At 36.6% G+C, this 105,767-nt stretch overlaps 8 protein-coding genes and 1 long non-coding RNA gene across 18 annotated transcripts in view; 7 read left to right on the top strand and 2 right to left on the bottom strand.

Annotated features, from left to right (window-relative positions):
• Positions 1-4,403, top strand: part of LOC311086369 — an 8,007-nt gene extending 3,604 nt beyond the window's left edge. Inside the window, exons 2-3 of the long non-coding RNA XR_014607050.1 lie at positions 2,044-2,091; positions 2,278-4,403. This is a non-coding gene — a long non-coding RNA (uncharacterized lncRNA). The remainder of the gene's footprint in view (positions 1-2,043; positions 2,092-2,277) is intronic.
• A 5,570-nt stretch (positions 4,404-9,973) lies between these two features.
• LOC311086368 (polymeric immunoglobulin receptor-like) lies at positions 9,974-21,492 on the top strand. 2 transcript variants are annotated; one of them, XM_084119216.1, is made up of 7 exons: positions 9,974-10,084; positions 10,242-10,559; positions 17,095-17,403; positions 17,486-17,531; positions 17,830-17,888; positions 18,515-18,580; positions 19,215-21,492. In XM_084119216.1, the coding sequence occupies exons 1-6, from the start codon at positions 10,039-10,041 to the stop codon at positions 18,532-18,534; spliced, it is 798 nt and encodes a 265-aa protein (XP_083975342.1). In that variant the 5' UTR covers positions 9,974-10,038; the 3' UTR covers positions 18,535-18,580; positions 19,215-21,492. The 2 variants fall into 2 exon arrangements, with proteins under 2 accessions (XP_083975342.1, XP_083975341.1); XM_084119215.1 differs by lacking the exons at positions 18,515-18,580; positions 19,215-21,492 and having other exon boundaries at positions 17,830-18,199.
• Positions 21,493-22,050: 558 nt separating this feature from the next.
• Positions 22,051-25,968, top strand: LOC311086367 (polymeric immunoglobulin receptor-like). The gene is made up of 8 exons (XM_084119214.1): positions 22,051-22,161; positions 22,931-23,245; positions 23,381-23,704; positions 24,294-24,333; positions 24,442-24,575; positions 24,809-24,843; positions 24,966-25,040; positions 25,219-25,968. The coding sequence occupies exons 1-8, from the start codon at positions 22,116-22,118 to the stop codon at positions 25,270-25,272; spliced, it is 1,023 nt and encodes a 340-aa protein (XP_083975340.1). The 5' UTR covers positions 22,051-22,115; the 3' UTR covers positions 25,273-25,968.
• Positions 25,969-28,208: 2,240 nt separating this feature from the next.
• On the bottom strand, positions 28,209-55,371 carry lrrc24 (leucine rich repeat containing 24). Of its 2 annotated transcripts, none has more exons than XM_084119109.1 (5): positions 55,014-55,371; positions 38,208-38,427; positions 34,501-34,779; positions 33,000-33,168; positions 28,209-31,958 (listed from the first exon to the last, which is right to left on the bottom strand). In XM_084119109.1, exons 2-5 carry the CDS (start codon positions 38,367-38,369, stop codon positions 30,802-30,804), a joined length of 1,767 nt encoding a protein of 588 aa, XP_083975235.1. In that variant the 5' UTR covers positions 38,370-38,427; positions 55,014-55,371; the 3' UTR covers positions 28,209-30,801. The 2 variants fall into 2 exon arrangements, with proteins under 2 accessions (XP_083975235.1, XP_083975236.1); XM_084119110.1 differs by having other exon boundaries at positions 28,215-31,958; positions 38,208-38,382.
• A 9,637-nt stretch (positions 55,372-65,008) lies between these two features.
• On the top strand, positions 65,009-69,159 carry them6 (thioesterase superfamily member 6). The gene is made up of 3 exons (XM_084120414.1): positions 65,009-65,078; positions 66,368-66,872; positions 68,912-69,159. Coding segments are annotated over exons 1-3 (618 nt in total). The 5' UTR covers positions 65,009-65,076; the 3' UTR covers positions 69,023-69,159.
• Positions 69,160-70,316: 1,157 nt separating this feature from the next.
• On the top strand, positions 70,317-73,876 carry LOC311087150 (protein THEM6). The gene is made up of 3 exons (XM_084120415.1): positions 70,317-70,363; positions 70,808-71,312; positions 72,930-73,876. Exons 2-3 carry the CDS (start codon positions 70,812-70,814, stop codon positions 73,035-73,037), a joined length of 609 nt encoding a protein of 202 aa, XP_083976541.1. The 5' UTR covers positions 70,317-70,363; positions 70,808-70,811; the 3' UTR covers positions 73,038-73,876.
• A 757-nt stretch (positions 73,877-74,633) lies between these two features.
• ftr67 (finTRIM family, member 67) lies at positions 74,634-83,243 on the top strand. The gene is made up of 7 exons (XM_084118740.1): positions 74,634-75,316; positions 75,397-75,492; positions 77,830-78,063; positions 80,020-80,173; positions 80,297-80,356; positions 81,228-81,314; positions 81,457-83,243. Exons 1-7 carry the CDS (start codon positions 74,720-74,722, stop codon positions 81,510-81,512), a joined length of 1,284 nt encoding a protein of 427 aa, XP_083974866.1. The 5' UTR covers positions 74,634-74,719; the 3' UTR covers positions 81,513-83,243.
• A 2,306-nt stretch (positions 83,244-85,549) lies between these two features.
• ftr87 (finTRIM family, member 87) lies at positions 85,550-91,525 on the top strand (the record flags this gene model as incomplete). The annotated part of the gene is made up of 7 exons (XM_084118729.1): positions 85,550-86,125; positions 86,214-86,300; positions 87,903-88,136; positions 88,334-88,493; positions 88,612-88,671; positions 88,788-88,841; positions 90,655-91,525. 7 exons carry the CDS (start codon positions 85,550-85,552, stop codon positions 91,203-91,205), a joined length of 1,722 nt encoding a protein of 573 aa, XP_083974855.1. The 3' UTR covers positions 91,206-91,525.
• Positions 91,526-91,528: 3 nt separating this feature from the next.
• Positions 91,529-103,857, bottom strand: eef1da (eukaryotic translation elongation factor 1 delta a (guanine nucleotide exchange protein)). Of its 8 annotated transcripts, none has more exons than XM_084118731.1 (10): positions 103,526-103,592; positions 100,348-100,853; positions 99,143-99,263; positions 98,730-98,801; positions 95,926-95,991; positions 95,393-95,480; positions 95,013-95,113; positions 94,704-94,901; positions 94,409-94,603; positions 91,529-91,656 (listed from the first exon to the last, which is right to left on the bottom strand). In XM_084118731.1, exons 2-10 carry the CDS (start codon positions 100,848-100,850, stop codon positions 91,618-91,620), a joined length of 1,383 nt encoding a protein of 460 aa, XP_083974857.1. In that variant the 5' UTR covers positions 100,851-100,853; positions 103,526-103,592; the 3' UTR covers positions 91,529-91,617. The 8 variants fall into 8 exon arrangements, with proteins under 8 accessions (XP_083974857.1, XP_083974856.1, XP_083974861.1 ...); XM_084118730.1 differs by having other exon boundaries at positions 100,348-100,857; XM_084118735.1 differs by lacking the exon at positions 100,348-100,853 and having other exon boundaries at positions 103,526-103,639.
• Positions 103,858-105,767: the final 1,910 nt, after the last annotated feature.

Below are 105,767 nucleotides of genomic sequence, written 5' to 3' on the forward strand. Positions count from 1 at the left end.
AACAGTCAATGATAAACATTCACATTAAACCATGTTCTTGTGTGAGCTCTTAGTTGTTTCTGAGAGGAAGTGAGGTTGTATGGGGGAGGTCGAATGTTAATTAGCCAGCAGGGCCCTTTTGTCTCATAGACCAGGCCTTAACCAGTATTTTCAGTCTTACAGATTTCCCTCCTTGATCCGGTGGGTCACATTCTGATGAACACTTACGGGGTCACAGTAAGACGTTTGTTATACTCCTTGAAGATGTAGCACAAAAATTGTCTTTGCAATGTTGGCATCTGTAGAAGCTCAGCTGTGTTCACCTGCAGAATACCTGTTCTCACCAGGTGTATAGCTTGAGTCCAGCAGGTGGATGAATGCGTTCAGGTTCTCTTCCTGTAATCCTGTGATGTGAGCAAAGTTCATAGAGTCAATCTGGAACTTTTGTGACTTGTTCAGTTGACGTGTCATTCCTTCATGGAGAAACTTCCGCTTCCCTGGCACCTTCTCCACGATGATGATCTGACCCTTCTTGACCTACCCTGTCACCTCCAGTGGTACGGTGGCCTGGGCAGACCTCAGTGGATGAAGGGGTTCTCCTTCGATCCACACTGCTTTGTGTGAGACACCTGAAAAGCATCTTAAATGTCCGCTTCACGATTGAGCACATATAAACTTACAGTCGTAAGGAAATGCATAGGAACGCATAATGCAATAAAGCAAAATCATGTCATGTTCAGTGTAAAATACCATGTTCATGTCAGCAAATGTGAGTGGTACATTTGGTCTCATTAATTACCTGATTTTAATTACCACACCAATAGTACTCCTATAGAGGGTCAAGGAAGGACAAAGGAAGATCTTACAAGCTCTTATCCTGTTTCTAGAAACTTTTAAATAAATGGCATTCTAACAAAACAACCAGTGCTGGGTTAAAACAACATTTCATGATGAGAGTCAGCTAAATTTTGGTGTAACCAAACATAGAGATTCAATTGAATTGATGTCCAAAAACATTGTTGCAAGTAAAACGGACAATATACAAATATGCAGAAATCAAAATAAGTTTCAGAAATGTTTGTCTGAATTACTCAAACGAAATCAAAATAAGTTTCAGGAATTAAAATCAAAATAAGTTTCAGAAATTAAAATCAAAATAAGTTTCAGAAATGTTTGTCTGAATTACTCAAAGGAAAAAATGCAGAAATCAAAATAAGTTTCAGAAATGTAACAAGAGGTCGGTGTAAACCGAATAATCAAACAAATGGTAGGATCAATGGTTTTGTGTTTGTGTGAGAGTGTTTTTTAGAATGTCAGAGTGTGTTTTTGTCTGCGAGAGAGAGTGTGTGTGTGTGTGTGTGTGTTTGTGTTTATCTTTGTCTGTGACAGTGAGTGTTTGTGTGTGTGTTTGTGAGAGAGTGTGTGTGTATTGATCTGGCTAAGTCACAGTCGATGACAGAGTTGAATTGTAAATTTTGTAATTGATTGAAGCGGTCACACTTCAGATTTATCCATTTTAATTATGTTTCTGTTATTAGTAGGTATGTTGAGAAATCAGGGGCCCTCTGATTTTCCAACTCCCACCAACAATCATAGAGTTTGAAATTTAATGGCAGGTCTGCCTTAGAATTTGTCTTGATTTGTGACTGTAGGCATTCAGTTGTCCATGTGTGTTACATTAGTTGGCAGTTTGTTGTGAATAGCGTATGCTATTCTCTGTGTCTCTGTTAGACCTCGATCGTGAGATCAGCTCCACCCTGTGTGTGTGAAGCTATCTGTATCTGTTAGGCTGAACACTTGGATAGACTCTATCTACTCCAGGTGATGATGTTATGAGGGTATAGTGATGGAGGTGTGTGTTCAGTGTTCATATCTAGGAGATGGGTGGAATCTAATCTATAACAATTGTGTTGCAAATTTCGATACAGTTCTAAACTGGGAGGCCATATTTATGCAGTAATGTAATAGTGTGACATGTGAAAAGGCCTTTTGTAATGTCTTTTCACCCATCTCCCGAGTCTCAGGTTATGTTCTAACAATTCCGCTGTCCTGGATTTGCTCTAGGTGGGCTCCTGCCCCTCCTGGCATCCGTCTTCCGAGGAATTTGCAGAAGTAAGCCTGAGACAGAAAACAGAGGAGAGCGAACCACAGATAATTCCAATATTTCAAAAACATTCAATTCAAACGTGTGGAATTATTTTACTTGTTCCATTATCATGTCAGTTGCATTTTTAATTCCAGATGTCACATGAAACCTGTCACATTCACCGTCTGTCTTCTCTGCACTACATTCCCCAGGATCCTCTTTGGCGCACCTGCACTCACTCTCCCCTGAGTAATTATCATCATCACCTGCACCTCGTCATCATCTCCCCCCTTTATATTCAGCACTCATCCTTCAGTCATCGTCTGGTCTCGTCTCTACTAAGACTCACAGACTCATCTTGTTACTCACCTTGATACTTACCTGTAGTGATGGCCAAATGAAGCGTTTCAAAGCATTATTGCTTTCTGATACAATTGTGTCGAAAATGGTTCATTACTCGAAGCTTCATTCAGATAGAAATTACAGCACCATCTCCTGGTGAAGTAAATGTAATGCAACAAAGCTGACAACCATAAAATGCAAAGGCTTATATGTTAACGCCCCGTTTATGACGTGTTTACCGAGGCGATCAAAGCTGAACCAGTGTTAGTGCTGTGAAACTCATTTATGTAGGTGAATTTTACAGATACTGATGAATTGCATGTGTTCACCTTGATAATAAAACATTAAGCATGATGTGTATGTGTAATTATTTCTTTAGACAAGGACAGAAGATCAGACCCGCTTAAAAAAAGTTGGAAACCATCACAGAAATTCTAATGGTTTCTATTAAAATACCAGTAGGAACCATTGGCTTTTACCATTTAAACCACTAAAGAATAATTTTTTGTAGTGTATTTGGGATATATTCCATTAGGATTTAATGCCCCCACCAATAGAACCCAAATCAGTAGAGACCCACAGAGACCACTATAAATCCCATTACAACCAATAAAATTCCCATGAAAACCATTAAATCCATTAGAATTTCTATAATGGTTTCTATAGTTTTTTTTTTTTTTTTTTTTTTAGCAGGGCAGTATCATGTGTGAAAGCTTTATCTTGTTTAGCTGTGGGAAGCAGTACTCTATAACTTGTTAACTGGTGGGACTGATATTTTTATATGTTGAAAAGGATGTGCTTGTGTTGTACTTGTATAATGTAGCAGAGGGTTTTTGAAGTTTCTGTCTTTGATGCATGTTTTTATGTAACAATGTTCATATGTTCTCTAATTAATAATAATAAAAAAATGTGTCAGAGGCTGTGCTTTGGGTACATGCAGAAGGCTTAGACAAAGTGTTCATTAAATGGTATGGTTTTTATTCAGAAATATTTTTTATTTTTATTTTCTTTCTCGCTGGCACAACACTGAAATAAACTCAATCCACTCTCCTCAACAATAACGCCAATCCAAACACCGACTACAACCCACGGTGTTGCCATGGTTTGGCTTCACTTTTATAAGAAATACATCCGCCAGGTTTCAAACCTGTCAACACTGGATTGGGCAAATCAAAGCAGTCAGGTGGTTCACTACAAGAATGAAGCAGTGTGTTTGCTTCAGAAGTCATTTTCACGTGACTAGTGACGTAATGATACAAGCTCCGAAGCAGTGGTTCATTGCAAGGACCGTTCGAGTTTGAAGCAAGCTTCGGAGCGTCGGTGTCAGGCGTAACATCACTACTTACCTGCCTCATCCTCATCCTCATCCTCATCCTCATCCTCATCCCGTCTTCACCTGCCTTCTTCAGTCCTCCGTCTATCTCCAGTCATCAGCCATCATCTACCTGCATCAGAGAGACTGTATTATCCTTCAGTTAAGTTCCAGTATCCTTCTGCAAGTTATCAACTCACCTGCTTAACACCTGGTTCCGTACTTCTGTTTATAATAAAGATTATTCACATCTCGTCTGAACCTGTTCATTCCGTGACAAAACCGAGTTTCATTGACCAAGTCTGAATTGTTGCTGTTGTTTCAGAATGTTGTGACACCTGAAGCTGCTCTTGCAGTTCAGCCTTCACAGTCTGCTGTGTCTTTTGAGCATTAGAGATTAATCAGAGTTTTTATCACTCGTAGTGTCATGAGTTCCAGTGAGTCAATGTTCATGGCTTTACCTCAAGTTGCTCTCATTACAGCCAGATCTGTGGGTTGCCTGCTTAGCATTTGCTATGGTGTCGTTTGCACATTTAGTTAGTGCAGATCTTTTGTGACCTGCAAAAGGCTGTGGTACTTCTGTCTGAGGTTAGCTTTTCACACTCTCCTTGTAAATTTACTTATCTTATCAGATTCAATTCAGTTGGTGCACCCCAGTCAAGGATGATTTGGTGTGCTATTACCTGTGCCACACTCCTAGCCATGTTTTTTAAAGGCAAAAATAAAAGCATACCCCTCCCCTTCTTGCACTGGGTAGTACACCAATGAAATATCACGCTTCTTCAATTAATGCCCTGCTTGGCGATTATAATATAATGTATATAATTCGGGTTATAATACAATTATATTATATTTAAGAATATAAATTCAATTATTGTTTCTGGTCTCTGAAGAGTGTCTGGAACGGCTTATTTGTTAGTGTTCGTTTTTCAAAAGACAATTTATTTTAGATTTGGCCCTGTAGTCACAGCAGTACTGGCCAGTGCATTGTATGTGCAACACAGGTCAGGCTGAAAGCCAATGAGGGACTCTGTCATTGTTAACACTCAGTGAACCGCCAGCACATGCTAAACGCATGGTCAAATCTCTGCTTGTTATCATGTCAGTACATTTGAATATGAAAAGGTTTCTGGCTCAGTGCTGATGAGATGCACATTCGCTGTTTCTCTTTTTTCTTTGTGAACAAATATTTGATTATTCTTTTAACTCTGATTATATTTACCCGCTTAGATCAGGAAACTATATCGCTTCGAGTTCCTCACCAGGTCTCCGGCACAAGTGGTCAGTCCCGAAGATCAGAAGCTGAGGCAATTGGCTAAACATCTAGGATTTTGCCGTAATTCCCACGCGCAACAATCAAAGATATATTCAATAGCCCCCTTGGATGCCCTTCAGGAACTTAATTTAATCGTTTTACCTTAGTAGGTTTTGGCCACCATTAAAGACGCAAGTAGATCAACTTTACTTCTCTTTAATAGCTTTGGATTAGCCAAGCCCGCGATTATTCATGTACACTTATCTAAAGTAACATTAAATTAGAACAGAAGTCATCGGAAGCGTCCAAGCTAGGTTGACCAACCAGCATCTTGCTGATTCTAGTCGGACTAACCCATCCTCTCATCCAAGTAGCCTGCACACTTTCTGATATCAGTTATTAGCTGTCGCTAATCTCTGACGCAACCTTATGGTAATATACGGATCCATTAATCTACTTGAGAAAAACAAATCTCAGAGTAATTCAGAATAAATTCAAACGTAAGAATTTATGATTTTTGTTCAAAGTTCAGAGTTACTGCGTTCTCTGACGCCTTCAATATGAAAAGGTTTTTGTTTCAGGATTAATGAGATGCGTTCGCTGTGTCTGATTTTCAAATTCATTGTGAATCACATTATAGTCACAAAATTCAGCATAGACACACGTGTTTAATTCAGTTTACACAGGGTACATGGCCTAGAATACAACATCTACAACCTTTACCTAAGTGTTCCAAATACACCCACAGCAAAGCAATAGAATACAACATCTATATCACCTTTGCTTAAGTGTTTCAAATACACTTACAGTAAAGTAATCCCGTATTTAAAGAATAAACTTTAAATTAGCCTATGTGCATGTTGTAGCACAAACAACCAAATTGTGTTCTATGTGCACAATGTGTTAAGCACAATTTCAAATTTGAAAATTCACAGAATTATTGATGGTTTCCTGTTAGTTTGCTCAGAATAGTATCCTCAAATATTTGAACAGCTTTACGGTCAAATCAGGATGCACGCGATCATAGCTAGTTACAACGGTGCCTTATTATACTTGTATTACTCCAGCGTGTTACAATGTTTTAGAGTTTATTCTGCCATCGTTTTTACAGACTCGCCACATTTAACCGCTCCTGTCAACCAAGTATCACTTGTGTTTCACTTCCTCGTCTCCTTCTGAGAACGAATCTTCCGTGTGTTGGATATATTTTAGAGATTACTCTGCCATCGTTTTTACAGTCTCGCCATTTTTGCTAATTTTCCCGAATTTTTGACTAGATCGCTGCCTTTTTATGCATGTATTACTCCAGCGTTTTACAATGTTTTAGAGTTTATTCTGCCATCGTTTTTACAGACTCTCCACATTTAACCGCTCCTGTCAATCAAGTATCGCTTGTGTTTCACTTCCTCGTCTCCTTCTGAGAATGAATCTTCCGTGTGTTGGATATATTTTAGAGATTACTCTGCCATCGTTTTTACAGTCTCGCCATATCCCCAACCACCTAACAGTGATAACCAAGCAAAATTTTGCTAATTTTCCAGAATTTTTGACTAGATAGCATATCAAATACTTTAGAGGTTTACTTTTCAGAGGAATTTAAATAAGCCAAATTAATTTTAATTACTTAATTTAATTCCATCTGTGTTAAAGTTTAAGCTTTTAAATGCAATATAGAGTTTGTCAAGATTAGTTTAGGTTTAGTATAGGATATTAATGTTTTCAATGTGGCTTTTGGGCCTACCAGTCAGCCAGTGACACAAAACAAGGGTTAAGCGTTTTGGACGCAGCATGGCTTTAGCATTAGCCTTGGGTGCAGCATGGCTTAGCATTGACAATAGCATTTAGCATTATCGTTAGCCTTGAGCGTTTTGAAAGTAACATGGACAATAGCATTTAGCATTAGCCTTGGGCGCAGCATGGCTTAGTATTGACAATAACATTTAGCATTAGCCTTGATATTTGAGTTTTAGCCTGTAAATCATATCATCCTGTTTTCCCAAAATTTTCTTTTCATAAAACAATGCATCGATCTGCCTTTTTATTTATAAAATCACGTGTTTTCCGATCGTTTACAAACTTAGATATTTCTTTCTGTTGTTTGCTCATTCTCATCACTCAGCCAATACAACAATGGAGAAAACATGCGGCTGGTTTGAAAAAATTTCGGCTCTAATTTACTGCTCTTCATCGAGTAGGCTACCAGAAAATAATTAATAATTTACCAGTTAATTCAATTTAGGTTTCATTTCTTGCTGTGTAGGCAAACAAGGAGATCTTTAAAATCTAATACACAAGGTGTTTCATTCTTCATCTGGCTGCCGCATCACGTTTCTAAACAAAGGGCTTTAATTCCGACCTGTAAACAATGCAAACATTTCTTCAACACTTCTATAAAGGGCAGAAAAAGTTTACTTACCATAGCGGCGGAAGAAAGAGAAGATGTTCAAACCTCGTGTTGATTTTAAAATCACAATACTTTGCTGGAAAGGACGGCTCGCCTGTGTTGCGAAATCACGTCGCCGAGGTCACCACTTGTAAGCTCGCGCTAGATCGGCCCAAAGTCCGGCGTCCGACCAGCGTGGAAGGTCTTAATGTGTTCCTATCCTTTTCTCGAGAGCAAAGTATTTTTTGATTAAATGCAATACATTAATATGTATTTAGTCATTATTTCATCTGACTCCATAAATGAAAGGTTTTAATAATATCTGTGCCTCACTTAAAGTGAGCAAATGTTTGACTATTCCTTTTAACCATTAAATGAACAATGTCAAAATCAGTTAGAATAATCACATGTAACAATTTAATATTTCAGATATCAGAGATCAATTCCACAATCAATTCAAATATCTAGAACATGGTTATACATTGGTTACACCAAATAATCTTACCCAGATTGTAGCCTACCTGAGAGAGAGAGAGAGAGAGAGAGAGAGAGAGAGAGAAACCACCTATTCAATCCACGTCCAGCCAAAAAGAGCCCAGAGAGAGGGCGAACACCTTCCTTTATCCTCTTTGACCAGGTGACATGGGGGATGGGGGAGACCACCCTCAAATGGCTTCTATCCAACAAAAGGGGGGTTGCCTTATCTGGCCTTATCTCTGAAACAGTTTTCTCTAAGCTTCTATAAACCTTATTTCCTTTTATTTTATCTATCTGGATATGAGATATCTGTACCACTCACTTTGAGACATTTCAAATGACACCAAAAACATAACAGTCAATGATAAACATTCACATTAAACCATGTTCTTGTGTGAGCTCTTAGTTGTTTCTGAGAGGAAGTGAGGTTGTATGGGGGACGGTCGAATGTTAATTAGCCAGCAGGGCCCTTTTGTCTCATAGACCAGGCCTTAACCAGTATTTTCAGTCTTACACTAACACAGATTTAGACAGATTTGTGATTGCAAATTAAACTATTAGTCAAGTTCATAACTAGCCTTCTTTGAAATGTTATAATCTTTTTTAACAGTATTTATTGTATTTATATATTTATATTTATATATTTATTGTTCTATTGTCCTGTCTTGTTTTGTAATGTGTAGGGGAGACCTGAAATGACTGTAACACATGTTAATTGTAACGCTTCCGGAACAACACACACAAACACACAAATACTGTTCAATTGTTGAAGCTGGTGCACATTTGCTCATTTTATTCAGTTTTGTCACACACACACACACACACACACACACACACACACACACACACACACACACACACTAATTATGTTAAAAAGCCTGTGTTGAATAAAAAGCTTTCAATATATATATATTTTTTAATTTCCTAATGTTACATCTCACCCCTGGGTGAGTAACATGTATTGTAACATTTCACTCCTCGTTTGAAACTAAGCCACACATTTTTCTGTTTGTGCTGCAAAGATAACAGCCATGTCATTTAATAGCTGACACTTGTAACTAGTTCCTGAATCACATTTTGAACTGGCTTAAAAAAACTCCAAGATACAGACAGAAATGTCAAAAATGTTACAACCATCCCTGATCTGTCGTCTATATAGTTTTTTGCTATATATTCTGGATATACACTACTTTTTTCTTTTGAATGGCCGTCAACAGAGACATCAGTTTTTTTGTCTGCCCATATACTGTATGTATCTCACTGTATCTGATGTCCATGTGGTGAACAGTGCCGGTGGAGCAGAGGTCAGTCTCTGTGTGAATGTGTCGCTTCTTTACTGACTCGTGTGTTTTTGTGGTTGGTTTCTGTCCAAAGGCCACAGTGCAGATTCACACTCACACATTATTATTTTACTTGCACGCTCACTACAGGAACCAATGTAGCCACAACACATTTTTAAATATTCTTGAATACATTTTAAATACATAATTGTGAATTATTTTAAGGAAATATGAGACACTGGGGATGGTTGCAATACTTTTTATCTCAAACTTTATTATAATTTCCCATTATTCTTTGCTATGAATTGTGTTTTGAAATATTTAGTGTTGTAATATTTGAAATATATATATATTGTAAAACCCATGATTAAAAAACTAAATAACAATTAAACACAACAGTTTGGGCAGACAAAAGAACTGGTAAAAATGTGTACCTTGAAATGCAATGTAAGTCGCTTTGGATAAAAGCGTCTGCCAAATGCATAAATGTAAATGTAAATGTTTGTGTTAATCACTTTCACAGTTTTGTCAAAATGGTGACTTGAATAATGTAACATTTTGTTCAGTAATTGTGGGTGAAGAAAGTGTTTTATTTAGTACTTTTGAGTAAATGTTTTATATCAAACTGAACAAGAGAATCTGCTTATTCAGATTATACCACTACTACAGTATCTTTTAACATGCTTTAACCTGTTCACAAAAACAATCAAATTAGCCATAAGTAAAATGTTGATTGTTGTTGTGTTGTGGCTAGTTTGAGTTTGCTGCTGCTACTTTGCTCACTTGCTGACGCTTATTTTATGTGGTTTCAGGCGATGATATTTCTGCTCTGAAACGGAAACAGGAGGAAACAGAGACACTTCAAGAGACCAGCTCCTCTCATGAACACACACTCTACTATAGCACACACACTCCACTATAGTCATGATTTACCTTCTGATTCTTTCTGGGATTTTACTTTACATCTCGGGTAAGAGAATATATATATAATTTTGTTTAAAGTATTACTAAACCATTGTACAGTCTGTTGTTAAATTTTTTAAATGGTTTAAGTTATAATTCTTCTATATACATCATGTGCAGTTTGTGTTTTATGTTTTCTCCCCTACGTTTATTCTTGTCTACAGGTGGTGCTAGAGGTAATACACTAGAACTTAATGTAACAGTGAAATCTGGATCATCTGGCATTATTCCATGTGTGTATGATAAACAACACAAAGAAAACCGCAAATATTTGTGTTGGGGGGGAAATTGGATGACTTGCCATATATATGCAGGAAAGACAGGAAAATTTTCCATCACTGATTATCCAGACCAGAGTATTTTTACAGTGCGATGGGACAAACTGAAGATCTCCGACTCTGGATGTTACTGGTGCGCTGTGGAGATTGGTGGCTATGGCACTCTAGACGCTGGTTATTATTTGTATCTGACGGTACAATCAGGTAAAAAACTTCTTTCCAAATTACGATTTATGAATTATAGTTTTTTTTCTGACAATGCAATTTATTAAAATAGAATATAATATAAATATGAAATAATGAAGCTATAAAATAACGTTAGCCTATAAATAATGTAAAAGGTAAGTGTTGTTGTTGGGTTATATATTTATTATAAATATAATATAATACAATATAAAAATGAAATAATGAAGCTATAAATAACATTGTAAATAATATAAAAGGTAGTTGTTGGGTTATAATATGTATTTCTGTACACACAAGTAAACCGAATTACACCTTTAAAGTATTGGTTTTCAACTTACTCAAATATCTAATGATACATTATGTAAAAAAATACTTTTACTAAATTACTAAGATGCGATTAGTTAGTTTACAGATTTATAAGATTATTTATACTCTTTATCATATAGAAATGGACCATGGCGAACATATTTAGACAGTTTGTGAACCCCTTTTAAGAGAATTTAATATAACTTTCATAAAGTCCAGTACAAACGTAACTGCCACTCATCAACAACAGCTGTCACAGTTGGCGACAAGAACAATCCTCCGTAGGCTAGACCGTCCCATTTAACAACGTTCAGTCTGACCTTCGTGGCCTTCGAATGATCCAGTCTTTGAATTGTGACACAGCAGTTGTTAGCCAACTATGGTCACAAGAAGCAGCAAAAAGAACCGTTTAGGAATCGGACAACATTGGTTCTGCTGTATGTTTCAAGCTTGTTCGACTTGAAGCTGCGCTGCACAGACCGATCGGTGTATGACATCAAAGTACCGCGAGAGCGATTCAAAAGCATACGCTAGCTGCGTTTACATGGACACTTATAATCGGACTGACGACTCAATCGGACTAAAAAACCTTCATGTAAACACATCAGATCCGATTAGAAACTTGTGACATATAAACGCGCACATCAACCCGATTACTTTATTTATCATTCATGTAAACACCTTGTTCGGATCCATCAATCGTATTGATTTCATTCCGATTGTGTCCATGTAAACGTAGCTAGTGTCGTCTGCTAATCGCTCTCGCTGTGCATTCATGTCATACGCCGATCGGTCTGTGCAGCGCCGCTTCAATGTGAACAAGCCTTTTAACTTAATGAAAAGAACCGACTGGTAAGGTCATAAAGCCTCTGTTATACTTTACGCGACCGCGATGGCGCGAGGGTCCGCAAGGGTCCGCGTGACGTAAAAATCGTCATCGGGGGTGCGCGCGGAGGCTCGTTGCGGACTGGCGCGTGCCTCCCATTTTTTGTGACCGCGCGGACCAAGGGCGCGCGTTCATTAGGTTAAAACCGCGAAAGAGATGGAAATAACATGGACGCCGAATTTGAAAAAACGGAAAACGCGTGCATGCTAGAAATAGAACCAATGCCTATTTTTCACGCAAGCCTGTTGGAAGCGTTTCCAGGCAAAATAGAATAGGAAAAGATGTTTATATGTAATTTTGACACGAATACATATTAATAAATGTCATTTTGATGTTTGAAAGTGTCTAGGTTTTGACATAAATGCAAATATAAACTATAAATATTTAAAATATTATCGATTATACTGGCCAGACCGATCTACTGCGCATGCGTTGAACGCGTTTACCGAGCGGACCTCAGCAGAAAGTATAAATACAAGTAGTCCGCGTCCGAGCTGTGCGCAGCTGTCGTGTACGCGTCCAAACTGGAGTATAACAGAGGCTTGAGGCTCGTTTGAGATGCATCTCGCCTGAAATATAGGCAAGAGTATGCGGCTACAGTGAGGGGAGGAGTGAAAAAAGTGCAGGCAAGATAGACGACATGGCAAATAAACAATTCTGAATAAGATACAAATTGACTAATTTTATTTTCTCTTAAGTTAAGGCCAGCAGTCATACAGTCACACAGAGTGGCTGCAGTGTGACAGTGAAGGGAGGGCATCCTTCCTCTTTTATAGTCTTAATGTTATCATTCAATGTTGTTATCTCTCTCTAGGCCAATGATGGTATTTTCAACCATATATGTGTAGCAGATTGGGAATTTCCCTTTGTTTCTCCCCCTGGTGGAGAACTGAATTATCTGCCCAGTAAATTTAGTGGTGTCAGGTAACCATCTGGTGACTAATTACCATGATTGCACTCTAAATAAAAATGCAGCATTCAAATGGCTGGGGATGTTACTTTTTGCATCCTGGTTGCCTGTTCCTAGTGGAGTCGTGTGGTTCGGGGCATTTAGTCTGCTCATTGCGTGATCAGTCACTACACAATTTGAGTGCAGCGAGAACCTGTACAGTCGTGTTAGAATCATTGAAAACGCAGTCGGAAGGAACGTGCATAACAGGCTTGCTTCCAGCTCTGAGCGGTGTAAGCTTATTTTTAATGGCAAGACGCACTGCCCCGGATTACGCTGCTGTTTTGTTTCTATGTTGAATGTTTTATTTTCATTAATGTCTTTGTTTTGTGGTATTTTCTTTTATTAGTAATTGTTATAATCTGTATGATTTGATTTTCTTTCTTTGTTTATATAATTTGTAATTCATGTAAGCGCTCGGGTCTCCTGTGGCCAATAGTAAAAAGGGTACTTTGCCCACCTCTCTTTTTGGGGGTATTGTGTTTAACACTTGAGTGTGAGTTTCTCATTCCCTTTCTAGTGTGCAACACCAGTGTGAGTGGTTAGTTGTAGTGAGCGATTACTGTTTGAGGTGGGGCAGGATTCTTTTTCCCTGTTAGTGTCTTTTGATGACCCAAGTGCTGCCCGTAGTCTTTAAATCTTTTCTTTTCTTTATTTTAAGTACCTTTTTTTTGGTATGTGTCGGTAATGTAAGAGGTAAATGTATTGAAGGTACTTATTAGTGACTGTCATGTGCAAGAACCTTTTTCTGGAATGTGTCAGTAATGTAAGAGGTAAATGTATTGAAGGTACTTATTAGTGACTGTCATGTGCAATAAAACAAAAATTGCTTTAATTTGCAGAGCTGTCTCAGTCCTCTCTGGAAAGAACGAACCTGGGGTTTAGATTTTCTGAGTACTAGTATATCCTGGGGTGAAAGTCCCTAGGTGGCGTAGTTGGCTACTGTTAAGACTTTGAGTATCTTCATGTGAGCTTTTGCTTATCTTAGTTCTCATCTTGCTCTCCGCCTCACCATCGTGCCACAATCTGGCGTAGTCGGCAGGGTCCTTTCCCAGTTGAGGCTGAGACGTTCTACCTAATGTAATTTTGTTTATTTTATTTTTTTTGAGACAAAACAGCAGTAGGCTCCATTAGGTTGGGCAGGGGTGTTGTGAAGTTGTTGTGTTTTGTTTGTCTCTCTTGTGTCCCTCTATTGTCTTCCTCATTGTGTAGCCGTCATGGCAGAGGACTTGCAGCAAGTGTCCCTCTATTGTCTTTCTCGTTGTGTAGCCGTCATGGCAGAGGACTTGCAGCAAGTTTCCTCTATTGTCTTCCTCATTGTGTAGCCGTCATGGCAGAGGACTTATGGCAAGTGTCCCTCTATTGTCTGTCTTGTGTAGCCGTCATGGCAGAGGACTTGTAGCAAGTATCCCTCTATTGTCTTCCTCATTGTGTAGCCATCATGGCAGAGGACTTATGGCAAGTGTCCCTCTATTGTCTGTCTTGTGTAGCCGTCATGGCAGAGGACTTGCAGCAAGTGTCCCTCTATTGTCTGTCTTGTGTAGCCGTCATGGCAGAGGACTTGTAGCAAGTGTCCCTCTATTGTCTTCCTCATTGTGTAGCCGTTATGGCAGAGGACTTGAAGCAAGTGTCCCTCTATTGTCTTCCTCATTGTGTAGCCGTCATGGCAGAGGACTTGAAGCAAGTGTCCCTCTATTGTCTTTCTCGTTGTGTAGCCGTCATGGCAGAGGACTTGTAACAAGTGTCCCTCTATTGTTTGTCTTTTGTAGCCGTCATGGCAGAGGACTTGTAGCAAGTATCCCTCTATCGTCTTTCTCGTTGTTTAGCCGTCATGGCAGAGGACTTGTAGCAAGTGTCCCTCTATTGTCTTCCTTGTTGTGTAGCCATCATGGCAGAGGACTTGCAACAATTGTAGGAGTTGGTAACCCGGTTGGAGGCAGATAATGTACGCCTGCGTCAAGCATCAGCCGTAGGCCCTACAAGTAGTAATGCTCCGGCCCTCAGTGTTCTTTCTACTGGCTTCCCGACCACTGACAGGGTGGTGTACGGCATGGTTAGAAAATGGGCCATTTGCCAGAGGGTGTAATGGGGAGAGAGGAGTTATGAATTCCCAGATGGTTGTGCCTAAATACCACTTTATTTATTTGTTTAGACACTGGAGCTGAGATTTGTGGGCTAGTGGTCCATCGTCGGGACGACGACGCAAATGGGTGGGGTGGATTGTAGCAGATTGGGAATTTCCCTTTGTTTCTCCCCCTGGTGGAGAACTGAATTATCTGCCCAGTAAATTTAGTGGTGTCAGGTAACCATCTGGTGACTAATTACCATGATTGCACTCTAAATAAAAATGCAGCATTCAAATGGCTGGGGATGTTACTTTTTGCATCCTGGTTGCCTGTTCCTAGTGGAGTCGTGTGGTTCGGGGCATTTAGTCTGCTCATTGCGTGATCAGTCACTACACAATTTGAGTGCAGCGAGAACCTGTACAGTCGTGTTAGAATCATTGAAAACGCAGTCGGAAGGAACGTGCATAACAGGCTTGCTTCCAGCTCTGAGCGGTGTAAGCTTATTTTTAATGGCAAGACGCACTGCCCCGGATTACGCTGCTGTTTTGTTTCTATGTTGAATGTTTTATTTTCATTAATGTCTTTGTTTTGTGGTATTTTCTTTTATTAGTAATTGTTATAATCTGTATGATTTGATTTTCTTTCTTTGTTTATATAATTTGTAATTCATGTAAGCGCTCGGGTCTCCTGTGGCCAATAGTAAAAAGGGTACTTTGCCCACCTCTCTTTTTGGGGGTATTGTGTTTAACACTTGAGTGTGAGTTTCTCATTCCCTTTCTAGTGTGCAACACCAGTGTGAGTGGTTGGTTGTAGTGAGCGATTACTGTTTGAGGTGGGGCAGGATTCTTTTTCCCTGTTAGTGTCTTTTGATGACCCAAGTGCTGCCCGTAGTCTTTAAATCTTTTCTTTTCTTTATTTTAAGTACCTTTTTTTTGGTATGTGTCGGTAATGTAAGAGGTAAATGTATTGAAGGTACTTATTAGTGACTGTCATGTGCAAGAACCTTTTTCTGGAATGTGTCAGTAATGTAAGAGGTAAATGTATTGAAGGTACTTATTAGTGACTGTCATGTGCAATAAAACAAAAATTGCTTTAATTTGCAGAGCTGTCTCAGTCCTCTCTGGAAAGAACGAACCTGGGGTTTAGATTTTCTGAGTACTAGTATATCCTGGGGTGAAAGTCCCTAGGTGGCGTAGTTGGCTACTGTTAAGACTTTGAGTATCTTCATGTGAGCTTTTGCTTATCTTAGTTCTCATCTTGCTCTCCGCCTCACCATCGTGCCACATATGGAACATAGATTTGTTCATCATATTCTACCCTTGAGTGGAGGCCCTACGGTGGCAGAGAGCACAATGCAACTGAATAAAACACATGCAGATAGAAAAAAACGGCCGCACATTAAGAAAACATCATCAGTTTTACAGCACACCTGTGCTCCAAATACTCACAACACAACCAAATACAGAAACGCACTGCAAATAGCACAGAACACAACGGAAATGTTTCCAGGGGACCCCAATAAGTGACAAACCCGGCTGGGACATGCTTATTGCTCAAAGTCTACTTTTCTTTTCTTTCTTTTTCTTTTCTTTTTTTGCAAAACATACAGAGATGACATGTTTATGACATACAACTTTGTATACAATACAATATACAAAATGTGTTAACAATATGTTCAATGTCATCAGAATACAAATGAGAAAAGAGTTAACAATGAGCTGAAATAAAAAAGATAGAGAAATAGAACATCAGGGTAAGATATTAATCTATAGTACATCGTTTACATTGTAAAATTTTGTCATGTTATGTTTAAACAAGTTTCATAAGAAATGTTAGGTAATGCAGGGTCTAAAGCATAAACAAAACATAAAATGTATATTTGCAAAAGTTATGTTAACAGCAATAATAAGAAATGTCTGTTGTAAGAACAGCCTATTCAGCTGATGGACACCGTTCTGCCCTTCGAAGGGAGTAAGGCATAAGGATGCTCACGAGCAATAAGCACGTCCCAGCCGGGTTCGTCACCTATTGGGGTCCCCTGGAAACATTTCCGTTGTGTTCTGTGCTATTTGTAGCGCGTTTCTATATGTGGTTGTGTTGTGAACTTTTGCAGCGCGTTTAATATGGAGATCAACTGCAGAATCCGACACATCCGCCTTGCCATACATTATGTGACTGTAACTGTTTAATAAAACCAGTTTTGAATAAAGTGTGTTACCAACCATATAGTAAACACTTACAAATATCAAATAAATCAATCAAGGGAATTTAGATAGGCCTATTTACATTTTATAGCCAATAAGACAGTTGATGGACAAATCTTATTGTCTTTTTGACTTTGTTCAGCTCCTGTTGTGTCTGTGAAGAGCAGCAGTGTATCTGGACATGAAGGTGATAATGTCAGTGTCCAGTGTTTCTACACTTCTGGATATAAGAATGAGCTCAAACAGTGGTGCAGATATAAAGATGAGGGCTGTTACACTGAGAAGAGGACTGACACATCCCAGATTTCATCAGTCCAGATCAGTGATGATGGGAGAAACTCCTTCACTGTGTTGATGACTGGACTGAGACTCAGTGATTCTGGATGGTACTTCTGCTCTGTAGGAGATCGCCAGGTTCTTGTTCAACTCACTGTCAATGAACCCAAACCTTGTAAGATCACAAATCAGTTCAGCTATTAAAATGGAGACACTCTTAATGGCCTAAAAATAACTTAATGTTTTTCTCCTTTCAGTGACACATATTCCAACAACTACACCATCTGACCCCGAGACAGACAAGTAGGTGTACTTTTTGACCATTTAAAGGAATCAAATGCATCTAAATGCTTTTGTAGCCCAAAAACCTGTTGATCCTGTTCCCAAAACTGGTCTAAATGATTTGTTCACAATTTGGACTGATTAGGTATTTTTTAAGGAAAGAAGTACAGGAGAAGAGCATATAAGCCTACATTGTTTTTGTGTTCCACTGAAGAAAGAAAGTATACAGTATACATACAGGTTTGGAATGATAAGACTTGATTGTACTTTCATTTTTGAGTGAACATATTTTTCTCTCTCTTTTTACATTGTTTTGCAGGTACACAACTCAGACATCTGCAAACAGAAATCCCACAAGTGTGAATGAAATAATAACCAGTAAGGAGCAACTGAACTGGGTTAATCAGATCAAATATTTTTTATGTGTTTAATTACCAATTATGAAATGACATGTGTAATAATTTATCCATCAGAAAAAAAATACTCTGGAGACAATCGTTGTTTAGATGCACTGCATACAATGGAAGCCCATTTCAGCCACATACGGGAAAAATAATGCTTTAGTAAATCATAATTATGACATAAAAGTCTAAATTATGAGATAAAAAGTCATAATTATGACACAAAAAGCTGAAATTCTATAAAATGTCAGAATTATGACAAAAGTCTAAATTATAAGATAGAAGTCATAATTATGACATAAAATGCTAAGACTATGACAATTATAACATAAAAAGTCGTAATTACGACAAAAAAATAATTTATGACATTTAAAAGTATGAAAAACGTATAAAATCATGCTTTAGTAATTCATAATTATAACAGAAAATTATGACATAAGTCTAAATTATAAGAAAAAAAGTCATAATTATGACATAAAGTCAACTTTTTATGTCATAATTATGATTTACCAAAGCATTCATTTTCATTATGTGGTTGAAACGGGCTCTCATAACAAACAGCTTCTTTCATTAATGATAACACTCTGTTGTGTTTCTTCACAGTCTTCTGCCTCAGTGGATGACTGTTTGGTAACAGTGATTTACAGTTCTGTGATCTTTCATAAGGCAGTAAGTGTCGTCTTTGAATGCTCTGAATGATTGCACACCGCTGAACTACCGTTTTCATCGTAAGGCAATGTCTGATTTGAACAAGATGAATACTGAGGTCACTCAATGTGCTGCAAGTGCAACTGAAGAAAACACAAGCAAATAGAAAAAAACACCAGCAAATTAAGAAAACATCATCAGTTTGATAACACGTGCTGCAAATACAGACACGTATTTAGCGTTGTGAGTGCGTTTTGAGTTTTGCAGCACATTTTCTTAATTTGCTGGTGTTTTTTTTCTATTTCCATGTGTTTTCTTTAGTTGAGCTCTCTCAGCCACCGTAGTTTAAGCTTTCGATTGATACCTAATTTAAGATGAATAATAAAATATGTGATAGGAAAAAAAGGCAATAAAAAAGAGCACCAAGCATCCCACTGGTGGGACACTGACAGTTAACAGGTTGTATGCTGCTAAAACTGTAAATGTGTCAGCATTGTGTGTGTGTGTGTGTGTGTGTGTGTGTGTGTGTGTGTGTGTGTGTGTGTGTGTGTGTGTGTGTGTGTGTGTGTGTGTTAAATATAGTTGGCTTTTATAAATGAATAATTCCAGTCTTGCATAGAAGTGCATTTCATTTCTCTGCATCTTTACATCACAGGGACATTCCAGAATGGATTCTTGACCAAATGGAGGACAAAAGTGACACAACAACACGTTAGAAAGAGCTGAAACCTTCATTTTTCTTTTCATGCAAGTCCAAATTAGGCCTACATAACTTGTAGGCTTGCAATGTTGTTAGTAGTTATTAAATTACAGTTCATAAAAAAAAAAACAAAGTTATTTTACTTTTTAGTTTACTAATGTTTTGTTTTGAATAAATTTTAATTGCACAATTAATAAGTACATTAAATTCTCTGCGTAAAATTGCTCATATAGCCTAATGCACATCTGTCCTGTAAGTGTGACGCCATCTGATGGTGAATTTTATCTACAGTTTTACCATGTACCTCTTCATCTCAAATTTATATCAACAATTTTTAAAACCAAGTAATGTATCATTCGTGATGCCTTGACCTGTTCAACAATCATCTCATATGTGTGATGTTCTCATTGTAACTTTTTTACATCTCAGTGATGTTTTCGTTTTTTCTTTAAGTTCTGATGTGAAACTTCCTGAAATTTTTAAAGGAATAGTTCACCTAAAAATGTAAATTCTGTCATTAATTTCTCACCCTCATGTCGTTCCAAACCCGTTCGACTTTCGTTCATCTTCGGAACACAAATGAAGCTCTTTTTAATGAAATCTGAGATCTTTCTGTCCCTCCATTGACAGCTATGCAACTACCACTTTCAAGCCCCAGAAAGGTAGTAAAGACATCATTAAAGTGATTCATGTGACTCCAGTGGTTTAACCTCAGTTTTATTGAAAGTGGAAGTTGCGTTGGCTGTCAATGGAGGGACAGAAAGCTCAGATTAACCTCAGAACTAACCCTTTAATATCTGCCTTTAGATGCTATAGAGACCATGCAGCGCCGGTTCTCTGTAATATTCTGCAATTATGGGTACATTAACTAAGTTAAATGCTTTAATCAGTTCAGTCTCGTGTGTATCATATGATGTATTTATATTGTTACTAACCAGCATATATAGTTTAGCAGTTTAATTATGATTTTTATTGGGTATATACTTGTAATTCAGGCATTATTTGAGTGTTTTGTTCTACTGTGCTGTATTCTATAGAGTCTCTGTCTCCCTCATCTGGTTCTGTTTGGGATCTACACCCCTGTAATGGGCTAATGATGTGGGTTGAGATGATCAGTGGAGGCAGGTGTTTCAGGTTAATGAGAAGCCTTAAAAACCCTCAGATTGTGGCGTTCCTGGAGGAGAAGGAGAAGGAGAAGGTATTTGCTGGGTTTAGTCAACTGGTGCTTTGTGTGGCTGTTGAAGGAATCAGTGTGTTTTTATTGAAAGAGTGGGATGATATTTCCCAAAAAAAGCAAGGTTGGAAAAACAATGAGGGATACAAATGCTTTTTGCTTTTTTTGGCTTTATTTTCTTTAGTTTCAAACAGTCAGTGAAGGGTTACTTGTCTTTTTTATCTTCTTAAGCCTGGAAACAAAGTTTCAGTTTGTCTTTCAACATGAGAAATGTGTACCCTTTAAAAATCTGTTTAATGCACTAACAAATGCTTGCCCTCTATATGAACCTGACCAGTTAAATAAACCGTGTTTGAACAGTCTTTTATGGGTTGTTTTAGTCTGTTATACAAATGAGTCTAATTTGCATTGGTCATTATTTATTCTGCTTGTTGAATTACTTTGGATTTGTACTTTGTACATGTTTTTATGGTTTTGAATTTATCAGTGGATATGTATAATTATTTTTTGAAAGTCCTTCGAATTAAGATAAAGCTGTAGAAATTAAAAATCCTGCAATTATTACCCAAGATAAAAGGTACAGACTCATTCTACAATGACCAATATAGTGGGGCATGTTGTCACAATGGATCCTGCTATTTCAAAGCGAAATTTAAATGGTAAACGATTATGAAACGGCAAAGATTTTATTTTGGCCAGCCAATGTTATAAATGTATCCATTTATTTGACATAACTGATAACTGTCACTGTGTCACAACCACCAGCTGAGGGCACTCCATCATTCTGCTTTATCTCACCATGAACTACATTTCCCATAACCCATTGCCTGGATAATCATGTTCTGATTACTTCCACTTGTGTGTTAATATCTTGTTCACTTTTGTCTATTTAACCTCTGTGTATTCACTCTTACTTTGTGAAATGTCTTGTTGCACTGCAGTTCTGAGCGTTATCCTAGTTTCCTGTGTCTTGGGTTTTTGATTCTCTGCCTGTGTGTTTGACCTTTTTCCTGTAATATGTATTACGATTCTGGATTGTCCCAATAAATCTGCATTTGGATCTTCTCACACGAGTCTCTGAGCAATTCATAACACCCTGAAATTGATAATGTATGAAAAGGTTCTCAATTCTGCTTTTTACATTACATACCTGACTCTTGTCTGAATGTGTGTCAGTGATGTTTTGTTGGGCTTGATACCCAAACAAGAATGGAATTGTAATTTTAGTTTGGAGAATGAAATAAGATGCTTGTGTAAATTCTGTTCTGCCTGGTTCGTAAGATGCATGAAGCACACTATAAAATATCTCTTTTTATGAATTAAGGGTCAATAATCTATAAGGTCTTCAGCTTCAGTGTTTTGTACATTAAAATTTTATGTACAAATTTTGTACATTTGTGCATATTTCTTTGGGAAGTGTTGTACTGTAAGGCTGCCTCGACTCTTTGCTTTGATCCAAATCTTTTCAAGTGCATGTTTAACTAAAATACTCTTGTCAAACCATTTCTATAGCGTGTGTGTGTGTGTGTGTGTGTGTGTGCGCGCAGGATTGATGATGTCTCTGCAGACTTCAGTTTTCATTACATCAGTGAGTGCAGAAACAGGAACGGCTCATTATTAGAGGTCAGAGGAAGTCAAGATTTTCATTTCAGGTTCTGTCTTTTACTCATTCGGACGGTCACATGGCTCTTCCTCTGATTCTCCTTGGTGTTTTACTTTACACTGCAGGTAAGAAAGAAATTACATTCTACCCTCAAAACATGCTTTTGTGTTTGTTTGTAGAAACTAGCCTGTTCTTCTGTTGTTTCTTTGTATACTTTGATTGATTTCACTTCTTAAAGACAGCAGGGTGAGCAAGTACTGCATGTAGATTTGATTATAAGTGTGTATATATAATATATTCTACTTTACAGCCACTGTTCAGTTTATATCCAGCTGTATTGCATAAAAAACCTTTAAACAGCTTAAAAAATTAAAATTAAAAAAAAATTCCATTAACCATACAGTTGCAACAATCATTGTTGACATTTTGGAAATGTGGATTGTTGACTTTTGGAAATTTTTAAAATGACAGTTCTATAATAAATCACTAGAATGCTCTTAACACAAATGTACCATTTCATTTGATGTCTATATCCCACTATTTCTAAAATCACCTTCCTCAGACCATGAATTATCACTTTCATATTGTCATATTATGTTACATTATATTGTATTAAACTTAAAAAGTCCCCCTTTCCATATTTCACCTGCTGTAAGTTCAACAACATCAAACACGCTCATAAGTTAATGGAGGCAGGAGGTCAAACCAAATAAAAACCACTGGACACGCTGAACAAATAATTATTTGATGCATATATTTTTTATTTAATTTGAAAATTGTTTTAGCTATTTCGTACCAGTATTATCATTAAAGCTAAGAGTTCTAAAGTAGAAGACTTGTTTATAACATATTTGTGTGTGTGTGTGTGTCTGTGTGTGTGTTTGTTTTCTACAGAAACTTTGAGCATGAAGACATTAGATAATGTAACTGTGAGAGAAGGAGGATCTGTTACAATCCCGTGTCTGTATGACAGTCAGTATAAACTAAACTCAAAGTTATGGTGTAGAGGGTTTACTTGGGCATCCTGCCAAATCACAGCCCGTGTAAACGATACAGGGAAATGGACAATAACTGATTATCCAGCCCACAATATTTTTACTGTGAAACTCAACAATGCAACATTTTCAGACTCTGGATATTACTGGTGCGCTGTGGAGATTCATGCAAAACCAGATGACAGAAAATATTTGTATTTAACTGTTCAACAAGGTAAAGCGTTTTTTTGTTTGTTTGTTTTTTACTTTTCCTCTGTGTGATATGTGGTCTTATGCTGCAGTAGATACCTGATTAGATTTAACAAAATACTAAATCCAACTTTTTTGTTTGTTTGCTGTGTGTGTTCAGCTCCTGATGTGTCTGTGATGAACAGCAGTGTATCTGGACATGAAGGTGATAATGTCAGTGTCCAGTGTTTCTACAGTTCTGGATATCAGAATAAACTCAAACAGTGGTGCAGAATTAAAGATCAGAGCTGTTACACTGAGAAGAGGACTGACACATCCCAGAATTCATCAGTCCAGATCAGTGATGATGGGAGAAGCTCCTTCACTGTGTTGATGACTGGACTGAGACTCAGTGATTCTGGATGGTACTTCTGCTCTGCTGGAGATCTGCAGGTTCCTGTTCAACTCACGGTTCAGAAGGACAATAATACATATAAAAATACATGTAAGTCATTTATTTCAGTAATCTTGTGGAAAAGCATTTAATTGATACAAGACATTATATCTGGACTATGTTATGTATATTTATACTATGGGGATGTTGAATGCTTGAATCTGATAAATGATTTCAAAGGTCCTTACACACTACAACAGCAGAAGAACCAACACTGACAAGCAAATAAATATAGTAAATAATAGGATAAAAAAAAAAATGATTTCCATGTTTTTGCCACAAAATTACACTTTATTATGTACGGAAAGCACATATTCTTTCTCCCGCTCTCCAGGAGTCTCTCTCTGAACGATGTTTTGAGGTGTTGTAACCGTATATAAGCAGAATAATTGACTCCAGCCAATTGAATTATTGAAATCCCGGGTGTGCATTCTTTTTTAATAATTCAAAGGCCCGTCTGCAATTATTCCTTACATAATTCACATATTATAGATGTAATTTCATATTTATAAATATTATTTTATGTTGATATAATAAAGCATATTTGCAATAAACTAGAATCAAACATTATTTTTTAACATTAGTTTTTACAGTATCCTATAACCTATGTGTTTTTTTGCTTTTTGTCCTCCAAACTCAGCTGAGAATGATACAAGCTCTGATGAAGCTGCTCCGTCTTTGTAAGTAAATCCCTGAAACTTGAAATAATCAAATATACTGATTTAAAAAGGGACTTTTCTTAATAATGTCATTGACATTTTAGACCCATAAAATGATTCTATTTATAGTAACAGCAAAATAACAAGAAATGAGACCGAGGACGCCTCGTCTGACCAAAGGAACAGGATTCTTCTGCTGATATGGACAGCTGTGCCGCTGCTGACGCTGGTTTTGGTGATCTGGAGGATTAAACAAAAACACAGTCAGTTCTAACACAGCTTTATATTCAATTCAAAGCAATATTCCACTGCTAATGCCTCAAATCCAATTTCACGGGATTTATTGCATTACCGCATTACATTACCTTGGTGAAAACTCACATTTTAGTCTCCACGAATAACACTTATCTTTTTTCATTTGTATAGCATTTTGCCTACAAGTTTTTTTAATTATTATTTGCATGTGGTTTTATGATGTGATTCTTCCTGTTTTAAGATTTCCCCACACAAGGACAAGACGTCTGTTGTGAGGTATGTGTTTAGGCCTTGAAATATCTACACATCAGACATACACATCTAAAACTGCAGCATGACTTTAGATTCATACCATCTGAATTATGTTTTAAAGTTTTGTTTGCGCTCTTCTTATACAGACAGAAGGTCTTGTGATGTATGACACAGTGGTCTTCAAGAAAGGAAAGGACAATGAACAAAACCAGGTCTTCATTGTAAGTAACACTAATACATACTGTAAGCAATGTTCTAATATAATCTATTTATGGCCAAGTAGGTGATCTCATGATTTTTTTTTTTTCTGTGGAAATGCATAATGTACCATGAGCTTTTAATCACTGGCTCGATGAAATTCATCCCACTCTGTCTTGTGTTTTATTAAATGATTTTCAGAGCCGTCCTCCTGACCAAGAAGAAGTGATTTACAGCGCTTTGAAACTTCACTAATAACAGATGATCTCTGACACACCAGCAATTCACATTATGCATTAAAATCTGAAGTAATGACATATTCGTCTGTTTTAAATCATCTAAAGTTTCCTTTAAAGCCACAAAGGATGTGAGAAAGAAAAAGAGGAATTTCCAGCGCATGTTTTAATGTGTTGTTTGCAGATTGAGAGGTCATGGTTGTGTTAGATTATCATTTTACTATTAAGAGTTTTGCCACAACTGCAAAATGCAAGTGTGAAAGTGTCACCTATATTTATTAGCATGTAGGTTTCTTCTGCTTTTCTACTTTTATTATTAATCAATGTGAGAAGTAAAACTGAAACACTTCATGACCACATCAGAGAGCAACACAATCAGTTTCAGTCAACTTAACATTTGTAACACCACTTCAGAAAAACCTGAAAAAAATACACTCACTTGAAATCTAATAACTCAATATTTGGCTTTGCAAATAAAGGATTTTTTAAGCTGCTAAATATTTTAGCATTATTATTGCTGATGGATTAAAAACATGTTAAAACATTTTCTCCTAATCAAGATTAATATTTGCTGTAAACCATTTGTAGGTTGATTTCCTCAAAAACTGTATGTGGAATGCATGGGATATTTCAATCTGTACATCAAGAAATATTTTGCTTAAGAAATCATGTGTATCATACATAAAAAAATAAATATGCTGTTATGGCTCTCATTCAATGTAATGTTATGGGATTTTTATCACACGTGTGTATACTATATATATTGGTGTATACACATATACAGTTGATATAAAGTCTACACACACCCAAATATTACACCATGTACCATGCCTACACCATGTAACTATTTTGATAAAAAAAGAGTCAATACATCATCAATCCTTCTTCCAAAGCGTGATTTTGTCTTACCCTGATTCACTATGGTTAAGCCTATTATAAGTGTTTATATTTTAGACATTGGTTGTCACTCACCCGAGCGTCGTCATATCCGTAAATAGAGAAAAGCTGCTCCGGCTGCTTTGGTCTGGTCAGAGCCTATCTACGGAGAGCCTGCCCACTCCCTATGAAGTCCTATTGTACCGAATTTTGGTTGTAGTTCCACCAGAGTTCCACTGGGGGCGATCGCCCATGAGTGCAAAATGAATGGGAGTCTATGGGGCAGTGGTTCTCAAGTCCAGTCCTCGTGACCCACTGCTCTGCACATTTTGTATGTCTCTCTTATCTGACACACTCAGTTCAGTTCATGGAGTCTCTCCTAATGAGCTGATGATCTGGTTCAGGTGTGTTAAATAAGGGAGACATACAAAATGTGCAGAGCAGTGGATCACGAGGACTGGAATTGAGAACCACTGGGCTAGACGGCTAACTTTGTCTCTTTCACCCGATTGCCGTTGAGAAATCTCAGATTTGATTGTAGGTTTTGCAAGTTCAACATGGGTTATAGGTCGAAAGTTGAATGAACGAGTACTTATGTCCTTTCGATTTCTTACAGGTTGAGTTGTTGTTGCCCATAACACGCTAGTATTCTGCTAATGAATGCTGATTGGTCAGTGAAGGACTGATTACGACGAGAGATACCGCTTGATGGCATCGTGGCATCCGAAGCGGGACCAAAAAAAAAAAAAAAACTCTTCTAGCACGTGTATTTACCTGTGTCAGCTGTGTTGTCGATGCCTCGAGAGAAAAGAAAGTGCAGAGCGCGAAAGCACCAAAGTGACTGAAGGATTGCCGTAAAGCAGTATCTCTGGTCGTATGATGTGTATGACGTCACTGACACTTTAAAAGACTTTTTAAAGCAAATAAGTGACTCTAAAAAATCTAACACCCAGCAATGTGTAATTTCTTTGCATCTCCTTTCGAATACAGCATTCAAATTACTAGACAAAAAATTATATCCTGAGAAAAGTGGATTTTGATGGATATAGCACCATAGACCTCCATTCATTCTGCACTCGTCCTGTGAGCGCCCTCATGTGGAACCAGAGTGGAACTGCGACCAGTTCAGAAGCCGGAAGTTTACTGAGAGTGGAAGTTCTCCCCTTATTAGACATTCTCTGGTCTGGTGTAGGAGTGGCATAGCTTGTCACAAATATCGAGAAAGATTGACATGGAGCAGCTAAATCTCCGATCTCAGGACAATCACCTCTTTTAAACAAACGCCAAACAATGGAGCGTCAAAAAAAGAACGCCACTGAGCTCATAATAAAAAAAGAATCAACATTTGCTTGGCTTTTTGGAGATTGCGAGACCTGAGGGATTTGAAATGTTGTTGTAAAAGCGTCGCGGAGATGCCCGTTTTTATTAACAGGTAGGCTAGTAATGTGTTTATTGAACAGATAAATTGTCATATGTAGCTCTCTAGTTCATTGTAAGCATAATTGTGAAGTGTTATCTCATCATGAGTTGTTGTAGTGGAAGGAGTAACTTACTCAGCTTCAGACCCTTTTCGTCCAAACTGGGATAACCATATTCATCCGCAGAGTCAGAGCCGAAGCACAGCCAAAACAATGTTCTTTCGCGAAATGCATGCAGGTTTTTTTTTTAACCGCTAGAGGGCCTAAAGTTACATAGTGTACTTTTAATATTAAAGTAAAATATAATAATAATTTAGAAAATTAGTTGTACACCTGTAGCACAAATCTACATAATGAGTTATGTACTAAAGTTATTTTAGTGTTAAGTATTAGGTTGTGAAACCCTAACCTTAACCCATAAAGAATGTAATGTTTCTGGTTCAGAACAAATGTCATCAGGTTCCGGTATTTGTATTCATTTTTTTTTATTATTATAAAATCAAACTGCTTCCAACTGTAACAGTAATACTGATGCCTTATTAACGCCACTAAATATAAAAAGCTAGGAAGTTTATAGTGAATGTAATTAAAGCAGCTTACCTTTGAGTCCTGGTTATTGTCAAACTTTCACTATTTTCCTTTGACACACAGTAGCAAATCTCAAATAAATGCATAATTTATTAGGATAAAATAGGTCGATATTTGATAGACATTTGACAGAAATACACAAACAAATGTATTGTTGAGCAGAAGCTTAACACCTTGAGATGTTCCCACAAGCTGTAATGAATAATTTTATACAGTATACCCTGATGTGATCATCACTACATTGTCCGTATAATGCTGGAGAAGAAAATAGCAGAGGAAAAAATACCCACACTCTCAAAAAACAATACTGTTATATATGAAGGAAACTGGCATATCTAATAACTTACAAAAGCTAGCTGTGAATGTAGAGTCCTGTTTGTTTATTCACAGTGTTATTCCAACAGAGGTCAAGAGTATGAGAGCAAACGAGCCTCAGACAGAAAATAGATACGACTACTTCATATCTGTCCCGTCTGTAGTAAACACACACCCACCCGCATTTGATTCTTGTTTAAAGCAGGTTTCTTGCTCCTCTGCTGCCTGCCGTTCACAAATAAGTACACACAGGAATGCATGTGAAAAGAAAGAATACTTGGAATATGTAGACAGCATTTGCAAGAAGAAGGACATTAAGCTTTTCACACTGTCTGGCACTGGGACGTCACGGCACAGATGTCCTCTGCTGTTGTCCTCACAGTCCCTGTCCGAGAGGTCAAACCCTGTGATTGACCTACGCCTGGATCACTTCATTTCACAGTAACACGACAAAAAATATCCAGTTTTTTGGTAGTTTTATGTAACCTCTTCTTTTAAAGGTAGGTAGCGGCTCTCATTCTACAAGAATTTGCTTTTAGCAAAAACCAGCACTGTTCTCTTGAAGGAATAGTTCATCCAAAAGTGAAAATGTATTCATTTATTCACCATCATGTCGTTCTGAAGAGGCTGCGATATAAATGATCATTATCTGTCATAGTGAGTTGGGGATACTGGGTTGCTAAAACATTTTTAAGGTTTTTTAAATGACATTTAAATTGTGCTGTTTTTTTTCTGGCCTCGCCAATTGAAAAACAAGCCAACTTTAATGAAGTACACTAACGTTAAAAATTTTGAGGGATGTTTTATCAATGTTTTTTAAGTTTCTTATACTCACCAAGGCTGCATTTATATTATGATCATAACAGTAAAAACAGTAATATTGTGAAATATTATTACACTTTAAAATAACTGTTTTCTATATGAATGTATTTTAAAATGTAATTTATTCCTGTGATCAAAGCTGAATTTTCAGCATCATTACTCCAGTCTTCAGAGTCACATGATCCTTCAGAAATCATTCTAATATGCTGATTTGATGCTCAAGAAACATTTCTGATTATTATCAATGTTGAAATCAGTTGTGAAGTTTTTTCAGGATTCTTTCATGAATAAAAAGTTCAAAATAACAGCATTTATTTGAAATAGAAATTTTAGTCTAAAATTTGTATCTAAAATTCTTTACATGACAAAAAAATCTATATCACTTTACAAACCAAAATGCTGTTATTTTTTATCTGTGAAACACAAACAGGAAGATGTTTAATATGCGAAACACAGAGTGTTTTTGGAAATAACACCTTAAGTTTCCATTTGTGATTCTACCAAAAACAACCCATCATAAACTATGCGAATGAGAACTGTTTTCAGTTTTGGATGAATTATTCCTTAAAAGCTGCTGTGTGCAATCCCAGTTTAATGTGCAGAGACGATTATGTAGCCATTCAATTAAACGAATAGTTCACCCAAAAATGAAATTTATATTCACCCTCAAGCCATCCGAGGTGTATATGAGTTTCCTCTTTCAGCTGAACACAATCTGAGTTATATTAAAAAATATCCTGGCTCTTCCAAGCTTTATAATGGGAGTGGATAGTGCCCGAGTTTTTAAAGCTTTTTAAAGTGCATCCATCCATCATAAAAGTAATCCATGGATATTATTTAATATACCTCAGATTGTTTTCGGCTAAAAGAAGAAAGTCATACACCTATGGTTTGAGGGTGAGTAAATTATGGGATAAATGTTCATTTTTGTGTGGACTATTCCTTTAAGTTGCCATTCGCAGGTTGATTTCCCCAACTAGAGTAAACGCTGATGTTTTTAACATTTCTCTGCTTGTTCGAGCAGCTCAATTTACAGTCTTAAAAATTAAGGTTCTCAAATAGGGTTTTCATAGCAGTGCAATAGAAGAACCATTTTTAGTCTCCAAAGCACCTTTTAGTTAACAGTTCTTAAAATAATTTTTTTTTCTTAGTGTAGAGAACATTTAAAAAATCTAAAGAACTTTTTACACTATAATGAACCTTTTGTGGAATCTATGGTTCTATGGATGCTAAAGATTCTTCATGGAACCATAGATGCCAATAAAGAACCTTTATTTTTTAATAAGTGTAGCAACACTGACTTAACCAATGTTGTGTGTTTAGAACCGGTACAACCTGATAACAGGGTAAGTCAGACAATAATTTAGCAAATACATCTGATGGCACTGAAATTGCACAACGCAGCTTTAAAGTCTCTTATTCCCTTAATGCTTTAAAAAAAAAAAAAAACGTTTGTGCTCTCAGAACAAAAGGAAATTCAGCAGGATTTTTCCACTGGCAAAAACCCGAAGTCTTTCCAGCGATACAGTTCAGCAGTGGATCTCATAAGCGATCTGCGTGTCAAACAGCAAGCTCTGGTTCATGAACAACCCTTCGGGATCAAGCGGAGGTCCTTCTCCTCCTTCTGCGGGAGCTCTGCGGGGTCCGATCCCTGTGGCCCGTCCTGGAGTCAGACACTCACTGGCCTTTAGCACCGACCCCTGTTGGATGCATGTCGGTGGTGAGGGCAGCACCGGTTTGGCACGGTTTAACACGTACATCTCGTGGCCGCGTTCGTCCCGGTACTCTTCGAGCTGAGCGAACGTGGTGGGACCGTCGGAGTAGTCGTTGACGTAGAGGATGCTTTCCTCTTTGCTGGCGCCGTACCCGCCTTCCTCTTTCTGCCGCTGGCGATGACGACTGTAAATCATGCAGAGCAGCAACAGCGCCGTCAAGGCAAGCAGCGAGATTCCCACCGCGATGGCCGTCTGCGTGGCGGTTCCCAGTGCGTTGAAGTCCATGCTTTCCAGTTCATACAGCGGCTCCTGGCTCACGTCCACAGAGGAAGGATGATAGTACGAAGAGGAATGCAACCGAGGCCAGATTTCCGAGCGGGACGAAGACATGTTCACAGAGAGGTGAAAAGTCACACGAGCCACACCGCCGGGATTCCAGGCCTCACATTCGTAGCGTCCGGCATGCGCCACCGTGACATTGCTGAGAAACAACATCCCGCTTCCCGTATCAGGATCGAAGTTCTCCCGGTCGCCTCCCTCCTCGGCTGCTCCTCGGACTGGCCCGCGACTCGACGGCCCTCCTTTTCCGCCAGGCCTGGCCGTCACCAACCTCCCGCCGGTCCTTGCGTCTCCGTCCATCCCGACCTCCTGCACCAGACCTCTGGGAGACAGCTGGGCTTTTCCGTGAGACGCTTTCCTCCAGGTGACTTGGGGCTGCGGGTATCCGGACGCCTGGCAGGACACGCGTAGACTCTCCCCCAAACGCACCGTCAAGTGGCTGGGCTCCAGTTGCACTACAGGCGGGATGCAAACAAGGCTGTTTGGGGGAACCTCCACCAGACTGAGGTGGGACAGCCGCGGAGGTTCGGCACACAGCATCCGGCGCTCGGCTGAGCTCAACAACCTCTGACCCTCTTCGTTTATCCAGCCGCGCAGCCAGTGCAGAGCGCAGTCGCAGCGCCACGGGTTATCTGTCAGAGCAAACGCAATATAAGCCTCTCGAAATACAGCATTATTAAATATTTATCCAAACGGCATGTTGTACAAAAATACTTGAGCAAACATAAAGCTTGGCTGACATCTAAATGCCATGTCAATGTGGTACGTTTGCAGGTCGTGCAACTCATACAACAGCACAGCACTGGATCATAGTGAACGCTTGGATCATGAATATTAAAGGAACACTTCACCCATTTGCATTAAGCTTATTTTTGAATGGTCGTGCATTATTCCCTCATTTTCCCCTGAGACGGGAGAAATACGGATTTCAGTGTTGCAGTTCCTACTTATAATGATGTAAAAATCGTCATTTTGCGTCATTCTAAGCAGGAAGTCCCATATCTTTGTAGAGGGGTTGAGACTACAAACACTCGTTCCTCATTTTTCCAGGGGGTGGGACCCACTCACGCCACAGACCTATTACAGATCAGTGGGTGGGACTTCACTTGCAGAAACTAAAAGCAATATCCGCCATCTTGTTTGGAAGCTAAGCTAACAGGCGCTGTGGAGCCAGACGTGAAGTTACGACAATGGCGGAACGTATTCAATATGATATGGAAGACGAGGATTTCGAAAGTCTGATGCTCGAATCAGATGTTCGTGGCTATCTTTACGAGCCGCAATATAGCGAAGAGCAGCTGAAATCTCTGAATCAGACGAGGACACGGACGTTTGTGTTGTGAACCATCCTAGTTTCTGGATTAATGGGAGTGGCTTGCGGAGCTGTGCAATGTGGTGCATTGTGGGAGTTGTTGTCTTCCATACAAATGCGCCCTAAAGTTACTTTCTGTCTTTCCTCGGTCAAGAAGGCACCAAATTCGAAACTGATGTTACATTTCGACTACATATATGACCCACTTTCAATAAAGATTAATGTTCCTACGGGTGAAATGCTCCTTTAATTAGTTTACTTAAATGAGAAGAGCTACCAATGGAAACATGACTTAAAAAAAAATCCAAACAGTAGAAGACTTAAAAAGGGTTATTCTGATTATTGTGGCAGAAGCTCTTACCCGTGACTCTCAGCACCTGCAGGCTGACGAGGGGTTTCAGTGACGCGGGACTCAGGGTCCTCAGGTTGTTCCTGCTCAGATCCAGAAGAGCCAGAGAGGACAGACCCACCAGAGCTTGATCTCCCAGCACCTCCACCGCATTCTCCTGCAGATGCAGCTCCTGCAAACGCTGGAAAACATGCATCAACATTGATGAATCAATCATTATGGTTATTGCAACGAGCATGATCGGTACGATCATAAAACACACTTTGTAAAGCAACCTAGAGTGGATGCAGTGTCATCTATTTTCAGTTCAGTCCCTCCATCCAATAGACCTTATTCAGAGCAGTGCCATGACAGGTATGAAAGTAAGGTTTCGAGGGAAAGACTTGCTGTGTTTTTAATGGCATCCGCTGTAAAAAGCTGTATTAAGCTTCTAGATCACTTATAATTTTCCACAGCTCATGGTGTCTGGGGTTTTTTGTCTACTGAAATTTCTCGGAAAGATATTCTTGCAGTGTTTCATCAGCAGAACAATCCAAAAACACACTAAATAACAGTACAACCCCCAGAAGAGATGTACCTATATCTATCCCTCACAGACTCACTTTCATTCCTGTTATAAATCAAAGATGGCACTGCTGTGAATGTCTTATACCATATTGCTGAAAAAGTCCCATTCATTTAGGTTTTGTACTGCTTTTCTGTGGTTTCTGCTTCTACAGAAACCTTCTTATGATGAGCATTTCAAAACCTGCAAACTTTGTAAAGGTAACATCATGTAAAGGTTGTGCAAATTTGTGGAGCTTTCTAAAAATGGTTTTATTTGAACAGCCATATGATGGTATTAGTATTTCATAAATGTTAGGATAAAACGTTGAACCAGGTTTGTTATTATAACTGATTCTAAAACTAAAACCATTAAAAAAAACACTTTCGCTACTTGAAATCAAATCAGTGTTATAGTGAAATGAAATAAAATAAAATATAATACCGGTATATAATTTTTCAGCTTGTTGCTAAGGCAAAAATTTAAACTAATAAAATTTAATAATAAAAAAATTATAGACATATGTCCAACACACAATAAAATTACTAAGACTTTAACTGAAATGAAAATGGAAAATATAAACAAAATCGAATTCAAAACATTAATAACTATAATAGAATCTCAGTGATATAAAAAAAATAACACTGGTTTCCCCAAAATGTTGTCAAAAAAGTGCAAAAGGCATCTTGTTTTCATAGGCACAATAGTATAGAAGAATACTTCTACTCAGTCAATTATATTTCCAATGCATTTTTTTTTCTCCTTATTTTATTTTGGAAATCTAAGTAAGTTTCTGAGTATTATTTGTTGCAAATCATGATCTCTTGCATTCTCTTTTTGTTGATGTTTTTACAAGTCCTGGCTAAACTTTTATCTTTAAATGAACGTTTTAGTCACATTTATACTGTAAATGAATGTTCCCAAATCCCATAACATACTGTAAATGTAAATTTTCAGATGTGTTTTCACCTGCAGTCCGCGGAAAGTGTAGTCCTCGAGTCTGGTGATCTGGTTTCCTGCGAGGTAGAGGATGCGCAGGTGGTCCAGGCCCCGGAACACGTCCGCTGTGATCAGGTGGATGCGGTTTCCATTGAGCGCGAGCTCCAGAAGCAGACCCAGGTTCCTGAAGGCCCCGGACTCCAGCGTGGAGATGCTGTTGTTCTGCAGGTAGAGGTAGTGCAGCTGGCCGAGGTCAGAGAGATCCCGCTGACGGATCTGTCCAATGGCATTGTCCTGTAGAAAGATGGTCTGAAGCGGACACAAATTCCATGGGAGTAACATTAGTACATATCACAGTTTTAAAAGAAAAGAGAGAGTGAGTAATATGTGATAGGTGCTTTATTTTATAAACCATCATTAAAAACTGAAGCAGTGAGAACTAGACATAATCAGTTTGACCAGTATTTCTTACCAATATACACACTTGTCAGCTTTAAATAGCTGGTTTATGAATAACCAACACATTTCTGTTCTCTGAAAAACATAATAATAATAAATTGTATTAATAATGAAATGATTGAGATGATTATTGTTATTATTATTGTTAATATAATTATTGCAAGTATTATTGTTGTCATTATTAATAATTATATAATTATGATTAATAATGGATATTATAATATTATATTAATACTTTTTGAATATGGAAAATGTTATATTAATATAATGGAATAATAATAAATTATATTAATAATGAAATTGATATTATTAGTATTATTAATATAATTATTGTAAGTATTATTATTGTTGTAATTATTGATAATTATATTAATAATGACAACAATATAATTATATTATCAATGTATATTATAATATTAATACTATTATTTGAATATGGATATTATAATAATATTATATTATTATTATATTAATAATGTAATAATAATACATTATATTAACAATACAATTTTGATTATTATTATTATGCATATAATTATTGTAAGTATTATTATTGTTGTCATTATTAATAATCATATTAATAATGACAACAGCAATATAATATTAATAATGTATATAAATATAATATGATATTAATAATATGAATACAATATGGAAATTAGAATATTATGTTAACAATGGAATCATTATTATTATCATTATCATTATTATATTAATAATGAGATTATTATTATAAAAACTGTTATAAATTTTGTATTGTTGTCATTTTTAAGTACAACAATATTAGTAATACATTAAATTAATAAAGGAATTATTATTATTATTATTATTATTATGTTTTATTGTCAGTCTAATGATTATTTAGTTGAAAACAGAAATAAAACAATATTTAAAATTGGTCCTGCATATTATTATTATTATTATTATTACTGTTATTGTTAATATAGTTGTCATCAATAATAACAATATTAATAATAGGTTAGGCTATATTAATTATTGAATTATTAGTATTATGCATGTTTTGCATAAGGCAAAAACTGATCAAACTCTAATGAGAATCTGTTTCGCTTGCAGTATAAGCTTCATTGATTTTATACGCTCGCCTACATCCATCTCATCCATGTCGACCTGAGTTTCTGTCCTGATCACTGACAGCAGCGAGAGACTGCTGACAAAACACACTCGCGCATAAATATTTCTCTCTTGCTGTTCATCTTTGCTCTGTTCCAGGAGGATTCAGAGTCAAAGAAGGTTTCCTAGCTTAAAATGGATCAATACAAAGTTCTGTGAGCGTTGCACAGCTCTGGGTCGACTATCAGTGAAACGCACAAACAAATCAATTACCAGCTTCAGGAACGGCATTAATGGGCTTTCAAAGAGTAGGACTGTGTGCCCTGTCTCCACTACTATAACTCTATTAATGATGCAACATATTACGCTAATTCATGTTCTAATTGATTTCTATCAAGCTATTGTCTGTAATCAAACACAGGCCGAGCTGAAGCAAATTTCTTGTGCAGCATAGGTTACACGGGTCAATTGAGCAATTTATGCAAGCCGGCTCATGAATATTCACGAGCTGCAGTAATGTTAGTGATGTGACTGGAGCAGATCCATAGACATGCAAATAAGGTTGGCCATGGGAGTCGCTGATGTAACGAATGATTCCCAGCACTATCTGGAGTTATGATCTATGGTTTTAATCTCAACTTTGCTGTATTGTGGGTCAAGGTGTCGACACGTACAGAAGAAGGCAGTATCTTATCGTTTAGGCTGACCAGAATAAATATGTGTGACCGGATGCCGAGTAGACCTGAGGTCAAATGCAGCCTGGTGTGATTAATGTATATGTTTTTGTTTTCGTTCACAAAAGTCTATAAAGAACAGAATGGAAACCTTATTTATTTGTGTGTACAATGGCAAAACCACTCACAATAAGATCAAAAACATTTACTACAGTAAACTTTAATTTTATGTCGACTTTATGACTGCTGATCAATCGTTACCCAGGTCATTCTCAGCTCAGTTTTCTCCCATAAAAGCTATATGGAAAGTATTTATAATATTACTGATTATACACTGAGCAAAAATTTGGTGTAGAAACAATTTTCTCTCAGAAATTGCTAGTCAATTTCACAAATAATTACAAAGAAATGGCAAGTAACACATTGAATTAAACATGACATTTTGAAGTAGAGAGACTGAAACTTTTTTTCTTGTAAAACACTCCAATAGTCTTTGTTGTATTTAAAACTTAAACTTTTTTTTTTACAGTGTACTGCTCAAAAATTATAACATTAAATTATTTTAATTTTAAAATAAAATATGTTTCAAAGAAAACTTTTACACAAATATTAACACCAATGGCACATTTAAATTAACTTTATATGACTAAAATTATTAATTTTTCAGCACACATGTGAGCAGCTTCTTGTTACTCTAAACCTTAATGTTGGAAGTATTTTTCCATATTTTCTCCATATTGTTTTTAACATCAAAACACGCACACACACATTCTTATGATATGAATATTTATTTATTTTTAAATTATATAAAAAAAATTATATTTATATTAAATTAGATTTAATTATTTTATTTTTTAACTGTAAATGTCATAAAAATGGTATACCAGAAGAAGGAGATAAGGGATTTTTCAAGCATTTGACTAATTCAAATACCTTTCTTTTTAAATGTGCAATGCAAAATTCCTTTTATAAATGGTTAGATTATAAAATGATGCTTTACATTCTTAAAAAAAAAGTTTCCAAAGCGGTTTTTCACAGCGATACCATTGAAGAGCCATTTTGGGGTTCTCAAAGAACCTTTTTAATGAACAGGTCTTAAAATAACCATTTCTTTTCTTAGTGTGAAAAACATTTTAATAACCTAAAGTACCCTTTGAATCTTTTGCAGAATGGAAAGTTTCCATGGATGTTAAAGGCTCTTCATGGAACCATCGATTCCATTTAAGAACCTTTATTTTTAAAGAGATAGTTCACTTCAAAATTAAAATGACTATTTACTCTGTTTTTGGGCGATTTCTAGGTGTTGTACTTCATGTTGTGCTTTTGTTAATCTTTATTTCTCACAACTTTTTTCTGGGTGAGAAAGAAGGGCATACGGCATTACAACAACACCAGGGTGAGTAAATAATGACTTAATTTTCATTTTAGGGTGAACTATCCCTTTAAGAGTTTATCTGGAGTTTCTTGACCATCTGAAATCGCTTTTCAAGTCATTCTCAAAATACGACTCGCATGCTTAGTGTGATCACTGACCTGTGTCCCGTGAGTAATGCCTTGCGGGATCTCTTTGAGTCCGGTGGATCCGCATTCCACGGTCAAACTGTAACAGCGACACCCAGAAGGACAACCGAGAGAAGATGCGCACAGCTGGGCCAACATCAGCACCAACACCACAGAGAGCTGAGGAGGATTCATCTCAGAGAAAAAACTGCAAAAACAGGAAAGACGGAATGATAGAAAAGAGGCGGCAGAACTAGGGCAAAAGAGAGGAAAGAGAAGAAAAGAAGAAAGAGAGAGATGGATTTCAGTTAAACCAGCGGAATAATTGCCCAAAAGAGAGAGACAGACAGACACAGGAAAAAAAAACACGGTTTGTTGTTAAAGAGTGCATGCATGTGTGAACTAATCGGATCCGTAACGCATGAGAATCCCGCCTAAGTGGATCGGAAAATTGAATCCTGCGGTGCAGAAAGGGAAGAAAGTGTAGAGTCAACATAAGGAGGGGAAAAAAGACGGATAGCGCTCACTCCTGCCTGCTGGTCCCAACAGAACAGTCTCTTAGGAGGAATCTGTGCTGGGCTTTGGTTAATTAAACATGAGGCTTGAGGTGCACATGCTCTTCCTCCAGGATCTCTCTTCTGTTTTGAGAGAATATGAAATACAACACCAAACACTGCCCAGAGAAGCACACTACACACTTCTCCCAGGAGACCAGATCAAACCCTCAGCCTGCTCCACTCGCCTCATCCATCTGAAATCTCCAGCTTTTCATTAAGACATGGATTAGAAGAGTTATGAACAAAGACATGTGCGTTTCGGCCCCCTGGTCCCAGATTTACAGCTTACTCGATCTACTTCACGGCTGGACATTGTGAGTGTTCATAAGACTGAGATTATATAACACCTAGCGTTGGGTTTATAATAAAATAATAAAACTGCATTACAAATAAAAACATGGATATTTAATATATCTTCACTATTGTTCAAAAGTTTGGGTATGATTCTTTCAAAAGCATTTTATGTTCACCAAGGCTGCTTTTATTTGATCAAAAATACAGTGAAAACAGTAATACTGTGAAATATTATTACAATTTAGAATATCGGTTTTCTATTAATAAATAAATGAATAAAAAAGTAATTTATTCCTGTGATCAAAGCTGAATTTTCAGCATCATTACTCCAGTCTTCAGTGTCACATGATCCTTCAGAAATCATTCTAATATGATGATTTGCTGCTCAAGAAACATTCTTATTATGATTATTGTATGTTGAAAATGCTGCTTAATAACTTAGTGGAAACCGTGATGGAAACATTTTTTCAGGATTCTTTGATGAATAGAAAGTAAAAAAAAAAAAAAGTATTTAAAGTAGAATCCTTTTAATAAATAACCCTTTTTAAATAACAATTAAATATATACATATTTATTTTGAAATATAAATATATATATTACAAAATATTTTTTATATAATGTACATGAATGAGTGAATGAGAGACATCTGGACATCAAATATGCTCTGACTGACTGTGATGTTGCGGTTGTGTCAAACATGTTCACTTTTGACAGTCAAATTACTTGTTGCTGGAAACTCGAGGCACCAGCTAAAGACGCAGTGAAGCGTGCTTTCATAGATCAACAAGGTAAAAACCTGACAAGAAAACACTAAATCTCTCTGTACCTGCCAGCAAAAGCATCCTTTGTGCTTTTGTGTTTGTCGCCTTTATTTCTGTAGCGCTTTATACAATACAGATGGTTTCAAAGTGATACAGGAAAATGCTGCGTTTCGGCTGTTGTTCAGCTGAAGTCAGTTCAGTGTTGATTCAGTTCCGTTGTAAAGATAATCAATTATTAAATTAGTTTATAAAGCAGTTCTGCAAAAAATAATGTCATTGTAGCCTACAGAGGTGTGTTTCCCGTACAACGACGTAACTCGCTGCTTAACTACCATAGTACGATGCATCGTTGAAGAAATCAACTAGCTAGTCACGACTGTTTCCCGAAACCATATTGTCGCAAAGTGGTCGTTCAACTAGGGGTGGGCGGATCGATCCTGAAGTATCGATACTATCGATACTGACGTGGTATCGAAAAGGATCGATCCTCACATAAAAATATCGATCTAAATGTGTATTTTTTTTACCAGTAATTTTTATTAAATAGCACGCAATTCAGTGCGTAAAATAAGCTTCTAAGTGGAAAAATAAGCGAATGTTAGCGGATAATTGTGTAGGATAGAACTTTTTCTCCTAGTTATCTGGATACAAGACGAAACCAATCAATCCCAGAGAGCGTTGGATGCTGGTGCTTCGCTGAGCTCACAGGCCCAGTGCGTTTGGGAAACGAAGCCTTGCTTAGATGACAGAGAAACAATCGGGAGTTATTTCGCAATAAACAAACCAAAAGTGTCCATAACGGTTCAAAACGTTGACGTCAGTAAGATTTTTTTTTTTTAATGAAATTAATATTTTTATTCAACAAGGATCGATGCATTAAATTGATCAAAAGTGACAGTCAAGGGTTTTACACTGTTACAAAAATCTACTTCATAAATGATGTCCTTTCAACTTGGTTCATCAAATAATTCTGCATAAAATGTATCATGGTTTCCACAAAAATATGAAACTGTTTTCAACATTGATAATAATAACAAAAATGTTTCCTGAGCAGCAAATCAGCATATTAAAATGAATTATCATCATGACTGGCGTAATGATGCCGAAAATTCAGTTTTGATCACATGAATAAATTACAGTTTACTATGACATAGAAAACCTATGTTAAATTGTAATATTACAGTTTTTACTGTATTTTTGATCAAATAAATGCAGAAGAGAATTAAAAATCTTACAGACCCCAAACTTTTGAACAGTAGGCTAGTACTAGTAGGCTAGTAGTACTATAATTAGGGTAGTTTTGTAAAAGTCACTGTCTAAATACAGGCGAGTTGAGAGCATAAATCACAAAATATTTAGTAGTCATGAAAACGTATTCAGATTTAGCATATTAATGATGCATTCACCTCATAAATCATGACACACTGCTCTAGCACAGGACAAGTTCAAGTGCATGCTTTTAAAATGAAAAAGTATTGGTATTGGTATCGGTATCGGTATCGGCGATACTGGCCCTGTATTTACTTGGTATCGGATCGATACCGAAATTTGCAGTATCGCCCACCCCTACGTTCAACCACGTTGGTTTATGACGTCATGCACGTGTTGGAGTAATAACTTCTTTTAATGAAACTGTTTGAGATCGAATTAACGCTAGATAACGCTTTGCTATAAATTACAGACATCTGAGGACTATTTCTCCTTTTTCTCAGTTATTTTGCTTTATTTCCAGATTCAATCATAGGCTCGTTATAGTAGAGCACGTTCGCACATGCGCACTCTTCAAAAACGGTGCTTTAAATCTCTTGACAAACTAAAAGACGTAAATGACATTTGTATGTATTCTAAATAAAAGACACAGGTTGTACTGAATGTCAGCTTGCTTATTTTGCTCAAGATTAGGAGTTATTAAGTCCACATGTCATGCAAACTAGAAACTAGTTTGCAAACGATGCTTTTGGGAAACGCACACCAGTTCAGTTCTCATTCAACGGCGTCAGTACAGTCAGATCAATAATATTGCTTAATATTAAGTGTCCCTAACTAAGCAAGTCAGAAGCGACAGTGGCAAGGAACCCAAACTCCTTCAGGTGACAGAATGGAGAAAAAAACCTTTGGAGAAAGCAGGCTCAGTCGGGGGGCCAGTTCTCCTCTGGCCAACGAACAAACACGGTGTGATTATGATTCAGGCTGCTTCACAAGTCAGAATTCAGATTGTGGATCAGTAGCATTCAAATATTTCATCCAGTTCCTTTTGCTAAGATCGGATTCATCACGCCGGTATTGAGCAGAAGCTGGTCATTGGTCTGTGCGCAGGCCTGGTTCTTGTGGTCTTTGCTGAGGATCTGAGGCCTTCACAGGGGGTTGTCTAGTAGAAACGGTTTCTGCTAACATTCAGGGTAATGTTCCAAAACTACACCACCAGCTTTCTGTAGCTAATCTGAAAGAAAGTTTGCTGAGAGCCAGAGCATCATCAAAGCCCTGACAAGTCTCACAAAATGGATCAATACAGAGTTCTGTATGCGTTTAACAGTTCTGGGTCTGCTGTCTCTGAGCTCGAGCCCGAAACATGGTAGTGACTGAAAAAGATCAGCGCTGAAAGATTTAGAGGTCCTGACCACGTGGATCATAAGCGACATGAGGCGATTTGGAAACGCAGATTTGAGATACCAGCTCTGAAATGAATGCATCAAGAGCTCCAAAATAGTCTTCAAAACCTTAAATATAAAACTAACATCTCATTTAAAAAAAAAAAAAAAAAAAAGAAGATTTAATATGGCGGAAAGAAAAAAGATTGTCTCTGTGAGAGCAGTTTTACTTCACTGTGATACATTTGAGCTGTTCTTCACTTAAATGTGTCATTGAATGATGAACCATGAGCAAATGTGAATATTTTATGCCTGTTGCTTAATTTAGAGAGTATTTGAGAGGACAGCGAGCTCGATTAATGCAACATGACCCACATAAGCCTTTTTATCAGCTCAAAGCATGAAGGAGAAAGACATGATAAACATCAGTGGAGAAATGGCAGCCTATTCAAGTCCACTGTCCTGCACTCAAATGCTATTCTCCTGTCGCTGGAGAAGGAGAATGGAAATCACAAAGAGGGAATAAAGGGGGGAAAATGGGGGTTTTGCCTTCAGCGCCTTTCTTTTGCTACGTGTGTCGCCTCACAAACATCGGCAAGTCAAAAGAAGGAGCTGTGAAGTGTTGAAAAGGCGATGTTCTGTGAGATATGGCGCTCCCTTACATGTGCGTCTGGGTTCTGAAGTGATTCTGCCGGATGATCATTTAAACGCCGCAGGAACATCTACAGAATTTAATATTTAGCGGCTTCGCATCATGATGTTTGTTATTCACTGCATTCTCCCTCCAAGAACAGCAGAGTGTGTTGAGAGTGGAAAACAGAGGCATGATGGGTGGATGCTGAAGTCTCAACAGATGTCATATCTCAGATGGATGGAGATTAGACAGACACACGTCTAAGTGAAAAAGGAAATTCAATCAGAAGAAAGTGTAAGGACTAGCGAGGGACTTCATTAAGCCGTCTAATGTTGATTGGATCATGAAAAGTGGGAATAGGAGTTTGGAGAAATAACAGATTTGCAACATTGAAGTTTGACTGTCGGTAGATGCTAAAACCAGGGATATCATCGTTAACTAAAACTAAAACCATTAAAAAACACTTTCATTACTTGAAATAAAATAAACAAAAATTAAATTAAAATATAATATAATAATAATAAAAAAAACCTTAAACTTAATTTCATCTAGTTGCCAAGGCACCATTTTGTTAAGTTTAACTACTAAAATAAAAAATAAATGAATAAAACAATAGGCAAATATATACTAAATAAATATATACTGTGTATAATAATAAAAATGACAAAACACAACAAAATTAAAATAGAAAAAAAAATCTAATTCTAAATCTAATAACAAAGACTATAATAGTATTAATTTGGCCTTTTTTTATGCAAGCATGTGTTTCTTGACAAAAATCATATAAATATCTCCATTGATGGCCAATTAATTTGGCCAATTGCAAGCAAAGAAACATGCTTGCAATATTAATTGGCCATCAATGGAGATATGTATCTTGTCCACTAAATCTTGCTTTTAGTAGAGGATTTATAAATAAATAAATAAAAATAATATGTAAATAAATAAATAAATAGTCCTGACCAAAAAAAAAAAGACTTCTGTCATTACATACTGTATGTTCATGTCATTCCAAACTTTATTTCTTTAGAACACAAATGGAGAAATAAGGTCTGAGGCTTTCTATCTTCATAAAAGACACACAAGCACCACAAAAGTATCATAAAAGTATCATAAAAGTAGTCCAAATGATTGATCTGCTATATTCCAAGCGTTCTGAAGACATATGATTCACGATTCTTTGAGAAACAGACTGGAACTTAAGTCACTATTCACTGATAATCATTTCCTCCAGTGATCTGTTACCCGCGTTCTCAAACTTGCTTCATAAATTATTTTCCTGTTTTTCGACTCAGAGCATTATGTTGAACTCACACAGAAAAAATAAGAACAAACACTCAATCCGTTCTAGTGAAAAAGCACATCTGCAATTCAAACTGTTTTTCAAACTAATTCAGTTCATCCATTTCTTAAACAACTACAAAAAAGAAAACAAAACGCATAATTTTTCACTGGTGGAAAGCTTCAGTGGGTTTTCTAGATGATGTTCAGTATGAATGTCAGTTTGCCTTCGAGATATTATTTTCTGCTGTCATGAGCCTGGTTATAATTCTGTACTCTTTGGATGAGCTATAAGGGCTGTTCACTGCTTCAGCTGACAAGCTAATAGACTCTTGTTTATAGTTTGTACCAGTTCTGAATGCAGTAAAGGCTGAATCGCTTTGTTTGCTCTTGTCTGAGAGCAGCTTGGAGGGTTTAATATCTACAGTGCCGTATGTAACTGGGTGTTTCGTGAAATGCCACTTTATTCAGGATTCTGCCCCTGAGCGAGACAGTGTAGACAGCAGACTGTCCTTGTACTGGGAAAACTGTACTTTAAATGTGCTATGTGTTGCTCTGGATAGGAAAATGTGAACTCAGTGAAGGACAATTTAAGGTAAACTGTATATTTAACATCCATTTACATGCCTATTTGCTCCCTTCATGGTGGACCGGTCTAGTTTCATACTTTCGGCTGCTGGAATGAGACTAAATGTGACCCTGGATCACAAAACCAGTCACATGTCGCACGGGTATATTTGTGGCAATAGCCAACAATACATTGTATGGGTCAAAATGATCAATTTTTCTTTTATGCCAAAAATCATTAGGATTTTAAGTAAAGATCATGTTCCATGAAGATATTTTGTACATTTCTTACCGTAAATATATAAAACATTTATTTTTGTGAGTGAATGCAGCACAATCGCGAACATAAATGGACAACTTTAAAGTTTAAAACTATTGGATCTGCCCAGAGCCACTCTGGATCTGCCATAACCAATCGCTAACGTTTGGTCGTGACGTATGTCTACAACTCAAACTAGCGCACCTCAACGTTATCGTTCTCAGCCACTCCCTCTGTTCGCTGATTGGACCGCCAAAAAATTGGCCGGAGAAAACCCAAGAATATACAGCATTCACTCTACTAAAAGGGGATTTTAACATCGATGCCATAGAATAATCATTCCCCCAGACATTTTTACTTCTACCTGCAAAGACAATTAAATAACAGTCCAATTCCATGTGAAATATAGGCTTGTCAGGTTTGGGACAGAGTCTGTAGAAATGGTTTCTTGAAAAATAACAACTTATGTGAGATGAATATCTGCTATAAGAAGTGATGTCAAGCATGAAATTCACGTGTAATTGAACACTAACTGAGAATTAATGAGTCACCAAATGAAGAGGAGAGGACTCTATAGCAGAACTTATTTTAATAAACACAAAACAATGAAGCGAATCTACACTGGAGAACACATTGTGCAATGCAAGACAATGAATAAACTGAGTGCTATGTATACACAGGCAAACAAAGGGAGCTAAATGAAACACAGGTGAACTTAATTAGTGACTAACAGACGATCATGGTTAACTTGTAGCTCCACATGAGTTATAAAAGAGCAGCCAAAAGTGTGATTGCAAAGGAACATTCTCTCAACCCCAGTTCAGGACTGCACACGGATTAAGCTTTGTGGTATTTTTGTGACTGCAGTATTCAGGCTCCACACGGATTGAGGACAGCTTTTCAGCTATACGGTAATGTACCTCTGCTATTTTAGGCTTGTTCTTTTTTTTCCATTCTTGCAAAACTGACTTTATTTAGTACAACTAAAAGTTAGTTTAAGCGAAAGTATAGATTGTCTTTTATTTTACCTGTCCTTGTGAAAAAGTACACTTTAGCATGCTTTAAAAAGAAGAGTACATATTATTGAAAATAAACCTGTAAAAAAAGTAATTAAATTCAGGAATGTAATGTTTTCAGACTTAATTGCATGTTTATGCATATTTTAAATGTATGTTAAACAGTCCTTTTTCATAACCTGAACATTCCCATGTTTTTTTTCTTGGTCTTTTCAGAGGCTTTTTGGCCATAGCTTCCAATAGTAAATGCACCCTTAAAAATAAATGTAGGGTGAATGCAGGTAAAGTGGGCCGTTTAGTTTGATTTACTGTGCTCAATGGGTTAACACTTTAAGAGCATGACAATGGCCTTTAAAGATACACTATTTCTTTAAATGATAAAATGATTTTGGTTGATGCAATATGACACTGGAGGGTGTGGCTACATCTCAAGGGAGGACACCCTTATTGTTAAAGGTAGAAAACCCTCTAACCTAAGATTTTATTTTCTAAACTATAAGGTTTCTCACAAATATTGTGACCGTTCCTGGTTTACTAAAGTTAACAGGGAATCAAATGCAAAGAATCAAATGTGTTGGTTTTCTTGTAAGGAGTCTATATATTGCTGAATGTCTTAAAGTGGGCCAGTAGGATTTATGTAAAGTGGGTGACCTTTAAGTAATTATTTATCAAATTCATTAAATTGATGTATATTGGTTATTTTATAGTTGACATGTATAATCTACTTATTTAGAGAACAGAAATGTGTGCCGTTGGAAATTCGAGTCAGATGAAAGATCAAAAAAGAGATTGGTTCATTTCAATCTGTAAAGCGATTCATTTTTAATGTAGAGTTCATTTTCATTCAGATTTCAGAATATTCAGATTTCATCCCATTTAATGCCAACATGTTCTATTGGTTGTTTTGAATTTTACACATGCATTGAGTGAACTGATGAATATTACTCATAGCCTATATCTATATGCTTTTGGGTTTGTTAAATATGCTTTGGAATATATTTGTTTGATAATATGGGTTAATAAACCATGTATTTTTAAGATACAAGATCATGTTTGATAAATCAACACTGAAAAAAATGTATGGTAAGTGGTTGCACACAATTGATTTTAGCTACATTTAAACAAATGCATTATGTTGAACTTAATCAATTTTAGTTCAACTTAATGCATTTGTTTAAATGTAGCTAAAATCAATTGTGTGCAACCACTTACCATACATTTTTTTTTTATTAAATTCAACGAATCTTTTTTTTTTTTTTTCAGTGAAGGATGGTTCAACTTACGTGACCAGCTTGGCCCTCTTTACCTGAAAAAAATGTGTCTGGAGTGCATGATCTCAAAATGTTTATTGGTAGGCTATACCTTGAAAATAACACACATAAACTTGAAAATATTAAAGCTGGACCTTAAAGTAGTGATGTTACATTTGACACTGAAGCTTCAAAGCATGTATCGAGTTCACAGCGACATTTTTCATGAATATTGTTTTCAGAGAAACACGTGGTAACGAAAAACGAAAGGTTTGTTCGACATCGGCTGCGTCTGGATGTAACCGATCGTCGAGAGTAGCCGCGTGTGGGAGGGGTGGAGCTACAAACGGAGACGTGAAGTCGGACACTTTCTGCTTCCCGTAGTGACTGCTCACGTGGTGTTTGCATACGTGGTCTCTGTTTCAGAGAAATTTCATTCAATACTTTATGTACTGCTTCATACAGCGTCTGTTTGAACAAGAATAAAGTTCAACATAAGCTACTATCAATGAAGTGGAGTCTACGTTTTTTAATCAGTTATCAGTTATTTGATAAACATGACACAATATCGCAACTACATGAAAAGGGTGTTTACTGTTATAAAAAAACTGATTTGTGAGCTTTAGAGGAACTAAAGGCGTTCGAATAAACACGAAACGCACGTGATCGCTGTCATGCGGTGAATCCGGCCAATCGTGGAACAGCTGTGTCGCTGTGTCCAGTTTAAACAGCTCTGAGACTTCACAAGAATCCCAGTGTCGGAAACAAGTGGATGGTTTATTTTAATGGCGTCCCAGATCGCGTCCGAGGATTATATGTTCGTTCGGAGCATTTTGTTTTGTAAATGAGGTACAGTGTAAACCTCAAATAAAATTTTATTAACAGATGAGATCTGACAGCAACTGCATTACAACCCGTATGTAAATGATTTCATAATGCTTTGTCTGTAAAAGACGGTTTTATATAGATAATGTTTTTAAAACACTTGCTCGCGTGAAATAGCGAGCGGGCATTGATACTGTTTCCTATGCAATGACGGTAGCCAATCATAAGTGTCTGTTTCCTGACAAGCCTTAAAGAAGCCACCCCTTAAAAAACGGATCATTTCAGACAGAGGCTCAGAATGAGGGTTGAAAATAGTTGGTTTTCCATATATATATTTGAATTTCCCTCTGAAATTCTCATTTTGGAACTATTTTGCGATAACGATTTCCATTGTGTAATACAGTACACATAGCCTAAGAATTTTTTTGACATTTTCTCATGTTATATCCACGAACACACATCATGCTCTTATGGTCGCTCACATTTAGATCTAGCCTGTTGAGTGAGTCATTATTTCAGTGAATAAACTCTCTGCGCTTGCACCTGACCCCCTCATATAACATCACATTCAAACCTAATGTGTTCCCAGGAGTGCTCTCTTAATGGCCAGAGACGCAAAGAGGCAAATGGCTCAAACTTAAAAGCTTCAAGTGTCTCCTAACCCATATCATCGACACAAATCTCACCTATTGCGTCATCTGACACGAGCATTCATCAGCGACTCCCTGCGGTCGAGTCAAATGCACGTCTCTAATTTGAAATGAAGGTTCTAAATAAGAACACTTGAAGTGATCAAATTCACTGTGTCAGGAAGAGATAAAAGAGAGAGAAATTGTGAGTGAGAGTGCAAATACACAGTGATGCCCTCCGGCCATGCCTCCCAAGTTGTCATGGAAACAATAGCACAGGGCTTGGATTCTGAAGGCAAGGCCTGCAGGCACTATTACGACTGAGAACTGTGTTCAGCAACGAGCAGACACTGAAGAATAAGACCGAGACAAAGAATCAGAGGGCGAGGGAGATTAACTATGTGAACAGGGAGAAAGAAAGAAATACATTCACTAATTGCTTGAAATGAAGCACTTATTATACGCTTTGAGTCAAGTATGCGGCAAGCATCACTAATAACAGTGCTCATACTTAGGGTTAGGTAGGGTCCTATGATTTCATGGATGGAGAATTTCAACATTCATTTGATAAAAAATATCATATCATGTCATAACCTAAAGGTCTTCACGACAATCTGACTAAAAAAAAATTTCGGTTTCACTTATATAATAGAGAACTAGAATACAGAAAATATTAAGAAACAGAATTTACTTAAAGTAATAATAATAATGATAATAAATATTTTACATTTATGCATTTAGTAGATGCTTTAATCCATAACGACTAACGAAAGCAATCCATATCCATAACAAAAGCAATCTGTAAAAGAGTCAGCAATATTCGTAATACACAATGTCCGGTTTATTAAGAAAACTAGATAAAAAATAATATTAATATTAATTATTAATATAGTAATTATTAGAATCATTATTAACATTAATATTTTCATTCATGTTTAAACAGTAAACCTCTGTTGAGCAGCACTTTTTTTATCAAATCTTCATTTGATTACATTTTGAAAGATTAATTAAATGTATGCATTTGTTTTATTACCACCGTTTTTGATAATACATTTGTATTTAATTATAAAACTAAAAAAAAAAAAAAAAAAAAAAAAAGACAACACAGAATTTAGGGGAAAAAAAGAAACAAATAATCTGCCCCCATTATTGTTAAAATTGTAATACATTTTTTAATTGTTAAAAAAAATTTTTTTGATTAGATGTTATGTCTGATGATTCAAATTTCATTAAACCATTCAATTGGAATCCAGAAAAAAATCTAATGAAAAACAATAAACAATTCAATAAAATGAATTTCATAGGGCCCTTGTTAGTGCTCAAAACACTGAGTTTTTCCCAGTGCCGAGTTGTGCACGTTCGGGAATCGTGTCATTATAACAGAGTGTAGACATTATGCGAATAAGAGATTCATTGTGCAGTCGGCTTCATCGATTACAACGGAACTTTGTGTGATCGCGATTAACTAAGATGAGTGATTATAAAGGAAGCGCTCTTTGCACGCTTAATAGGTTCAGATTTCAGAATTTGAATAAAACTCTAGTTTTTCATGCTTGACCAGCGGCCACGTCCAAACTGCAAAGTTTCAGGAGTGACAGCTAAATTAATGTAGAGTATTTGAGTGATTATTATTGTACCTACGTGATCTTTTTCTCCTTTCCCACAAAAATGATGTTGTGTCTTATTCGACTGGGTGGACCAGCTGTCAATCTAAGTGTGCCAGTGCCTTCCCGACCCTTATGTAGCCTCACCAATGCAACATACGTATGACCAGACTTCTTTTGAGACTTTTTTTGCACTTTTTATCTTCTGCTAGGTTAAAACTGTGAGATGCATCTGCGTGTGTTTGTGTGCTCAACTAAGAGATGAGATTATATAAATTGTTCTGCTCTGTGATGTGTGTTTTCCATTCAGCTCATGGTAATCACAGAACACGAGGGTAGTAATCAGAGATGCAAACACAATTCCACCCCGTTGTCTTTTATCATTTCTCATCAAAAATCAAATTTACACACTCCACAATACAAGCAAGCATCCAAAACCAGCACCTACTGTCGGCGAATCAATACGAGGCCTGTGAATGTCTGTTGTGTGTGCTGGCGTGTCACCAGTTTACCAAGAGAATCTGAATTTCGGATGGTCCAAATGAATAGACACATCTGCTTGTTATTTAATCGCAGTACCGTGTCCAGATGCGGTTTGCTGTGATTGATTTTTCTGGTCGCTAAGCACAGATCAATATGTGTGTGTGTTTGCCAGAGGAGCAACACTGTCCACTGATTTTAAAACTTTTAAAGGTGTAGTTCAGATTTCTTTAAAAAGCTCGTTTGTGTTCTGAAGATGAACAAAAGTCTTGCGGGTCTGGAACGACATGAGTGTGAGTGTTTAATAACAGAATTTTCATTTTTGGGTGAATTAACCTTTTAAGATGCAAATCAATGTATTGTGGGAAACCTGAGAACGAATCTCACAAAAACATGACCAGTTCGCATTTTCACCCCAAAGTCATAAGAAATTAAATTTTCTATAAAGGAAATAAAGCCTATCTATTTGGCATTGTTGAATTATTTTCATGAATATTAAATTGAGCACATTTCCCTTGAAAATCTCATTACCATAATGCACCCAGACGTTGTTTTTTTTTATTTTTTTTATTCTCATTATTCTCTATAATGATTCTCATTAGATTCTCATTACTGTAATACAGTATTTTGTGTAGTAAATAATATCATAATGCCATAAAACCATGATGTATTTACATAATAATAAAAATGTTATTATTATTGTTTATTTAATTGTTATTATTATTATCATTATTTGATCACTATATATTTTATTTTACTTTATTGCAAAACAATTATGAGACTCATTTTCATTGCAGTAACGATAACTAGGAGAGAGAGTTAACTTAATTGTCATAATGCAGTAATGGTCCTAAAATAAGCTTGATTTTATTTAAGCAAAGTATATTTAATAACTTTGAGCAAAATATATTTGCATGGCTGATCAAACACCCACTATATTTGACTGCCAATCACACACAAACCTCCACTGTTCTTTACACATGTTGGGGAACATTACAAGATCCACACGTGTGCAGAGAGCCTTGCTGGCTGGTTTGCATCGATCGCATCTCTGTTATTCTCTGCACACTCATCGTGCGTGTGACACTGTGCTCTTGTGCTTCTACGCTGGGTTAGGGTGGGCAAATCCAGCCAATACAGTCACATAAAGCCTGAAAACAAACCAGCATCATCACTAAATCACCTGTAGCCCAACTTCCAGCTCTGTGTGCTCAGTGCCATTCACATACCTTTCTGAGCGCCTTCATTAAGAATTGAAGGAAATTGAGTCTCAAATCCACATGCAATATGTATTTTAACCAATAACGGCAGATTCTATACATTCTAAGAAAAGCTTGTAAAAATAGGACCCAATGTACCCTGTTGATATGCAGAAAATATTCCATATTGGTGTTTATCTGTATGTTGAATTACACATTGCATTGTGTCGTGTTTTAGGGTTAATGGAAATGTCAATACAACTTAACAGATAATGTGCAGGCAGAAAATTACTAGTACTTTTTCTGTTTTTATGGATTTTTCTCTTACAGTGTGTGATTCACTACATCTTTTTTAAACAACTGCTCAGGAGATTCAGTATAAAATTATGGTTAACCAATATGGCTGATGCTGATGCTGATACTGATCTAAATCCATTTAATATAATAATAATAATAATAATAATGTAATATGATTTATTATTTATTTATTTATTTATTATAATGTATAGTTCAGTCATGAGACTCTAGAGGTCCTTTACATGCAGTATGCAAAGCAATAACATCATTACCACATGGCACAAGCTGATTGGCCTCTGCTGATCCTGCAGCCAATGAGATTGCCTGCTCAAAATGTAATAGTCTGGTCCATTGTTTGCTGTAAGCTAATCCTGCTCCTGATCATTTCTCTGAAACCCTCCACCTCCCCCAGCTCCACCTGCCTAGATCTGCTTCTGGTTTTATGGATGTCTATTTATGCAGCATGTCTTACATGCTCACAGCAGTGTGTCTGTGGCCGGTCACCGTGATTTTGCCAAGTAAGACATGATCCTGGATCAACATATTTTGTTGATCCTGGAATAACATTCCTGTCCTAAAATTTTGTCCTTACCCTTAAACCTAACCCTACCCATAACTTTTCCCTAAAATCAGAGGGAAATGATAGGTCAATAACACTGATGTTGAAGGCACCTCACCCTGGTTCTTCTAAGCCTAAACTTGTCATAAACTGTAAACTTGTCTCTCAAATCTGATTCGTTGATTGGAAAGTTGTTCCAGGATCAACAAAGATGTTGATCCAGGAACATGTGGTACTTGGTGAAATCACGTTCACCGTCTGGGGCCCGTCCTGTTTACTGCTGGTATTAAGATGCGTTTTGTTCGATTGGATCAAAAGTGGATGACGCTAAATACAGGTGTAAAACGTTTTGAGCTTGTCTACTTTTGACCACTTCCAGAGGTAGTCGAAAATGGATTTGACTGGATTGCTTTCGTATAGTGTAGGTTGAATGTGTTTGAACAGCCACAAAAGACTCTTCGTCTACTGACCTAATGCTTAACATTATGGGAAGTGCGCTAGACAGATGGGATTTAAACTTTGTCAGCTAAAGACCCAAGTTTGGTTTGAAGGCGAAAAACACGCCAAGCACAATTTCTAACACACACTCACAGCGTTCGGCTGGTCTTGCGGCTCAGAGCAGAAACGAAGACTGCTGCTCTCTGTATGTTTTTACGTCATCTCCAGGCGCGTTCATATGTAAATTGCATGAGCTTATTTTGTCCATTAGATTGAAAGATCTGAAAAAGTCCAAACATTTACCTGCCTAAAGACCTTTCCCTCGAAGAAATCAGGACAGAAGTGGTTGAAAGTGGACAAAAGAGACGGATTAAAAGACCAGGTGTAAATGGGAATGTGTCTCCCTCGTCTACTTGTGATCTGATCGACTAAAACACATCCAGGTGTAAACAGGGCCTAATCTTCTAGTAAGTCAATACTTGCTCATCAGCAGCAGCGTAGCAGATCTAGTCTAGCCAAGAACAAATACATTATATATTTTAACACAGCTCTCTAGATCAGTGTCAGCATCAGCCATATTAGTACCACAACCACAATTTAATGAGAAATCTGCTTCTTTTTTTTTCACTTATTTACAGAATATTACCTCAAAATTCACTAAATACATCTGAAATCAGAAAATGTGCTCTATCCTTTGACAAAGCTGTCAGTGGTATGACCATTTTCAACCATTTTTTTGAGATGACAGATTCTCAAAAATCGCCTGAATAACTGGCTCGCCAGATGAATCAGTCTATCACTAAACGAGACAGTTTGTAATATTTTCATATTTCCTGTTCTATTCCAAGAATGTCCTGTATGTTTGCCATATTCAGGCTCTGACATTCAGCGTCTGTTGCACAACTGACATATTGCATTGCATGCAATCAAACTGTTGTTGAACTGTTGTTGTCTCTGTGTTAGTGAGTAGTGTGTTAGTAAATGTGCATTAACTGTGCTAAATCAACCAGCCTTCATAAATAATAGTACTGGGTAGTAACATCAAAATATACAATAAAAAACACTTTAATGCTCTTTTTGTTGTTGATAAAGGTTTAATTAATATGTTGCTCTTTGCTACTTTGTATCTGTCAAATAGTACAAAATTATTCTCAAGTGAGACATCAAATAAAAAAGATTTATATCTGAAGAAATAGGATTAGATTTACCTGAAATGTTATATAATGTGTAATCAGTGCCAAATTACATTTCAAACATAACCCTGAGCACATCTACTCTCTGTCACAGTGACAGCTCAGAACAAAGTATCTCCTTCTCCATGTTGTCCAATTCAGTTCTGAATAGACTTAATGATCCTGATTTTACAGTATTGCACATCATATTGCAATGCTGAATAGGAGAGACAGATTTAAATTCAAAACAATAAGCACACGAGTGCATTACTACTTCCTTCAGTTTGTTGCAGGCAGAAAGACACTGTTGTGAAAGCATGAGGAGAAACAGCAGTGCACGTGTTGTGCATTCAATTAGACAAAGTGTTTTAAAAGTCACGGGACGCATGAGTATCTATCTATCGGACTAGTGCAGACAGAGGATCTTACCTCCTGTAACGTTGCGTGGTCTCGGTGCAGTGCTGAGTGTGTGCGGTGTTGAAGAGCTACGCTGCTGGTCTTTATACGGACTGAATTCAGATGCACATGAATGAAATATCAATCCACGTCTGGACGGCGAACAAAGCGGCATTTGAGCTGCGATCCGAAAAGGCCACCGCTCCGTCCTGCCATCCTCACAGAAGCGAAGCTGGAATATTCTTCTGTGACATCCCTTACAAACAAAATACCAAATCAATATCGGCCGAGTCGTGAATCTCTTACCAATAACAGATTAACAAACCAAAATGACGTTCAGCATCCCTGTAAAATAGGTTAAGAACCTTTCGCCAATTCCCTGCTTCCCTATGAGCTCAAGCTGGGTCGCCTACATCTCTCTCTCTCTCTCTCTCTCTCTCTCTCTCTCTCTCTCTCTCTCTCTCTCTCTATTGTTCACTCTGATTCGTAACGTAAGACTCGCATCAGTGCTTGAATCGTTCATTCAGAGCGTGTTTACTTTTGACTCAGATTTGTACACCGTAAAAATCTAAATGTAGGCTGTAACATGAGAAGAATAAAATACTGCTCTTGATTATTAAATGACTGCTAAAATATATAAATACATGAAATACCCATTTTAAGTTGATTTGCGTAGGCTATTATAGATTAAAGCCTATGCTAAGAAAAACAGTAGCCTACTACGTTCCAACATTAGGCTACAGAAAATAATCGGCCTACATTACGATATTATTATTACTATCACTATACTATAATTATTATTAATCTGCAATTCACTTCCTCTTTTTAAGTTCTCTCTCAAAGTTCTTTGTCTCGATCTGCTGGACTTTCTATGTTTTTCTGTAAGACTTGAACCGTTGACTGACACATTTTTCCGGTCACATGATTTCAGCACCAAGGACAGCGACACGTGACCAAAATACCCAGGCTTCTACAACAAAGGAAAACATAAATGCACTATATATGAGTAGGCCTATGTCTAAGCAACATCACAAAAGCATGAGTGCAGTTGTTCAGAATATCTATTCATAACAGATCAATTTCAAGCATAAAATTGCTTTTACACAAGAGTGCAATAAACAAGAAGTTAATATTTTTTTTGTTTGTTTTATTTTCTATTTTTGTTCCGCCAATGAAAATAGCTCCAAACAAAGCCAAAGCAGCAATGACTCACTCATAAAGACTGTCACTTTACGCCTCCTATTGGTGTATTGATTTAACCTGCAGAGAAGGTCAATGGGGGATAAAAAAAAAATATGCCTAACATATTTATGTATCATTATGGTACAAAAATACGGTAGGTAGTTCAAAAGTACATGCATACAAACATTTTAATACTATGCAATTTTTTGTTAGTTCAATCAAAACGAACAACTGGGATTTTTGGCATTTTCAAGTTAATCTGTACTTTATAACAAATCCATCAATAAAAAACCCCACTGAGTTGTTGTTGTTGTAGTTTATTGCCATATCAGCATCACCGCCAATTACATGGCAAATACAAATTAAACATTATTATAAATACAATATAAAAAAATAAAAATTGTAAAAGTTTTTCTGGATCCATAAATAAGTCTTTAAAAGTGTATCCTGATAAAAAACACTGTTTCATAACATAAAAAATTGGACAGTGCAAAAAGTTGCTACTACCGTATTGATATTTTGGTGCTTCTTCACCCTTTAATAAATGCCAATGAGTCAGCCTATGACCTATCCGACACCTTGTATATACAACTTGGTCTTGTCTTGATTTAAAAGGGTAGACACATCTATAACCACAGAATTTATTTTAATTAATGTGTTATTTTACCCTCCTCTGAGAGGCTTAAAACTACATTAAACCTCTTCATGAGCAGACAGGTGCAGTACAGTACACTAACTCACGGTCCATTACTGTCTTTTAATGTTCAATTACATGAAATAACACTTATTTGTGAGGGGGAGTTGGTGATCGCTCTGCTGTAACTGTCATTTTCATGCCTGTGCGTATATTTATGTCTGTGTTTATTTCATAAAGATAAAGTCATTGTATAAAAGAATATGTTGGTATGGTGTGTCGAATAACAGATTTGTTCTTTGCTCCTGGGGCGACTCTCATATCCAATAGCAAAGACGAATTGAGTGTCACCCTACTTTAATAATGCATCTCTCCCAGGCTGATAATAACACCATTTATTTCAGAACCAATCCATGCTTTTAATGAATGTTTCGACAGAAACAAGCTCTTCATAAATGATGGCCACCCAGGTGTCAACGGCATAACCCAGATCTCAATAATGTTTGTCCTCAGCTGCCGCACTTTGTCATAAAACAAGGGCTTGGTGATGTCATTTCCGCCCTTGTGTTAAATCCATAAAACTAGGTGCACGGCACACAATGGAAGGTTGAGTTTTCAGCAAACAGGAAAGGCACCCTGTCACCATGGTGATGTGATCCTTGGATGACATTAATATTGGTTTACAAGAAGAAAGAGAAACTCTGCATTTCCCCTCTGTTTACTCTCCTGCGTGGAGAATGCAGTTGCTTATCTGTGCACATAATCCCTGTCGTGTTCTTTTGACGGCTGCGTTATTGTATTTATATATGGGTCGTATTAACCTCTGGGATGGAGCAGGGTAGAGGGGGATCAAGGCAAGCTGACCCACATTCAAATACATTTGGATCCGTGTGCATCTGTGCTGATGCATGCATTCAAACACGTTTTGAGCAGTGTGATTGTATTGTGGTGTTTGTTTGCATTTACTGTGCGTGTAAATACCCTCAGGGCTGTGCTGGTCCATGTCGACCCAGATTTGAGTAATTACACATCAGAGACCAGCGTCTAGGGTAGATGAGAGATTTAGTATGACACATACAAAAACAAACACACGTTAGTTCATATAGCTTCATTTTTCTAGACAGATAAAACCAAAACCAAGTGAGCAGCTTACCTCAATTTTTATTTTTAAGATATCAAACACGCGTTCCCAGGTAACTTGTTTTGACCAAATCCTGCATTCCAAACTTCATTGGACATTCCAGTTGATATTTCTGACCTCTGCAACAAAAGCATTCTATTGCATAATGCATGGAAGATGAGTTTTGGAAATTGGAAATTCTGAGTTACCGGGTTTTCAGCATAAGGTAGAATCACATGTATATTTCACAGATGAGGCAATCCCAGAATAGACGGCAAGAAAAACAGATATAATTTTACATATTAAATGTATGCCGTTCAAAGGCCTTTTATGTTTTTTTTTTTAAGTCTTTATTTGATTAAAAGAATATATATATTTGTCAGGTTTCTGGTGCGTTCTAGTCAAAACACATGGGGAAGTACTGATTTAAAGTCTTTAATAAGAAAACCAATGCAGGAGATCACAGGAGAATACAAATTAGCATACTCTACATAAAGACGACACAGAACAATGGACTGAGGAAACTGAGGGCTTAAATACACAGTGAGTAATGAGAGAACTAAGGCCCTGTTTACGACTGGTATTAAGATGCATTTTTCTCGATCGGATCACAAGTAGACAAGGGAGATGCTTTTACATCGAGGGGAGGGTCTATGGGTGGGTAAATGTATGTTTTTTTTCCCTTGCAAATCTTTCAATCTAATGGATGAAATAAGCTCACACAATTTACATATGAACACAACCGGAGAAAACATACAGAGACAGCCGCAAGACCAGCCGAATGCTGTGAGTATGTGTTAGAAATCAGGAATGTTGAGAGAACATTGTGCTTGGTACATTTTTCGTCTTAGTTCAAACCAAACCTGGGTCTCCAGCTAAACTTTAATACTCGTCTGGCTAGCGCGCTTCCCATAATGTTTACGCATTAAGTCCGTAGGTCGAGAGTAGACAGTCTTTTGTGGCTGTTTGAACACATTCGATCACATGAACGTTTACACTACGAAAGCAATCCGTTTGAATGTGTTTTCGACTACCTCTGGAAGTGGTAAAAAAAAAAAGACAAACTCAAAATGTTTGGATCCCGTTTACACCTATATTTAGCATCTTCCACCTGTAATTCTATTGTGATCCTATCTTAATACCAGGTCTAAACAGGGTCCAAATGAACAACAGGTAGGAAACTAGGTCAACTACAATGACAGGGCAAACAGGAACAGGGAAAAAAGGTGACGAAAACCAGGTGGACGAGAGACAGAGATGGAGCCGATGGACTTGGAGACCTGGGCGCAGACGGAGAGCCAGCGAGACCTGGCAACATCGATGGTCCTGGAGGCCGACTCAGAGCCACAGTGACGATTGTCTGAGGAACGGGGGGAGCCCGGTGGAGCCGTAAGACCGATGGTTCCAGGTGGAGCCGAGGGAGGGAGGAGCCAATACGGCTGGAGGCGGAGCCAGGGGATCCTCTTGACTAGGCGGAGCTGGAAACCAGAAGACCAGAGGTAAATCCACACAGTAGAGTGGTGTCAGAGGAGGAGCCGAGGGGCTGAGGGGAACCAGTGTGGATGGGGTCGACAGACTGGCTGACTTTGAAAGAGATTTGAGTTGGACAAAGCAAGGATTTGGCTCACAAGGTTTTGGAACAGAGCAACTGTGAACTACAAAACAGTAGCTATACAAGCTCTGAATGTGTAAGTGTGCATGTGAGATTGTACATTTCTTTGTGTCCAAACATTGGCACAGTGCTTTGTAGGAATTATTGTAACACTGAATTGAGGATCCGAACACGTTTTTACCCTGGAGAAAGAGGTGGGCCATGACTAAAACAGCTTTGAAGGATTACAGCATTGAAAAAAGTCATATTTTGGAAAGGAAACATGAGCAATGGTGTATAGACAGATGTTTTCTTTTTGCTAATCTTCGGGGGTTTTGGGGAGGGATGAAAACAAGGGCTTTAGCATAAACAGCAGAACAGAAAGGCTCAGACACACACACACACACATTCAGACATCTGTCTCTATACTCTCTGCTCGAGGTCAAAGAATAAGCAGATTTGACTGATTAATGTTGTGCACTTTTATCTGTGTGTGTGTGTGTGTGTAAAGGCCCGTTCACACCAAGAAAGGATAAAGATAACGCTAACGTTCTGTTTATAGGCCATGTTCGAGAAGCAGAAGCTTCAAATAATAGCCTAAAATAACTTCCGCTGTAGTCTGAATCAATGGCTGTGCACATAGCATGAGATTGTTGTATTTATTGATGTATGTCATGATGAAACAAAGAAAGATGGTCAAGTTATTCTATATATGATTTATAGGGGAGCCCACAAGCCTACTGAATGTGTATGCGCAATACCTCAGAGTACTTTTTTTTTTTTATTAAAGAGATGCAATAATAGAATACAAACAACATATCACAAGGTTATACATCTCATAAAACATTAAGACTGTACAAATGAAACAATAATAATGTTAGCATTACTTTAACTTTCCAATACGGTATTAGAACAAACTGAAGTCGTTCAAATAAAGGAATATTTCCAGCCCATAGACGATTATTAAAAATAACTGTTTTGATAATCATAAACGTGTCATATCCTCCAGGTTTGAGTGCAATGATCGGATACATAATGCTGCACATTAAAATGGAAGAATACACACATTGTAGGTTAGCATTTATGAACTGCTTGAAATACTGATGTTTGTTGTCAAGTTCAACCAAGTTAGTTACATTTTCTTGTCAAAATTGGGGACCGTCCATTGACAATAATGCAGGCGGAAATTCGATTACGCTACTAATCGAAGCCGGTGTGACGACATGCAGACTGTGATAAAGGTCTATTCTAAGCGCACAGAGCATTAAAGGTTACATATATTATGTCCCTTTTCACTAAATGTAATATAAATCTATGGTGTCCTCAGAATGTGTCTGTGAAATTTCAGCTCAAAATACCCCCCAAATCATTTATTATAGCTTGTCAAATTTGCCCTTTTTGGGTGTGCTGCCCTGCTCCCCTTTACACGAGCTTCGGATACAATTACAAAACACGCGAATCTCACTCATCCAGAAATCTCCGAAATAACCAGTAGTGGAGTGCAGCCTTACAGAGACACTCAGGAAGAGGTTGCAACTTTTAGACGCACCTGGACATTTCTGAATGGTTAGTGGATAGACTGTACATTTATGTAGTTGTGGAGTTACATTGATTCATCTGTTGTATGGATTTTCCTTGAAAATAAAATTAATACACTGCTCTCTTGTCTCATCTGAGGGTGGGACTCCAAATAGTGGGCTGTGCTCATCTACCAAAGACAGAACAGTTTGCCATTGCGTTAGAACTGTTTACGCTGATGCTTAAAAACTAAATGGTGGCGCCATGGATGGAAACGTGCAGATTAAGGGGCGGTAATATTATAATAGAATCCCCTTCCTACGTCAGAAGGGGAGCGAAATCTGATTATTTTTTGACATGCTTGCAGAGAAAGGCTTACCAAAATAAAGTTACTGGGTTGTCACTTTTCACGTTTTCTGGGTTGGTAGATGCACCGGGGACCTGATTATAGCACTTAAACAATGAAAAAACCTGATTTTTATGATATGTCACCTTTAAAGTCGACTAGTAGTTTGTGCAACCCCCCTAGCCCATACCTCATCATGCCACACAACTTTATATGAATAACCAAGGACAGTTTCTGCTAAAAATCTTCTTTACTGCTCTACTGAAGAAGAAAAAGACACCTACATATTGGATGGTCTGTGGGTTAGTAAATTAACAGCAAACTTTCATTTTTGGGTGAACTATCCCTTTAAATCACCTATCTATCTGAAAGACACAGTAAAAACACACACTGTAAAACTGTTTACACACACTGTTTTACACACACACTGTAAAAAATGATCGTGATTTTAACGGTAAAAGACTGTAAAAATGCTACAGTGAATGTAACTGTTAATTGGTTAACAGAAAGTTTCCTTACTATATACTGTAATTAACTGTGATCTAATGGTACATTTAATGTAATTTTACTGTAAAATACTGTTAAATTGAAAGTTTTTGGAATTGAAAAAGAACAAGTCATTGTATAATTTACAGTGAAAAACATGTTTTTCCACAATTCCCTGCGTGACACTTCACATTTGATGAATTTTTGTTGAAATAACTGTTTCGTCATAGTTTTCTTCGTTTTTTTATAATCAGTTATGTACATTAGGGTTTTATGTTACATTTAATGTTGTTAAATTAATGTTTATTGCATTTTTTAAACGTCTTGTGTGTTACCATGATGGTGTTTAATGTTTGTGTGAATGACACTGCACAGCTTTTATATAGTAGTATTGTCACGATCCACACACCAAGGAAAGGGAGAGAAACAGGTGGATCCAAATACAACACTTTTATTTGTAGGGCAATCCAATTCGTCGTCATCCATGCAGGGGTCAAAATCCATGTTAGCAGTCCAATAACAAAATAAACTCAAACCAGGAAACAGACTTCAAGAAGTGTAAGTGACATACCACAATGACTCCGTGACAAGGACTAAAACAGACAGGGTATTTATACACAGAACTAAACAATGTAATGGGAAACAGCTGCGTGCAATGATGAGTGATGAGAACAGACAAAGGATTGTGGGAAATGCAGTTCCAGAATGAATGTGACAGTAAGGGAGAGAGACCTCTAGTGGACACCCGGGGAAACACAAACCAGACACTGTGACAAGTATTACCTTTCTTGTGGAAGAACTGCATGTGATGAGTTTTGATTGATCATGTGATTTTCATTACTGCTGTGATTGTTCATGTGACTCTCATTACTGCTGTGATTGATCATGTGATTTTCATTACTGCTGTGATTGATCATGTGACTCTCATTACTGCTGTGATTGTTTGGTTGTCAGTGTATTACAATGGTACAAAACAGTTATTAATACTTCAATAGGTCGGTAAATCAACATTATATCAGATAATGAAATACGGTTTATTACTGTAAATTTTAAGTTAAGTCTGTAAAACCTAAAATGTTGCTACTATATTTTTTATGGTAAATTTCTGGCAACCACAGATGGCAGTTTTTTTTACCGTAAATTTAACAGAATAGTTTTTACAGTGCACGCAAACACTCACAGCCCATCATCACCGTCGTCTGCATATACTCCTCAATGCTTTTCAGCAGCTACCCCTCAATATGCTCATTACGATTTCAGAAACACATTGCAGCACAATCGATACATTTCCATTAACGTGATGGACGACTGTTTTTCAAATGCTCTCCTGTCTCAACAGAATCACAGGATGCCGTTTATGAGACAGAAGTGTCATGACTAATGTTCGCTCCTTAGACAACGTCTGTCTTCCTGGAATTTCAGCCCATTTAACTTCAGCCGATTATTCACATTCAGACACACTGCAGAGCTATTATTTTCACGTTAAAGCGTTGATGAATTCATGTAGTAATGCCTTATGCGAAAGGAGAATGGGGGAAAATGGCTACAGTAATTTTCCGTTTCTTTCAGACGTTCCGAAGGCCTGTTCATCCCTCTCCGTCACTGACAATGCCAGACTCAATCTCTTATAATTCATCATTCATATTGACTTACAGGACTTCACAGAGGACACAAACTGCAGCCAAAGCAGGAACGAATCCAGCACATATGAATACCTGAATTCATAAAATGACAAGGAACCTTAAAAACATGTAAATTTATGCATCCCACATGCTCATTCATTTAAAAAAAATGAAAACATATTAGCAGCCTGGATGTGATATAGTTTTTAAATAAGTCATTCATAACATGAATTCTGTGAGAATTTTCTCAAACAAATGCAAATCTGCTCATGCTAGGATTTTTATAGTCAGTGCATCCAAATTTGAGCTTCTGAGATTCATAGCCTACTTAACGTAATGTAAGCGCAGTAAAACAGTATGGTTGTATTAGTTACAGCATAGATCTACTGCTGCTACTCACACACACACTGTATGCAAATTTTCTGTAAGAATGGAAAACCTACAACATTTGCCAAAATGTAGCCTATAAGCAGCATCCCACAATGCAGCGCGCTTGACAAGAATGTTGATGATGGAACCACAATAAATACCACAATCTCTTTGATTCATTATCTGAAAAGGCATTTTTAGATTAGCATAACAATAGACATATTTATTTCTGAGACTGAAAATACCCACTCTTATAATACATTGAAAATGTTACTGAATTATTACTTTACATAGGCTGTATATAAGCAATAACAATTCAGATCATTTCTACCATTATTTTTTTTTTATAAATAAATCTATTACAGATTTAAAGAAAAGAAAAGAAAAGAAAAGAAAAGAAAAAGAAAATACATAATACAGTTAAATTAAATTCTTTTTTTCTTTTTTTATTAATGCTTGAATAACAGTAACACGTTGCCAAGGGAATACACACACACACACACACACACACACACACACACACAATAAATAAATAAATAAATTGAAAATAATTACAATTTAGCCTAATATCAAATAAATAAATAAAATAAAAATCTAAAAGTTATACAAACAACATAACCAAAACGTTGCAAAACAACAGGACAGTGACACAGACACTATACCATTGTATTAATACGTACAGACACTGATACCAAGCTTCTAAATACATGGATTTTCTTTAAATATTTCTTCATAATATTTAAGAAATCTTAGGGTTTTTAAGGAGATTTAAGAAGTGAGTTTAATTCAGTTTCAAATGGAATACCATTTGCAAACTTCTGCTTATGAATGAAGAATTTGGCATCTAAACTAAAAAAAATATATATATATATTTTCCAGGGGTCTATTTTTATTATTATCATTGTGTCTTTTAAACTGAAACAGAGTGTAACATTGGCAGAATCAAATAATTGTTTGGATATAGGGCAACCAAAAAACAAATGTGCAAATAATAGAATTATTACAATTGGTAGGGTATATTTTATGTACAATTTTGAAATGTATTTCCTTTTCCTTATTGGAAATACAATATGTTCCAGGTAAAAGCCAGGCCCTTTTCCAATCTACCAATCTTCTACCGAACTCCTTCCGAACAGTTTCACGTTACGTCATATTTAGGGGGCGTGGCATCGTGCGTTCAGTGGAGACGCACAGAACGTAAAGCAGCAGCTGTGGGAACAGCGTGGACATGTAAGTGCTGTGTTTGACACTTTCACGACTGTTAATTTACTTCCAACGAGTAGTTTTATCATTGTAAATATGTAATCGATTTCGCAAAGGTTTACACAGTGCACAAGTTGACAGATTCTGTTCAAATGACAACTCTGATCTTTCAGCGTTGTAAATAATGTGAACGTGCTGCATAGTAGGCTAGTTCATACAATAAAATAGTTAACCCTAGTTAATGCATGAAACACAATGAGCAATATGTGTTACAGTATACATTAACCTTTGTTAACGTTACTAATAAAAATAGAGCTTTTCTTTGTTAATTCATGTTAGCTCAGGTCTATTATATTAACAGATACAACTTTTGATCTTAACTAAGACTAAGATTAATAAACACTTTAGAGCTATGTTTTATTGTTAGTTCGTGTTAACTAAATGTAATAGCTTATAGTTGTAGTTTTCTCTCAAACAAAACAACTATGTTAAAGTGTTAGGGGGTTAGATTTCAATTTCAATGTGGATTTTAATCAGTTTCTCTCACCAATGCATTAATCAAAAACATTACTCAGAATATATATATATATATATATATATATGTGTGTGTGTGTGTATGTATATCATTTTTTTTGTTTTTTTATGACAAATACATTCTCTGTTGTCTGATACTGGAAATACGTTAAAAAAATTCTCGTGAAAACGTGTTCACAAACCAGCCTAACTAGTTCTACTTGAATGAATAGGCTTGTAGCAAAACCCTAAAAATCTCAGAATCTTAAAGGGATAGTTCACACAAAAATGAAAATTCTGTCATCATTTACTCACCCTCAGGTTGTTCCAAACCTGTATAAATTTCTTTTTTTCTGTTGAACACAAAAGATGATATTTTGAAGAATGTTGGCATTAACCAGACAGTTAACGGGAGCCATTGACTTCCATTGTATTTTTGTTTTTCCTACTATGGAAGTCAGTGGCTACCGTCAACTGGTTACCAACATTCTTCAAGTTAGAAATATCATCTTCTGAAAGATACTCGTACAGGTTTGGAACAACTTGAGGGTGAGTAAATGATGACAGACTTTAAATTTTTGGCTGCACTATCCCTTTAAGATGAGTGCAAACAGTCTTTCATGCAACTTTTTAATAACAAAATAGAATTGTAATAATAAAATAGAATATTTTTAATGCTAAAATGAATTAAAATTGTTGTTTAAAATAGTTTAAATCACTGATATGGCATGTCAGTTGCCCATGCATATGTTTAATATGTCTCTTGTGTATTCTGGCCTCAATTTGACTTCTGTCTGTGGCAGGGAGGACACACTGCTGTGGATTCTGGGTGTGTTGCTACTCCTGTTCTGCAGTGTGGATGTGTGGTATTATATTCGGGCAGTGGTTGTGGTGGTCAGGGCCTGGTTCCTCTCACCTGTATTTGACATCACAGGAGAGCAGACCGCTGGCGGACGAGTCCTTCTCCATGACGTTGACCTTTGCCATATGAACAACGCCCGCTACCTACGCGAGTGTGACTTTGCCCGTTTCTCTTTATACACCCGCAATGGGGTGTTCAAGGCATCGAGAGCTCTAGGGGCCACCATGGTTGTTGGGGCGAGTACGATCCGCTACAGACGCCCACTGTGTGTCGGTGAGGCGTTTGAGCTGCGCAGTCGCATCATCACCTGGGACGACAAGTCATTTTACCTGGAGCAGCGCTTTGTGTCTTGTAAAGATGGGATGGTCTCAGCTGTTATGTTCTGCAAACAGAATGTCCTGCGCAGCAGCCCGGACAAGATCCTGCAGTACCTGTGCAAAAGAAAGGTGAGCAGCTTTAATAGATTCATTAAACCTTTTAACCCTCTGTTGGTCATCGGTGAATGTGATTTCACCAAATACAACATGTTCCTGGATCAAAATTTCAATCATTCAATCAGATTTTAGGGACAGGTTTAATGTTTATGTCAAGTTTAGACTAAAAACCAGGGTTTGGTGCTTCTACATCAGTGTTGTTCACTAGGGGTGTAACGATACCCTAATTTCACGATTCGATACATATCACGATACTGAACTCACGATACGATATTATTGCGATACTCCAAGACGTATAATAAAAGGTTAAGAAAAAATGTACTGTTGATTAAATGCTAAATTTGATATAACATTGTGGGTGTAAATGAATAGGCTTGGACAATGGTGACACCAGAATAAATATATTCATGATTCTGAACCTGAAAATACTAAATTATTTTAGACGAATATGCTTGCACTCTGTCACTGGCTAGATATATTTAAAATAATGTAGGCCACTTTTTACTGATAACATAAGACTTATAACATAAGCATTATCAGCACCCACTAATATTCCCCCATTATTATACATTATATTCAACATAATATATTGTAGTTTAATGTAGTACTGACTCTGAAAACTTAAATTTTTTCTTACAGGGTAAATTTTATTTTGGGTGAACTATCCACGATACATATTGTTGCATTTTTGTATTGCGATATATTGTGACATAATATATTGTTACACCCCTATTGTTCACCTATCATTTCCCTCTGATGTTTGCGATAAGTTATGGGTAGGGATAGGGTTTGCAGAGGCGGACTTAACCATCAGGCAAAGGTAGGCGACCCCCCTTGGGCCCCAAAAAACCAAAGGCCCCCTGACATGCTTTTTATATACGAGATGCGTGTTCATCCACATTGACCGTGCTTCTTGTGTATCCTGCTTGTAGCAAATGAAAATATCATGCATCTGAATCTATATACCGAGCAACATTGCGTATTATATTTTTATTGTTTTAAAATGACACTCACTCGTTTCTTTGAAGGACCCAAGTAGAGGATGCATGCGCAGTTTCTTTGCACAACTCTGACATTTGTCCTTCATTTTTGGTTGAAATAATCCTTAAGTGTGTAAATGTATAATTTCCTTTTCATTATTTTTTCAGTTTCATTTAAATTTGTAGTTAAAATAAAAATAAATGTGTTTTGAGGTTTATAATTACAATGAAAATGACCCCAAAGCACCACCTAGTGTCCAACCTACTTACTACTACTTAACATGAACACTGTATTTTCACTGGGGTGAATATTATAGGGCCCCATTCCTATATTTTTTTTCTGGGGCCCCCAAATCACTATATCCGCCCCTGAGGGTTAGGACTACATTTTTGGACAGGAATGTTGTTCCTTAGACAGGAACATGTCTTTCTTGGGAAAATCACGGTGACTGGTGGTCTTCTGTCATTTTAGACTAAATGATTTCATGCTTTATATATTTTTTACTTCATTGGGATCATTTAAAACTTTTTGACTTTTGTGGCACTTGCTACTGTATATAAACACGCACAAAAATTGATTAGAAAACGTAAATGATCTTAAACAATACGGAGCAATTTTTGGGGTACAATCTACAAATCAGCCTTGATGAAATAATCTTTGTTAATGTCTAAATATATGCAAAACTTAATAAAAATATGTAATTATGTCTGCAAATACTCTTATAAGCAACTAATGAATACACAGCCTTATATATACATTGTATTAATTGAAAATATGAACTGTTTTTATATAGAAATAAATGGTGCATAATTAGAGGTGAATATTATCTAGTACCATAAAACCACCCCCCAAAAAATCCTAAATATTAAAGAATAAATATTATTGAAACAAAAAAAAAGTACATTCATTTTATTAAAAATAGATGCACTTCTATCTTTTTTGAGTGTGACTCACCCCTAATTGAGGAATACCAGAGAGTTAAAGGAATTGTTTACTTCATGTTCCAATCGAATATGAATTCCCGCATTTTGAAAACATTGCAGCCTGACATTTATAATCTGACTTTCTAGGTTGAAGTGCCAGAGTTTCCTGAAGACCTGCAGCACTGGATCAATTTCATCTCGGCCAGCAGTAAAGCCCTCAGGGGGGAAAGTCCGCTCGATAATAAAAAGAAGGAATGATGGCTCACTGCCTTAAATGAACTCTTACTCAATGGTTTACAAAAACGCAAGAATGTTCTGATGCACATACATTAATGTCTCAGGTGTTTGGATACTCCTATGCAAAATAAAAATGTGAGTTCTGCTGTACTCTAAAAGCCTCATTTGTGCCACATTTTGTCTCATGCAAGCCGGAAGATTGTGAATATCTAAAAATAAATTCTTAAAAACAATGGATGAATAATATTTTCTGGTGTATTTCACGGTTTATTAACGCCACCAACTGGACTGGAGTGGAAACAAAATAATATTTAAGGTGAGACACACTACTGACAAAACCCGTTTTTTTCATGCATCTGTTAATTTTGAGGTTTTGGACTTTTTAGCTTTTCAAAAAAAAAAAAAAATCTAGGAAAGAAAGAAAGTGGAAAGAAAACACAAGATGTTTTCTTTCTTAGTGGAAAGAAAACATCGAAAATACACTATTAAGTGTATATTTTATAGCACTTTATCTATTTGCGTCTGTAGTTTTCAATTACAGTTTCTATAATAGCTGTTTTTTTCTCAAAATGTAATCTCCACTTCAGCTGCACTTACATACACCAAACTTTAGTTTTATTCCACAAGGTTTTTACATAGGGGGTTGTTCATATATAATTTGCCTGATTTTATACATTTTATTCCTAAAAACAAAATGGTGAAAATTACAATAAAAATAAAAAATATATATTTTTAAATTATAAAAATAAAAAATTCTGGCGGTAGACAGTATTTTCTGATCTATGGAGTGATAAAAAGAGAAATCCAAAATCCCCTTTGTAAAAACCTTTAACTCTAATATGTCGAATTTTGAACCTGACTTCATCCAATGTTTAGATTTTTGTTCTAGAAATGTATGCAAATTATTGCATATTTAATTAGAAAATGCCTCATTTGCATATTTAAACAATTTTTTAGAAATCGTGTAATACAAAACATGTTTGCAATTCTTAATGTATTCAATCAACTAGGGAGTGGTGATATATACAAGTAATTTTTTTTACCCTATTCACCTGGGGTGTCTTTCCTTAAAAATAATAAAAATGCAATAACTATTTCATGAATATGTTATAATCCTAATACACATTTACACATGTCTTAATACACATTTCAGAGTGAAACTATTTAAATTATCTCAAAATCTCTGTAACCACCGTTCAAAATATGTTTGTTTTGTCTTGAAACCTGTTTTATAGTGGGATATAGAAATCTGGCGTCATGTAGTGCGGCCTACTGCGTAGTCACGTGATCTCATTAAACCAATCAGAGCGCAGTATCTGTCATTGCGGAAGTGCGTGAAGCCGGTTTTTGGGTGTCCATCGCGTGAGTATCAAGAATATCATCTTTTATCATCAAGATTATGCGTATAAACATTGATAAATGCACCTAATTAATCAATTTATATGTATTTAAACGCAAACCAGTAGACCTGGGATAGGTTTCGTTGCACTATTGTCAATGTTCTGTATGTGCGTTTTGATATTTAATCTAAATGTAGCTTTTTCATTCATTTCCGAAATGAATGAGTGAATGTTACATGTATTCTAACAGCAACTCTTATATTAACATTTCAAAAATGACCTTATAATGTCTTGCGTCGTATTTTGTAGCACCTGAAGCCTGTCAGCATCGCTTTTTCTTTACTATCGGAGTAGCTAAATGTAAAAAAAAAAAACCTCAATTAACCCAGTTCTGTATCTCCATCTGACGTTCGTGAATTCTTCATGATGTGAATAATTAATAACGTTACTCTTCACTGTGTAACAGAATCATGCTGCTGTGGATTCTGTCCGGGTCTCTGGTTCTGTTCGGCAGCTTTGACGTGTGGTACTTCCTGAGAGGCTCGTGGATGGCCATCAAGTGCTGGTTCCAGGGTCCGGTTCGAGATGTTCTGGCCGAGCAGGTCGTTCACGGACGGGTTCTGCCCCACGACCTGGACTTCATGTGTCACATGAATAACGCCCGCTATCTGCGCGAGTGCGACTTCGCCCGCTTTGCGCACTGCACCCGGAACGGGCTCTTCGGGGCCGCGCGCGCGCTCAACGCCACCATGGTGGTCGGGGCCACAACCATCCGCTACAGACGCTCGCTGGCCCTCGGCGAGGCGTTCGAGCTGCGCACCCGCATCGTGTCGTGGGACGAGAAGTCCTTCTACATAGAGCAGAGATTCGTGTCCAAGACAGACGGGTTCATCTCTGCTGTCATGCTGTGCCGACAGAACGTGATTCGCGGAAATCCACAGAAGATCTTGGATTTCCTTTGCAAGAGGGGGGTATGCATTTTTCTAACATTTTTTGTGCATTAAAGCAGTTTTTTTCTTCTTCTTTTAAAAGACACTGGACCTGTCCTCGTGTTAGTGACCCCATCCTCCCATTTAAAAAGCAGTTATATGTTTTTATGTATAAAGAAACAATTTATACCTAGAATAACATTATTGTTACACTTTATTTAGTAGCACTTTAGTTTAGGGTCGAATTCTCACTATTAACTAGTTGCTTATTAGCATAGGATATTGGCTGTTTATTAGTACATATAAAGCACATATTAATGGCTTATTCTGCATGACCATATTCTACATCCCTTAATTCTATCCAGAACTTAAACTTTAACTACTACCTTACTAACTGTTAATGACCAGTAATTAGGAGTTTATTGAGGCAAAAGTCAGTTAATAGTTTGTTAATAGAGAACTGGACCCTAATCTAAAGTGTGACCCTTTATTTTAAGGTGACGTAGTTACATTGTACTTAAATAAGTAGCCTAGTGAGTAATATTAATAAACTACATGTACTTACTATAGAGTTAGGGTTTGGTTTAGGGTTAGTTACTTGTAATAATGCACAATATATGCAAAACTTACTCTTATAGTAAGTAGTAACGTGCAACAATGTCACCTTAAAATAAAGTGTTACCTAAATACTCATAAATATTGTTACAAAAATTACGTTACTTTACGTTACAATATAAAACCCCATGCTAGAATTTTTTTTTATTTAATTATATATATATATATATACAGTACGGTATTAACATGCCTAAGACTTTTGCACAGTACTGTATGTACAGTATATATATATATATATATATATATATATAAAATATATTTAGCTTCCATTTTGCTACATTACATATTTTAAGTATTATTTTTAATTAAATGAAAATGTGAAATTAAAGGCTTTAATTAAATTTAAGTGAAAATGTGTATTATAAATATGTGTAAAATATTATTTGGAAAATTAAGTTACTATTATGTTTTTCCGGTAACACTTTACAGTAAGGTTCATTAGCTAACTACCTTATTTAACATGAACTAAAAATGAACAATACTTCTTCAGCATTTATTAATCTAAGTTAATATTAATTTCAACATTTATTAATATGTTATTAAGATCAAATGGTGTATTTTTGTTAACATTAGTTAATGCACCGTGGACTAACATAAACAAAGAATGAACAGCTGTATTTTTATTAACTAATATTAACAAAGATGAATAAATACTGTAACAAAAGTATTGCTCATTGTTAGTTCATGTTAGTTAATAGATTAACTAATGTTAACTAATGAACCTTATTGTAAAGTGTTACCGTTTTTCTTAATCCCTATAGTACTGTACTGTTGTTTATTTAAATTGTATATATTTTTTTACTTTATTATTATTTGTAAAAAATAATAATCATATTTTTGTTTATTTAGTTTCTATCAAATTTATATTATTTTATTTGAATTAAATGTTTTATTTCTCAAAACTTTTTTGTTCCCGGTCCCAGTTTGAAATTAGAGCATACCATATTGTTGGACATATACAGTACCATGGTAATACCATGGTAATTTTCTTTGAAGTATGTTCCTGTTTGACTAACCTATAACGCATATGTCTCTAATTTGAAGGTGGACTGCCCTGACATTTCAGAGGATCTTCAGCACTGGATTAGATTCATCTCTGCCAGCAGTCAGGCTCTCAGAGCAGAGAGTGGACTAGACGAGAAGACCAAATGATCATATCTAAAACTCTTACCGTAAGCCTTCCTTGTGCATGTAAGTTTCCCGTGACGCTAACCTTGAATCATGTAGCTTATCTTTAAATGTCAGTTTTAAAATTACAAAAGGGTTTTCTGGTCCAAAACCTGTGTTGGAAGCTTCAGTGTTTACTCTATCATACCAGCCCTTTGTAGAGTTTATTTTAGTTCAGAAGTATTGCACTCTCATTATCGTATTTACAAAATCCACTCCAGAAGCTGCAAGGAATGAAACTGACAAAACGCAGAGCATGTTTCTCTGTTGACAAAGAGAACGCATGAACGAATGTTGAAAAAACTTGAATGCTTGGAGCTTTTGAACGCTCCCATGACCAAATACGCACATGAACGTATCGAAAATCACTTTAAAAGGATTTGCACTGAATATTTTAATAGTCGAAATGGTAAATGAGATCTGAGCGTGTTGTTTTATCATATCACCTCATGGATTTGTGCCCGTTCAGATATGTTAATATAGTTTACCTATTTAAAACTGAAATGGTTTATTATTATTATTATTTGTGAAAAGGGAACATGTATTTATTCAAGTAAAAAAATCTGAGATTTGCATTATTTATTTTAGAAGAGTCTTTATGTAAAGTTATTTAACCACCTGTATTGAAACGTGAAGACTTGCATTATGAAATAAAGTACTGCATCATAAATATTGTTTGTATATGTTTCTAAGTTATTAGAAGCATTTGCTTATAAACACTGTTCATGTCTCTGTATCAAGTGAAAGCAGCACTGCTGCCATCTAGTGTCGTGTTACACTCTCAAAGTGGAAAGTTGAATTAAAAATGTACATGAATTTCAGAATGTCTCAGCATTTGTGTATTTTTCACCTATTTTGAATGAACGGCAGCAGCACTGGAGCTAACATGAATAAAACCTGATGATCATGTTCTCCAGCATGATTTGAGATGTTCCAGAGAGCATCTTATGCTTCAGTGTAAGCAAGAAAATCTGACAAATTATGTATAAGGCAAATTATGTTTTTCTAGTTTTATCTGACCAGAGAACTCTGAACAATCGGAAATATTTTGTATTAGTTTTACGATGCAATGTTTCTTTGTTACGATAAGATGTTTCTTTGTTTTACTTAAACATTTTTTATAATTTAGTTTATTTCCAAATTTAAATTAGATTATTTTCTTTGTGGACCTTGCAGTGTATATTAAATAAAAATAGTATTAGTAAATAATAATAATACTAAATAAAAAGATATTAAAGTTTAATATATGATCCTAAAAGCAAGCTTTTAAAATTGTTTTTTATATTTTTAAAATGTTTTTACACCTTTTTATTTATTTATTTTACCTCTGTTTCTCTTATATATAATATAATAATTATATATAATTTAATTAATTGACCTTTTTAAATAATTCTTTTCTTTTCTTTTCTTTTTTTTACACACACACACACATATATATATATATGTTTGTGTGTCTGTGATATTTTATTTTGTTATTTTTATATTTGCTGATTTGTAAGGTGGCATATGACCTCTGTGTTTTCCGACATGCTCAGTTATTGCGAGAGCAGCTGTTCCGCCCCTCCCCCTCCTGTCAGACTCTGGTCACATGACTCACTTCCTGCATAAACAAAGCTTGCCTGGGCTTCATTCTGCTACTGGGTCTGGACGGCAAGAATCCTTTCAAAATGGCGCAAGCTGGGGTTTTCCTGGAGCATGACCAGTTCAACTGTTCTATATGCCTGGATGTCTTAAAGGACCCTGTGACTATTCCATGTGGACACAGCTATTGTAAAGGCTGCATTAAAGGCTACTGGGACCAGGACGACTATCTGGGGATTTATGGCTGTCCTCAATGCAGGCAGAGCTTCGCTCCCAGACCTGTGCTGGGCAGGAACACAATGCTGGCTGATGTGGTGGAGAAACTGAAGAAGACAGGACTGCATGCCGGGCCGACCCCGTCCGATCCCACCCAAGCTGAACCTGGAGATGTTGAGTGTGATGTGTGTTCTGGGAAGAAAAACAAAGCCTTTAAATCCTGCCTGGTCTGTCTGGCGTCTTACTGCGAGACTCACCTTCAACCTCACTTCGAGTCTCCTGCCTTTCAGAAACACAAGCTGGTTTCTCCTTCAAAGAAGATGCAAGAACAGCTCTGCTCTCGGCACGATAAACTACTAGAGGTGTTTTGCCGCACAGATCAGCAATGTATTTGTTACCTTTGTTTGACGGATGAACACAAAGGACATGACACTGTTCTAGCTACAGCAGAGATGAATGAGAAAAAGGTAAAATTGTAGAGCATTTCTAGAGTGTGATTTTTACGAGTCAGAACAAACTATTATGTAACCTGTGTTTTTCTTCCCAGAATGCTCTGGCGGAGATGCAGATGATTTCCCAGCAGAGGATTCAGGAGAGAGAGAAGGAGCTGGCAGACCTGAGACAGGCTACACAGACGCTCACTGTGAGTGCTTTCTGTTTTCCCATCACAAACTTCTATTCACTGAAGGAGCTCAGTCCGTGGAAACCGCTAGCTTTTTAATTATAGTTTATTCATTGGGGGCAAAAAACACAGCTGTCTAGTTTATTTTATATATTAAATGTTCATTGTGAGAGGAAAGTCTAATGCATTTTATAGTTCATTTTATAGTTTTATGTACACTACCATTTGGGATCAGTGAGATTCTTTTTTTAAAGAAATTAACTTGATCAAAAATGACATAATGTTACAAAAGATTTCTAGTTCAAATAAATGCTGTTCTTTTGAACTTCCTATTCATCAAGGAATCCTGGAAAAAAATCTCAATTTCAACAAAAATATAAAGCAGCACAACTCTCAACAGCACAAGTTTTCAATATTGATAATAATCATAAATGTTTCTTGAGCAGCAAATCATCATATTAGAATGATTTCTGAAGGATCATGTGACACTGAAGACTGGAGTAATGATGCTGAAAATACACCAGTTATATTTATAATAAAAATGTTCATAATATAAAGTTATTTTAAATTGTAACAATATTTACTGTATTTTTGGTAAGACATATATTATTGCTCAAGTACAGAAACCTATATCGAGGCAAAATCAAACAAAATGATTATTACTTTTCGCAAAAAGTGGACACAATTTGTTTTATACTTTATTCTTTTAAAGCTCTTGCCAATAATTTAAATCACAGTAATGTAATGAAAGAACAAATGAAAATAAGATGAAAATATTTATCTTGAACTTTGTCATGGAAACTAGCATGTATGAACCTTAATCAATTAATAAGGAATTTACGCTGTGGCCACATTGGACAAGCGGTTTGGAAAATGGATGGATGGATGTTTTAGCTGCAGGTGCCATCTTCTGGTCAGACGTGGGAATTCACTCAGCGCTCCACTCTCACAGTGCATTATGGGTATTCTCTAGATGTTGAGCATACATTGGATGTACTCATTATTGCGGTGCATTATGGGATTGAATGAGTGCACTCGATAATGTCCACTATGGTTTCAGACACCACTGCAAATGGCTGTCCCCTCACATAGTGCCCTATTTAAGGGTATGGGGGCAATTTCAGACACAGCCCTTGACTAGACTGCCTAAGACTGAACTAAAAGATTCAGATCCAGAGGAAACCCCTTTAAGCCGCAGATCCAGACCAAGACACATTGGTCCATGAACCAGGCAGTCCATGAATGAAACAAATAAAATGCTGAATGTATTTCAATATTCATTTAAAACACTCAAATTGTTTTCAACTTGTTTTTATTAGTTCTGTTTTTTCACAAAAATATCAATACACTCATACTCCTATGCAAGTCTCAAATCCAAGGCCATATAAAGAAGATTTCTGAATGAGTTTTTGCTCTTAAAGGGATAGTTCACCCAAAAATGAAAATTAGCCCATGATTTACTCACCCTCAATTCATCCTAGGTCAGGGATGGGCAACTTCGGTCCTGGAGGGCCACTGTCCTACAGAGTTTAGCTCCAACCCTGAAAAAATCACCTGCCTGTAATTTTCTAGTAATCCTGAGGACCTTGATTAGCTTGTTCAGGTGTGTTTGATTAGGGTTGAAGCTAAACTCTGTAGGACAGTGGCCCTCCAGGACCGAAGTTGCCTATCCCTGTCCTAGGTGTATATGACATTCTTTCAGATGAATACAATCGGAGTTATATTAAAAAAATGTTCTGGCTCTTCCAAGCTTTATAATGGCAGCGAATGGCTGTATATTTAAGTGCATCTATCCATGATAAAAGTGCATCTATCCATGATAAAAGTGCATCTATCCATGATAAAAGTGCATCTATCCATGATAAAAGTGCATCTATCCATGATAAAAGTGGATCGTTTGGCCGGAAGCTAGTTATTTTACTTTATAAAGTTTTAAATATGGATATTATACACAAACGCATCGCTTCACTTCAGAAGGCCTTTATTAACCCGCCACTTTAATCATGGATGGATGCATTTTTATGGACTTCAAAACAGATACAGCCATTCACTGCCATTATAAAGCTTGGAAGAGCCAGGACATTTTTTTATATAACTCCAATTGTATTCGTCTGAAAGAATCATCCCCTAGGATGACTTGAGGGTGAGTAAATCATGGACTAATTTTCGTTTTTGGGTGAACTATCCCTTTAAGTTTCAGTGAATGTTCTGGTTGGAAGGAGTTCTGAAAGTTACAGTATGTCTACATAGTACATCAAACTCTCACTTTAAAAAGAGCAATAAAAATCTTGTTTTCCACGGCGTGACCCCTTTAAAGTCGAAGTCATGCGTTCTGATTTTGCTTTTGTCTCCCCTCAGCTCTCCGCACAGTCAGCCCTTGAGGAGAGCGAGCGTATCTTCACAGAGCTGGTGTGCTCTATAGAGCGACGGCGCGCTGAAGTGAAGGAGCTGATCCGGGGTCAGGAGAGGGCGGCAGTGAGCCAGGCTGAAGCGCTTCTTCAACAACTGGAGCAGGAGATAACAGAGCTGAAGAAAAGACACAGTGAATTAGGAGAGCTCTCGCAAACAGAGGACCATATCGCCTTCCTTCAGGTAGTGCTGCTGGTTATTCACAAATTGCTTTCTTATCCAAAGTTAAGTGCCTTATCCAAGCACACAATGGTGGTTAGTTCATAAAGCACATTTTCAAACCTAATCAGTGTCTTTAACCACTAAGCAACACTCACTTACTCCATAGTGAAGTTTTATTGTTTGGATTTGATTGGATTTACAGATTTTTCACGTTCGTATGAATAGTTCACCAAAAGATGAAAGTTGTCATTATTTCTTCATGTTGTTTCAAACCTGTGTGAGTTGATGCAACAAAAGAAGATATTTGGCAGAATATCTGAGCTGCTTTTTCCTTATAATGAAAGCATATAGCAGCCGGTAGCTTTTTAAAGTCAAAAAGGCACTATAAAAGTAGGCTGTGCGACTCATTTGTGTTCAATAAAAATTTGTAGCTCCTAAATCTATTTTGTATGGAAGCCTGTTTCCGCCTCAGAATAAAAACATAAACAAGGTCATTGTGACTTTTTTATTTTTAGATTTCAGACTTTTTTTCTCCCACAATTATCTTAATTTTGATTTAACATTTTGCAATTCAGACTTTTTTCCCCAAAAAATTCAGATTTGCAAGATGTTTACTCAAAGTTGGGTCTTTATTTCTCACAAAAAACTCAAGTTGAATTAGGAGATGTTACCCTTAAATTTGCAATGTATAAACTCATATATAGGTAGTATTTGTGTGGTGATATATAAACTCATAATTCTGAATTGTGAGATTTTTATTCAAAATTGCAAGATATAAAGTCAGAATTGTGAGAAATAAAGTCAGAATTGTGAGAAATAAAGTCAGAATTGTGAGTTGAAAAGTCGCAATTAGCTTTTTAAAAAAACTTGTATTATTCCGTGGCAGGAACAAGCTTCCATACTTTTGCACTTCCAAATACTGTATTTTTTTAAGGATTAAAGTTGGCATGAAACGGAAGTTGCAATTAGTCTTTTCTTCCTTTTTGTGACCAGGGCCAGATTTACCTTATGTTATGACTTTAATATTACCTTATATTATGACTAAATAAAAAGTCCCAAAATGTACACAATGTAAAAGAAAAATCACATAATATAAATAAGTTGTCACAGAATAAGAATATGTGAATAACTTATTCAAACAACCAGTTTTTTATTTACCCTTGCATTGCAAACAAGCAGAGTCGGCCCAAACTGCGTGCGGCACTTCATTCACTTTAGAGGGGGGTGGAGTTATGAGGTTTGACTGACAGTCAGAGGAGCCAATGGAGTCACAAGGTTTAGTCACAAGCTCATTTTAGTACTTTTTATTGGTTAAATATTTGCAAAAACCACAGACAGACATAATGGGAGACCAGTAATGATTTCTGGAAAAAAAAACGTTTCTGCCCGACAGCATGATAGTAAGACAAATAGAAATTGTCTTACAGAGATTTAGCATTACAGTGAAATAATATTAACAATAAAAATATATATTATTTCGCCTCATTGTAATCCCCCCCCCCCCCCCTTTAATTAAATATAGTATGAAATATATGAAAAAAACAACAATAAAAAAATACTGTGTGCACGGATATGTAATTTATAATAAGCACTGCAACATACTGTAAAAAAAAAACTAAAGAGATTGATTTCATGGTGACTTTAATTTTTTTTTACTTTTGGGTGAAATGTGAGCATACGGAATTGTCCTTTGGACTGTTTGGTATTCCTGGTTTTCATTGAGTTTCACATGGTGAACCTTTATTGAAAACTTCAAAGGACTCAAAAAGAGACACAGAATTGAGATTGCATCAGTCTGTGCTTTAATCTGTCATTGTGTGCTGAGATGAAAACTAGCCTTTGTGAACTGAAACCAGTATCAGAAATTGGATTTGGGTTGCATACGGTTTTTGATTCACACAAGCTTAAAGTCAAACCGCTGCCTATGGCTAACATAGTTGCAATCATTTTTTTTTTTTTTTTTTTGTTCTTATTCAGAACTGCAAGTCTCTGTGTGCTCAGCCTGTTCCTGTTGACTTGCCAAACATTACCTGTGACCCAAACTTTGGAACAGTGATGGCGGTGGTGACAGAGTTTCAGGCTCTCCTCGAGGACGTCTGTCAGGGGGGATTTGTCAATATCTCAGAGAAAGGTAAACAGCCTTGCATTGTGTTTTAAATGCCACATTTCAAGCCATTTAGAACTAAATCAATATTTCATTGCATTGTGAAATTACTCATAATGCTCAATCTAACACTTCTGTTCCGGTTTGCAGTGAGTGATGTTACTATTATTCAGAGCACTAAACCAAAGACAGATTCAGAGTCAAATGAAGGTAAGAGTCCATACAATTAAAAACGCCTTAAATCAAGTCTAGACAAAATCCTGCTTATAGAATCTGTTCTAAAACCTAGTGAGCTGCTTTGACGCCTGCTGTCTACACACTTAGTGTGAAGAATATTTGTCCACTATGAAGAAAGTTTTCATGGATGTTAAGGGTTCCTGAAACATCAATGCCAATAAAGAACATTTATTTTTATATAAAGAATTCGCAATTGATTCCAACAGAATCTGGCATTAGCTTGTTGTTAAACTACTAATGCAAAATTGTAATATGCATTAAAAAAATACATTGCACTTTGACTTACTGTATATTTTAATTAGATTTTACTATTGTTATCTGTACTTTTTAGATTTCAATTAAATAAAAATAGAACAGTAATATTGTGAAATATTATTACAATTTAAAATAACAGCTTTCTATTTAAATATATTGTAAAATGTAATTTATTCCTGTGATCAAAGCTGAATTTTCAGCATCATTACTCCAGTCTTCAGTGTCACATGATCCTTCAGAAATCATTTAATATGATGATTTGCAGCTCAAGAAACATTTCTTATAATTATCAATGTTGAAAACAGTTATTTTTTTGGTAACCATGATGCATGTTTAAGGATTCTTTGATAAATAAAAAAGTTCAGAAGAACAACATTTTGAAAAAGATTATATTTTGTTACATTGTGACTGTTGACTGTTGAATTATGACTTAAAATGCTGTCTAGGTAGGCAGCTCACTAGGTTTTGGAACAGAGCTTAATAATTAAAAACTAATTTTAATATAATAAAATACTGTTAATACTATAATATTGTCAACTACATATGAAAAAGCTTACAGTGCTAACAGGATATATATTTTTTTTCATAGCTATAGCACCGTTGTTTGGCCAGCCTGTCCAGATCCCTTTTACCGTCAGCGTCCCGACAATTGGTGTGTTTCCATTCTCGTCATTTGGTGAGTATCAGGAAAAGATTTTATTCAATAGTGTTGACCTGAGACATGAAGAGATTAAGCTTGTGGCCATGGTATCATCTTTGACCAATTAGTTTCTGTGTACGGTAAATCATTGTCTTCTCATCTTCTCTTTCCTCTTCAGGATCCAGAACACAAGGTCCTCGTCAGAGACTGCAGCCTCGTAGGAGACGAAGGTAGCCTGAAGTGCGGCCTGAGAAACGCCTGAGTATAATTCATTGAAGAGGCCAAAGTCGGTTTGTGTTAGTGGTTTGGAATATGTACATTTCCATGGTAAAAAATGTAAAGCTATAATAACCACAAACTCTTATTACTAAATAAGACAGAAATGTAAATGCAGATGCGTTTCAGTGTCTGCTGTCCAAGTCTCAATGGTATAAACTTTAAACTTACAGAATGTTAAACTGTATATCTTATAATTACAGATGTGCTTGGAGTGAAAGTTAGACTATTGTGTGTTCCAGACTTTTATAGAGGCCATATTATGCTCTTTTACAAAGTCTTGATTTTAACGGTTTCGTGCTTGAATGTTCAAACAAACCTTAATTTTCACATATTTGATATTGTTGCTGCTCCTCTCTTCCCAGTCTGTCAGTAACACTCTGTTTAGTTCCTGTCTCTATGAAGCCCCTCCTTCTGAAAAGCATAATGTGCTCTGATTGGTCGGCTTGACCAGTGTGTTGTGATTGGTCAAGCGCTTCGAGTGTGTTTCGGAAATGTCCCGCCCCTTACCAAAACCGTGAGTTTTAAAACACTAATAACTAACTCGACGATGGCTCGTCCCTTTATTCTGTGTATGCCTCGGGTGGGAATTATTTAAATGAGGAATATAGTGACGTGTTCGTTCCCGGAGGCGTTTCAATGAGTTCAGAAATAGTGACACTAGGCGTGTTTCCATTACAGATTTGCGCAAAACTTTAGCGATTTTTTTCTTCTTCTTTTTTTACATTTATTTTTCTAAATGTTGACAAAAAACTATTGCGAAATGGCGGCGTTTCCATTAACCGATATTATGCGACTAAAACTTAATTTTTTCCTCTAACGATAAGTCATTCCAAAAATCATGGCAACGGACGTTGGTAGGTTTATGTACTATATCCCAGCCACTGCACTGGCCATTATTATTAATCAAAAGAGACGTATGTGTGTTATCCAAGCATTAATGGCAAGGAAAGACCCTTAGCCTATACTTGAGAGCGGCACATATGAGGAGTTTCTGGGTGTTTCTCCCTCATTTCTGCTTCGAGGTCTTGATTGTGGCATTTCTTTGAGGTTTAGAATCCAGTATTCCTGTCATTCTTCTGTCTTTTATGAATTTAATAAAGAACTCTGTCTCGTATTCTGTCCAAACACACCGCGTCATCTACGTCAGGTGACCTGTAAATGCGCAAAAACTGTTTCCATTGCAGTATTGCTAAATATTTCTTTTTCGAATTGCCTGAAAAAGCACCTCATGCGAGCATAAAAACGTTTTTGCGATAAATGGGAGTTCTTGCGAAAATTACTTGTTTCCATTAAGCGTATTTTCAATTCGCAATTTCAATTTGCGCAATTTGAAGGGTAATGGAAACGCGGCTAGTGATATAGATAACTCCCACTGGAGGGACATTACAGATCAAAGAAAATGAACATGTAAAAAAGCATAATAGGTCCACTTTAAACTAATTACCTGTTGACTAAGCTATGATTATAGTATTTTCTTAAGTATAAATCATACACATTATTTAGAGTGCTATATTGGTGTCATTTATCAGTGTTTATCAACTGATGCCGTCTATATTCATAGAAGTGTTATTTTAGCTTCATATGTATGAACTGTATTTGTGTGTATTAAACATTGTTTAATTGCAAGTATTTTTAAAATTATGGTAAAAAAAAAAATTTCATTAAAAATAAAGTTTATTACAAGTAGTTTGATGGCTCTGGGATTTTACTGTGAAACCAATTGAATTTCACAAAATGAATGCATGGAAGCGTTCCATGATGCAATGCGCTTGACTTGAGCTTTCATTTCCTGTGTGACGACTGAACCAGAGACAACCACCGTTTTTAATCTCTCTCTCTCTCTCTCTCTCTCTCTCTCTCTCTCTCTCTCTCTCTCTCTCTCTCTCTCTCTCTCTCTCTCTCTCTCTCTCTCTCTCTCTCTCTCTCTCTCTCTCTCTCTCATATTTGATCAACTAAAAAAAAAGAATTTCGAGAAAACAATTATCTGGATCTGAACAGATTTGCAAACAGAGTTGCAAAATCTGCATTAAAGGGAAGATAAATCTGCTCGTAAAAAAAAATAAAAAATCTGTGCCTGTAATTATGAAGGTGGATTTTATAATCTGGGTCTGTCATATGAGCTTTACATTTGCTTCTTTGTAAATAAAAATGTGAAACATAGTCATCTTTATATTGATGATATGTGTAATTAACACATTATCTTACAGGATCTTTTAAACACAATACTTATTTTTAAATATTTAAAATTAGTTTTGGGGACAAATATAAAATTGTGAAGATGGCCTTTATGCATTTATTATTATTTTATTTTTTTAAACATTAAAATTTGTATTGCCTCTCCAGAAAGTAGTTTCCTTTTACAACTAATGTAAAGATGGAAAATTAAGTTAATTTGTTGAATTTATTTTCTCTAACACCTTATGCAAATCAGTTATATGTATATATTAGCTTGAAGGCATTCATTTAATGCTTAAGTAAAACAGCTCAGGTTAGCAAAGAGAAATGGCAGTATATATTTTCAAAAACTTCATGTGTAGTTGCAAAAGTGTTATGAAGAAAAGGTTTATTAGTATGGTTAGTATATGTATCACCATCCTCAGAAGTTAGAGCACCTCATATAGAGACAAAATATAGTGTCCAAAAGCGTTGTCCGGAAATATATTTGTTTTTAATGACCGTACAAGTTCAATTAAACCATCAAAATATGAGGAAAATATTTTATATTTTTTAAATATGAGTGAAGAACAAAACACTAAACTTGGTTAAGGTTCTGACAAAATTATTTGGGCAAAAAAAGGCACACTACATCTGCAGGTTTTATTTCACTATGAAAAAAAAAATGCATAGAAAAACAAAGAGCTCACAGGAAAAGCATACATTGACTACAACATAATACATTATTAATATTTAATTGGTTCTCTCCTGTTTTTGCATGTGTTCATTATTTCTTTGTATGTCAGCCTGGCAAAAAATTATGCCGGCACAATTTGGCAAGTTTCAGTGCATTATCACAAATAAAACAATTGACTCCAAGCACAACTACGCATTATGCTTACAAAATCATTTATACATTTGTAATAATATTTAAATAAAGGATGATGCCAATTTTCCTAGGCTGGAATTACTTTTGGCCACTAATGTACCTCATCTTGAGTTGCCGTGCAGTTTGACCTTGTAGTCTCAATAAAATAAAAATAAAATAAAACAAAAACAAAACGCTCTTAATGAATCATTGAAAAAGACTACCATTTTGAATTCTTTACTGTATGAACTCATTGAATCCATCAGAGCCGCTACTGAATCAACATATGACTCATTTACTGAACTGTAATTTCAATGTGATATGCATCATTATCTAATAAAGAAATAAGGAAGCAAAAGAAAGCAAAATATATTCTCTTTTTGTCTGCAGATTATATCTCACGCTCATGTCTTTATTCATGTTTCCCATAATAATACTAAAATTATGCCAAAGAAAATACCAAATGTGAACTAAAAAATAACAAATGCACTTATTTTATATTCTCAAATGGTTTTGGTGGGTCTTAGCATGAAAATGTTTGGGAACCCCTGTTCAATGAAACGAGACTGAAGAATATATTTAGAAATTGATGGATACTTTCTTAAAAACGTGTTTTATGACAACCACTATTTAAATAATGAGAAACAATACTTATATCAGTAGAAAGCAGGGACTTTCCTCTTTTTTTTTTTCTCACAAAATAAAATGTATGTATGCTGCATGTAAAGCAAGTTTACCCACCTGGAACTTCGATTTGCATAAAAGCAAAGAAGTGGCCCTTTCCTGTTCTTATGTGTGATTGGCCGCTTCAGGCTGTTTCGGACTGAAACCTGATAAGCTTCTACTGTACCTGCATTATGTTCACGCCCAGTTTATACACAAACAATCATTGTTTCGTCCTCTCTGTCCTTGGCGACCAGTTTACTGCCTTTCATTTCACTCTCCTCTGACTGTACACATGTAGGGGAAAATGGCAGGAACAAATATCTCTGTCGATAAGGACCAGTTCTGTTGCTCAGTGTGCTTGGAAGTGCTGTGGGAGCCGGTCACTATTCCCTGCGGACATAGTTACTGTATGGAGTGTATTAAAGGTTACTGGAGGAAATGCGAGTTAAAAGAGGAATGCAGCTGCCCTCAGTGTCGACGCACCTTTAGCCCCAGACCTGCGCTGTCGAAGAACACCATGCTGGCTGATGTAGTGGAAAAACTGAGGAGAACCGGCGTTCAAGATCCTGGTGCGAAGGCAGAGGATGTGGAGTGTGACGTTTGCACTGGGAAGAAACACCGAGCTGTTAAGTTCTGTGTGAAATGTCAGACGTTATACTGCGAAATTCACTTGAAGATTCACAATGAAAGGAATCGCAGTAGAATGCATCCACTTATTGAAGTTACAAAACAAGCACAGAAAAGAATCTGTTCACGGCACAATAAATTGCGGGATGTTTACTGTCGCACAGACCAACAATGCGTTTGTAGTTCGTGCTTAAAAGACGGCCATAAGGGGCACAGCGTGGTGTCGGTGATGGAGGAGAGGACGGAAAAACAGGTAACAGAAATTGTAAAGAAAATCTTTGAATTGCACAAAACAGAGTTTGAAGATGGCATAAATTCTCACGTGCACGGGTTTCAAACAGAAACATCTCGAGGAAGCGTGGAAGAAGTCAAAGCAGAGGTGCAAGGAACGAGAAAAGGAACTCAGAGACATTGTGAAATACGTCAAGGTAGGTCTACTGCTGAAAATTTCAGATAATGACAGATTGCTTATTTTTGTGTAGAACACATCTGTGCTTTTGCTTTATTAACCCTTCGTCCTGTTCGAGAGGGGAAAAAACTACTTCAGAGGAATGGAACAAAACTTGGCGGTGAACACCATATGAATGAGAAACATGAAAACAGAGCAATTTTTGTGGGATTCAAACTACAAATCAGCAATGAATGTGTTAAACTCTCTAAAACATATAGGCCTGGTTTCACAGACAGGGCTTAGATTAAGCCAGGATTAGGTTTTAGTTAAATCAGGACATTTAAGAAGCTTTTATAAACGTGCCTTAGAAAAAAAACATTACCGGTGTGTATCTTGAGACAAAACAATGGCACAGATATATTTTAAGATATATCAGTGTGAGTTGCTTTCAAATAAAATGGCTCAAACATTTTAGGCTAAAGCCTTGTCTGTGAAACTGGACACTATAGAGAGCAAAAAAGACCGTCTCACACACACACACACACACACTTATGAACTGCATATCAAAATGCAGTATCAATAATTATGTCTGAAAACACTAACTTGGGATTGCACGACCCTATTATATATGTATTGGGTTATACACAAGAGTGTTTCTTGTCTTCAATAAGTAGGCCACCCACCAAAAAGTGTCCCAATTGATAATCAGTTTTGTATGAATATTATATATGAATTTTACACTCGCTAGGACATTTCTTAATACTAGGGTCACTTTTTCAAAACACTTCCCACAACAGCAGTCTATGTGCGCTAAACTGTGGATCATTTATCATTGCTTTGGAACAAAAAGCATTCAGTGACTACTCTTTCAAATGGTCTGAATTCATTTCTTAGACACAAACCACCAAAATTACAGGCCAATTTACACAATTACAGTACATGCTGTACTCTTTTTTTTTTTACGGTTAAGCTTAAGTTCAAAACCTAACATAATACAGTAATACCATATCAAAATATGTTACAAATCTAGATCTTAGATGTAGTTGAACACCTACACAGGTGTTTCATTACCATCAACAAAAGGCGAAACTTAGTTTTGTACTGTAATGTAAACATGGACCATGTAATAGCAGAGTGTGTCATTCTTGTTTTGTGAAGAAATTTCACAAAACAAAACATTGTGTAATGCTATTTGTTGTTAGTGTGTTTTTTTAAAATGTTTTATGAATAATAAAGTCTATTTGTTGGGCAACAACCTTTGCCAGTTGTGTAGAAGAATGAGTTGATGTATGAAGTATTTTGGAGGTTTAGTGCATTATGGATGTGAAATTGAAAGTTAGTTAGAACTTTGTAAAGAAAATTGACCTATGTATTGAGAAATGTATCCTAATGATTGTACATTTTTAAATGGGACATTATTTAGAGATAAATATGGTTTAGTAGCTTACCATGAAATGCTCTCAAAACACAAAATATGAATGAAAAAATTACTAAGGAAGAAAAATATAGCCACATTCATTTTGTTTAAAAAAAAGATACATTTATGGTGTTCGTTCTGTTAGACCAGCGAACAGTGCGAGTGTGACCTGTACGTGAACATGGCCAGAGGGTTAAACAACCCTTTCTGTCATTGCAATAGCGTTCTGCACAAGCGTTTGAGGAGGACAGTGAGAAGATCTTCATCAGACTCCTGCGCATCGTTGAAAAGAAGCATTCGGAGGTGAAAGAGCAGATCAGAGGCGAGGAGAGAACAGCTCTCAGCCAGACGGAGAAGCTTCTAGAACGACTGAGTCAACAGATAGTTGAACAAAGAAGAGGAGAGGCCGAGCTAGAGGCGCTCTCAAACACTGAGGATCATATCCATTTCCTACAGGTGAAGTCTGAAATATGAACTCAATTTGTTTGTTTGTGCTGGAGGTTACGATACTCCACAAGAAACAATATGTGAACAGCTGAAGAAAAGAAGTTGCTTTTATTCTCTTTGGGGAATTTGGGCCATGCAGCGAATAAAAAGGTGTGTTTGCTTGTACATTAACGCACTAACTTTACCTGTCTGACTCACCTGTACAGAACTATAAGATGCTCTGTGCTCCACCTGACACTGGAGGTCGGCCCAGCATTGATGTCCATCCGTACTTCCCTTTGCTGATATTGAGAAAAGCTCTCACAGAGCTGAGAGATAAAGTCGGCGAGGTCTCTGACAGAGAATCGACAAAGATCTCAGAATTAGGTGAGTATATAAACACAGATCCGCAAGATCTAGTCCTCCAGAGCCGACGCCTGCTTTGAATTCTATAATCTGCGGATGCACAAATGGCTGTTGACAGCGAACACTGTTATATTTACAGTTGATGAGCACGATCAGTCAGCTGAAAACTCCCTGAGTTGTCCGTTGAACACTGAAACAGGTACGGACACTCACATCCCTCCCAGCAAGTGAGTCATCAAACCACATCAACCCACCCATGTTTACCGGTGTAAGTTAAATGCATCTGACATAATTCAACTCTCTGACCTTTTCCAGCCAATAGACATTTACAACAGACTGAGCCGAGGACCAGAGGAGATTTCTTACAATGTGAGTTCTGATTTAGCACACATTGGTTATCATGTACAAGGTAATGTACATCCAGCTGGTGTGTTATCGCAAAATAAACCCTGACAGGGTGTTCAGAACCCCCGACACGAAGCTGAATGAACATTATCCCGTTTATTACACGCATACTTTGCGCATAAGTAATTTTGAGTTGAAATATTTGATTAGCTCATACAATGTTCTGTCTGAATACTGGATTTTTATTGGCAGGAAGGTGCACATTAAAACTGTTTATTCCACAGGTAGTTCCTGTCAGTTTAATCACCATTCTATATTAATGCGCTGCTTTAATCGAACACACACACTTTATATTAGGCATCTTTAACTACTTAGTTGCAACAAAAAATAAGTACAATATACTTATTGTGTTTATGTTGTATTGCAAAAGACTTGTTCTGGTACTGAGGTGGGACACAGGTAAGGTAAGGGACAAATTTAGTGGTATAGGTTTAAGGGTGGGTTAAAATGGTAACTATAACAGTGTAATAACAGTGTAATTATAGCTGTAATTACATAAATTAATTACAGAAGTACTTACATGCAGGTAATAATAATGTGCAATGTAAAACATGTACGTACATAAGTGTATTGTATAAAATTATTAATTTGATGTTAATACACAGTTAAAAGACACCTAATATAAAGTGGGACCCTTGATTTTGATTGGCTGGAAGGTGTGCATTAAAACCGTTTAATGCACATGTACTTCCAGTTTAATCACCATTCTATATTTGAGCGCTCATTTCACTGAAGCGTGAAGAGAACTAAGAAGACTTGACACAACATGAAACTTTGCTGGAAGTATCACCAGGGGCTCTACACATGAACTCGAGCATTGACAACATTGTTTGTGTACACAGTTTACTAAAAAGGAAGATTTTGAACAACTCACTGTAGCTGTGTCCGCCGGCATTTTGACAGTCAAAAATAGTTCATCTCTGAATGCAACGTAACAGGGAGGAGAGTAAAGATGGAAAGCTCCTAAGCTTAGTTCCATATAAATTCACGATAATTTGTTGTTTTGTCGTTAGTGAAAATCAATATTGACCTTGTATTTGAAAAAGGATGCTCATATAAGAAGCAATACTAAAATTCAGTCAGTTCATTCACATTCGGAGATCGACTATTTTTGACTGTCAAACTGCTGGCGGACACAGCTACAGTGAGTTGTTCAAAATCTTCCTTTTTGGTAAACTCTGTGTACACAAACAATGTTCTCAATGCTGGAGTTCATGTGTAGAGCCTCTGGTGATACTTCGAGCAAAGTTTCATGTTGTGTCGAGCCTTCTTAGTGTTTTAAAAATAGTGATTTTTGATGCTATCATAGTCGTGCCCCAAGCTCTCCCATTCAAAAGACAATCTGACCGAAAACGGAAATACGGTCAAACTTAAAAGTGGCGTTTTCATTCTAATTATGCTTTTAAATGAAAGTTCGCCTCAGGTAGATTAACAAAAAGACCCTAGGTTGTATTTTGGCGAGAGTTAACCTTTAAGGTACAAATCTTGCATAGTGTGCCTTTAATACTGAAGCCATTGGTTTCATTTGACAGTAAATACAGTTGATAATTGAGGTGCAAGATGGCATCAGCACCCATCTGTGGTGTAAACGTGAGAAAGAAGCGCTGGCCTCAAATGAGCAGTCATTATACAGCATTGCTATTGATGACGGTCATTATCTGGGAATAAGTGACCGCAGAATGTTGCAACTGACCAATCAGAATAAGACTTCAGAGAGCCATGTAATAATGTAAATTATTAGACGAGACTTATTAGCCAAGTATCTTTCCTCTTTCAGACTGCTGTGATTTGACGTTAGACCCAAACACCGCCAACTTTTTCCTCCGTCTTTCTGGAGATCACACAGAGGTCACGACGGTCCACGAGCCTCAGCCGTACCCGGGTCACCCGGAGCGCTTCAGCAGCTGGGCTCAGGTCCTGTGCACTGAAGCTCTGTCTGGATGCGGATACTGGGAGGTGGAGTGGGGAGGTGCTGGAGGAGTTTCTATTGGAGTTTCCTACAAATCAATTCCAAGGACTGGAGGGAATATGGAGCGAAAACTGGGATGCAACTCAAAATCGTGGAGTTTAGATTTCTCCGATTCTGTTTGTTTGTTCCGGCACAGTAAGTTTAGTGTAGAAATACACACTCCAACACCACATAGAGTCGGCGTGTATCTCGATCGCGGCGCTGGAACTCTCGCGTTTTATAGCGTTTCTCTGGCAGATGACACCATGTTTTTGCTACATCGAGAGCAGACTATGTTTGCCCAACCTCTCTACCCTGGTTTCTGGGTTGGACTGGGATCCACTTTGAAACTCTGTCGAACTTTAAGCTTCTCAGCTTAGCAGTTCATTCTGTGCTCTAATTTTGTTTAACAGACAGTTCACCCAGAAATCAAAAGCATGTCAATGTTCACTCACCTTCATGTTGTTTGTTTTCTTCCAGCGGCTTGCTATTGTCAAACCGCCCACGCAACCATTATGAAAAGGAGCACTCTGACCACAATATTTCTTTGTTACATTTTTCCTTTTCATTTTTGGCTGAACTACATGTAACCCTTTAAATAAAGAATAATAGTTATGAAGCAAATATGAAGCATGAATTTAATGGAATCTTGTAAACTGGGACAGGAATAAAGAGCATACTAATAAAGAGTCAATACAGTGAGTTTGTTCACGTGGCTGAACAGTTTATTGGAAACCGTGTGATATAAAAGCAGCATAACCCAGTGTGAGGTGGTTCTTCGTGGTGAGAGGCTCAGATCTTGTTGAAGGCAGCAATATCGACACTCTGGACCTACAACATAATGAATGTAGTTTTGGTCAATAAAACTTGATTTTTTAAAACATTTTATACATCTTATCAAAGAGTAAAAATGTCACAAACATTTCTGTTCATATTTAACCCAAAAATAAAGTAAATTACTGTTTTACTTTAAAATGTATATCGTAAATAATTGAAGACCAATATGTTTTTTGTCATTGTCAAATATATACTGATACACACAGCACATATACATACATATGTATGTGATATATAAATTATTATAAATTATAAATTATATATATAATTTCATAATTATTTTCATTACAATTAAGTTACTTTTTCTTTAACTTTTCCTGAAATATTTTATTAAAATTACTTTAACGCAATATACACACATTTGTAAATTGTTTATACATAATTATAAAATCAGTATTTCACTGCAATTCACAAAATTACAAAAAAAAAATATTTTGCTTTTAAATATATGTAATGCATATTAAGCTTAAGACTAAAATATGGTTTTTGTCATTGTGATAAATATAATTCAAATTTATAATCATCAAATTTATACTAGAGCCCGACCGATATGGATAAAACGATGCCGATACCGATAAAAAAAAGCCAGATACCGATATATCGGCCGATATTATTTATGTGTATATTATAATACAGTAGCAATATTATTTATGTGTATTATAGTACAGTAAGTTTGGACACACTTTCCAATTGGTGTGTACAAACTTTTGATGGGTAGGCTACTGTATATAGAATACACAGTATAAACAGAATAAATATATAAAGGTTTTGCAATGATCACTCAAATGTGGTGATCAAACACTTGTGTGACAAAGATATGTAATGGAGGCAGGGTGAATGATAGAATGAGAATTTGAGCTGTAACCAAACTAGTTTGCATTGCATTTTATATTATATTATATTCTAAATACTGTTGCATAATCTTCACTAACGACTTTGTCTTTTAATTTACTCACGTTATTTAAAACATAACTTGTATCAATAAATATATCAAAAGTGTCACTGACAAAACCTTATCTTCTATTTTTAATCTTAATTTCTCTAATATCTACCAGTGGAGGAAGAACTCAGATCTTTTTAGTAAAGTAAAATTAATAATATCATAATGAAAACGTTTATAATTACATATGTACAGTAGTTTTATACTATTTTAAATAAGTAGTAAGCAAAATGTACTAAACGTGAAACTAGGACCCGAATATTCGAATATTCGTTCGGTGGGTTGGTATTCGATTTGAAAATTTGACATTCGTTTTTTTTTTCACATCTGGGATCCCCCGCGAAACGGTTCATTTGCGCTTGAACAAGGCCGGCGACACACTGACTGCGTGGCATGGCCGTTTTTATTTCGGCTCCCATGTTAACAGGTTGGAGTTTGCAGACTGCCTGCCGGAGTGTTCTCTGGCTAGAGCGCAGAACAGCGGAGTTTGTATGGACGAAGTGCATGTCTGAGCTTGTGTTTTGGGTTAAGCTGTGTTGCTTTGACATTGTGGAAAATAGAATAATAGAAACAAAATGTATTAGCCTTTTTACCCGTTATTATCAATCTAAATTAATCTCGTTTTTCTTTATTTAAATTTCGTTTTTCTTTATTTAAATTTCGTTTTTCTTTATTTAAATTTCGTTTTTTCTTTATTTAAATTTCGTTTTTCTTTATTTAAATTTCGTTTAATTTCTTTATTTAAATTTCGTTTTTCTTTATTTAAATTTCGTTTTTCTTTATTTAAATTTCGTTTTCTTTATTTAAATTTCGTTTTTCTTTATTTAAATCTACCCTTTACTGTGTCAGTAATTTTGTTAGTCAGAAAAATATTAGACTACCTTAAAAGTATTGCTTAATTTAACAGACCTGTGTGTGTGCGTTTTATATCACTAATGCAGTGTCCATTCTCGGACGCGTTCTCTGCCTGTGAGGTGCGCCGCTTCCCGCTCGCGCTGTTCTGTAGTTTACTAAAAGTGTATTAATTCTGAATGTGTCTCGTCTCGCGTGTCCATCTGGCTACTCTTAATGCAAAATGGCCCTATATACACACTTTTGCCTGTTCTTTGTGACAGCTTTTAGGTGCTTTATTGGCAGCGCCATCCTTACATAAATCACTGCACGCTGCATTTTTTTAAATATTAATTTATCGGCCATTATAAATGCCGATACCGATAGTTAGGAAAATGCCTAATATCGGCCGATAATATCGGCCCGCCGATATATCGGTCGGGCTCTAATTTATACATTTGTATAATAAAGCGATTTACTTTCATGATATTTACGTTGTTCTTAAGTTTCTTTTATTAATATAATATAATATAATATATATAATATATATATATAAAAATGCATAAATTAAGGCTATTAGTTTAATATGGTTCTTGTGAACGTGATGTGTCTTTTCAGTATATATTTTTTTAAATAATTTATATAATATAAATTATATAATTATCTTAGTTATTTTCATGACAATTAAGTTAATGTTTTCCTCCATTTTATTAAAATTACTGTAATGCAATAAATAAAACATTTGTAAAATATACATCATTATAATATAATCAGTATTGTTCTACAGCATATAAAACAATTACTATAATAAAGTAAATAAAAGGTAAAAATGCTGAAGTACAATGTCTGGACACATTACAGTAATGGAAATTGGATGACAAAAAGTGAAGAAAAAAAAAAAAAATGTTTAATTGAACATTAAAGTGACCAGATTTTTTTTTAATCATGATTCAACCAAAAACATTGTGCACTTACGTAGTCCTCATATTTGGTGATCTCCTCTTCCAGAATGTCTGTTCCTACTTTATCGTCTTCTACCACACAGTTGATCTGCAGCTTTTTGATGCCGTATCCGACCGGAACCAGCTTCGAAGCTCCCCACAGGAGCCCGTCCATCTGTATGGAGCGCACACACTCTTCCAGCTTGGACATATCGGTCTCATCGTCCCACTGATCAACGAAAGAAACATGATACATTCAAAAACTAGAGCTCAGCAGGAAGAAATTATACTTGATAGGTTAAAGATTGTGTGCGCTGAAGGTCCCGTACAGGTTTGACGTCCAGCAGGATGGATGATTTGGCGATGAGGGCTGGTTTTTTGGCTTTCCTCTGGGAGTACTCCTTCACCCTCTCTGCTTTGATACGCTCTGCCTCCTCATCTTCCTCATCACTGCCAAACAGGTCGATGTCGTCATCATCGTCAGCACCGTTATGTTTCTCAACCTTGGGCGTCTGGACAGGAGCAGCCTTCAGATAAAACAATATACATGGTATGTAAAGAATTATGGTTGTATTTTCTTAATGCACAAAGGTGGCCGCGTTATTATTGACTTCAAAATAGCATTATCTCACAACTACCTTGGTGACGGTAACAGACTTTGAAGCCGGCGATTGGCCTTTCTCCAGTGTGGCCATTCTGGACTCCAGTTTGGACAGCGTGGCTCTTAGATCATCCACCACTGATAAACCAAACGCACCATTAATCTCACACTGATCACAATATGCTCAAGCTGTGTCAATCTGTTCCAAACCCTAGTGTGTTGCATCACTGTCCACATAGGCATTTTATGTTGATCTTAGAGAGTAGGAAAGCCTGTGGGAATTGTGCATTTATGGACATGCCCACATTGCATTGCTAACAATCACCGTGTCTACAGTGTCAACTAGAAAATTGCTTTCTAGGTAGGAAACTTGCTAGGTTTTGGAACAGCCATATCTCTGTCTTTTCTCGCATGTACCTTTGTGCAGATTCTTGTTGTCCAGTTCTAGACTCTTGAAACGAGAGAGCAGCTCACTCTGATCCTCAGACTTACTGGCATTCTGACTCTGCAAATCAGATGGAGGAGAACTGAACATTAGTGAATTACATCTCATAAACAGCTGACTGTTAAAATCACACCATGCAGGGCTGCGACTGCAGACATGCCCAACAAAAGGTTTGTCAACCAATTCAAAACCACAGGAAAACACGTGAATGCATGCAAATCAAGTGGGAATTTTTTTTTATTTCAATGTTTCAAACATCATATCCTGTTATAAATGCAATTTACTTTGGTGAAGGCTAAAACTTTAAACCAATGCATGAAAACACAGTCATGCATGACGTCTGTGCCCTTAATGTGTAAAAACCTCCCATAAAAACACTAGTCACACAGTAAACAGGCTGTTGTGGATAAGTCAAGCAGAAATGTGTGTATGATCCATGCTGCTCCAGGCTCCATTCACATGTTTTTCACACAGATGAGCAACTGAACCGCCCCAGAGGACTTACGGTCTTCCTCTCCCGTGGTTTTTGAGCGCGTGTGTGCCCTTTACTAGCCTGTAGAGAAGTCTTCACCTGAGAGATTCACATTTAACCACCACAACCAGAAAACAAATCAGAAGAGAGACACAGATAAACGACTATAACAGAAACTGAGAAACTTTTTCCTCTCACAATTCTGACTTTTTTCTCAGAATTGCGGGATTTAAACTTGGAATTGTGAGCTATGAAGTCAGAATTACAAGATATAATTACTTTTCTCACAATTCTGACTTTTTCCTCGCAATTCTGATTTCTTTTTTCAGAATTGTTAGATATAAACTCGCAATTGCAGTCCAATTCTGAGGGTATTTTCTCTGAATTGTGAATTTATATCTCAATATTCTGACTTTATAACAAGCAATTCTGAGAAAAAAAAAGTCTGAATTGCGAGATAAGTCGCAATAACTTTGGAAACAAGCTTTCATAGAGAAGAGATGCATGCATTAACTGTTTTCATTGCCATTCAGTTTTTGCTTAGGTTTAAGGGGGTCATGACATGAATTTTTTTTTTTAATTATAAATGTTCCTTGCAGTTCACTTATATTAAGGTTTTTTTGCACAAAAAGCGGCTCCTTTAAGGCTTGTCAGAATACAGACACTTATGATTGGCTAATGTCATTGCATAAGAAACGGTATCAGCGTCCACATTATGATTGGCTAACTTTTGAATAAAACCATAATTTACAGACAAACATTATGAAATCATTTACATATGTTTGTAATGAATCTGCTGTCAGATCAAAACAAAATGCTCCGAACAAACATAATCCTCTGATGCAATCCAAGACGCCATTAAAGCATAACTCTCGCCAAAATGCAACCTAGGGTCTTTTTGTTAATCTACCCGAGTCAAACTTTCGTTTAAAAGCATAATTAGGATGGAAACGCCACTTTTAAGTTTGACCATATTTTTGTTTTCGGTCAAATTGCCTTTTGAATGGGAGAGCTTGGGGCACTTCTATGATAATATCAAAATCGCTATTTTTAAAACACTAAGAAGGTTCGACACAAAGTGCTTTGTTTATAACGAGGAGGATGTTTTAAGCTATGAACCTTGCATGATATTTTAATGGTACCTCATGTCAAAAGTAAGGCGAATTTGATTTCTAATGTCATGATCCCTTTAAAGAGGTAAAAAGGTTGCTTAAACATTTGTGCAACTGTGCATAGCTCTTTTAATAAAATTACAGTTGCGCACATATCTTTGCAGTTTTTCAAGAAGAAAATAGAAAAAAACATGCAAGCCAAAGCATATGTTTGCTGTGTACTTGTGAGGTCTGCGCACTTGAATCTGAGTCAGACCAAGAACATGCCATAAAAGCATAAACCACAAACACACACTAACATCTTCAGGCAGCTGCAAAGCAACCTGCTTCCTTTTATTATAATATGAATGATGACAGATGAACAAGACTGAGAACGACAGAGCACAGCACATGCATTGCAAAATGAACAGGCACATAAACACAAATTAAGATGTCATGTAGTGAACGGAAGGAGATCAAGCTAGACCCACTTGCATGACAGAACAGTTTGCTATAGATAAGTGTTTTTAGATGCACACAGTTGGATTATATAAAACCTTTGAGGTGTCAATCTTAGTTGATGTCTAGAACGCATATGCTTTGATGATGCGGGAGGTGTAAAGTAACTGCTGACAGAGGAATCAAATACTGCAGAATCAGCGAGAAGAGACCGTGGGAGATTCTGTCTGTTTCGGGAAAATTATGAAGCCTTTTAGGTATTGAAGCAATGCAGTTTAGAATCTGTGCACAGGATTTCATAAATTTACCCCAAAATTAACTGGATAAACCTACAAAAAAACAAAATGGTTCACAAGCAAAATAACCAAAACCAAGTCAGCTAATAGAGTGCAGCAGATCAAAAATTTGTTTTCACTGGGCAAATGCGACAATGCCAACTTCTGTGCCCAAAAGTATTTTGTCCCAGACTAAAATGCATGTTTGAGCTGTTTTAACAAAGCAAACTGCATTGATACATCTTAAAATATGTCAGTGCCATTGTTTTGTCTCAAGATGCACACCAGAAATGTTTTTTTCATTCTAAGGCATGTTTATTAAAGCTACTTAAATGTCCTAACTGAACTAAGGCCTAATCCTGGCTTAATCTAAGCCCTGTCTGTGAAACCAGGCCATAATGTGATCAATTTTGAACTCAAAAGTTAATCTTTTAGGACAGAACAAAACCCACATTACTTTGTTGATTCACTTTTCTCACATTTTCTGTTTACTTGAGCTGTCTGTTTACTTTCTATTATATATATATATATATATATATATATATGTTAATTATACTCAAAATTATGGCACTACAAATCATTTTACAGGTCATAAATTGTGTACACGAGTTAGTAATCTGCATGTACAGTTTACTAATCCATATCTGCAGCTGATTTTGTTCTCCCTGCCAAAGGCACAGAGGGGGCTCCGTACACATGTTAAAATAGCACAGGGATATTTTGGGAGGGCGAGTGTTTGTACTGTAGCTCCAATCTTGTGGGTGATCAGCAACTGAATGAAAAACTGTCCTGTTCATTTCACCTCCAACTTGGTTAAAGTTTCATGACGTAGATTTAAATCAGCCCTTCAAAGTGGTCCCATGCAGGACGACAGTTACAGACCGTCAGTAATCACTCTAGTTAAATGCGGTTCACAAGAAGATTACAGTACAAATTCAGTATGCTCCAAAAAATGATTAATACCAAGAGTTGAGATTATGATGAGTTCTTTCATTTTGGGGGCAGTACTCACTCCGGCTAGGGATTGCTGGATATTCTGTCGGGCTTTAGCAATGTCCTGCAGGATGGCACTAGAATCTCTCTCCTGGAAGGGTACAGCGGGGTAAAAAGGCCCATGTCAAACAAACCAGCAAGAGGCAGAGAGTGAGCATGCAAGCAAGCAGGCAAACAAACAAAGGTGAAGTACATAATGAAGCGCTGTCAGTGCAGTGAAAAGAAAAAGCAGAAACCTGGATAGTTGGACATACAGCAGCTGAGTAAACATGTATTCATGCCTCACCATTAGGATTCTGTCACCCTCATTCATTGGGACAACTACAGCCTTATACCGGCTTGTATGACAACCCAAATGAGGAAGTTTTAGGCCCTCAAACTGTGCTGTTGGAACTGCTTCGCTACAGCATCCTGATCTCTAGTGGTCAGTACCTGAGATGTCTGAGGTACGCCGTTCCTGGCCTCGTAGAAGCATCTCTCGGCCTCGTCGTATCTGGACTTGTCGAACCAGATGTTCTCCTGGGCGAGTCCCTGAAGTCCACTCATTGTGATGCTAAGAACACGAAAAAAGTAGACATGGAAGTTAGAATTATAGTTTGTGTCAAAGAGCAAACATACAACTTTAGAAAGAGACTTAAAGTTAAAAGAAAAAAGTCAATTCAAAAATGCAAGTCTTCAATGCATTTCTAAAGTTATTCATTCATGAGTAATTGTGCATCACAAATGCATTAAAACATTAGAAAATATAAATCAAGCGGAACAAGCCGAGCACCACGTGCCACATTTCCTCTCCTGTATTTACACATATTATGACAGCTCACAAATTCTCTAGAATTTGGATGTTAAATTGAATACACAATTAATCATTAGAGATTTTTCTTGCATTCGAGCTAAATACTTGGCAGCCAATACAACCGAATAATTTATTTTTTTTTTTTATTTTTTTTAATTGCCATTTTTCTATAATAAAAGAAGTCAGAATCTCCAAAAGTTGGAGGAGAAAAACAAAACTTGTTGAGCAAGATTAAACTTTTAGTGACCATGAAGGACTTGCTAACTGCTGGTTTAAATAAGGCAGCAATAACTAGCTAAATACAGCAATTTTACTTAGCCTATATTGTTGCTCAATGAGAACAAGGAACATAATAAAACAAACAAGCACTGAAAAGAAGTTATGAATATAATAGGCTGACAAAATAAGAAGGTTTGGCAATATATAACTATCCTAAACCAACCAATAAACTCGTACATTCTGTAAACACCCACTTTATGCCTGGCTAACCTTATGATGACGAAAAAACTACATCGTCCAGGTCTTGCATTCACGTTGATTTTGTAGAATGGTTATTTGGATTGATTGTCCAAGTCCCTTCAACCACTAAAACTCCTTTCATTTATTTTTTGCTGACACTGGCTTCAGACAACAGGACAGACTTTGCGTGCTAAAGCCCTCGGATTAGTTTCACACTGATCAACTTTCACCCAGCAGCCAATGGTGACACAAACCAGGTTGAGGCTTTTGAAAAGAGAAAAATGATCTCAAACACACTCAAAACACACCGTTCAATAAGTCAAAAGACAAATTTCAGAGTTTCTTAAAAAAAGTAAACTGTCCCATGCCCCTAAACTAGCCATACTTGTCCCTTTTATGAGGGGCGCGCTCGGTCTCGGAGAAGACCCTCTTCCTGTTACTTTTTGGGAAATGCCGATCCCTCTGGGGTTCAGACGACGAGCGCTGGTGGGTCGAACCCCGCTGCTGTGGATTTGACGCATTGGAACGGGTGTACGTTTGGTTCTCCTTCTCTTGGGATTGTTGTGCCCCGTTTCGTTTAGCCCTGAAGACCAGGGTGCGGGGGATTCGGTCTTTGGAAGACGAAACTGGAGGGGTCCCGCTCCCAGCACTCAACGAGGTCTGATAGGCATCGTTGGCCTGCTCATATAGGCTGCTGTTGAACCAAACCTTCTCTCCTCTAGTGCCCTGAGAGGTCAGATCATGATGGAAACGACCTTCTTCAGAGCCTTGATTTTCAGACCTGGAAGAACGAGTGCGGTTTTTCTTTCCGTCATTTGAATTGGGCAGATTCCTTGTCTGTTCGTGTCTAGTATCTTCTTTGGCTCGAGACCCCAACTGGTTCTCCATCCTCTAGCTCAATTACAGCATATAAGGAAAAACAAATAAGGTACATGCTAAAGAATTAGTTTGAGCTGATGTTAGACAGTAAACGAGGGCAGAGATGGAAACAACCAAGCGCATCCAGAAGCCTTGCAGAGCAGCCGGTTTACATCAGCAGAAGTCCGTTCATGAGGGCAAGAACGTTTTCACAGGGATTCACCAAGGGAACCAATACATTACTGGACGTTTCGCATTCAGACAGTGTGATTTTATTCAAATTTCGTTTAAAAAAAATTATATTCAAAAAATATTCAAATTATTGTGCAGTCTGGCCAAAGATTACATAATTAGCTAAATTGTCGTTGTCCCTTTGATAAATAAATGTAAAGAATTTTTCATTTTTTTTTAAAGCCATGCAAGTTGAGCAAAACGATGTACAAAACGAACAGAAAACTTTTGAACTTTTGCCCATATCCAACAAGTTGCACAAAATTACAGCCAAATGCCTCAATATATTCTGGCTTACTTTCAACTTGATATCAAGTATTACATGTGTGGCATACTGTTACGGTGACCGGGAGGGGACATGTTCGGTTCACTTAGTTTTGTCGTGGCCACACAACATGTAAACTCGTGGGAATGTCATAATATGTTGTTGCCACGAGATATTAATTCGTGGGAACATCATATTAAATCGTGGGAACGTGATAATAAATCGTGGCCATGAGATCATTTTGTTGAGGAAACGACATATTTTTCTCATGGCCACAACTTCATATTTTGAGAGAACGACATCGTTCAACACTGTAACCATATACAGCAGCCGGAGATGGAGATGACTGGTGAAAAAACATTTTACTTTGAATTAGGAATGTCATATAAAGATATAGTGCGGTCTCTGGCATTAAGACATGGGTACGTAAGTGAAAGACACCTGAAGCGCATTCTTAAGTTGAATGGATTTTTTCGTCGGAAATTTGCTGGCTTTAATGAAATACTCGGGTCACGAATAAGTCCCGTTTAAGGCAATGAACAAAAACAAATTATGAGAAACTTAAATTAACAAATAATAAAGTAAATTATGACCGGGGTAAAAGGAGGAGCCCGTGTCGCGTGTGAAGATTCGGTTCCCACATGTTATAAAACTCGTAGCCACGAGAAACGGATGTCGTTCCCTCAACATACGGTCTCGTGCCCACGAGAAATTATGACGTTCCCACGAGTTTATATGTTGTGGTGGCCACAACAAAACTAAGTGAACCGAACATGTCCCCTCCTGGTCACCGTACTGTTGATTACAACACGTTTTAAGCTACAATCATTTTAGTAATAAATGCCATCTGACAAGTAATTGGAGCCACAGAAAAAAACAACAACAGAAACATGCACACAATCCCAACGCCTTTCACTAGAAATTAACCTCAGCTGTGATGTGAAGCAAAAGTGCAGAGAACTCTAATAACAATTAAATTAAAAGGTATAAATATTTACAGTATTTTGCCAGTTTTGCACAAATAAATGGTGTAAATGGCAACAATCAAGTTGAAAATAGACGGGAATATTCCACTACCATGTTTTTTTCCCATTACCAAAGTCTCTACCTTACAATGGTGAAAATTTGGTCATGCCAAATTTCAAACTAAAACTAAATCCAACTTCCAAAACTAGGGACAATCCATCATTCAGGTTACAAACACACCATGCATTTCTATTACAACAAATTATTTAGGCTAGCCAATAACAAGGTTTTATGCTAAGTTAGTGTACTTTGTTACACAGTTCACCAAATGTCACCACAGAGCATGTTTGCTATGACATATGGAGTTAATTTAACATTTTATTGTTTGTCATCTCCAATCAAGTTGTATTATTTGTATCACTTTACAATAAGGTCCCATTAATTAATGCAATAACTAAAAATAAGCAATACATTATTTATTAATATTTGTTAACGTTTGTTAATAAAAACACAACTGTTCATTGTTAGTTCATGTTAACTCCAGTACAAATTGATTTTAATAATGTATTAGTAGGCTAAATGTCATAAATGCTTTAGAAGTATTTTTAGGATTTCATTATTAGTTCATGTAGTTTACTCATGTTAACAAATGGAACCCTAAAATGTAATGAAATTTGCATTAGTTCTTGAGATGAAAAGAATGAGAAAGAGATGTTGAAAAGAAAGATGAAGAAACTCATTGCAAGTTACCATGTGACATAGATGTCCATTTTATTTATGCTCAATAAAAAGGGGAGTCACTGAGACTGACTTTGGCTTGAAGGACACGAAAAGCAACTAAACCAGAGTAACAACAACAACACGTCTAACCCAGATTTAAACCAGCAGAGACCTGTAGGTCAGGATTAGATGACACACACACAGATCCGTTACAGATGCTTCATATGACCCACCCTGTTTATGAACATATGAAACACAAACTTCAACTTCATGTGTGCTGTCTGTCAGTATCAACTCCAGATGCTTCACGGAAGCTTTATAAACTCATGAGTTAAGATACTGTATGATGTGTATGGAGTGGGATCAAGTTCAAGGAGTTTTAAACTCTGCAGCGGATTAAACTCATGGGTTTCATTCGCAGCCACGTGGCGCGACACGCACAGCGGAACACTTCAGCAGCAACACGATACAAGTGAAACATATTTACCACTATCGTGTTAGTGGAAACTAAAGTTTTACTTACTTTCGAAGAGTTTGATAAGTGACAAGCGGTTCGAGTTGAACTTCTCCGCCGGACTCCCTATTACAGAAAGAGACCGAGGAAGTCGGGTAACACGAACTTATAGCTGATAGAGGGGTTTCCTGCTAGATGTCATTGTTTATATTGAACGATGCAATGCAGGTTATACGATTTTAGCATTGTAATATACGTCTTTATTAGTAAAGAGTTGATTGTAATCTATACAGTATGTACAAATATGTAAATATTCATTAAAGTGCCGGATTTTTATGAATATCGCCCCCCAGAGCAGAGATGGTACATCCAGTTACGTTGCACCGAAACATTCCGTCCTCGTGCCCCGAACTAACAGCTGCACATAATAACTCAACAAAATTTGGATTTACTTTTTAATTCTCTTGACTCAAACGGCAAAATTCTGTGTGAATCTCCTATTCAAATTAAATATATTTCTGAGTCTATCGATAAGCTGAAACTAAATAAATCTCATGGAAATGATGGCCTGACCTCTGAGTTTTACAAGAAATTCTCAAATGTTCTTTCTCCATTTCTTCTCCAAGTGTATTAAAGAGCCTTCATTAAGGAACTCTCTCACCCCACTGAGGGCGTTATAAATTTGATCCCAAAACCTTGCTCAGCTTGAAAATTGGCGACCTATAACCTGTTGAATAGGCTAATGATTACAAAATATTAGCCATGATTTTTGCTATGTGTTCTAGATAATATAGACCATGATATAGGCTACCTAACTGATGACTATCAGTCAGGTTTCAGAAAGACTTCAAGACATATTAGACTTGTTCTTGATCATTTAGATTACTAGATCCCTGATGACAGTTTCTTGCTTTTGCTTGCTTTTTATAAAGCTTTTGATTCTGTTGAGTTTCTTTTTATTCTTAAGTCTTTGAATGTTTTTGGTTTTGGTCCCAATTTTATCAATGCAATTTACACTTTGTATAATAATGCCAATGCTTCAATTAAACTACAACATGGTACATTTAATAGATGGAGGCATCCATCAAGGCTGTCCAATATCACCATATCTTTTTCTGCTTCCTATTAGCCATCCACTTTCAAAATAGTCATTTGGAAGGTATCTCTGTTGCAAACCCATAAATATTAATAAGTAAATTGGCTGACGACACAACTCTGTTTTTGAAAAATAAAGATCAAGTTTCTTTAGCCTTAAATATAATTCATTTCTTTTCACCTGCTTCTGGTTTAGTTCTTAATATCCACAAATGTCAACTTTTATTTAATACACATTCCACTGATGTTAAATGTGACATTCCAATCAATCAATCATGTAGAACGCAGGACAAAATTATTTGTTTGAAAGTTTTGAGGTAATGGACATTTCCACTCTTAATAATTATCTCAAGGTTAAATGGATAAAGTCTTTTTTAAACAATTCCAAGTCTTTTGGGAATATTATCACGTCATATTATCAGTTTGATAAAAATATACTTTTAGTGAGTCAACTTTTAGATGATATGGTGTCTTGCTCTCTTATTAACACTTTATGCCGGAATTTTTCTTGCCACATTTTAAATGTAAATTTTCAAAGAAAACTCCTTTTTTATTTACAAGAAAGAGTTTGATGTGTATCTAAACTCTTCGAAGGAACTCTAAAAACTCTATACTGCATATAAGACTCTGTTATGGTGTAAAATGTTTAAGCTAGTTTAATATTCTTTTTGGTTTTGTTTTGTAACCCTCATTATTGTTTATTAGTTTATTACTGTCTTGTTTTTGTTATTGTTGCATAATAAAAAAAAACAGCTGCACATCAAAGCTTCAAGTAAAAACATCCTATTAACATTTTTATGCCTTATTTTTTATTTGATTATAATACTATTCTCTCTTTTCTGTCACTTTTATGTATTTGCCAATAAAGGAAAGAAATATGTTTTTTGATCAATAAAATCCTTAAAATTTTTCAAGTCTTCTGTTGAGCTTTTTGCCAACAGTTAGAAAACAGTTAATTGAAACATTTGCTGTAATGAATGTTGTTATATGAGGATGACACCAAGACACCGTATTAGATTTATTGTTACGACAATACTTTATTATTTATATTTTGTGGCCTTTAGTGCCTTGAATTTGAGACCATCTGAAACGCCTCTGGTATTGTTCAGTCCAATAAATAACAATTACCCCATTAAAATGACAGTATTGATAGCTCAATTACCAACAATTTACAGACCATTATAAATCAATACTTAACCTTTAGTGTATAAAGTGT

The sequence above is a fragment of the Abramis brama genome (assembly GCF_963993115.1).
Source record: "Abramis brama genome assembly, chromosome: 7".
NCBI classification, from domain to species: domain Eukaryota; kingdom Metazoa; phylum Chordata; class Actinopteri; order Cypriniformes; family Leuciscidae; genus Abramis; species Abramis brama.

Coding starts and splice junctions, on each gene's coding strand:
- LOC311087150 (XM_084120415.1), top strand. CDS start 70,812: ATGCTGCTGTGGATTCTGTCCGGGTCTCTGGTTCTGTTCGGCAGCTTT. Junction 71,313..72,929: donor ATTTCCTTTGCAAGAGGGGG/GTATGCATTTTT, acceptor TCTAATTTGAAG/GTGGACTGCCCTGACATTTC.
- eef1da (XM_084118731.1), bottom strand. CDS start 100,850: ATGGAGAACCAGTTGGGGTCTCGAGCCAAAGAAGATACTAGACACGAA. Junction 94,902..95,012: donor AGTCTGTTACCGTCACCAAG/GTAGTTGTGAGA, acceptor TTTTATCTGAAG/GCTGCTCCTGTCCAGACGCC. Junction 91,657..94,408: donor TCACCAAATATGAGGACTAC/GTAAGTGCACAA, acceptor ATTATGTTGTAG/GTCCAGAGTGTCGATATTGC.
- LOC311086368 (XM_084119215.1), top strand. CDS start 10,039: ATGATTTACCTTCTGATTCTTTCTGGGATTTTACTTTACATCTCGG. Junction 10,085..10,241: donor GATTTTACTTTACATCTCGG/GTAAGAGAATAT, acceptor TCTTGTCTACAG/GTGGTGCTAGAGGTAATACA. Junction 17,532..17,829: donor TCTGACCCCGAGACAGACAA/GTAGGTGTACTT, acceptor ATTGTTTTGCAG/GTACACAACTCAGACATCTG.
- ftr67 (XM_084118740.1), top strand. CDS start 74,720: ATGGCGCAAGCTGGGGTTTTCCTGGAGCATGACCAGTTCAACTGTTCT. Junction 78,064..80,019: donor ACCATATCGCCTTCCTTCAG/GTAGTGCTGCTG, acceptor GTTCTTATTCAG/AACTGCAAGTCTCTGTGTGC. Junction 80,174..80,296: donor TGTCAATATCTCAGAGAAAG/GTAAACAGCCTT, acceptor TCCGGTTTGCAG/TGAGTGATGTTACTATTATT.
- LOC311086367 (XM_084119214.1), top strand. CDS start 22,116: ATGGCTCTTCCTCTGATTCTCCTTGGTGTTTTACTTTACACTGCAG. Junction 22,162..22,930: donor TGTTTTACTTTACACTGCAG/GTAAGAAAGAAA, acceptor TGTTTTCTACAG/AAACTTTGAGCATGAAGACA. Junction 23,705..24,293: donor TAATACATATAAAAATACAT/GTAAGTCATTTA, acceptor CTCCAAACTCAG/CTGAGAATGATACAAGCTCT.
- lrrc24 (XM_084119109.1), bottom strand. CDS start 38,369: ATGAATCCTCCTCAGCTCTCTGTGGTGTTGGTGCTGATGTTGGCCCAG. Junction 34,780..38,207: donor GCATTACTCACGGGACACAG/GTCAGTGATCAC, acceptor TGTCCGCTTCAG/ACCATCTTTCTACAGGACAA. Junction 31,959..32,999: donor GCAGGTGCTGAGAGTCACGG/GTAAGAGCTTCT, acceptor TTGCTCTGACAG/ATAACCCGTGGCGCTGCGAC.
- them6 (XM_084120414.1), top strand. Junction 66,873..68,911: donor AGTACCTGTGCAAAAGAAAG/GTGAGCAGCTTT, acceptor CTGACTTTCTAG/GTTGAAGTGCCAGAGTTTCC.